General features: G+C 39.4%; 4 protein-coding genes across 8 annotated transcripts; all 4 read right to left on the reverse strand.

Moving 5' to 3' along the window:
- LOC118825934 (SUN domain-containing ossification factor-like) lies at positions 1-28,034 on the reverse strand (the record flags this gene model as incomplete). Its single annotated transcript, XM_036596798.1, is given in 25 exon segments — positions 1-923; positions 1,155-1,210; positions 2,454-2,542; positions 2,657-2,763; positions 2,765-2,815; positions 3,858-3,962; positions 4,176-4,263; positions 5,797-7,149; positions 7,979-8,060; positions 8,211-8,288; positions 8,564-8,629; positions 8,812-8,894; positions 10,450-10,505; positions 12,970-12,990; positions 14,298-14,403; positions 15,508-15,615; positions 16,325-16,392; positions 16,927-17,048; positions 17,611-17,722; positions 18,146-18,215; positions 18,681-18,782; positions 19,206-19,396; positions 21,370-21,483; positions 21,751-21,874; positions 27,729-28,034. Coding segments are annotated over 25 exon segments (3,876 nt in total). The 5' UTR covers positions 27,785-28,034.
- Positions 28,035-35,894: 7,860 nt separating this feature from the next.
- LOC118825945 (dynamin-2-like) lies at positions 35,895-86,244 on the reverse strand. Of its 5 annotated transcripts, none has more exons than XM_036596820.1 (20): positions 85,967-86,244; positions 85,114-85,385; positions 83,241-83,314; positions 81,597-81,746; positions 76,723-76,926; positions 76,262-76,360; positions 75,833-75,993; positions 74,371-74,513; positions 72,318-72,453; positions 71,030-71,097; positions 69,387-69,525; positions 65,852-65,938; positions 63,983-64,053; positions 63,772-63,823; positions 58,555-58,668; positions 44,666-44,775; positions 44,414-44,525; positions 43,906-44,070; positions 40,759-40,997; positions 35,895-39,721 (listed from the first exon to the last, which is right to left on the reverse strand). In XM_036596820.1, exons 2-20 carry the CDS (start codon positions 85,272-85,274, stop codon positions 39,544-39,546), a joined length of 2,463 nt encoding a protein of 820 aa, XP_036452713.1. In that variant the 5' UTR covers positions 85,275-85,385; positions 85,967-86,244; the 3' UTR covers positions 35,895-39,543. The 5 variants fall into 5 exon arrangements, 3 of the variants coding, with proteins under 3 accessions (XP_036452713.1, XP_036452712.1, XP_036452711.1); XM_036596819.1 differs by lacking the exon at positions 35,895-39,721 and adding an exon at positions 63,385-63,393 and having other exon boundaries at positions 40,776-40,997; positions 43,906-44,069; XM_036596818.1 differs by lacking the exon at positions 35,895-39,721 and adding an exon at positions 63,385-63,393 and having other exon boundaries at positions 40,806-40,994; positions 43,904-44,070.
- A 6,522-nt stretch (positions 86,245-92,766) lies between these two features.
- LOC118825997 (macrophage mannose receptor 1-like) lies at positions 92,767-100,355 on the reverse strand. Its single transcript, XM_036596888.1, has 6 exons — positions 100,284-100,355; positions 98,232-98,270; positions 97,931-98,145; positions 97,311-97,473; positions 93,043-93,411; positions 92,767-92,956 (listed from the first exon to the last, which is right to left on the reverse strand). The coding sequence occupies exons 2-6, from the start codon at positions 98,266-98,268 to the stop codon at positions 92,949-92,951; spliced, it is 792 nt and encodes a 263-aa protein (XP_036452781.1). The 5' UTR covers positions 98,269-98,270; positions 100,284-100,355; the 3' UTR covers positions 92,767-92,948.
- A 24,319-nt stretch (positions 100,356-124,674) lies between these two features.
- On the reverse strand, positions 124,675-131,816 carry LOC118825994 (macrophage mannose receptor 1-like). Its single transcript, XM_036596883.1, has 6 exons — positions 131,773-131,816; positions 129,531-129,569; positions 129,230-129,444; positions 127,608-127,782; positions 124,942-125,304; positions 124,675-124,859 (listed from the first exon to the last, which is right to left on the reverse strand). The coding sequence occupies exons 2-6, from the start codon at positions 129,565-129,567 to the stop codon at positions 124,852-124,854; spliced, it is 798 nt and encodes a 265-aa protein (XP_036452776.1). The 5' UTR covers positions 129,568-129,569; positions 131,773-131,816; the 3' UTR covers positions 124,675-124,851.
- Between the last annotated feature and the right edge of the window lie 6,183 nt (positions 131,817-137,999).

The raw sequence follows: 137,999 nt of genomic DNA on the forward strand, positions 1-137,999 counted from the left end.
AAAAAATAATCTGCAGTCCATTAACAACCTGCTTTTGTTCCTGACTGCTTCAAAAGGTCATTCACTGACATTCAAAGACAAAAGTCTAAAAATCACTGAGTGAAGCCAAACTGTTACTCTGGTCTTAACCAGATTAAAAACTGTGCAAATAATTTTTCTCCGAGTAGCAGTGCAGCGATATATTTGATCATGTTTGAGTCATGCTTTCAGCTTTGACTGATCCCTCTGTGCTTGGCACAAGAGTGGACGATTGTCTCAGAGTCCACAACCCTGTTCAGGGTTCCCACAATCGCGGGCAGTTTTCATACATCCACAGGATTCATATGGTATTATAATGGGAGTTAAAGTAATAAGCTGAACAGAGTGCTAACGTTGCTAATGACAGAAAGCTAGTAGCCACCAATCAGCAGTACCTGCAGATATCAGCAGCGTTAGTGTGTTTCAGTCAAAACTGTTCAAGTGAGTCCAGAGATGGTGGTGACTTCTACCCTGCCTGCACTGAGTTCTGTGGTTGTCTTAATGAAACCCTGCACGGTGGGCCCAGGCCGTACCAGTGGGCCGCTGCTCTGTGCAGGCTGGAGGAGCTGCTGGACCACAGTGCAGGAAGGCTTGGAACGCCGCCGCTTGAGCGCTCTCTTCTCTGAGCGGCTCTTTGGAGGAGGGAGACCCTCACAGAGGCGGCCGCAGGTAGAGATGCCACAGAACGATGGATCGTCTGACTGGGAAGAGGCCTCAGAGCTGCCCTCAGACGGAGGGTCCCTGAAGGTGAAGGGAGAGGGGTCAGGGCCACAGGATGACCGTTTTAAGTCCAAGCCCTGAGAAGGGAGGCTGTTACACTGCAGTCTCCCATTAGGGATTGAGGAGAGTACAGCTGGAGTTATTGTCTCTGGTTTTACAGCAGACTTCATTTTACATCGCTTTTTCTGTGAAGGAAAAGAGAGAAAGAGAAAAGGTATTTTAAAGTTCATCTTTGAAACGGTTTCATCAGCCTACAAAATGGCCACAAAGATCTTAAAGACTTTAAGAGCAGCTGCACGGGCTATAAAGGTTTTCAACAAAGAACAGGGCAAAAATATCTAAGCATAATTGATAGATTCTGACTTGTGCTTTAGCATTTTGTAGCAATCCACCAGGAAAAGAAATGACCTTCATACCTTTTTATTCCCTGTTGTATTCCTGTGAGTTTCCACATTGTATGCTTCATTTGGACCTTCAAAAGCACCATATAAAATGTTAGAACAAATTAAAGAAATGGATGATGAAATATAAACACTGGGAAGCAAACATGTGACCAATGGTTTATGATGAATAAAGTTAATTTGTTTATTTTCCTATCCATTTTATGTAATGGAGAAAATGGATAAATTGACAGGGCTGGACAAAGTACAACACTTCTGTACTTGAGTAAAAGTAGGCATACTCTTGGTAAAACTATTACTTGAATAAAATTATTTTTGAGTACAGACTACAGTGACCAGAGAAGACAAAAGTACTCGTTCGTGAATGTACTTGAGTATCAAAAGTACTTTCACTGCATTGTGTAATACTCCTGAGTAAGCTTGAGTTAGCACAGATCTTCTTAAGGGGGAATTCTACTGATTTTTCAAAATTTCTGTGCAGTGAAATGGCACAGTAAACAAAGTCATTCAGAGCAGTTTGCTGTGAAATTCATTGCAGGAAAAAGATATCGTCTCCGATTTCTTTACAGCAACAGTGATAGGAACCAGGGGTCGCCATGTTAAGAATGCAAAAACATTTTATTTACTATCCAAAATATTAATGTAATGTTTATAATGGAAACACAGTGGTAAGTCTGAAGAAAGAATTTACTGTGAGGACTGTTTTTCCATGCTTATGTATTTCTCTGCCATGAATATATTTTACAATATGTTTTAGTCCAAAATCTTATTTCAAAACTATCATTAAACAACATCTCAGACTTCAGGCAGAATGTTTAGAACCATTTAATGTAATAACTTTCTGTGAGAGAGCTTTTAGAGGCATCGAACTCATCAGATGTCTGGTTCCTATCACCACCACTGGGAACAATTCGGACTCAAACCTCTAAATGACTTTATTTACATCTTAACTATTTACTTATGCAGACATTTTGAAATATCGGTCTCTTTATTACAAAATAGCTCAAATAGTTAAATATTGTTAAAATAGCTCTCTGTACATTTTTATTCATCACAGAAGTACCTTTACAAACAAGTGCTTAAAATATAGATATGTGCACTTTTACTCAAGTAGTATTTTTCTAGGACCATTTCTAAGAAGTGTTGTACTTTGTCCACATTTACTTATGGAGATGTAATAGAATAATGGATATGATACTGATATGTAAATTTAATCCCATCAGTGTTTGAACACATTTAAACATTTTTCATTTACAGCAGAAGTGCAGTCTTGTCATCTGTGTTTCAGGCTTGTTTGAAATACTGCATTTATACCTTCAGCAGCTGAAATTTGCAGTGATGACTGTGAGAAGGGATACGATGCTCTTCGCTTTAGGTTCACATCTTCATAATCAAATGAAGCTCTGAAATAAGTAGAATGTCTGCATTAGGCTTAATCAAAATAACATACAACAATGGTTTGTATTCAAGCACACATAATCATACAAATGTATGGATGTGTGCGTATAGACACTCACCTGTCAGGGCAGCAGTAGCTGTATGTTTTGGGTACAGGAGAGTCAGGCTCTGTGGACGAAGTCTCAGCCGACATGCGACAGAAATTGATGCAGATGGCCAGTCCCAAGGAAAAAGCAGAGGACCAGAGACAACAGCAGGTAGCTGTGCCTGTCAGACACCTGCAGAACAAACCACTGCTCAGACATCGTTCCTTATAAACCAGATAGGATCTCAGAATTTACTCTTCGATTTCTGAGAAACAACTAAGTTAATCACACATACAGAAATCCAAACTTCTTAGTTTACCTAACTGACTATTCAAATCAGGCGATCATCAATGTGTCAAATAAGATTAAACTGATACAATAAATAATTAAAAACATTTGTGGATTCTCAGATTCAATTCAATTTAAACTGGAAATCAGCTTCTCCACCATGTTTTAAACATTGGTTATCAGAGATGCTTCATATTATTACAATGGAGAGGTTGCTTAGTGGTGACTCAGGAGCACAGAGACGGTTTAACTTGGTTTGGGTTCCATTCTTGGACCATCTAAAATGACCCTGAATGTACTCTTTGTTTTTTTCTTCTCTCTCTCTCTCCCCACCCTTTAATAATTAATGGGTGTTTGGGCTATGCTCGGGGATGGTGGGTTTGTGGTGTTGACGGGTTTGTGTTGTACTGTTCTAAATGATTTAAAATTTGAAAATAAAATATTAGGGGGAAAATGAAGTAGCTTTTAATGTTAAGTGAAATGACGAATCGGAGCCGTAAATGGAAATGTTTCAGAGGAAAAAAAATAAAAAATTTTCTAGTGTTTCCCACCATTCTGTAGGTCAACTGCCAGTATGTTAAATCACATATGACTAAAACAGAGACAGCATTAACCTCACAATCTGATTTGGAACACCTCTCATGCTAACAGAAAGGAATAAACCAATGTTCAAATTTCAGTGTTTTTTTTTCATTTTATTTATAATGTTCTCATTTGGATATCTGAATATGTTTATTTGATGCACATGATCAAAAAAGCAGAAGCTATACCTTTCATCATGTACAACTATGTATCAGCATACATAACAGACAATAAAACGTCATGTGTGTGTGTAGTCAAGCACTCAAGCATGCTCCACCTGGGTTAAATGTAAGGTTTGTTTAAGGGTTATTCCATCACAGAATTTCTCAGACACTAAAAATAATTTAAAATTGAGAGTCCCTACCTCTCTCTGTAGCTGGCTCACTCGCACAGACAGGTTAAGAATGAGCTGAGTCATGTTCTCCAGCTGCCCCTGCAGTACTTGAATAGACTCAGTCTGCTTCTGGTCCTACAGGGAACAAAGGAAAACAAAAGGATTTTCAAAGCTAAATGTATAAAATGCAGCTCTAGCTTCTCTCTCTCAGTGCACTGAGGTTTAAAGATATCAGTGTGTTTACCCAGAGCCGAGTCTGAGAACACAGTAAATCAACAGTACAGCATTACAGAGAACAGTACAAACACATACATACATACAAATACATTAATTTAGATTTTCTCAAACCTGTTCTTCAGCAATCCTTGAAGTGTTCTGGAGTTTGATGATGGTCTTGTTGAAGGCTTTCTGCATCTCCTCCATCTGCTTTCGATACCTGAGGAAAAAACAATGAATGAAACAAGCAAAAGAAGGATTAAAATAGACACCTCTAAAATTCTATATCCTAAACCACTTTCTATTTTAAAATGTTTGAGTGATCTGACATTCTGTACACAGCGTACAGGGAACTATACCCATGAGAATGTGATGTAGAAGACATACAAACAGATGTAAAGTGTTACATCAGTGATGAAACCAGCCAAAACCAGCATAACTGGGTATTATGCACTCATGAATGTGCTGACTCACTGAAACGATAACTAACATAAAGCATACATATCGTGATTCAAACACTTAAAAAAGGTTAGAAAGAGCTTTATAACACTAACTGAATGCAAGGGGCAGAGCTTTTCAACCAAATAACAGAGAGAACACTAAACCCTATAATGCTTTAGACCCAAGGAATTCAGTTTGATGTGCTATAAGGTATCATCATCGTCGTCATCATAAACCCAAAGAATCCCAGACAACCCTGTTCCCCGCAGCTTCCTCCAGCTCATTCCAGAAGAGCTGCTCCCAGGCCATCTTGGAGATATAATTCCTCCAGCGGGTCCTAGGACGACCTCGGGGTCTCGTCCCAGTAAGCCGTGCCCGGTAAAGTTTTGTGAGGTGTCCAGGGCGCATCCTAATCAGATGCCCGAACCACCTCAACTGGCTCCTCTCTATTACACAAAGCTCATGTCCACAGGTGAGGGCTGGGATGTAGACTGACCGATAAACAGAGAGCTTTGCCTTATGGCTTAGGTCCCTCTTCACCACTACAGTCCAGTACAGTGACCGCATTACTGCTGCCGCCTGTCCCAGCCTGCGGCCGATCTCACAATCCCTCTTCCTGTCACTCGTGAACAAGACCCCAAGATACTACTCTTCCACCTGGAGCAGGTCCTTTCCCCTTACCTGGAGTGGGCATGCCAACCTTTTCTAGGCTAGGACCATGGGGTGCTGATCCACATACAAACTGCTCAACACTCAGCTGCAAACAGGTTCGCCTGTGGGTCAGAGCCTCTTTTCCAGCACTTTGGCATAAATATTAATAATACATTATTAATTTATATCATTTTTTAATTTTATTTATCTGTGACTTAAAGACAACTACTGTCATCACTACACAATAATTTAACCAGTGCCATCATTACGAATGTGAGGTTTTATTCAGGAGTCGGGTTTGATGGGCTGGTTTCTGATTTACTTTGAATTTTGTTGAACTCAGGTCAGTTTCAGACTATAAACTTGGTGATGTGGTTCTGGTCAGGTCGGCTTCGGGAATATATCTTTGTTGAGCTGTATTTGGGTTTGGATCTTTCAAACTGACATCATAACAAGGAGATAATATGCTTTGGCTTTACATCCAAGTTAAAAAGATGATTTTCCTCAAAATAAACCTTGTTAATCTTAAGTAAATTTATTGAAAATCAACAATAAAAATCAGGCTCATTGGTATGAACTCCTTCTGAAGAGCTAGGTGTCTCCAAACTACTGATAGGCTGTCTTTGTGAGTGTATTAGTATTCAGTGAAAGCAGTAGTTACCTCTGGCTGAGCTGCTCCAGGTAGCGCCCGCTGAGGGACATGTTCACCTCAAGGGCCTTGATCCGGTTGTTGAGCCTCATGAAGACTGACTCCTTCTGGTTAGAGCCATGGATCGGCGCATCTGTGGAACTGGGCATTTCAGCATAGAAGTCTGAGGAAGATGGCTGCCCTGACTGTCCATTACTGCCGTGGCCTCCTAGAGCAGCTTCCTCAAGAAGCTCTTCAGTTTTGGGTTCTGCTGTAGCCGCTGTGCTCTCTACAGCTTCTGTTACTGGGGCAGCTGTCAGTGTCCCAGCAGGGGCTGCAGGCCTGGTCTTGGTTGGCTGAGGAATGGACTGATCTGTGGGAGTGGACAGACGAGTAAGCGGTGTCTGATCCACAACGCTGGACATCACACTAGTGGTCAGGCTATCCGTTTCAGTGGTGGACTTTTCTGCCGTAGATGGTAGCTTCTGGTCACGATCTACCTCATCACTTTTGGTCTTTAAAACTGGAGTAGACACTGATTCTAAGTGCTCGGTAATGAGAGGAGTCTTCCTGACTTCTGCTGGTTTCTCTTTGGTCTTCTCCTGGTGAGGGAGGGTGACTTCAGGTGGCTCTGTGACCAAAGAGTCCAGAAAGTCAATAGCATGAGTGGCTTCAGAGGCAAGGGCATTCATGGAAGTAGGTTTCGGGAGAGCTGAGGTCAGACTTGGCTCAAGATCAAGAGATCCAACCTGAGGTTTCTTTTCACTTTCGTGGAAAGAAGATACGAACACTTCTGTGGTGGAATCTTCTGGGGTGGAAGGCGTCTCCACTGTCAAAGTGGGGAGCGCCTGTGTCACAGACGATGTGATCAGGACTGGAACTTTAGCATGAGTTTCCTGTGAATGTGCGCTAACTTGAGATTGCAAATCTTTTGAAATCTTACTTTTTGTCTTTATTTTCTTCTTCTGGAGAGTTGGTGGTGGAAAGCACCTCTGCAGGAGGTGCTCTTTAAGAGAAACAACGCAAGAGTAGGAATCAGGAGCCAGCGCACAGCAGCTGTTACTCTCTTGAACTCCTGAGTACTGCTGATCCTGTTCGGACTTCACTCTCTGCTCCTCTTCCTGTGGTATGGAGCTGGATGACTGTTCTGATTGGCCAAGTTCATCTGAGTCCTCCTCCTCCTTGGGCAACAGAGTGACGATCTGTTCTTCATCAGGGGGAGTTGGGGTGAGGGACTCGGGAACAGGCAGCGTTGCTGAGGGAGCCTCTGAGAGTGAGGCTGTGGGTTCAGGTACTGTCTGGTCTGCATCTCTTGTGTCTTGTGTGATGGAAACTGTCTCTGTGATCTCACTCAAGTCACGCTGGTCCTGCTCTAAAGTCTCCGACCTGAATAACAGGAGACAAATGCAGTGACAGAAGTCCACCCAAAATATTAATACAGTTTACACCGAATGAAAACTGGTGGAAACCCATTCGCATAGCGTAATGCTAATTTGTCCCTATTAGTCTTTATTTATTAACCAGGTTTCCATCTAGCTGTCGAACTGAATTCAAGCTAATAACTGAAAATTTGCAAATTATGTAAATTAGAGAATACTCTCTCTGGCACATCTGTAATAATGCTTCTTAGTAATATGAACTGAGTTTATAGAAAATTCAGTAATGTTGAGCAATTTCTTGTGGATATTTTGTTTAATTTTAGGGCTGTATTTTAAATTGTTAAAATAAGTTTAATTGTTATAACCAGGCAAAAACAGAAACACATGAACAGGCATACAACGTAATTCAACTTGCATGTACATTATTTATTTCGTTTCCAAAATGATCTAAAAAATGTAATGATGTAAATGATGTAAAAATGTATCCAGTTCAAGCAAATATACAAACCTACATAGAAGATTTCACAATCATTTAATTTTTGCTGTTTCTACCAATTCTTTTTTATTTGAAATGCAAAAATAAGATAAAATACTATATGGAAACCTAGCTATTATTAGTGAAATGTTAGTGAAAGGCAAAACATTCCCAGTAATGCATCTACTAAGTATTGTACAGGCTTGATTAACTGGATAATTAAACAGTACTGTACTTATTACAATGTTTAATAAACATCCAAAATATTTCTTAAATTCCCTTACATCCTTGTCTTTGGTAATTCATTTCGTCATGCAATTATCAATTATGTTGAACACACTTCATTTCCATTAGTACTTACATAACATAGGAGGTGGTTGGGGGAACTGTCTGAGGAGTTCCTAATGTTTCTGTTAAATTCAGATTCAGGGAGGAATAGTTGCCTGCCAAAAGAAGCAAAACAAATACATTTTTGTCTCAAAGTCTCAAAGCTTTTAACATCTAATGACCAATTATTTATAAAATTCTCTGCTCATTGTATGGGTCAGGTGTTTGAAGCTGTCTCTATCTACTCTATGTATACATAGATGTACCTCCACTCCTAGCTGCATCTTCTGGATTTCCACCCAACACGTTGGCAGCAATGTTGTTCACCATATTAAGAATAACATCTGTAAATACATACAAAACAGACAAAACAATGCTTACGTGCATGAAATGACTTGATTATGCTACAATGTTTGGTATTACCAATTAAGTAAAGCAGCTTTTTCTATTTTATTACTTTATCCTGTGTTGGTTCATACTAAATATGTTTATTTCTACCATGGCTCTTGCCAAATAGTAACATTACAGAGTATGTTAGGTGAAACACATGCAATTCTCAGATCAAATCAAGCCACAAATGAGCAAGGACGGAAATGCCATGAAACTCCGTGAAACTTACCCTTGGCAGACCCAATCAGATTCTTTGAAGATTTGTCATCTGATGGCAGATATCCAGGAGGGTAATCTACAGATTAAGAGAAAAAGCAGAAGTTACACAGTAATAGCAGTATCTTATAAGCAACTACAAATAGCTACTACCATGTAAAAAAGGTGCGTCACTACATGCTATAAACAGAAACGTGTATGACTGAAATGACTATCCTTATCACTGTAATGCACACAACTATACAGTTAACAGCCCCTCACCATAGTCCTCATCTTCAAAGTTGAGTCTTTCAGAGGGCTCTGAATTTAGTTCATACTCCTCCATCATACTCGTCCCAAAAACCCTTAAAACACGAGAGAGAGGAACAAATACTGACATAAGCAAAATGCGTCAGGCTACTAATGAACCTTATGTATGTATATGTTTTCAAATAGTGGGTGATAAAATGCTTAAATGTGATTTACACAATTCAATACAGAAAATGTATAAATGGGGTTTTAAAGGTTATATGAGGTAGTTTAGTAGAGATAAGGAAGCAGACTGCTTGAATTAGACTGTTGTGCTTTTAGTCAACTATGATAAACTCCTACCTAGTGTCTCCTTGTAGCTTAACATTAAAGAACTATACAGAGATAAAAAAAAAGGAAAACAAACTGAGAAAATCTCACTATACACATTTACTGGGGTCCTTTAGATTTTTCTTTGTGTGTACAGATTGAAAGCTGGATCTTCCCTTTACTATTGTTCAGCAGTATAAACTACACCTCGAATACAATGACTTGCTTCACAGTCATATGAGACAAGAGCATGTAAATTAACTGGCTATCTAGAATAGTAATCAGAGCGCATAGTAACATTTATGATCTAACTTGGCTCTGAACACACCTGTATCAGGTATTCTTAACGATGGATCAGGTGTGCTGGAAGCTAAGATAAAGCAAAAATGTGGACCATAAGGTGGACCCTGAGAATGCATGAGAATTACTGATGTAGAGGACAAATTCTACTTAACAATTGTAATACAGGGATACACACTATATGGCCAAAAGTATGTGGACAACCCCTCCTAATTATTGATTTCAGGTGTTTCAGCCACACCCACTGCTAACAGGTATATAAAATCAAGTGAATATTCATGCAATATCCATAGACAAAGACTGACAGTAGAATGGATCATACTGAAGATCTCAGCGATTTTAAATGTGACACTGTCATAGGATGCCACCACCACGTCAAAAGTCAGTTTTGTGAAATTTCTGCCCTGTTAGATCTACTCCAGTTAACTCTAAGTGCTGTTACTGTGAAATAGAAGCATTTAGGAGCAACAACAGCTCAGTCATGAAGGTAGAAAAGGCATACACACAGTGTAGGACTGCCGAGTGCTGAAGCACATAGCGCATAACTATTGCCCACCGTCTGTTGCATCACTCATTACAGTGAACATCAGCACAGGAACTGTTTGTAGATGAGTATCCATGGCAAAGCAGCTGCACACAAGCCTATGATCACCATGCGCAATGCCAGGTGCCAGCTGGAGTGGTGTGAAGCATACCGCCTCTGGACTCTGGAGTGTTCCCACCGAACACCTTTGAGATTAACTGGAAGGTCAACCGTGAGCCAGGCCTTCTCACCCAACATCAGTACCTGACAAGTGCTCTTTTCACTGAATGGGCACAAATCTGCACAGACACACTCCAAAACCTATTGGAAAACTGAGTGGAGACTGTTATAGCCTGTTATATGGGGGATTCCCATGGTTTGGAATGTCCAACAAGCTCATATAGGTTTGATGGTCAGGTGCCCACCTACTTTTGGCCATATAATGTATATGACCACCACAAAGATGTACATCATATCACATATTATGACACTTGTGAGGAATGCTCTTTCAACCTTACCTAATCAGGCTGAGAGGACAGAAGTGCTCGGACCCATGGTGTGACAGCAGCTCCACCTACAGTCATGTGCAAAAATGACCACAGAGAGGAACAATTTTATATTACATTAAAAAACAGAAAGAGATCCAGCTGTGAGAAAACAATGCAATCAAACTGAATAATTTAGTTTCAAGGTGATGGAAGACTAATTTCAGAAGTGTTAGTCAGGTCAGATGATGAGAGATAATGAGGGACATTCAGACTTCTTGAGGCATTGTGCTGAAAGTGGAGAACCTGCTACATAACACTGACATAATAATGCCATAAACATAGTATAAAAATAACACCAAACATTACAGCATCTGTCATGACAATTACCAGAAATGGTAACAGGACACTGTTATATTACTAAACAAAGTCTATTATGAGAACTCATGGGAGCATATGACGTCGGCCATCCCATGTTTATGGCATGGTTATGTCAGCGTTATGTAACAGGGTTTAATTAAAAGTGTGGTCGGAAAGAGTACGGAGTAGGGATGGGACTGATGGAGCAACAAAAAACTGAAGTGTCCTTTAGGTTTCAACACATTCTGTACATAATCACATACATTCAAAGCTCCATAGACACGGACAACCACAAACAGGCCAACATTCTGTTACATACATACCATTAAAAGGCCAAGCACCTTTATTCATTTGGCAATGAGGCCTTTACACAGACGTTCCCAACAAGATCCACAGAAAAATATTTTTCTCTGCAGGTCTAAATACCAGCAAATTCATTTTTGTCTTGTTTAAGTTTCCCAACCGAGTGTAGACTACTGCTGTAAAAACATGTTAAGTGGGGGATACAAGCCTTATGGTGCCACACATTAAAGAGCCCACATCCTACATATTTCTAATAGTTTTTCTTGTTATCTCTTAGGTTTGCTTTGGCTGCTTTTGTTACTGACTTTAAGACTGATATATGTAAATGACCTCTTTTTGTTTGCCATGATATGGGCCCTTTATTATGAGATTCAGCTCAGACAAGCCCAGTCCAACACAATGTTAGTTTCACATACAAGTCTGTAAGTAAAGACATCTAATGCCCACCCACCAGTGTCTGCACGCACAAAGGAATTAGCAGTCATGTGTTACCACAGACATAATTTCCATCTGCACCACATGCTAAGAAGTGATTTCTACTAAAGGGCTATTAAACAGAGTGTCCAGTAGATGGTGATAGTGAGCAACTCAGAACTGAACTCAGAGCTTTTATTGAAGGTGCATTGTGAAATCATTCCCTGGCCAAAGAATATCCCTGTTGTCAGGAGAAAACCTTGTGTCTCCAAAATGGTACCTGTACAGGAGAAGGTAAAAAACCTACTGACTTTTAATGTAAGTCAATGGAACCAGACTTTCTTCCAAGTCATTCTGGGTCATTTCTTTTAGTCCATTCATCATGAAATGTACAAACAATGTAAAGGGCAACAGGCATTTTCAAATTATTAACTGAAAAACGTCAAAAATGGAGATACAAGGTTTTCTTCCGACAGCAGCGATATACAATTATTCCCTACATAAAGTTTGGAGGGGGGGCTTCCTTTCATAATTAAGGATTTGGGGTACCACTTTACAATGAAACCACCCTTATAAAGGGTTTTACGAATGATTTAAATAAAGTTCATTCATGATTATTTAGTAGGTTACAAACACCTGATTATAAAGCAGTTATAAGACTAAGACAATGACCTGTTGCTTGCCAGATGATGAGCTGACATCTATACCGTTAAACCTCCTTGCTGGTTACTTATCTTACTCTGTCTTCTCCATCAGCCAGCATTAAACCTGTCAGCTTCATCTGATATTCATATTCAGCAGATTGAACAGCTCAATATTCCCCATATGATTTATATGTTAAATATATGTTTATATGTTAAAACCGCTTATTAAGGTGTTTGTGACCTAATTAATAACCATTAATGAACTAATTTTGAAATTATTAATATACCCTATATAAGGGTAGTCTTATTGTAAAATGCTCAACAACATTTTTGCTCCCCATCAGAGATGTTGCCAGGTTTCATTGTTCAACACCAAACTGCACTGCCGTGCTCAGTTCAAGAACCCCATGTGGAAAATAACTTCAGCACAAGAGTACGAGCTGCACACCATTCTCTTCTAGAACCTTCAAGAGCAGTGGATGCCAACCTGGTCCTGGAAATCTACCTTCCTGTGGAGGCTAGTTCTAACCACAAACCCCTACACCTGCTCCAGCTAATTACGTTCTACAGCAGTTGACTGACTCAATCAGATGCATTCACATTTGTGGTTGGAAGTAACTATGAAGGCAAATAGATCTCCAGGAGGAGGGTTGGTGACCACTGCATAGTATACTTACATACTAGACTTTCTAGACTTTCAGAGATCCTTCACTGCTAATCTGAAGATCCACTGTGACTGACTATGTTCTTGTACCTTCTATCTATCCTCCCTTAATCTCTTCACCCACACATCCAAGCACATCTAACAGAAAGGTTGGGGAGGGGGGCTAACCTTTATGTACTTGGTGAACATCTGAAGCAAAAGAGAGAAAAACAGAGAAAAAGTTGAGAAAAAAAACAAAAAAAACAAGCTGGGAATAGAAACAAGCTGGAAGCTTGTAATTCACAAGAACACTGACAAAGGCATCCTGTTTTCACACTAAATGTCTATAAATTGATCCTAAACCAACAAGCCTACTCAAAAGAATTTGTGTTGTACATGTGAATTAAAAAGCACAAACAATTTAGAAAATATCCTGGAAATTGAAAATCTCATTTCCAAAAATGTTGGTGGGTTATGTAAAAGGAAAATACCAAATAAAAAGCAATGACTTGTAAATTTCAAACTGACCTATAGTTCAACAAAAACTGTAGGAAGACAAATATTTTCTTCATTAACTTTGTGTTTTTTTGTAAATATACACTAATTATAAAACTGATGCCTGCAACATGTTCCAAAAAAGTTGGTACAGAGGCAATTTAGACAACAGAAGAGCAGACAGAGTGTGAGTGTGATGCTCTGTCTAACATCTACGAATTATTCTTGTGCTAAGATGCTTTGGGGAAACCCAGCCCAGATTGTTACCAGCATAAAGTTCAAAAGCCAGGGCTTGTCATTGTATGTGGGTGTATTAGTACCCATGACATGGATATCTTGCACTTCTGTGGCATCATTTAAGCAGAAAGATCTATACACATTTTGAAGCAACATATCGCTGTTGTCGGAAGAAAACATTGTATCTCCAAAATGAGAAATTTACAGGAGCAGGAAAAAACCTGCTTTACTTTTAATGTAAGTCAATGGAACCAGACTTTTTTCAAAGTCATTCTAGAACATTTCCTTTGGTCCATTTATTATGAAATTTACAGACAATATAAGTGGCAACAGGCACTTTAAAATTATGTAAAAACAGTAAAAAAATGAAAAACAGTAAAAATGGAGATACAAGGTTTTGTTCCAACAGCAGTGATATGCTGCCTTCTAGACAACATAATTTTCAGGGAAGTCCAAGCTTATTTAAAAATAACAACGCCAAGAAAAATGCTGCATGTTTTACAAAAGGATGGCTGCATAATCTGAGCATGCAAGTTGATGTAACACAGTGGAAAATATGCTCCTGTCCCAATTTTTTAAAACATTTTGCAGGCATCAAATTTGGAATGAGCACATATTTACATTAAAATCTTATTAAAATCTTGTTCTTGTAGTGTTTTCAAATTTAACAAAGGTCAAACTAAATTCACTAATCACCGCTTTCTGATTTTATTAGCATTTCATATAAAGCCCCAACTTTTTGTAACTGAGGTGTGTAGAAGCTGTGTGAAACTGTCCCCACATACCTTCACATATTTAGCGTATAAATGCTCGTCCAGTGGAAAACTCTGAACTGTTCGTTCATCACGAGCATGAAACGTCCCAAGCTTGGCCCACTTGTTGGTTGGATATCTGTGGATAATACAGTGGAGACCAATCACAAAATACCAAATACCAAGATTTCCAATTACATTTAACTGAATTGTTTAGGGGTTATGGAACATCAGGGTTATATAAAGACTAATAAAACAGACTAAAAAATACTTCCTCTGATACAACTTCGTAAAGGGATTCTAGACTACAATGATGAAAACCGAAGTAAAAAGTATATCCGTAACTAGAAATTCCAACAACTGCACCATTTATCAAAACGCTAACACTACATTACAGTCTGTATATTAGTTTGCGAGTCAGACTTCTAAACATTTCTGGAAACACTGCTGTTAGGGAACACTGAGCTGTCAGCTGGTTTGCAACATTAGCGCCTTCTGTACTTACAACCACTGTAATTATCAACCATAACCCATAATCAAATGGTCAAAGGCACAGAGAGCTTAAATTAAACTTTCTCTTAAACATTTAAAAGTTTACTGTGCTGGCTTAGTCTGTTTGGTATGTTACATGTGTACACTTACTAAGACAAATTCTTTGTGTGTCAGTATAAAACTATCAATATACACTGATCAGGCATAACATTATGACCACCTCTTTGTTTCTATGCTCATTGTCCATTTTATCAGCTCCACTTACTATATAGGTGCACTTTGTAGTTCTACAGTTACAGACTGTAGTCCATCTGTTTCTCTGTATACTTTGTTAGCCCCCTTTCACCCTGTTCTTCAGTGGTCAGGACTCCCATGGACCCTCACAGAGCAGGTACTATTTGGGTGGTGGATCATTCTCAGCACTGCAGTGACACTGATGTGGCAGTGGTGTGTTAGTGTGGATCAGACACAGCAGTGCTGCTGGAGTTCTTAAACACCTCAGTGTCACTGCTGGACTGAGAATAGTCCGCCAACCACAAATATCCAGCCAACAGCATCCTGTGGGCAGCGTGCTGTGACCACTGATGAAGCTAACAAAGTATGCAGAGAAACAGATGGACTACAGTCTGTGACTGTGGAACTACAAAGTGCACCTATATAGTAAGTGGAGCTGATAAAATGGACAATGAGCATAGGCCATAATGTTATGCCTGATCGGTGTAAAACTGTGTTTGTAAGCAAATGTTCTGACCTGTCACTGATTGAGACCAGGAAGTCTTTGGGGGTCGAGGAAAAGAGCTCAAAATTGGCAATGTCCAGCTGCTTCACCTGAATGGGCTGACACAACTCAATGATAAACCTGGAGGTGCACAGAGAGGAACAGAATGGTTGAACTTGAAGAAAAGGTGGATGCTATGGTTGAGAGAAGTGGAAGAGCTATGGAAGAGAAGTGATGGAAAGATGAGGGAAAAAGAAAACAGGAACAAAGATCAGAGTGACCGGAAGAGTGAAGTATGGTGAGCAGGGTTAAGGAAGTAAGAACAAGATTCAGTTAACGTCTGCCTCCGCTCTGTATTAGGGTTGTTGCATTTACAGGTCAGCACAGGTAAGTAAGTACAGAGACAGTAAGTACAGTCTCAGAAATAAAGGTATGAAATGGTCACTGGGGCAGTACCCCTCCTGTCACAGGGGTGGAACCCTCAAGGGTACATCTCAGTATCTTTAGTCAGGGAACATAACTGTACCAAAACCCATTGAAATTATATTTTCTAAGTTATATTGACTCCACACACCCCGTCTCGTCTCCAGGCTTTTATTTTACTGTTCTGTTTTAAAACATTAGATTATGAAAAGGTACAAATACATACTTTTCACCTGGAAAAACTGATTTAATGTACAGAATTGGACTTTAAAACCCCTGTTGTACCTTTGAGGTACATTTACACTGTTTGCACCTTGATGAACAAAAAATGTACCTGCACAGAACCTTTATTTCTAACAGAGTATAGGCCCTGATTCACACTGCAGTGGTTACAACAGGTACATACTGAGTGCTGTGTTGGACTCACCATATCTTGTTGCTGCAGGGATTCAGCATGTACATGTCCATGTTCTCCATCAGGATGGCCGAAGTGCTCTAAATAAACAAATACATAAATTATACATCCATTCATCCATACATATAAACATAGCATTATCAGACAAAAGTTTGGACACATCTGATTGTATACTTTTTCATTTTTTAATAATCTGATCTTGTTTCCAAGACAACTATAAACATGAATTTAGGACTTTAGAGAAGTTTATCATTGGAAAATGTAGAGCTGGACCAACGATCATTAGATCATCCTATGTGTTTCTCAATAAAAGGTAACATTCAAATGTGTGTCCTCACTAATCAATTACCTTCTGACGAGAGGAGGACGAAGCCTAAATAATTTCATATGAACTATTTCAAAGTTTTTGATCATTATTATTCTAAATGATTATTATTATATTTAACAATTATTTATTATCTTCATTATTATTCTAAAATGTGCAAAATAGTAAAATACAAACTGTTGTACAAGTTTTGGTAGCAAAAGTCCTTTTCACATTCAGTAATGGAGCAGGTTCACTGTAAGCCATTGCCAATTCTATTATGCAATATCATGAAGTGGTTTTTGGGTACCTTTGCCTCAGGATTAGAGGACAGAATCTTAGCTCCACATTCCACTGAGGCATAGTTTGTAGTTTTCTGCACTTTCTTAACAGTGCCGGAACCCCCATTACAGGACGTGTGCGTGGTTTGACCTGATGGAGGCAAATTAATGTGTTTTGAGTAATGCAGTCCACATGCACACATTTAGACAGACACTTAAATGACCTATATGATAACTGAAAACTGATTTTCCCTCACTTTCTTGAAATTAGGTGTTTGTTGTACGCTCCTGGGCAAAAAAATGGGCCAGGCCCAAAATGTAGTGGTTTTTACTTATGGTTTTGGCCGGTCAGAGTCCAGATTAAAACCCTATAGAAAATATTATGTCTCACATTGAACAGCAACTAGCTCGGCAATGTTTTTCAACTGCTTGAAACTGTCAGTGCTGAGTGGAAAAGCACTGACTTTTACATTTACACACAAAACTTTTCAAGAAATCCAAGAGAGAAGCTCTCTGATATTAAATCATTTTATCTATTTGTTTAATGATTTGTTGTTAAAACCGTTAAAAGCTTAATGTTTTCCGCTTTTTTGGGCTTGGCCCATTTTCTTGCCCAGAAGTGTACACAAGAGGAATGTCTAGAAAATACTGATTGAAGTAAACAAATAAAATCTTTGATGTCTCTATTAACTGAGACCACCAACTTAACTTACTTTTTTCATTCTCCACCTCCAACATTATCTTCTTCCACTCATCAAAAGTAGGAATGTCTTCTTGGTCTTTGCCGGTAACTGATGGATCTGTTTCTCTGGGTGGAACGTTCTGCTGAATGTTAAAATTGAGCAAGTTAGGCTACTCACATTGTTCACAAATAAAAAAATGCAAAGATCTCTTTGCTTATCAAAAATCACAATCTTCTCCAACTCCCTAGCTACATCCACAAGGGGAAATATACATTTTATGCTTCATTTTGATACTTCTAATTACAAAAAGCATCTCTGCAGGTGCTTAGCCTTCATAAATTACTGCCCTAGTAGCAAGCAACAGGGAGCTGAGGATTTAAAGAGGTAGTCTGGCGAAAAATATTCAAATGGGCAAGAATGAATAGAAGCCAGCTGGAGTGATGAAAACACCAGCGTTACTATGATGTCTAAAATATTGGTATTTTTTTACTTTGATGTTAGAATTTTTTGATTGTATCCTTTTAAACTTTCTTCAGTTTAGAACCAGTCCTTTGGGAGGTCTTACCAGATCTTTCAGCACCCTGGAAGCGTTAATTCCTTGCTCCTTTGCTTGGTCTAAACTAACCTTGGTACTCCTGCAATACACAAACGAGAGAAAAAAGGAAGCTGGTTAAATGAACGGTTTCAACAAAAATCAACAGTAATAGCCAGAAATCAGCCTACACGTAATACAAATAACACTGTTCGCCAACAGCTTTCCCTCTATAGTATTTTAAAGTATTTTCAATACACTTTCATCATATCGAGAAAAAAGTAAGTGCTTCATCATCTGAATGATGAACAGCTGTTGCATAATCTATTCTACAAACTTACATGTCATGGCCTGGAAAGGATCTCTCCTAACATTCTTGTGCTATATTTTGGCTACTGTGTTAAATGATAAAATGTGGCTACTTTATCGTAAAATACATCCAATAACTTCCACAAAAACAGAAAGGGTTTAACAAATGCTAACATCCACTGCCATTTCAGGAAACCGATTCATGTCAAGAATAACTTAATAACTGGGTGATGAGCAGGTGTCACATCACTTGTCATACCTGGTAACGTCCCCATCATACGGAGGACTGACTCCTGCCTCACAGGCAGCCGTGGTAGAGACAGCAGTGATGGAAGCAGAGTTGCAGGAGTCATCGCCACCACTGTGAAGAGAAAGAAAATCCTGTGATTCACATCTCTCCAGTCAGATGTATGAGCAAAATGAAAACACCTGAATAAGCAAAGATTACTCAAAACAATAACTGAGAAGGATGTGAAATTCACAAGATCTGTTTTTCAGACCTCATTTGGCCAGACTTTGGTTTTACGGATTAAAATAAATGTGTGCAATAGCTGACGAAATTGCCAGATTTTAGGATTTAATGCAATCCAGAAGCAAAAACCTGACCAGTAGTTTTCAGATCATTGTCAGTTATCTCTATGGATAACTTAAGGAAACTCATCCCTTTGGTGTTCAAAAGGAAGCCAAGAAATATCACAGAAAGAGGTAGATGCCTCAGCCATCACCAGTTCATCTCTTGGTCATTTCTGTAATTAATTACTCAGTGTTCTTAAAGGCCTCTGACCTGCAGGGAGCTGGTCCAGGTAAGGCAGTGGTAGTGGAGGACAGTCCCTCAAAGACGGGGGCAGACTGAGGAGCAGTTACAGACTCAGCAGGGACAGGGGAGAGGTCGGTGGTCTGCTCTTGAGGAACGGAAGATTCTGAAGACTCTGGAGTCAAAACAGACTCTGCTGTGGTCCCATCCACCTGCAAATCCTGAAAAACAACAGGTTTTTCAACCTTATGCAGCATCAACAGATTCTGATGGAATATTTAAGATCAAAAGGGGTGTAACAACCTACATTTTCAGGTTCTATGTGATCTTTAACTATGAGGTCTAGATTGAATTTCTGATAATTTGTGTGTAACATAGATATGACTACATCTTTTTATCCAAGTTCTCCAACAGACCTTGTTTTACAGTGCGTGTTAAAATAGGCCTCAAAAATCACTTCATCTTTATCCTACTCATTTGAGAATGGGTGCATGCACAGCATAAGCCCCACCTCTTCTCCACAGACTTTCCTCTCACTTTACTAGGACACACTCAGATGCTTATTTTTGATCATTGACAGTGGCTTCCATGAAAGAAGGTAAATCAGAGACCCTTGGAAAACGTTGAGGGGGTATCAGATGTACATTAAAATGTTTAGTATTAATTTTTGACATTTTCTGATACTGTATTTAAATCATTACAACAATCAACTGGCTTCTACTCCAAAATGAAGTCTAGTCTTTGTGACAAATCTTGCATTAAAAATATATGGGCTAATGACAAATAAGGTTTTCAAAATGACATTAAAAAAAAAATCTTATTAAAAAGGACATGATGTGCATTTTTATATCTGCATAAATTTGCATCTATATCTTAAATATAGTTACTGAAACTATATTTAAGTTACTCAAAGCTTTTAATTGCCTATTTCAGTTATTAAAACTGGTGTGGTGTGGCTTACTGGTTGAGCCACCTGACTTTCCAGACTTATTTCAAGTTAAACAGGCATAACACCCTTAAACACCTGTAGAAACCTTTGTCCCTGAACTTGAGTTTATACTTACATTTTTTCAAATAAATGAATATTATTATAAACTGAACCATTATAACCATGATTCAAATCAAATCCATTTTTTTTTTTTTTTTTGGTATAAAACTTGTTAACAGGCTAGTGACCTTAGCATTGCACCATGAAGGTTACTTGAGGTTCTTGGGGATTATTTATGATGCAATACCCAGGCCCCTCTTTTGTAAAAGTACATCAAAATAAAAGTCCTTAGTTTTGGGTTGTGCCAACTGAACTTTGAGGAAGTAAGAACCTGCGGACAAATGTTTTTGACTGAGTTGAGCACTTTTAAAATTGCCTTTATTTGCAATACGGTTTTTAATTTAAAGTTTTCATAAACTCATGCCAAACTATTGTATTTAGAATTTTTTATATAACTAAATTACCTTTTTGATAATTTACTTATTCAGCAGACACAGCTGGACTGTTTGCACCACCTAACATTTTTAGACTTTTGGAGGCAAAAAGAAACTAAAATGAATTTTACACGGATGCACTGAAAATTGTTTCATATAAGGCAAGGCAAAGCAAGTTTATTTATATAGCTTTCAAACACTGCAGTCATTCAAAGTGTCTTATGAAAGAGTAAATACAAAGATAATTCAAATTAAAAAGCAACAAAGCAAAGGAGGACTGAAATTAAAACATGATTAGAATTAAAGACGTATAGTTTAATAACTCGATATATGTCATGTACTTATTTCATTAATTTTTGCGAAAATAATGGACTTGGACACAAAAAATGCACATCATATCTATGACCCATATATCAATGATGCTTGCATACCTGGTCATTTCTCTTCTCCTCTTTGGACTCTTCCTTTTCATCATATTCTTAAAATTAAATTACACTGAAAATTCTAGGGATTCTCGGGCTTTCAGTCAAAGTCTAGACTTAATCTGTGAAACGTGTCTCTTAGATATCTTAGTGAGATATAAAGGTTTATTTTGCAGTGAAGATAAAAGAACATGCTGCTGTAGTCAGGAGCCAAAGGCTTACAGAGCTTTTACCATGTGTAATCATGACGTCCAAAAGCAAACAATTAGACATTCTTCTGGGAACAAAGAGTGGGAAGAAGATCACAAGATTAATCCTGTCAGTAAACGTAAAACCCAATATGGCAGTACCTTTTCATTTTCCTCCTTTAGCCCAGTTTCCTGCTTCTGTAGTTCATCTACTGGACCTACGTCTGTCTCTGTGCTGTGTTCTGTAGTCTGAAGGTCTGGTGGATCCACAGAGACCTGCTTAATAACCACAAAAATGCATAAATACGAATGAAAATTCTGCATATTGAGTTCAAAATAAAGACTCAAACCTGACATTCCATTGCTCCATGCTAATGTTCAGAGTGCACAGGGAACCTAATAATAGCAGAGCCTAATAATAGCTTTGCTTCTTATAAGGCTGGTTTCCCAGACATGTATTATGACGAATGTTGGTGATACCAAGCTAAATCTGTATATGGATATATGTACATGTACATATGTATCTCAGAGATGCTTGTGTACCTGGTCATTTGTCTTCTTCTCTTTGGATTCATCCTGCTGCTCTGTGATGTCCTGTGTGGTCGGTGGCTGACTCTGTGGGTCAGGTTTATTCTGCTCCGAGCAAAGGCCATGTTGAACAGGGTGCCTGGAAATGACCCATATTAAGTTTACAGTTAGCTACATTACCCCTACAGCGTATCAGCAGCAGAAGTGAGATCCGTAACAGCTATTTTGATCTGAGTAAGGAAAAAGTGACAATTCAAAAATAAGGTCAGCAGTTATGGTTCTATAGTACTACTTTTTCTATAATATCATTTTATATGAAGAGTTTCATTGCTGTATATCCATTTGTAACATTTGGACATAGGTTTTTTTTAAAAAAGTAATAATAACAGCTGACATTTTGTGAAAAACAATTTTATTTCTCTAATAAAAGTGGTATTAAATATCTCTGCCATTATATGAATAATACATCGCTGCTATTGGAAGAAAACCTTGTATCTTCATTTTTGATGTTTTTCAGGTTTTGACATAATTTGAAAAAGCCTGTGGTCCTTTACATTGTGTGTAAATTTCATGAAGAATGGACCAAAAGAAACGGCCCAAAATGACTTGGGAAAAAATTCTGGTTCCACTGACTTACATGTTTTTTCCTTTTCTTGTACAGTTATCATTTTGGAGATTTCCTTCTGACAACAGCGATATACATCACATAAATAACTTTGTAAGATGCCAAGCATGAAAGTTGTAAAACAAAACAATGGCATTAGTGACGTCCACTTGACTAGACAAGAGTTTAGGGATCCTTGTGACAGTCCAACCTTCCTCTTTCCTCAATACTTTCTTTCTCTTGTTGATTTTTATGTTTAATGTATTTGTTCTGTAGTGATCTATGTAGTTATTGTGTATGCTGTGTTTGCAAAGTCACTTTGGGTATGAGAATGGCACTATATAAACTACATTTATGAATACTACCACTAGTCAAAGTTTATATACAGCGCTTTTTACAACTGGTGTTGTCACAAAGCAGCTTTACACAAAAATCCGGTCTAAGCCCCCATGAGCGTCGCCAATGGCAAGAAAAACTTCTACTATTACTACTGCTGTCGTCATCATCATTAGTTTTATTAATATTATCATCATCTTTTCTCATAATTAGTAACAGTACTATTATTACAGACTTTCAGCACATCATTAGGGGAATTCCTGCCTCCATTTAGTTTCCTCAGTTTCTTTTTTTCTTGTCAATTATGTGCTGATTAAAGATAAAAATCACTGTTTTCTTTTTGATTTTGTTCAGCAACTGAGGTGAGTTACACTAATGCTAGCTTGGTTGTATTTATTAGCTGATAGATTGGAGGTAGCAGTCTGGACTTGTTGACACCACAGGGATTCCCAGTGGTTGTATGATGTATTTGCATAATGCTTGCTGTACTGTAGTGAGAGAAAATTGATGGACATAAACGTGAAAACAAAGTAATATTGTGAATTCTGTCAAATGGGTATGGATAAGGGCTATAACACTGCACTACAGAATGCTGTATAACACGACAAATAACATTATAAACTCTAGTTTTAGGTAAGGTATCTAGACAGCCAGGTATCCAGGTTGCCTTGTCTAACTCTAGCTTTCAGCTTGTTGTGCTCCACATCTGGCACATTTCTGTCATTGAAGTAACCCATTCTCTCCACTGTAAGAAAAAAAAAAATAGATACAGATTTCTTTCGATGTGGCAAAAATCTAATATGACAATACTTAAAAAAAATATTCAAAAAAAAAGAGCCAGTAGTGACATAATACATCAAAAACTAAGAATACGCTGGGCCTCATTTACCAACCATTCTTAAGAAGAAATTTCTTCTTAAAACTCACTTACGCAGTTTTCACAAAGATTTTGACACTGACCGATGTTTTCTTACTTGGAATTTGTTCAAACAATTCTGCTCTTTAAGAACACGTCATGAATCTGACGTAGGCTTTTTCTTAGGACCTTTCCCAGTGATTTTTATTCAGCATTTCACATACACGGTACTGCACTAAACCCAATTAATCTAATTATCTCTTTATAATGAAACATGCAGTTGGTCAGAGTTTAAGTACTGACAATATTCACAATATGCTCAGAAATGCATACTGTGACACACTGTGACATAAATTATCACGATATGCGATGAAAACTGTCATATTGCCCAGCCCTAATTGTAGTTTTTCAGAAGTTCCTCCCACCTTTAAGATGCTTCAACAGAAGGTTTTTTTCCTGTGACACCACTGTAAGATGTGAATAAGCATGTTCCTTTTAACGGCAGCGTCTCTTAAAAGTTTGAACACAGATATAAAGTCAACCTTAACATTAAATTTAAGCACAGGATAAAATAAAAGCACTAATACAGTACAGGTAAAAAGTACGGTAAAACGTAAAGGATTACTAGTCTCTGTAATGTGCTGTGGGGTTTGCGTTAAGCACCAAGCTTATGATCTCGGCCTGAATTCTTGCATGGCCCAAAGAAAACTCCTCAAACTGCTTTTTCAAAGTTGACTTGGAAGACAAGGACTTGCAATCCTTGCAACTGCTTGTAACCCAAGCAATCACTGAGGCCCAGTCCCTTTTCACCCCTTGCCCCTTCCATTTAGCCCTACCCAATCACACCTAGGAGTAGGGCGTCCCGATTTTTGTTGAGATAGAGGGGTAGGGCGAAGCGCTGGGGCTACATGGGCCCCCAAATGGACATTTTTTAGAGGCTCACTCCAAACGGGGTGTGCAAGATTGCTGCACAAGTGACCAAAGAAACCCACAACTGTGAGTATTTTATATAACTGATATATATAAGTGGTTTATATAACCACTGTATTATCTTAGTTTAATGTAATTTCAATGTATTATGGCCTTTGTCTTCTTAATATCTCGGTAGCTCGCCAGGTAAATTTCCTTTCCACCTTAAATGGTGCAGCAGTTACATTCTGGCATCTTAGGAGTCAGAACTGCTGACTTCAGCTTCAAATCACTGAGGAATTAAGGATGGGTGATAATAAATAGCTGTCACATATCCAAATCTTTGAAGGCATATGATGCCCTAAATGTAACTAAAGCCCAGCAGTGAGGTTGCTGCACTTTACCATCCTCTGCTGTCACTGCAGACTGGCCGGGGTCGCCTACAGAGCAGCGCTGGTAGCTGTTAATGAAGTAATGTTCTTTTTATTTGAGGGTCCCATTTTGCAGAGGAAGATTTCAACCACTGCCCCTTGTAAGTCAGTTCCAAGGGGCAAGGTGACACTCGAAAAACAAGGGGTGGGGTTAAAAATAATAAATAGGATTGGGCCTGACACTCTTTCAGTACATTTCAGCCATATTCAAAGCTATATTGTTTACTTAAAGCCACCACTGAAAAGGTAAAACGCTGGAGCCTGGAGAGGCAGTAACTAAAACAAGTCTGTGTCACAGCTGTTCAGGGACAAATCACCCTCTCAATGGCACAAACTGTCTATGCTAAACAGTCTAAGCTCAGGCTGCTTCAAATAGGCGAGCTGCACACAGCGAGACATTCCTTCCAAAGCAGCCACCCCCTCCAAACATCAGCTGCTTTTCTGGAAGGATTGTCTTGACTCTGTGACGCAACCTCGGATGAAGTCCACCTTTTGACCAGACTGCAACACAAATGTGGCGTCACCAAAACACGTGTGAGCTGTTAGTTAACCTTTGTCATGTTGGCCTACAACCTGAACTACGCAACACCGGCAGAAATTAATACCTGGGAGAATTAACAAGTTGAAATCAGCAAAACACACTACAAGTCCTTAAGTATCCAGACACCTCGTCTATTTGTGAATTCAGCTACTTTAAGGTGCACCCACTGTTGACACCAGTGTTCAATGGTGCACACACAGCTTGTACAATCCCCACAGAGGGTATAAAGCCCCCCAGCACTGGGCTGTGGAGCAGTGGAGCTGTGTTCTCTGGAGTAATAGAGCTCCATCCAATACCTTTGAGATGAGCTGGAACTGATCTGATCATCCAACATCAACACCTGACCTCACTAATGCTCTAACGCACTAATGACCGAATGCAATCAGATCCTCACAGCAATGTCCTAACATCTAGTGTAAAGCCTTCCCAGAACAGTAGAGGCTGTTACTGGAGCGACGTGAGACAATCTCCCAATGAAAACCTTCGATTTCCGAGGAAACACTGGACGTACAGATTTCTTTGGCCTTAAGCAGTGTAGCCCGGAGACTGAACACTATGTTCGGCAGATATTTTCCATTAGGCTTCAATGACTACGCGCCACAGCCTATTAGCCTAGAAGGTTATTTCCAATATGTTACAGGCCAGTTATTTGAAACCCAGTGTGTGTTATGAGCAATGGCTCTAATGGACAGGAATTCCCCTTCAGACAAACATACCACTGTAAATCTAATACTCTACCTGCTGAGTGTAGGAAGCTACTAAATTTAGTCAGACAGTAAGTAGAGTAAGGCATCTCGTGAGATGGGAAACGGCCGGGAGAGGAATGACTCTATACTGGGCCATAGAAATGTGCTTTGGGTTGGCAGTTATGGCACTTCTGACTAGCAACGCATGAGTAAGCATAGATTAGATATGGTTTCGCCTCTGCTGCACTTTGTCTGGGTGTGACTCTGCACTCCACCAATTATAGAGCCAAGAGCTCATTCTGACACTTAATAATGAAGAATGATTGCATTAGTATTAAGTTGCATTACTATCAGTGTGGCTCTAATCATGAGAGATATAGACCGGTCAATGACACACTGACAGTAATGCAGGACAAGCTACACATCTATATGTAGATATACACCTAAAAGAGGGTTCTTCAAGAGTTCCTTAGCAAAGGGAATGCTTCAATTTGGAATCATGAGTAATCTAAGGAACCATTTCATTTTAAATGGTTCTTTGCATGGTGAAATAGGCCTTCAGATGGATGGAGAATGTGTTGTAGCACGAAAAAGGGTTTTTCTGTTGTTACAAGCCTGATATCATCATAATAGAAGAACCTTTTTGGTGTGATATGGAACCATTTTCAAAAAAGGTGCTACATACAACCTGAAGAACCATTTCACCATACATAGAGCCATTTAAGTATAAGACGGTTCTATATAGAACTCATCAACCAATCTTTTAACCAAAGAACCTTTAGAGAACCATCTATTTAACAGTGTAGCTACTTCTGTTCTGTCACGGTTCTGCTTCTCATTGACAGCTGCACTGTGGAGCCACCTGTTGAAGTCAACCAACCTCCTCTCCAACTGCGTCAAAGCCCACAGCAGTCTGAAGGAACCTGGGCAAATAGAAAATCTAGCACGGCAACTACCAACTGACCAGTTATCTAGCACGCTGGTTCCAAAAGGTGCTGCTTCTGTCTTCTGCAGCATCACATTACTAACGTTTGTTTACACTAGACTGCTTGTTAGCTTGGCTTAGCCGGTCAGGCTAGCTAACCTAGCCGGGTAGTTGACGTTATAGAGCTGGCCTAGCTAATATATTAAATATATATAATAAACACGCCTTATTTATTAATATCAGGGATGCTAAAGAGTATTTAGACACATTTCAGGTCCGCCCAGCAGCTCAAATGAATAAACTATCCAAAAGAGAGTCAGTTAGCTTAGCTTAGCTAACCAGCTAGAACCTACAAGAGGGAGCAAACCTGATGTAACGTAACTGAAATACGTTCAATAATAGTAATAATAATAATATTAAGCCTTTTTTTAAAAAAAAAGAAAGCAGTCAAAACACACAGTGAGCTGCTAAACAGTCTGTCTTACAGGCTGTCACTGCCATTAGCCAATGCTAGCAGGTGTTTGCCAGCTTCTTGTATGAATTTTCCCGTTCCACCTTAAATGGTACAGTAGTTTCCATTCTGGCGCCTCAAGCACTAGAACAACTGCTGCACCATTTAAGGTGGAACGGAAAAATTCGAACAAACAGTTGAAACTGTGAAGATAATAATCTCATAATAACTGAACTACAGGTAGATGTACTCACCAGTAACACAGCAATATTACGCTGAGACAAAGCAGTGTAAACTCGAGCCTCTTCATTATCGACCAAAAGCGGAAAGCAACAACATTGCTGCTGCTGTTTCGTTTATCCGGAAATATGAATCTCGACAGGTAAGCTACAGCCCAAAAAGCGGCGCCCTGACAGTTTTTAAGCTAAGCTGCTGGTATTCTGTGTGTTTTCCTCCTCTCCGGGTCTCTGTATCTCCAGGTAAGTTTGTCAGAGGAGCGAGGTTTGGCTGGTTACGTGGACAAGTGACAAGTGAAAGCGCCGCGCAGCCCCAGCCGAGCGACTCGCTCAGCCAATGAGATCGCAGAAAAGCCGTGACGCGGTCAGAACGTTGGCGCACCTGACTCCTTACAACAACACTGACCGTAAACACAAGCAAGACAAAATAAAAGTTGGGGGGTCAGTTGAGTTGAGGCTACAAAACAGGCCTACGTGGAACTACTGCGTTTAAAAAAACGAATAAATTAACAAGTAAACTGTGACGGCCTGTATGTGAGTCTACATTCTCAATCAATCATACAGATGGTTCTTCAAGGGTTCTGTAGTAAAGACAGTGGGTCTGAATAGAGCCATGAGCACTCAAAGAACCCTTTGCATGCTTAAATGGTTCTTTGCATGGTGAAATTGTTCTTCAGAATCATGAAGAATGTGTTGTATATGGTTCTAGACAGAACCTTTTTGAAAATGGTTCTATATAGCACCAAAAAGGGTTTTGCTACTGTTACGAAGTCAAGCTTATATAGAACCCTTTCAAGAAGGTTCTATATAGAACAATACACAGTACATTGTCCATCAATCTGAACTACCACTTCACCATGCAAAGAATGCTTTAAGCATCCAACTGGTTCTTTGAGTGTTCATAGTTCCACACAGAACCTTTGTCTTTACTGAGCCATCTTATATAAAAGTGTATGGCCTTATGTACACATGTATCATAAAGGGTAAGTCATATATTTCAAAATGTACGTACATATATGTATCAAATATTGGACATATAGGCACAATATATGGATCTATCTGTCTGAGTTAGCCAGAAATGAACAGAATACCATTCGCCAAACGTGTAGTCTGATCTTCAGAGTCTGACCAAATCGGACTGAGCCATAAAACTGCTGCAATATCAAGTTTAGCTCAGTTTTGTCAGTTTTTGCCAGATCAGTATTGATGTTGTTTTGTTCCAGCCAGTCTGTAAAGCATCTTACAGCCCATTTGTTTGGCGAATGGCGTTGGGTTCATTTCTGGCTGATTCCAGGTTGTTCAGCTGTTCTTCTGTCACAGCTGCCGACTGAAAAGCTGCTCAGTGGTGATGACAGTTTGGGAATTTAGTGTCGTCTCATCTTCAGAGTCTGACCAAATCGGCTGCAGCTCAAAGTCGTTGCTTGGCAGCGGCGTCTCAGCAGAGTGACAGTGTTGGTGAAAAAACGTGCTGTTGTGGCAAAATAACAGCACGGTTAGAACGCTTCTCAACTAATCAGCTGTTGTATGTTACAATTATGTTCCCTGACTAAAGGTACTGAGGTGCACCCTTGAGGGTCCCACCCCAGTGACAAAAGGGGAACTGCACCCAGTGAGAGTTTCATACCTTTATTTCTCAGAGTGTATGAGGACACAAGGTTTTGTTACAGCAGTGATGATATACGTCTTAAAGTAGTTACAGAATAATTCATATATTTATTGAATATTAACCTTAATCTACAGGCTGATTATGTAGTTAAGTCTTAGGACTTGTTATTCACTAACTACTGTCAATTATTCAGTAGCTACCATGAAACTAGTATGTAAGTCAATGAAACTGATATGTACTTATGGGAGTGTAGCCCAGTCTTTTTACTTTTTTGTCTGCACTGTTTTTAGTATGTATATGATGCCGCCCTGCTGTAGAGTGATTAGCTGAGCCTCACCACAAGCATTTCAAAGCATGAATGTCCTGACATGTTGTGCAAATGACAAAAAACTTGAAACTAACAGTCAGACCTTGCAGTTTAACACCCTTAAAATCCCAGGATTATTACATATTAAAACTTATTATTCAGTAACTACAAGGGACCTCAATGCAAACTGGCTGAGCTATTCTTAGGTTATAGAAGTGTGTGATAAAACTTTAGGCCTGCCGGTGGGCCCTGTCCATTTAAGGGGTTCTAGACGAGGTAACATCATCTTGGGCTGGCAGGTTCTTTAGTGCTACAGAACTCACTGTCCCATCACATTAGTTACAGCTCATCCATTTCCTCCTTTAAAACTGGCTTGATAACTTACCTCTTCTCTCAGTGCGGCTCTTCTTCCTGAACGCCTCAGCCTTGTTGCATGTTGTACTTGTACTCCCACTTCTGTCCTGTTTATTTCATTCCTTTGGTTTGTGTTGTTTTTGCCTCTTACTGTCTTTAATTTGCTTTTCCTTATAATCTCCTGTGAAAAAAATAAACTTTTTCTGTGTCTTTTTTGCTGTTATTTTTGTTATTACTGTACTTCTTGTGTTGTTTACCTTCCTTTATATCCTCCCTCTGGTTTTGTTTTCTTTACGATGTTCTTGTGTTTCATAGTTGGCTGCTTTGCTGGTCTGTTTTGATGCTCGGTAAAGCGACCCTGAGCTTTGGAAAGGCACTGTATAAACAAAACATAACTATTAATGAGATGAGTAAAATCTCTACATATAGTACAGATGTATGTAAAAGTTTGGGTGCCCCTGCTAAAATGACATGTTCTGTTGATTTTGATTTAAGGTCTGTGCAAAAGTTTTTTTTCTAATATGTTAAAATTGTACACAAAATTTAGGAGTGTTCTGTTCTCTGTAGAGGAAGCGTTAACATATTTTTACTTAGATAATCAACAAAACAGGTCATTTGATCAGTGTGCAAACTTTTGCACATAGCTGTACATCTAGTCTTTCCTTCTCTATATTCTGTCTGGTCTGCCAGCCAATCTGGGGTCTTCAGCTGAACCTGCCTCTGACTCACTCTGAGCTCTGTGTAGAAACAGAAGCAGGCACTGACCCCTCAGCCTGAGGGCTGGCAGGAACCCCAAGTGATTTATTGAATGTTTATTCAAATAGCAACTCAAGAGCTTATTAAAATCTGAAATGATCTGCTGGATGCTTATTTAATAGTCAAGGGTATTTTATAAAGCAACACCTCAAAGCAAAGACAATGCACAAATGATATATATATATATATATATATATATATATAGAGAGAGAGAGAGAGAGAGAGAGAGAGAGAGAACTAAAAATCAACAAAAATGGAGATGCATGGTATATATATATATATATATATAAAACCATGCATCTCCATTTTTGTTGATTTTTAGTTCTCTACATCATTTCAACACACCGCTGTCCTTTACATTGTGTAAAAATTTCATGATGAATGGACCAACAGAAATGCTCTAAAATCACCTGAAACAATATCTCTTTACATTGACTTACACTGAAAGGTAAGAGTGTTTTTGCCTTCTCCTGTAAAGTTAATATTTTGTTTTTCATTGGACATATATATATATATATATATATATAAATTATACAGTCCCAAGTAAATGACTACATAATACTGTAATTCCAATGTACATCCACACTTTCTCTTTGCTGAGTAATACAATTTCTTCTAAAAACACTGAAAACACAGGTGACCAACATATTGGCACCCAGAAAGATTCTTTTAATGAATATGAAGTAAAATAATAAGTAATGCTTATTATTACTTAATAAAAATACAACAGACCTTCTTCCTCTTCTTATGCCAATCTCTGATAAAATGTGAGAAAGAGTCTCTTTCAGTAACACATGGGCCATAATTACTGGCTCCCTTAGGAATTCTTGATAACAAATCCCGTTTTGCTGCCCATCAATGTGATTTTCCTCCATTTGAGCTGCAGGAAAGAGCATTAAAGTTAAAAATCATTAAGAGATGACGCCTCCTGCTGTCCAGCAGAATTCAGACGATATCTTGGAGTAGTCTATCCTGGGGAAATCATTACCTGCTGGAATGCTGGGAAAAAGTGGCGAGGATCCAAAAACATCAGGTCTATTGTAAATTTTATGCGTCCTCACTGCCCAGTACATTTATTTTGATGCCATTATAGCAAGATAGGATCCTCACTGGGTCCTTCTACAAGACATTCTCAACATTACAGATCTAGGAGGAAATAGAGTAATATCACCGCTATCACGACAAAACCTCGTATCTCCAAAACGGTAGCCTTACAGAAGAAGGAAAAACTCCACTTTGAATGGAAGTTAATAGAACAAGATTTTTTTTCATGAAATTTGGTCCATTTCTAGTGAAATTTCTCATGAAATTTTAACATGCTAAAGAGAAATGGGCATTTTCAAATTCTGTATAAATAAATACATTATTTATTTGATAAATTTATTTAATGTATAAAGATGGTTTTCTTAGGAGAGTAATTATATATCTCTCAGAACATTGATAACATTTTTTAGGTTATTTTTTATAATCGAATTTTTGATATTTCTTTACATTGTGCTTGTTAGTCAAATATTTTACGACCAAAATGATTTTTAAAACATTGAAATTACTAAACCATGAAGGAGTCATACCACATAGCACTGCATGTATTTTTTTATATATTAATAAGACATAAGTGTTCTTACTGTGAAAGAGGTTAGAATTATTAGACAAATCAGAATTTATTAGAAAAATAGAATCAGTCCTGAAATACAGGGACATACAAATTAGCCCTGAAATACAGGGTCATACAAGTGTCTGAAATTATTATCTGAAATTTTAATGGTAGCTTCGAATATTACATGGAGAAATTAATTCCAAGTTTTGTGAGAAAAAGTGGAAAATTATACAGAAAAAATATCCCAATAAATGAACGTGTTGTTAGAATTATAGCGGCTGATGCTGAGATTTTGAATGTGTTGTTTCTGCTCAGTTCTGTAAGCAGCTCAGTATTTAAGATGAAATTTACAACTTGAAAAGACAAACTGTTAAAAATTCATAGTTCAAAGTTTTTGCGTTAATTTTTTTCCATGATGTGAGCTACCAGGTCCTAGATGAGTTGGCGTGGAGCGATCCATGTTCAACACCACTACACTTATTCAAATGAACCAGACTGCAGCTTTCTGAATTTCCTATTTCAAAGGAACAAGACTGAAATACGGCACATTCACCCTCCACTACCAACCCAAAGAACTGGAAACAGGAGCTTCTCCCATAATGAAAACAGAAAGCAGAGCGTTAACGGTCTTGAGCACAGGTTTATTGAATTACATAAAGAATATAGTCACTAATACAGCTCCCTCAAAAGAAACACATTTACAAAAGGGAGGCAAATGTCTTGATTTCCTCCAGTGAACAATATTATTCCTTTATATATTTATATATATCTATATGTATGCATGTGTGTGTAGGTGTAAGTAACACTGTTACGTTCTGTTGCATATTATATAGATTGTTTCTATTACTAGCTTTGGCAATACAGACTTATTCATGCCATTATAATTCTTATGAGTCAGAATTCTGAGATACAGTAAGAGACGATAAGAACAAAAAGACAAGATTTTCAAGTACCATCGTGTACAAACAAAAAAATAAATCAATAAATAAAATAAATCAAATGCTGGGCTTTAGCAGCGCACTAATATGGACAGAGACCCACAGATACAACACATCAACTGCCCACTTTAACTGGTACAAATCTAATTATACTTCTAGTACACAAATTGTTGGATCTTTTTTTTTTTGTGTGGGGATACATCATACATCATATCGTGGAAGAGAAAGCTGATTCCGGACAGAGGGAATGGTGCAGAATGGGACGAAAGGCAAAAATTCCATTAACGATACTAAAACGGTTTGGTTAAAGGGTGTCAAAACTTAAAAGACATTCTTTCGCTTCCTGTAAATCCATCTACGGAAGTCCAATCCCGACGAAGGAACTATTTAAAGTGGTGGTTATTCTTGATCTTTAAGTAAGTACACATATATGGCTCATACATGCCACGGTTGCACAGTTACTGTAGAGCACACAGGATGCTGTAGATCTGCATGTTGTTGTTCATATCGAGTGGAGCTATACAGATGGTACGTGGTGGGGGTGGTGTGTTCAGGAGCATGGTGGGGGGGGGGTCTATGTCTAGGCTGTAACAACATCTCAGGATTCTCTCCGCTACAACACACACATACACACACAGGCACACAGATACAGTCACGATGGCTAGTAGTGAGCTCAGGGTTCAACAGCAGCGGGATGAGCAATCATCAAAACAAAAATAAAAACACCAAACAAACACACTGGCAAAACAAACATGCCAACAAACGAAAAGTGCACAACACGAGTTAACATACAGGGCACACACGCACACATACGCACACACACACACCCACACACTTTTACTCAATATTAATTCAAGAGATAAAGCAATGCAAACACCCACACACACAAAACACACACTAGAACAGGGGTTCCCAACCATCGGGCCGTGAATTGTTTGGCACCGGGCCGGCTGTGAGCAGGGAGAGTTACCAGCCCAACTGCTGAACCTCCTATTTTATCATTAAGCTGGCTTGACGAAGCCAACTTACCCTTCTTATAAAACAGTTCTGTTTAATTATTCTACATGTTTCTCTTTTTGGTTGCTTTTCCCTGTAGTTTTCTTTTTCCCATGGAAAATGAACGGCAGAAGGTTAAGAAAATTCAAATCTAACTGCCACAAACAATGTCACAATGGACATCTGTCATACTGCCCCTCATAGACAATACATACACACTAGCACATATTCATGTATACACATATATTAGCAACCACCTCGGACCACATAGCAATGACCTAGCAACACCTTAGCAACCACCTGGGATACCGTAGCAATGGCCTAGCAACATCTTAGCAACCAACTGGGATACCGTAGCAATGGCCTATGCAACATCTTAGCAACCACCTGGGATTCCGTAGCAATGGCCTAGCAACATCTTAGCAAGCATCATCCTTCTTTCCTTCCTTCCTTCCTGCCTTCTTTCCTTCCTTCCTGCCTCCCTTCCTTCCCATCACCATAAGCTTTACGAACAAAACCTTGTATCTCCAAAATGATACTTTTACAGATGCACTTTTAAAGATGGAAAAACATACTATACTTTTAATGGAAGTCAATGGAACCAGCCTGTTTTCACGTAATTTCGGGCCATTTCTTTTGGTCGATCCTTCATGAAATTTGCACATAATGTAAAACCAAACAGGCATTTTAAATTATGTAAAAAACATCTCATCTTTGTATGGCCTTGTTCATGCATGTATGTTGCTACTTGCTACTTTCAGTTGACCGCTACTGTAACTGACTGGGGGTGCAAAGCCCAAAATAAATATTCATTATGACTGAGGATGCTAATGTGCCAAATCAATTGCGTGTGGTATGCAGAGAGAAGCTACCGAATGAGGTTATGAAGCCATTCAATTTCTTCAGTATCTGGAGAAAAACAGGACAGTCATGGGCCTCGTGGCACCCTGCCACTCCCCTGGGTCCCCTACCAGTCTGTTGAAACCTTTGTGGGCTGTAGTTCAGTCTGTGCCATTAAAAGGCTGGAAACCCCTGAACTACTAAGGAGCTTCAGTGCACACTCACTCACACTCACTCAAACTAAACATGCAGTGGACGCAGCGGAGGGTCAGCGCTGCTCTGCTCTGTTCAGCAGGTCCGGCGCTCTTACCGAAGGGTTTTCACATTGACAGGAGGAGGAAGGGGAGGAGCCTGTGCGGCAGGACGACTCGGCCCGAGTGCTGCAGGAGGCACAGAGACACACACACGGCACCACAACGAGCACAGCTAACGGCTAACACGGACACTAGCACTAGCAGAAGGGGACGCGCTTGGCGGGTCGGGGGATGAGGACGTTTAGGAATGATTCGGGGGCAGAGAAGCTAAGACTGGGGCCATGCGGGAGCTGAAGGGTCGCTAGGAGACGCTGAGCGCTGGCTGGAGATAGAGTTAGGGTCCAGGAGAAGAGAGAAGGAAGACCCGCCAGGCCACTTAAGGGGGGACCTGCCTGGTGGGGGAGGGAGGGGGCCGGCGGCTGAGACACACATGTAAGAGAAGGAGGGAGGCGACGGGGAAGAGGAAAGAAAGTCAGAAGAAGCAGAAAGACAGGGGAGAGAGAGAGAGAGAGAGAGAGAGAGAGAGAGAGAGAGAGAGAGGGAGAGAGAGAGAGAGAGATTAGTAAGTGTAAGCTGAAAAGCAGTTAGCTGAAGAAGAAAAGCTGTGAGGCAGATTAATTTCAAAGTTAATGCACACATCTGTGTGAATAGATTAGTGCAGAACCACACCTGGCCTTTGTAAGCACAGGAAATGATGACTTCAATAAGTGCAGACTCAAACAGTGAGCGCTGAATTTTCCAGAATAATCGCAGTATTACACATTTTACGGGTATGAATCACTACAGGCCCCACAATTTGATGTAACTTCATATATTACCTCATTCTACTGCAAAAAGAGATATGCTAAATAATGAAATATTGTGGTAAAGATGAGTAAAAAGGTAAAAAAAACTGTCTGTGGTCAATTATATCAATATTACACTAAAAATATGAAAAATCGAACCTTTAATGGAAATAATTTTTATCTAAGAAAACAAATCAAGACTTTTTTAAACAAAAGTATGTGTCCCAATTATTGGCACTCCTAGAAATTCTCATGAAGAAAATAACTGAAGCCTGCTCCTGTTTATGTTTCACTCTTCTTTTGGGTCCACCTGAGCATTCAGGAACTCAGAAGTGGTTATTAATGACTTCATATTTCACCTTCATAAACCAGGCAATGGCTGTAAGATACAAACAGAGCTGTAGTGAACCAGCCTGGAAGAGAATTAGGCTTGAAGAGCGCAGATGAAATGAGAGATCAGTACGACAACAGTAAGACTTTATTTTATGTTTATTTTGGTGTGTGTGTGTGTGTGTGTGTTGTCTACCATTATAACATTAATCCAATGTCTCAAAATGAGGTAAGAATGCAATCTAGAGTTTACACTCTGAGTCTGCTTGCAAATGTACAACAGGCCTTCCTACAGTCATTTTAACAACACATTGTCTTTGAAGACCATATGATGATATTAGACTTCTGATAAATGTTTATCTCTAGTAATATTCTGAGCCAAGTTGTCTTCCTTTTACCTTAACCGAATTTGGCTCTGGAAAAGACTGTTGATGAGATTTGTTTCTGCTGAAAGGAAGATTAAGTGTGTTATCTGAATTCAGCCACTTACTGAGAGTGTTAAATTACTAAGCAGCTCTGTTCTGCTCAGGACTCAGGCTTCATTTAGGCAGCTCAGCTTCACTCACAGAGAGCTTTCCAAAGCAAAGCTGAGCCAAACACACTCACACACACAAGGAACACTACTGCCAACTCAGCTTTCCTCTGCAAGAGCTGCTCAGAGTGAGTTATAAATATCAGTGTAGTAAAACTGAGCATCATATTATTCTTAAATTGCTACTCATTTTACAAAATTTAAAAACCATCTTTAAACATTTAAGTAGTCAACAGGGCTGGGCATCAATTTTTCGATTTTGACACAAAAATCTTGACAAATTCCTGGACGATACTTTTTCTGATGCCTTATTTTAAAGTACAAAGCAAAACTAGGTGTGACTTACATCAAAAGTTGCTGGGTGTGTTTACTCACTGTGATGGACTAACTCACTGGAGAATAATCCAGAAGCACTGATGCTAATAGCATGCATAGAGAATGTAATTTAGACAGCCAATCAGCAGTCTAGATATTGTAAAGCATGTTTACATTTACATTCATGGCATTTGGCAGATGATCTTATCCAGAGTTACTTACAATTTGATCATTTTACACAGGTAGGGGAAGGGTGTTTACCCAGGTGGGGATTAAACCCCAGTCTACAGTGTAGAAGGCAAAAGGTGTTACCCACACTATACAATATACCAACCACTGGCTTACAGATGCCAAAACTGACTTTTTAGGCACTGAAATTTGGCTTGTAATGGCACAGACTTTTTCAATTCTCGGTAGTATTCAAGTAATTTGGTCAGTACAATAAAAACATTGAATTTCAATACCCAGTCCTACATTTCAAAGACCATCTAAAGCTTCAGTGGTCCAGGTTCTGCTGAAATGAACCGGCTAAAATCCATTTCTGGCTGATTTTGAATCTCAGCATTGTCAGAGTGAGCTGCTCGGTTATTTAACATGTCTACTGGCTCGTGTCATCCTTGGCATATTCCTGCTTCTTCTTCAATACTTACATCATCTCGGCTCATCTTGTGCTGCCTCGGACCACAAATGAGCTACATTCTGAAACACCAGTCACAGCAATTCTGCTGCAGTGGGATTGTGCTAATGTGGCTGACAGACACGCCAAAGAATGTCCCAACTAACTTGCTGGGCTTTTGTTCACAGTTATAGCCCTGACACACCAAGCCAACTGTCGGCTGTCAGGGAGTCACTGGCTGACTGTGTGTTCCGACAGTTTGGGCTGTATGAGCATGCTGAATCTGCCTTGGTGATCAGCTGTGACAGCGCTACAGATCAGAAATGAAATGAAAGAGAGCAAAGCAAGCAAATGGCACTCTCAGGCCCAATCCTATTTGACCCCTACCACTTAGCCTTACCCCTCCATTTTGCACTTTCACGTCTAGGGGTAGAGTGTCCCAATTGTTGTTGAGATGGAGGGGTAGGGCGAAGTGTTAGGGTTATATGGCCCTCCAAACGGACGTTTTTCAGACTTCAAACAAAGAGTTAGGAAAAAAAAAGAGAAAACGGCAAGATGGCTGCACAAGAGACCAAAGAAACCCACAAATATTAGCATTTTCTCAGTTAAAAATTTGCAATAACCACAGTATTATCTGTTGCATCCCTCCTCTTTGCAGGCATATGATGCACTAAATGTGACTAAAGCCCAGCAGTGAGGTTGCCGAACTTTATCCTCCTCTGCTATCACTGCAGACTGGCAGGGTCGCCTACAGAGCAGTGCTAGTAGCCTGTTAATGAAGTAATATTCTTTTTTACTTGAGGTTCCCATTTCGTAGGGAAGATTTCAACCCCTACCCCTTGTAAGTCAGTTCCAAGGGGCAAAGTGATGCTCGAAAACAAGAGGTAGGGGTAAAAATAAGAAATGGAATTGGGCCAAAGAATAGTCTTATTAGTCTCACTGTTTTATCACTAACAATGGAAATTTTAAGTATTTTCACTATTTGAATGTCAAAATTTTTAACACACAAAAGCTCTAAAGGTGCTCTGACAACCCACGAACATAAAACAAAGTGTATGAGATATGCAATGATTTTGTGGAGTTTGAAACTATTTGTCATATTATTATGAACATGTGCCTAGTATGCATTTTATTTAACTGTTTAATGAACAATCACTTTTAAGGAGACTTTTTACCCACCCAGTGCTGCTAAGGGTGGTTTACTTTCACTTTCACTCAATGAGTTTAACTTAAACACACACTGTTGAATCTTGCAAGACATGCAAACAATACGTTCTTTACTTAATATGTGGCAAACTGACAGTTTTACAGACAACTGCAGCTTCTGCTATGCAGGTGCATTAACTATACGCAAATGTTCACAGGAGACGAGAGGCAGAAGGTGAGGTGATGGAAGCTGATCATCAGCTTAAGTTGGTGCTAGTTCTTCCTTGTTGGCTTGGTGTGTCTGGGCCTTAAGCCTCATTAGCACTGTTTATACCATCCATTTAAGCATCAGAGAGTTTTAAGATAACACTCCTTCAACCATCTCTCAATGATGTTACACTGCACTGTTATGTGGAAAAGCCCTGTATCCACCATTACATACCTGTGACAGAGGTAAGAACTCACCTTGGAATGCTGGGTGGAGCCCGGTTTGGGCGGTTGGGCACCTGGGGGCTGTCTCCGCTGTTGTTGAACGGTCCCAGAGGGCCTGGGCGGGATGGAGGTGGAGGAGCCCCCCGGCCCGCTGGCCTCTGACCCGCAGACATTCTGCGTGGTGCAGTGGGGCTGGGTGGAGGAGACCTGCAGAGCAGAAGAGACAAGCTTTAATGATGTAAATATAGTTTTACAGACAAAGATAAAGCATTATAGGTAATAAAGGTCATAAAGCATTCTGAACAATGAACCACCCTCAAACGGATACTTGGGCAAAAAATTAAAATCTACACAATTTACCTTACCAAACATTTTGTTAATCAGCAAAGAAATGTTTGGTGTCTGAGATTTACTTCTTTAGTCTTACATAGTAACAAAAAGGCCAATGCAGTTTTCATGTAAGGAAGCTTACTTTAATCCACATTTATACATAAGTTTCAGAAAGTTTTGGTTGATATAGTGTAGTGGGTAGCACCTCTGCCTTCTACACTGTAGACTGGGGTTCAGTCCCCACCTGGGTAAACACCCTGCACTATACCAATAAGAGTCTATGGGCAAGATCCCTAACACTACCTTCGCCTACCTGTGTAAAATTATCAAATTGTAAGGCAGCCAGTTTGCACAATGCCATGAGTATAAGCTTCCATTACTTGTAAGCTACATTAGTCTCACTGCTCCAGTGCAAAACTAAAGAACCTTCAGACATAAAACATATTTGAATGACTGACTACATTTGTTGTAAACTGTGTAAACTATCACCTTAAGAAAGTAAGTCTAGAACATGTTTATGCTTGATCGTGAATCACTTGTTATATTAGTAATTTATGTTATTTCATTTATAATAACTTTTACAATGCAGATTTAAATCTTATAAAGCAAGCCTCAAAAAGTATTTTTAGATGTTTCATTTAATATTTCAAGCAATTTATCTACCTCAAGACTTGACCATCACTTTTTAAATATGAGGCACTTGGGGGGTCAATTTTAACTTAATTCTTGATGCTACAAAACCTTTCAGCGATCATCATTCTGGACACATAACATTTCTTAATGTTTCTATAGCTTCTTACCAATTATCTAAAATCTTTGAGGTTTATATTGAATTCATACACTTATACATTTATTTGAAACCAATTTGGTTTCATATAATTAAAAACGTGTAAATGGGAGCTCAGCGTGGTCACCTGCGGGAGCCCCCTGGGCCGGCCTGCAGCCAGGAGCTGTCCACCGGTGGGGGCAGAGGAGTGGACACGGTAGTGGTGGAGATGTCCCCGATGATGGCCAGAGCCTCCTTCAGGGCGTGGTGGGTACGCAACACCTCCTCCCTGCGCTGCACCTGCTCCTGGGACTCGTCCATCAGAGCGTTCTGGTCCCCAGCCGAGTACAGTTGAGCCAGCAGCTCCGCATTAATGAATTCTTTTACCTGAGGAAGAGACAGCAGACTTTTACTTTCTTTACTTTCCCGGAGGTTCTCGTCGATCATTAGCCCTCTTATTCAGGGGCTGAATCCTCCAAGTTTGAAAACCTCAGAGTTCAAAGAGACCAAAAGCAATTTAATGGATCTTCAGTTTGATTGCAGGGGCCTGTAACTCCTCTCCCTTACACCACTAATACTGAGATTAATCATAATGAAAAGTGTTATGTATATGCTATACTAATGATATTAATGATATACTAATGATATACTAATGATATTATGCATATCATCTTAGTAGTAGTAACAGTAATAATCTAAGCAGTATCAGTAATAATATTACTAGTACCAGTAGTAGCAATAATAAAAGTAATAGTAAGGGCAGTACAATAAATTGGAGAATTAGTAGTAGCAGCAATAGTAGTACTTGTATAAGTAACAGTAATAAGAATAGTAGCACCCCTACAAATAACAGTAGTATTAGTAGTAGTATTAGTATTAATGCTAGTAATAATTGCAGTAACAGTGGTGCAAGTGTAAGTACTTGTAGCAACTGTAGTACTAATATAAGTAAAAGTAGTAGTAGCAGAACTAATAGTGATATTGGTACTAGTAATAATGGTACTAGTATAGTAGTAGTACCTATATTAAAAGTAATCATAGTATATGTAGTAGTAACTACATATAGTAACATCAGTAAATCTAACAGCAACAGTAGCATTATAAGTAGTAATATTTACTACTAATATATATATATATATATATATAGGGGTGCGGGAAAAAATCGATTCTTAGATGCATCGCGATGCGGACGTGAACGATTCTGAATCGATTCATTCAATGTCAAAAATCGATTTTCTAAATATTTAATTTATAGCGTAATGTTGACAGAACGCAAAAGGCGGAACTGGAAGTGCGGACGTGCAGCACCCGGACAGTCTGTGGCGGCACATAACAAAAACATCACTGGATGAGTGAGAAATCCGACCGGCTCCCTCTGCATTAAAGCCAGATTAGGTCAGGAGTCACAACCCAAATGATAAGAAGAGACATTTTGACCTTTCAACAAAAAATCAAACCACCTTGGGAGCCACAACATTTAATGTCCAGTATGTCTCAGTATGTGATAATGTCCTAGTATAGACTAAACAATATAAACGAGAGCGCAGATTTACTCTGCTTTAAGCTTTAGCCGATGTCCTCCCATTACCCTCAGGAAACTTTTCTTCAAAAGTAGAGCAGCTTATTGTAAAATGTCTCATTGTTCAACTGTTTTCCGAGGCTGAAGTCGCTTCTCATTCGAATTTTTCCGTTCCACCTTAAATTCTGACTGAGGCGCCGAATGTAAATGCGGCACCATTTAAGGTGGAACGGGACAATTCAAAAGAGAAACTGACTTCATCTTCGAACCTTTTTAGTGTGTGACAGTCTCTCGTTGCAGATTTAACGTACCAGGAAACCAACTGCGCTGCTTATAAATGCAAATAACAGGTCGTTGCTATGCGACCTGCAGTCTGCGGAGTCGATGAGAAACAGGGCATTTTAGCGCTATGTTGCACACGACCCCGTCTCGAAGATATTTCACTGACACAGCGACCCCCCGCTCCCGTCTCTACAACGAGACCAAAACCGAAGTTATGAAATCACTAAAGAAAACGGGTACGAATAGCTGTAACGTGCTGCGTGGACATCCATTACCACTGGATCTTATTTCACCGTAACTGCGCATTTTAGCGCAGATGAGTGGCAGCAGCGTCTCATGTACTCCAATCAAGAGCAGTGAATGAGAGCCTTCTAGTTCACTTAAATATGAGGCATTCTGGAGTATCACAATAAATAACAGAAGTATTGAAAGTAAGAGTAACTTATAAGTAATAACAGTAGAACTTCTATAAGCAGTAGTATTAGTAGTAAGAGAAGTAACAGTAATAATAGTACAAATTGGGGTTTCACGACTTCAGATTTTCTTCAGAAGTTGACAGTCATATGATGAAAGTCGAGTCAATGTCAACTAATCTCTGATGACATCATGCATAAAACCACAGGAGGAGGGAATGCTTTACAAGCGGCTTTAAAAATCCAACTTTAAAAATCTGTGACGAGACCAAACTGCGCAGGTCTGTAGAGCATGACCTGGCCTTTCCAACGAGCCCTGGATCTCACTGCTAGCCTTCAGGGAAGGTGCCCCAGCCCCAGAATGGATGGCTATCCCCAGGATCTCGCAAATTTGTATTCGACTTAGGCACATCCTAGACGGCTTTACCGAGACGCTCGTCCGTGATGGAGGTCCAGAGATCCAGAGAAATTTAGAGCGCTCTGACTCAGAGAAAATAAAAGCAACTGATTTCAAACTTCACAGGATTATAGGGCATTAAGCTCCCTCTCCAACGACGGATGATTTTTTATTGTAGTCTTCGGAAAACTGAAGATAACGACGTTGAAGCACTGTACATCGATGGAGAAAAGATAGAACAAAGCCAAATTCCGCAGGTCAGTAGAGTGTCTCCTTGGATCACGCTGCTAGCCTTCACCTGTTGTCTTCTCCGAGGCGTCCATGTTGTTACTGTCATAATCACATGATAAGCGACTAGTCGACATCAATCTTAAGGCATCATTGCAGAGCAGTAAGGTCAACAAGTCGACTAGTCTGTGCAACCCATAAGCATAAATAGTAGTAGAAATACCAGTAGTACCACTGTAAGTAATAGTAATAGTAGCAGCAAAAACAATAATAGTACAAGTAGTAGTAGTTCTAGTAATGGAACTGCTACTTTAACTAATAGGATTAGCAGTAGTAGGAATAAAATTAGTAGCAAAGTATATGAATCAGGTGTGTTAGACAATGAATATGTTCTCCTGACTCTCCCATAGTGGAGCTTCTCATGTCTGCTTCACACACAGCACAGATGGACCTTACGTTATTGATCATAAGGTGCATGATGGTCTTGGGCATGAGGTCCCGGATGCACTTGCTGACGATGGCCATGTAGGAGTCCACCAGGTTGCGGATGGTCTCCACCTTCCTCTCCAGCTGAGGATCCATAGAGAAGTTCTCAGCAGTGCCAGAGCTTTCACTCTCCACCTGAAGAAAAAAAAAAAGAGATTCAGGCAGGTGACAGAATAGGGAACGACTGAGAAGAGATAAAAATAGTTTTCAGCAGAAACACTAGAACCATGGATGTCAAGAACTGCCACTGTGTCTGCAGGTATTTGCATCGACTCTGCATAATACCATTTTTTAGTTGATAAGCTCTCCTCATTAACAAAAGTGGGAACCTAAATAGTGCAATGAGGTGTTGTAGTGCATTGTTAGTGCACAACGTTAGATTTAATGCCTTTTAGTTAAACTGAAGAGATCAGCCTTGCACAATCAACGTGGGACCTGGCTGCTCTCTTAATCCTATGCATTGCTAGTGGTTACTGACCGAAGATTTCTCAGGATACACCCCAGCACGCAGCAGGGATGCTCTCCAGCTGTCCACCTCCTCCTGGGTGTTGCATGCCAGCTCCAGGAAGCGATTGTCCTTGAAGACGTTCCTGAAAAGCAGATCAGACGGTTCAACAGGAAAGTTTTGTTGCCCGTGAGATATATAGATAAGATATAGTTATATAAATTAACAGTATTAATGTCGATTACATTTAGTAACCATTTCACTGGTGATGGTTCGTTGGCCTACCGTTGCTCTGTATTGAAGATGGCAAACATGTGCTTGCTGGACATGAAGCTTTTCTCCACATCCCTGACCTTCAGGTTGTCCAGGGGCAGCATGTACTTCTTCTCTTTTTCCTGTGGATTAAAAACAAAGTGCCCCAGCAAAGACATCAGTAATAGGCTTACAAAACATAGTGCTGAACATCATGCAGATGCCTACTGCTTACGTACACTTCACTAAGCATGTGTTTCCAGCCTGATTTTAGAGAAAAAGTCATCAATTGAATCTAAAGGTAGTAAAATACCATAGCGATTGTATGTAGTTGTGAAAATACCAGTCACACAGGCCAGCAGACTTGAAAGCAGGGGACAAATTAAACTGCTGTTTCGGATTGCTTCATAAATGAGTCCATCAAGTCTAAACCTTCAAAGAACCTACTGCGTTTTTTTTCCTGCTGTAACGTTACACCCACAGCAATTACCCTGCTGAATTCCTTGCTTGCGTAAGCTGGTTTATGCAGGTCTGGTGGTGGTTTAGCTGGTCACCAACCATGGTCATCCAGAACACAACATATCCTGGTTTTTAGCATTGTTTTAATAGTGTAGCCTCTTTTGCATAGCCAGATAAAACTGTCACCACTGAATCAAACAGAGTTATAATTGTGTTCACTGATATGCCCACTGGTTGCTGCAATATGCTCTTAAAAGTCACCCTTGCATCTACCTAGATACTACCCTGTGCAAGTCCTGGGCACCTGAACACACTGTTTAAAACTTTTTATCCAAAGGCAAAAAGTGCATTTTTTGTAATACACCAGTAAAACATCATGTATCATTAGAATAAATGCAAACATTAATGCAGTAATACACTCTATGAATTTCTTCTTTTCAAAAAGAGTAGCTGATATCTAGTTAGCTGGTTAGAAGAACACATATTTGGTTTCTGACTCTCAAGCCATCACATGGATCTGTTAAATTCCATCAGTGGAATTTATTATAATGAAGAACTGATTAGCCAGACCAAGTATGGTAACTATAAGTAATACTGGGCTCCAACGAGGAGAGGTCTGAAAATGCGACACAATCACTTAGCAATCCCTTGGTATAACATAGCAACAGCCTAGCAACACCTTAGCAACAACCTGGGATTTAACTGATTTTCATGTTGCTAGCAATGGGCTAGCAACATCTTGGCAACGAGCACAGATAAACAGAAACACATTAGCAACCACCTGGGATACCTGGAACTTCTTATTCATGAACTTTTCTTTCTTTCTAGTTCTGTTTCTAAGCATATAAATGCATCCTGCCCAGATAAACAGCTAAATAGGCTTTTTCATGTGCCTATTACTGCACAGTACTAATCATATCTTGAAGTTTCATGAAATTAATCTTGATTAAGACTGAATAACACATTAATTGAACAACACTGTTTCCATATTGTAGCCACCCAAGAAAAGAAGCAGGGCTTCGCCACCTCCTAAAATTCCAACTTACCCCATGCTTACAATTATAAGCACAACAGAGGAAAAGAAAGTAAATAAAAGTGAGAAGCAAAGATTGATGGAGGTATGTAAACAGGGGGAAGGGGCGAGAGGGAGAGAGAGAGAGAGAGAGAGATGAAAAAGAAGTAGTGGAAGCAGAGCAGAAGGTGGGAAAGGAGGAATGAAAGAAAAAAGAGAAGAAACAGAGAGGAGAGAGCAAGAAATAGCACATATGGAAGGCATTAGAATGTGCTGTGGTTGAGGAACACCATTGTTTCCCCTCCCTGGATTTGGGGGGGGGCTCAGTGGGCTCAGGTCAGACCTTCAGATTTTACTGCACCCGAGAGAACGAGGGAATAAGAACGCAGCACACAGCAGAGACGAGGAACGTCTGACTTCACTGCACTCAGAAAAGAACTTTTCACAAAGTAAAGAAGGTTCTGGAGACGTTAGCACGCCCAGTCAGCGCGGTCTGAACTTCAAACCTGATTCAGAGAAAAAAATTTCACCCAAATACTCTCCTCCTCCTCCTCCCGCTTTATTTATTTCTTAAATATTTTTGCCCCCATTCCAGAGGCCCCACTTCCTGCCTCCAGTTTGTCTTTCAGAGGGGTGAGAGTGAGAGAGAGAGAGAGAGAGAGAGAGAGAGAGAGAGAGAGAGAGGCAAGAAGAAACAGTAAGGGTTAAAAAGAGAAGGAAAGAAGAGAAAGAGAGAGATAGGGAAAATAGAGAGATATAAGAAAAAGAAAGAGAGAATAGAGAGAAAAGGTTGGAAAAAGAGAGAATAGAGAGAAAAAAGAAGAAGAGAGAGAGGGTGGGAGAAAGAGGTAGAGAGTGAAGGAAAGAGAAGAGAGAGGAAAGAAATTAGGGAGAAAGAAGGAGTGAGAAGAAAGAGAGCGGGGGAAGCAAGAACAGAAGGAGTGTTAGGGAGAGAGGCAGGAAGGGAGAGAGAGAGAAAAAAGAGAAACAGATAGAAAGAGAGAACAGACAAAGAGATAGAGAGAAGAAAGAGTGTGAGACAGTTTGAGAAAGTGAGACAGAGAATGACAGAGAAAGACAGTTCGAGAAAGGAGAGAAATAAAGGGAAGAAAGGAAGAGAGCAAAGAGAGAAAGAGAGAGAGAGAGGGAGAGATTAAATGACAGCCTGGCATTAACTCTAAACATCTGGTAGTACTTAACAGCAGTAAGAGAGAGAACGAGGAGGAGTAGGAGTGACCTAAAGAGCCGAGCAAGAGACCAGCTCCGCTAAACTGGGCCACACAGAGTAGAGCGAGGCGTCCAGAAAGCGGTGAGAGGCGACAGGGACAGAGATCTGACCCCTTTCCCTCAAGGGTCAAGGCGGGGCGAGTTTACGGCCCAAACCGTGCGACTCTGCGAAACGCCGCGGGACGGCCTGCAGCGCGCCACTGGAGGGACCCCTAAACGTCCTTCTCCCATATAAGGAGGTGAGGGTCCCTCCCTCTCTGACTTTCTCTCTTTCCTCTTTTTTTTCGTAATATCTCTTCCATGAAAGCACGCCCCAAATTCCCCGCGGTCGTCTGAAACGAATGTGCCACGTCAAGGCTGGACAGCGCTCGCAGGACGCCGACGGACAGAAAACTGCTCTGCGGGAGCAAAAAAAAACAACAAAAAACTAAAACAAACAAACAAACAAGCAAACAAACAATCTGTATCGGAGACCAGCAAAGGCAAAAGCGGACGGTTCCCCTTTCCGTCTCTCTGAAAAGTATGGACTACTCGCTTCTTCTGGAGGGAGGAGGAGGATGAGGAGGGAAGACGAGGAAGAAGTGTCCTTCCTGACAGCGCTCCGCCGCTCTCCTGCTTCGTCTGCCCAGTGTTCAGACTACCTGTTCATGGGTATGCTAGTGTACAGTAGTCTGCACATTGGTTAGATTGGGCAAGGATGCACAACGCTGAGCGCGAACCGCTAATCTGCAGGTCCTGAAAACTACAAGGACGTGTCTGGGTCCATTCAGGCTCTTCAGTGTGTCAAAAACTGTACGTCATAACTTTCGCAGCTCTCTTTTACTCAACATCATCTCTGTTTATGAGTCACTGGGTCAACAACAACAAAAAAAAACAACATGCACCATTAAGCAAGACGTTAAACATACAAAAGATACTGCTGCTAACTTCCTGAACTAAACATTCATTTAACTTTGAATTAACTGCGATTTATTTGCACTACTGTGATTATGTGCTTTATATAAAGAGAAAAGTCTAGAAATAAACCACACAAGCTTCTAGCTTAGAATACCCACTGGCTCGCATAGCGCCAATCAACTGTTCAAAAAAGCGCTGGAATGCTGCGGTTTCTGAAACGTCGGAGAGCTCGGCCAATTTTACAGCCAACTCAAACATGCTGCAATTTTACTGCGATCAAAGAACGACCGATTCGGTTTGAAGAATGGCTTGTTTTGAACGCTTTGACAATACAAAACCACAGTTAGTGTAAGACTACCAACGTCTTAGCACAGCTATTAATTTAATCTGAAGGCATTTAAAGGGGGAATTCCACTTAGTTTTCAAAGTTTCTCCAGGATTTAATGGTTGAGTTGTAACCAAAGTCATCCAGAGTGGTTTGGTGTGAAATGCTCTGTTCTAGAGAAACTCACAGAGTCAGAATTGTTCACAGTGGTGGTGATAGGAACCAGGCGTCTGGCCTCTAAAATCTACCTCACAGAAAGTTCATTCATGAAATGGTTATGAATTCACTGCCTGATGCCTGAGGCATTGTTTTATGACAAGGAAAAGCATATTTCTTGCTGTAGAGGTACATGCAGGATGCTGTAAGGCAAAAGAGTCACCGAAGAAAACTTCACTATTTTACCACCAACATTACATATAAAAACTGAGTAGGTGTGTAGGTCTAAATACACGTAAATAAAACGGTTATATCTGTGTTGTAGACACTGTGACCCCTGGTTCCTATCAGCACCACTGTAAAGAAATCTGAGCCAGTAAATTTCTCTACACTGAAGCATTTCACACCAAACCACTCTGAATGACTGGGTCAACATCTCAACCACAGAGTTACACTAAAAGATCTGTGTAATTCATCTTTAACATTAAAGTCAAGTGGGTGTTTCTCCTGAAATCTGGCTAAAAATCTATACAATCATTTAAAATATACAGGTACGTACAAGGCTCTGCAAAAACCTGAAAGGAGGAGAAGAGCAATGTGGCTCCATTCTTAAATCTTAATAATTCCTTAAAAGTGTCTCCTTAGCATCTGAGGAATGTGCAGAAACCTTAACAAACAGCCATTTCTAGACCAATAACTCTGCGGCCAGAGATTTCCTGTCTGAGCTACAATCTTTAATTCCAGCTTGAACTCGCACTCTTTGCGGACACTCAACCCACGCTGTATTTCTCAACACGCCTGCCTTCGGACATGATCTTGCCTTGTTTTAGTCAGTGAAACATATGGCCTGCATAATGTATGTCTCGGTATTTCCTTCTAATGCAAGGTTTTGGTGCACTTTCTCTCCTGTCTGTGACATTGTGAAGGCAGTTTATTGCATTATTTTACAAAAACCATGATCATTTGCAGTATTCATGGCTCTTTTCAGCTCACTTGTCAACAAAGGCTGAAAGAAAATAGCTTGGTCTGGTTCTTGCTAACAAACATACTTTTACTAGTGGAAAAAAAAAAATCACACACTGTAGTAGAATAACTTGTTTCATTCCTAGTAAGAAGCTTAGAAGTGCTATCAAACACAAAAACTGCTAAGATAAAGAGAGAATACTTTACCCGAAATGCTAACATTACTAACAATGAATGAAACCAAGGGCGTTCATGCTAACTGGCTTCCATTTCCCCCCTATCAGCCACTGTGGGTGAAGTAATCCTCCAGAGTAATGACTCTGGCAGCTGGTTGTTGCTAATGCTTGCTCAAGGTGCTGCAGTATTCCTGCATTTGGAGCAGGTTTCTAAGCCAGGCTTCACCCACTGAGCGAAATAATGTTAATTTTATTTGCATAATTAGACTTGATGATTGATGGTTTAATACTTGGCTTTGTATCAGGCCATTTGCTGAGAGTTAAAGCTGTTCTCTGAGAGTTGTGAGAGGATGTTGGATTACAGTTAGTCGCACGGGGGCGGACGTGGAAACTGCAGGGCTGTGTAGGATTTGCTGGGAGCGAGCTGATTGGCTACCGATGTTTTGACACAAAAAAGACCTCTCGACTTTCCAGCCAAGAATGTGTGTAAGCTCAGAGAGACTGCCTGTTAACACAGAGCGAGGGTATGTTTTTTTGTCAGTGTTAAGAGTGCTTGTTTGGTGAGTGTGCAAGAATTCAAATGAAATGGATCACTACTCCTTCACTATTATTGCGCTACATAATTGGGAGAGCTATTTAGTTCACTAAATAAAAGCAGGAAAAATTCAGGAGTCAGTAAATGAATTTGAACACTTTCTCTTAAGTTCACCAGCAGCTGAAGTTGGCTTCTTATTCAAGGGATGAAGGTAAAAAGTAAAAACATAAAGGTAAAAAAGGTACAAAGTACAACACCTGACTAGACTACAAATGTTTAGTGTTTTTTGCTGCATGATAAGAAGTATTAGGGTCTTTGTTTTAACTGTACAGAGCTTTTTTGTGGTGTTTCTCCACAGAATTGAGCCTGATGAGTTTAGTTTTAATGGCTCAGCAGGTACAGTTAACATAGGGCTCCTCTGTCTGTTGCTTAGTAACGAGAGACTCTCAATGCATTTGAGTATACATTGTGCTGATGTAGTCAGACAATTTGTAGTGAGGAGAACTGGCACTCATTAAAGTCCTCTGGGGCTGTCAAACGCTACAGGGCTGGACTGGGAGAGTCTAAAATGAATGGATTAATATGGAGCTCTGCTCTCATAAACTGAGCACTTCAGTTATAAGAGTTTCTAAACGTGTCTTATGTACGTTTGTGATGTCAGTGAGAATGAACTGCTTCACTCAACCAATGAGCTGATTTACTTGCTGACCAATCAGCACGCAGTAGCCGTAATGCCAACCAATCAGCACTCAGTAACGCCAACCAATCAGCACGCAGCAGCACCGACCAATCAGCATGCAGTAGCAGTGACACCAACCAATTAGCACTCAGTAACAGTAACATCAACCATCAGCATGCAGTATTACTAATGCCAACCAATCAGCACTCAGTAGCACTAATACCAACCAATCAACACTCAGTAGCACTAATGCCAACCAATCAGCACTCAGTAGCACTAATACCAACCAATCAGCACTCAGTAGCAGTAATGCTAACCCATCAGCATATAGTAACAGTAAGGCTAACCAATCAGCACTCAGTAGCAGTAATGCTAACCCATCAGCATATAGTAACAGTAAGGCTAACCAATCAGCACTCAGTAGCTGTAATGCTAACCAATCAGCACTCAATAACAGTAAGGCCAACCAATCAGCAATCAGTAGCAGTAATGCTAGCATCCAACTGCCAAAAACCTTGCGGATGCCCTCCAGCATTTTGTCGTCATGTTTCTATATAATGGGAGAAGTAGGAAGTTACCAGGCTCCCCTTGAACTTGCTCTGATGTAGTGATCTACAGTGTTTGGCAACATGAATTATCTGACCAATCACGGACGTCTCTGGTGTTGGCATGGCAACAACCAAGATAATGGACTGGCTGCGTCCCAGCAATAAGAACTTCTTGACAAATGTCAAAAGGATTAGAATCTCCAAAAGCAGCACAAATGGGACTAAAAGTTTAAACTGAAGTGAAATATAAAAGTGAAAAGTAGCCCAGTATCATCTTTGCCAGTTATGTGAGGAGTGGAGGATGTCTTAGGGTCAGTTGGTGTGGACCAGTCAAAACTTTTTCTTTAGTCAAACTCTTTCTTTAGGACAGGTGTGAACACTCCACCCGTACTCAGGTCTGCATGAAGATGCAAAGATTAAGTAAGGTTTATTTTTTTATTATTGCCTGTAAAGTGAAAGTAACAGGGTCATTGTATCCCAGTCAAACTTCCAATCAAAGCACACCCATGTGTTTAATTTGGCACACTCTAATGTCTACAATGTGAAATCAACCAACCCGAATGAAAAAGATAAAATGTCGCAAAAACCCAAGTTCTGGTTCTGACTTTAGATATGAACCAGGTGTGAAAACAGCCTTATTTGCACTTTAAAACATTCCAACAGTTTGTTTTGTGCTTCAAGGCATGTGGTAAATATTTCTTCTCTACATATTACAATACTCAGGAAGAAGTCAGAGGCCATTTCGGTCACGAGTATGATGTCACAAAACAAATAGCAGAAAGATGTCATTGAAAATCAGCGCTGTGTTTATCACTAATGTTATTAGAATTCAGAGCTGGTCAGTGATAGGATTTACATTAGATACCTGAGCTGAATGTCCAGCTGAAACTGAGTCTGTATGTGTGTGTGTGTGTGTGTGTGTGTGTGTGTGTGTGTGTGCGTGTGTGTGTGTGTGCCAATGCGTGTGTGCTGGTTTGACTTGGGGCAGCTCCAGCTGTGTCAAAGAACCCAACCAAATGCCTCAAGTCCCAAATGGGATTAGAAGGCAAGGAGAGAGAAACAGAGAGAGACAGAGAGAGGGAGATTCTTGAAACGTACTAAAATGTCATTCTATATGAATTCGTTATTGCACATCACTATCGATTTGTATTGGTATCCGGCTACCATCAGCAAAAAAGGCTGAACCAGATACTGATTTGGAAAAAGAACGAAAGTGATCCAATCCTGTAACAAATATATACCGAAAAAGCACTCACTCACTCACTCACGCTGATGTTAACTGTGTCGTTCTTCCTGTGGGGTTAATAAAGTGATCAAGCAGTTTCAGCATCATAGCCTACTTTTAGATGGTCACCTTATGTGAAGTGCTACAATAAGAAATAGATAGTGTTAAAGCCACAAACATACATACAGACGCTTCGAGCTACACAGACAGTTTCATGCATCATTGCATTCTAAAATCGATGCAGTAATAATAATAATGCAAGTGCAAGCTGCATTCTGAAACGTTCGTAGTGTCTAATTTTATATGAAATAGATCTGATTCTGTCATCTGACATTTTAGTGGGGTCTTTTGTATCAAAGATCTGATTCAGTCATTTGACATTTGTTTTGTTTGTGCTTTTGTGAACACCTAGAAATGGTGGTGACATTTTGAGAATTTCATAGGATCTCTTGTATAAATAAGTCCTGAATCTGTCAGTCTAATGTTTTTTTTGTACTCTCTTCCTTTATTTGAAGCTCTGATTCGGTCAGTTAATCTGACATTTGCTTTATAGGAACTACTTGGTTTACAACAAAAACCTGATTTGGTGAGTCAACATGCGTTTTTGTACAGGATAGGTTGCTTGTGTTGCCTCCATTAGTTGGTTGGGCTTTTGCTGGTTGCACCTGTTCAATTCCCTGATGGGAAGCGGCCATCTACAGCAAGGGGCGCTACAGAAGCAGCCACGAGTAGATGATATTGTGGCGCTAGTTGGGAAAGCCCCACCTCTTTGTGGAGATCCGCACAAGCGTGGTAGCCAAAACAATCTGAATAATCAAGCTTTTTTGTGTGTTATTAAGCCAAATGCTATAAACTATTTATGAGTTTTTTTGTCAGATATTACCAATGATTTCAAATATGTTTCTGAAACGGTAATTTGTCTCTCCCCATTCAAAGAGATAGGAGTCTGGACTTGCACGACTTGAAATAAATGCCTGGCACTGTCGCACAGATGCCTGCCGAATGAACAGACTTTCCTACAGGGACTCAGCTTACACTCCTATACCGTTTATGCGTTTAGCTGCTGAGGCTGTTGGAATGACAGTAGGTCCCATTCAGATTTGTCCTCTATTGTCCCCTCAAATACTGAGTGTTTTAACCAATACACGAAAAATAAATGCCCAGCGAGATGGTAAAGGACCCTGCGTTTGCCATGTCGTGAACGTGTCATTTAATATGTTTTAATGTTAGCAATTCCTTCCGCCAAATTATAGTTCCTTAACAACAACGAACTCCGCTCACTCGCTGAACAGTCTGCTGTAAGCCTCGCCTTTTGAAGTACAGACTGAGCCATAAAACTGCCGCAATATCAAGTTTAGCTCAGTTTTGTCATTTTTTGCCAGATCAGTATTAATGTTGTTTTGTTCCAGCCAGTCTGTAAAGCATCTTACAGCCCATTTTGTTTGGCGAATGGTATTGGGTTCATTTCTGGCTGATTCCAGGTTGTTTAGGTTCTTCTGTCACAGCTGCCGACTGAAAAGCTGCTCAGTGGTGATGACAGTTTGGGAATTTAGTGTCGTCTCATCTTCAGAGTCTGACCAAATCGGCTGTCGGTCAAATGTGATCTTGAAAGTATCCATTTTCTGTTTGTGGCAAAGTAAGAAGTAAAAAAGTTCATATGGTTTGAGCGTCTCCTACAGCTGTCAAAGTCATTGCTTAGCAGCGGCGTCTCAGCGGAGTGATTCAGTGTTTGTGAAAAACCCGTGATGTTATGATGAAATAACAGCACGGTTAGAACGCTTCTCAACCAATCAGCTTGCGTGGTCGGAACAAACTGTTCTATAATGTCAAAATATAATATTTTTTAAAGCAAAGTCACGTTGAACATCTGTATTAACTTCTGCACTCATGTGGGTCTAAATGTGCATTAAATACAATGGCACTATCTAGGCTTCCATCGACTTCAATCAACATTTTGCAAATGCGAAAAAGAAAGACTGTTAATTTTTTTTTATTATTTTTTTAAATTTGTTTCCATTGACTTACAGCAATAAATGGTTTATGTGATGACATCACTATTGACAATCCAAAAAAACAAACCCAAAAAACCCAGATACTGCCTAAGTTTTCCATATAATATTAAAACACAAGAGTAAGGTAAGAATGCACGGTGAGTGTGTACAGAAGGACCATGTGTTGATGAAGCGTCATTTGTGTTAGTGTACTTGCATTGAGTTTGTTCCTGACCTAAAGTACCTTTAATGGGTGCTTCTTCAGAGAACCACTTCTGTAAATGGCGTGAATGTGAAGAAAAGGTTTAAACAACCTACACATAAAGCTTCTAGGAAGAACCCTTTAAATGGGTTTAACCATTTACATTATGTGAAGGTTCTTTGAACCATTGTCTCCTCTTTAGTCCAGATTCCTTTTTTTCTGCTGTGGTTTGCTGTGGTTTACTTTGTTGGTTTGTTATAGGATCTTTCCTCTTTCCTTTTTGATTTCATATTTCAAATTTAAGTGTCATTATTATTAATTATTACTTGAGTGTAAGTATTGACAATTCATCTTCTGAAATCAGACTTTAATTTAGAGAATTTAGAGAATCTTACCAATAAGTGTTGTGTCCATTATTAATTATTTTCACATAAAACCTCTCATATGAACATCTATCTAGCGCATGAGTGAAGAGTTGGTGCCATCACAATGCACTCAGTGATCAGCTGTGTCAGTGCAGAGCTAAAGCAGTTGCCAATAGGGGGCAGAAGCTGAGGGCAGTAGTTGTGGTGTGTCTGCCTGTCTACACTTGCTGTGCAGAACATCAGGGAGCCTGTACAGCAGGCACAGACAGGCAGACAGACAGCAACCCGCCAGGAAGGACACACAGACAACTCCACTGGCCTCACACTTCTCTCTACAAAAATTTGCACTCAAAACCAGGAAAACAACATCCATGATGTTTCAACATCATTACATCTATGATGTAACAGCTTGCCCTCTGTCTTGTACGTGTATGTTAGAGATGTGCATGATTATTCGAGAAATCTTGATGAACTCATTTTAGTATTAATCTACTTAATCAGGTATTTGAATAAGTCTGTGTAGTTTGGAATAAAGGAAGTTCATAAATTCTGTATTGTCATGTCCTTTTTTTGACTGCGTGTAGGTTGTAGAACTACAGAGAACGTGGGGACTCAAGCAACTCATACTGTGTCTCACGTTAAGCTAAATGGCCACATTAAAGCTGAAATACTTAAAACAAAAAGGTCATGAATTTGCACAACTAGTAGTAAAACCTTCAATGTATGGACATAGTGTGAGAAGAAACTTTATGACTGGTACAGGCAGAAGTTCTGGATGGCTTCTGCTTTTTAAATCAAATCATGGAGATTTAAACAAAGTCATTCAGTGTTTTGATGAGAAAAGATGATGAGAAACTTGCTGGCTCAGATTTCTCTACAGTGGTGTTGATAAGAACCAGGGGTCACCATGCTTACAACACAAATATAGACATTTTATTTACTGACCAAAACCACAAGGAACCTACAGAGTTTTACATGTAATGTTGATAAAATAGTGGTAAATCTGGAAAAAAATAAAATAAATAAAATTTTGGAACTACTTTGACTCACAATGTCCTGCATGTACCTCTGTACTACTACTATAAAACAATGTCTCAGGCATTTGTGTACCTTTCTGTGAGATTACTTTTACAAGCATTAAATGTTTTGGATGTCTGGTTCCTATCACCACCACTGTAAATAATTTTGAAGTTTCACGTCAAAACATTCCTAGTTACATTAAGCACTATTGCTTAATTATGACAATATTTTAACTTAATTATGTAGAAATCTAAAAAAAAGGGGCATTCCCATTAAAATAAAACAATGGACCTCTCTTTTGATGAACAGAGGTAGGACTAAAGAAAAGGAAGTCCTCCTCCCAAACTTTTCTTAGATAAAGCCACAAAATCAGTTCAACCATCAGGTACACATCACCTCTTAGGCTAGCTGCACATAATAAATGGATGTTAAACCTTCTATGTTTTTGTTTTATGTCTATAACTTATAACCACATCTCTTATTGGTTTATCCAAGTGCAACTAAAATGCAGATATCTCGTCCTCTACTGTTTGTGTGTACACGGCCCAGCAGCTACAGATCTTTGTCACAACTACAGAGGTCATAGGTCCAAATTCAGGCTTTTGCCATTGTGCCCTTTAGCAAGAGTGCTTAATCATAAGTTGCTCTGAGAAGACTGTTCCTGCAGCAGGTTAATGTGCACAGCGTCAGGTAAAAGCACCAGTGGAATATTAATGTGCTGCAGCTCTGCTTCTGAAATTGGGAGCTCAAGCTCAAATATTCTACTGACCAAAACATACACTATGGGTCAGTTTTCCAAACTAAGCACACCTAGACTACATGGGATTTTACAGCATTGGCACTGCAGTTTAGTCCAAGACTAGACTTCATGCTTGTAACACAAAACCAGTCCTATACATCCAACAACTTGTAGACATCTGCTCATCCATTAATAGCAAGTTTGTCCCCTGTTGCTGCGGTAACAGCATCTACTGTTCTGGGAAGGCTTTACAGTAGATGTTGCAACATTACTGTGAGAATTTCTTTGCATTTAGCCATGAGAGCATCAGTGAGGTCAGGTACTGATGTTGGATGATCAGTCCAGGATCACAAACTCCATTCCAACTCATCCCAAAGGTACTGGACGCAAAGAAAGTAGTTACACTGCTTCACAGCCCAATGCTGGGGGGGCTTTATACCCCTATAGCTGATATGTAAATTAGCTGAATTCACTAATTAGAAGTGTCATCTGGATACCTTTAGACATACAGTGCAAGCTCAGCAGTGAAGTTTTGACAAGTTACTTCCTAATTATTCATCCTATTATCTATCAGCCACATCTGGAGTACATGGTCAATTATCATGGACAATCATTTTGAAATCGTTTTGATTCAAAACATACATATAATAGATGCCAGTGAGCAGCTGATGAAGCAACCAGCTACTGATTTCTATTATAAGTGTGTTCTGAGTCGGTGGGTTAATAGCTGTGGTTAAATTGAACATTTTAAGAAATCAAGTCCGCATGACTGCATAGCATTTGTGAAACTAACTGTTATGTAGTTACTCCCAGAATGACCCTATAGAGTCTAACTGCAGACATGCACTCATCTCCACTGAAGTCACGTGCACATGCACTCTCTGTCACAATGGCAGAAGCAGCCCAACAGCACGTTAACATTTGTCTGCTTCGGCTAAGGGAGTCAAGAGCAACCTTAAAACAGTATCATCGTTATAGTTTTCTTTTTCCATCTCAGTAACAGTATGCTCGCGGTGCATGTCAGGCTGAAAGTGCATGGCTGCAGCCAGAACCTTCTCCAATGACCACTCACATGGTCATTTAACAGTTCTTTTTTATACTAGAAACCAATGTGCACCTGCTGAAGCCACAAGGTTTTTTGATGAAGTCCAGAGAAACACGTCAAAATTACTGTCCATGGTTAACAATCGTATGCTACAGATGCAGCTTATAGGGCCAGTCCCCGGAACCTTATTAAGCCTTAGCCTAGACAAAAAGAATTTCTAGTGGTGAATTACGATCGGCATTGCGCTTTATTCCAATACTACGCTTAATCCGTGTCTGGAAACCGGCCCATAGACACAGTGTTCCTTCAAAACAGCGCAAGAGATGAACTGTATTTCTGAACAGAAGGCTGGACTCACCTCATCATCCTTGAACCAGGACAAGCTCTCGGCCGTCAGCACAAACCAGTACTCCTTGGCTCCACCTTTCATGATGCTGATGTTGTTGATGGTCAGCCAGCCTTTGCGGATAACCTGACAAAATGGGAAAAGAATAAAGGTCAGATAAGATTGTGGTCGACTCAAAGACACAAATCGGGACGTCTGCCCTTCATGTCAAGCAGTTTCTAAGCTCCCCTTGAAAAACAAGCCGTTTGTGTGTCTATTGGAGTGCTGTGCTAGTTGTGGTTAAATAAAGTCTTTTGAACATTGTAAGAAATCAAGGCTGCAGGACGCACAGTGTTTGTGAAACTGAGTGACTTTGAAACTGTGGTTACTCTCAAAATGATCATTCACGTTAGTACAGAAATACCTGAGTGATGCATTCTGGTCAATATACAAGCCACACACATGTAAAAATGGGTCATTGTACAGAAACGTCCACTTTTTTTATCTGTCCATAGGTGTCACTGGTGTTACTGATCCTCATCGGTGTTACACATGAGAAAGGTAACACCAGAGACATTTTTAATGAAAAATGCATTTTACAAAATAACTGCTACAGAGCATCAAACCACATGTTGTAAATCATGGAATATCCACTAAAATAAGTTATTTAATCCATTTGTGTTCTATTTTTTCACAATTATCTAAGACTAAAGTAGGTCACACCAGCGACTTCAACTAAAAGCTTCATATGAAATCATGAGATAAATGAGAACATTTCTGACAACTGAAAGACACAGTGGACTTACCACATGCTTTTTTTCATAGCTCCTCAGAAATAAGTAAAAGGAAGTCAAGTAATGTCATCAGTGTGATTTTTAATTCAAAATAAGAGATTTTTTGTTACGCAGTAACACCAGTGGCACGACTCCTGGGGAACTTTCATTATATATTTTATAATACTTATTTGGCATTTGTTTTATTTGACTTTATGCCACTTAAATCATATATGTCATAGTCATGCATAGATTACTGCAGTTGAAAAACGTTTTTTGCCTCAAACTATGGCCTCACCCTTTACACATGACTGCGAGGACGAGCTCTTCTGTGGCGCTTGGAATTCTATATGATTGATTTAAAAACCAATATTGCTAAATTGACGGCTCAAGAAGGTGTAATTGTTAAAATAACTTATTGTTTTATTTTAAAATACAGATAAATTGTAACTCTGACATGTTTTTCAAGTGTATATATCTGTAAACGCTAGGGACACAAAAATGGATGTTTATGTAGAATGACCCAAATACACCATACAACAGTGCAGTGCTCTGTGGTTTCTATACAAACTAACTGTACACTTACAATCCAAAACCAATTAACAAGTGTGCCTGTTTGTGTTTGTTACTGACAGGTGCTTCGGTCATGCCTATTCCTCTGACCATCCAAACTGTCCACAGTAATACAGGCTACATGCAGTGTAAGTTTAAACCAAACTAAATCCTGTAAATAATACATATTCATTCCTATTGGTGCTTATTTGTGAGGTCCTATTGGTGAGTTTCCAGACTGAATTTCTTACAATGATGCCAGAGGCTGGTGGAGATGTGGCCTGAAATAGTAAGCATGTGAAAGACAGAGAGTGAGACAGGTACATAGATAGTAGGGGCGTAAAGATTTGAATGCAACTCTTTAGGAAACTATTCTAAGTATCATGAAATCTTAAAAGGCCTGTATCATGGAAGAATCAATTTCCTTCACTTTATTGACATGAAAAAGTGTGATTACCTATGCAAACATGTTTAAAGTTTCAATAAGTACCATACAGTCCATATATGGGAACGGAGCTGCAAAAACAGCCCATTTTTAACTGTTATGTCACAAACCCAGCACATTTACTTACATTCATCTATTCATCCTACAGCAGTTCAGCCCATTTACATTTAGGTTATATAATGTGTTTCAGCTGGGACTGCATGCAGGACAGCCAATCAGAGGTCATTTACATATACCAGTCTTATATGTACAATAACAAAACCAGCCTGTTTAATCCTAAAGGATTAAAAAAGAGGTGGAAATGGTCCTGTTTTTGGTGCATAATCCTACACAAACATCATACATGAATCTAAAATAGAAGAAAAATGTAGGACATGGGCCCTTTAACTTTCATCTCGGTTCAATTTGATTCAATTGGTATCAAGTTATTTGTAAAATATACATTAAATCCACATGATTGCTGGAGCTATTTACACGGTAGTGAAATATAAAAAAATAAAAACAATACACCAAGATTTTGGGGCATTTTTAGGTTTGAAAATAGCTACAAAAAACCAAGAATTCGACCAAAAATTGGGCTCATACTTCCACTTGAATATTTACTGATTCTAATCTACTGTACTAATCCAAAATCAATGCAGTTGCATTGCCACCCTCAGGCCGATACAGTTTTACACCCCAGCTAGACAGACAGATGGACACGGATAAACAGGTGTACAAATAAACATGAAAAAACAAATAAAGCAACTGGAAATGTGGAAATGGAGAGCAACACCTGGCACATAGCAGCTCGCTCCATTAAAACCCAGCACTCCAGAAAGGATCAACATATCCGAACGCAACATCAACACGAGTCACCCGGATGTAGCTCAATAAAACAGCAGCTGGTTATGAGCCTAAGATAATTATACCTGAAATTCACCCAGAAGGCAAACAGAGTAGAGCTTAAATCAGACAGACTAAGCTGAAATAATACAACCTTTTATTATAATAAATCCCAAAGTGGGAGCCTTCAGTGCTACTGTAAATACAGCACAAACCACACCAGACTGCATAGCATTCTTAAGCCACGGTCACACTGCACTGTCGCCTCACTATTTTCTTTGCTCTTGTGCAGCAAAAATCAGGTGAGTGTTGTAAGTCCTGAAGTGATATGGCTTTAGAGGTAACATGTAGTCAGACAGGGCTGCATGATAAATAGTTTTTACCGTTATCGAGTTATGAGATTCTGCAATAATCACATCAGTAAGAGCTACAATGATAAAATGGATCATATTACCTCACATGCAGTGCCTAAGTGACATAAATAGATTCAGGGGAACACAGCATTAGAAGCCCAACAAGCGCTGGCATGTGCTGAGCTTGAACCCTGATCTCCTGCACGGAGAGCCAGTTACAAACCACACAGCTCCAACACTACTCTATCCTGAACTACTAGCCGGTAAAAATGCTTAAAGCGTGAAGACTATTTTCAGTCTCAGTGTGTAAAATGTATGGACTGAAAAGTTACAACATATATAACATTATGACCACCTCCTTGTTTCTACACTCATTGTCCATTTTATCAGCTCCACTTACTATATAGGTGCACTTTGTAGTTCTACAATTACAGACTGTAGTCCATCTGTTTCTCTGCATACTTTGTTAGCCCCCTTTTACCCTGTTCTTCAGTGGTCAGGACCCCATGGACCCTCACAGAGCAGGTACTATTTGGGTGGTGGATCATTCTCAGCACTGCAGTAACACTGATGTGGTGGTTGTGTGTTAGTGTGTGTTGTGCTGGTAGGAGTGGATCAGACACAGCAGTGCTGCTGGAGTTTTTAAATCCCTCAGTGTCACTGCTGGACTGAGAATAGTCCACCAACCAAAAATATCCAGCCAACAGCGTCCTGTGGGCAGCGTCCTGTGACCACTGATGAAGGACTAGAGGATGACGAGCACAAACTGTGCAGCAGCAGATGAGCTATCGTCTCTGACTTTACATCTACAAGGTGGACTGACAAGGTAGGAGTGTCTAATAGAGTGGACAGTGAGTGGACACAGTGTTTAAAAACTCCAGCAGCACCGCTGTGTCTGATCCACTCGTAACAGCACAACACACACTAACACACCACCACCACGTCAGTGTTACTGCAGTGCTGAGAATGATCCACCACCCAAACAGTACCTGCTCTGTGAGGGTCCATGGGGGTCCTGACCACTGAAGAATAGGGTAAAAGTGGGCTAACAAAGTATATAAGAAACAGATACAATTGTAGAACTACAAAGTGCACCTATATAGTAAGTGGAGCTGATAAAATGGACAAATAGTATAGAAACAAGGAGGTGGTCATAATGTTATGCCTGATCAGTATATATATATATATATATATATATATATATATATATATATATATACACACATACATGTTTACATATTTATTTGTGTTTGTCGCCTAAACAGAAAAAGCTGTTCAGGGAAATCTGACTGTTTTCAGACTGAAGCGCCTCATGGAACGTTTTCAACTACAAATTCTGCACCAGGGGGCACCATTAGCAGCCAAAACTGTTTGATGCTTCATAAGAACAGTCTTTCACATCTGTGTGTCCTTGCTTAGCCTTACAGTGCATAAAAATGTACCTGATGTTCCGATGCAAGAGGATACTAGTATTTCATTATTTTAATTTTGCACAGTAGTGAATGCTGCATTTGTAATGTACCATTTTTTGCTATTTGCTTAAAGATGAATTCAGTTCAATTTCTGTTTACATATTTTCAGCACATCCAATCAGATGCACAAATAGTTTCTCATATCGTCATTGTAATCTCCAACAACTTCATCAATTAGTATATAATATATACTAACAAAACCTGTTTTAAAATGACAAGATACAGCACAATTTATTTTTATTAAACTTCATTTGCCTTTTTCAGATACTCACAGTCACCTATGTGAATACTTCATACTTCATACATTTAAGTATCTACATCCATCTCTAAGACATAATGGACCAGACAGTAGTCATGCGATGTTAATGCTTATTCTCTTTCGAGAAGGACATTTTTAATCCAGGCTGAGTAATCTGAGCTGAAAAGTCAGAGCCCTTCCTTACCTGGATGTCCTGTCAGAGCAGGAAACAAGGTGGTTCTCCTTAAACGGGAGCATGCATGGGGACAGCTCGCTCACAGAGAGGGGGTGGGGGTGGAAAAGAAGATGCTGGCCATGATAACATAAAAAAATCTCATGAAAACATAACTGAAAACAAACAAAATCGCACTGGAACCAGAAGCAGAATTACAAGAATGACAAAAACTAAACAGTTAAAATATTTAAAAAGCATAATAACTATAATGTGCAGATTCTGGAGTGACAAAAAAGTGTTAAAAAAACAAGCCACAGTGAAAGACTTTTCTCAAAGGCTTTCATGTGCATAGAAAGCGAGGAAAAGCACAGATCTTTGATAATGTGGATAACTCACATATACACACACTGCACTAACCTGGTTTCCTGCAGAACTCGTCTTGTTTGTCTGGCTGCTCCGCTGCTGCGCACTTTAATTATCAGAAATCAAAGAAAGATGAAGTGTGATTGAAGGGGAAACACAAAAAAAGACATATTAATACGAAGTTTAGAGCAACAACTGGCACTGTATCCATCACGAGTACCAAATTTCACATAGTCATAGACCTCCATTAGAGAGGAATACCTACTTAGCGAAGCCAATGAAATCCTCATGGTTGGTGTTGATGTATGAAAGCTGGATATCAATCAGCAACAGAATCTGTTGAAAAATCCAAAAAATGATTACTTTTTCAAAAATACACAGGGTTCTAATCACTGTGTGTGTCTGTTTATCTACACCGATCAGGCATAACACTGTTGTGTCCGATCCATTCAGACCATTCAACACACACTAACACACCACCACCGTGTCAGTGTTACTGCAGTGCTGAGAATGATCCACCACCCAAATAGTACCTGCTCTGTGAGGGTCCATGGGGGTCCTGATCACTGAAGAACAGGGTAAAAGGGGGCTAACAAAGCATGCAGAGAAACAGATGAACTACAGTCTGTAATTGTAGAACTACAAAGAGCTGATAAAATGGACAATGAGCGTAGAAACAAGGAGGTGGTCATAATGTTATGCCTGATCGGTGTGTATGTGCACGTGGTAATACATGAAATTCAAAATTCAATGCAAAAGAGTGGCGTCTCAACAGGACACATTTTTTTTCCCCACACAGCACAAATATGAGCCTTGTGTTCATATATTAATGTTAATATGTTAGTGTTTGCACCAAACACACAGCTTACAGTCATGTGCACTAAGGGTACAACGACACACATATTTTCTATGGTTAAGATTCAATTTGATTTTCATTATTTTGTGTGTTAAGCGTCAGAGCTCATATTCTATACTACACATATTGGTTTGGCTCAGTTAAATAAAAGCCATAAAACAGATACCATCTGACAAAATAAACCCCAAAAATCAAAAATCACTATATACATACCTGATAATATAACATTTTTAGGCATAGTTTGTAACAAAAATAAAATCTGATACTTAAGATTTTCAAGGTTTTAATGTTTAGGTGATGCCGGATGACTGCACTAAAATGTCTGCACTGTACTGATTTTGCTACATTTGAAACTCTCTGTGAATAAATATGGCATCTTTCTTTAATGCTAATCCAGGTAGACTATTTTATGAATGTTTATATGTCAACATTAGCATCACCAGAAATGTACATTAAAAAGAGGTCGACATCAGTCCACAATTCCCACATCGGTGCATCCCTAGTATTAGTATTTGTCTCAGAAACAAATTTCACGCATGTCAGCATAAGCCTTCAGAAAAAAATCTTTAATCTTTAAAATCTTTAAAAAATCTTTAAAAAATCTCTTGAGAAACACATTCAATCACAAGTTTTGCCTGGTAGTGTGTATAAATCATTCCACTGAATTGGTATAAAGTCAGAGCTGAAAACACATTGTAAAGCAAAGGCTAAAATTCTTTTGCTTTAAGTGGCCTTATACATGAATTATATTTACTTTATTGAAACATTTTGTATCTACCCAAACAGTCATAACACCACTTAAAATTTACCAAATGTTTCAGTAGTGACTGTTGTGGTAGTGACAATTTTAGCTAATTTTGAGCGGAACTCAAAAGACTCACCAGTACATGACTAGCAAACTCAGCTTTGAACAGTTGTACACACATAAAATCCCAAAAACACAAAAAAGTGTACCTAACTGCAGAAAATATGTGTTACAGTAGTGACAATTCTTACACACTGTTACACACTGATTTTCAGACTTTGGGACACATTTACCTCAAAACAGTGGGATCTAACCGCTCAACATGTGGCCATGAGGGACAGGGATACAGTCTCACTTCCTGCTGTTAAATGCAGGGGCGTGGCTATAATAAGGCTCCGACTTATGGACTAAAACTCTGTGTTTCGGCAGTGATGTGAAAATGTGGGATAGCATTTTTTAACGTTTTTACGTAAAAATTCAGAGAAACAATGTGTTTTTTCTCTGGTTGCCACTGAGGCGATTCTGGACGTTACCTGTTCTTTAGCGCGGCTCTCGCGCTCCCGAATGTGTGTAGTGACGATTCGCTCAGTCTCCTCCCTCAGCACGGGGAACGTAGCCAGCTGTGCAGACAGAGAACACACGAACACACATGAGCAGGACATCACAGTATAGGACTTTCAAAGATTACTCCACTGACTCAGCACCCCTACCCTTTTCATCACTGGTCAGTTTCTGACCACAGGACCGCCGCTGACCAGATATCATTTGGGTGGTGGATTATTCTCAGCACAGCTGAGACTAAAGGATGAATAACAGACTGTACATCAACAAACGGGCTGCAGTCTCTAACTGTACTAGCAAGGCAGCCAGAAAGTACATTATGCATCACTCAAGTCATTAAAATGTATTTATTCAGACATCAAATGTCTCATAATACATGGTTTGCATGCATAAGCACAGATTTTTGGATCTTACTTATCCAAATGTAGACGTATGTTATAGTATTTGTTTGAGTAAATGTGCTGAAGTACTTACTTTCATATTGCGTGGTCACTAGAGCCATCTGACCCATAAATCAAAAATATGGATTTTATTCACAATAACACAACCCAGAATTCTACTGCTTTTATCCAGCAAAAAAAAGTAAAGCAAAGAAGCAAATGTGCTTAAATACTGGCAAGTTTTACAGCCTCCACAGAAAAGAACATCAATTTAACACCAGATTCATTAAAAAAAATCATTCAAATCTTCATCGGTCATCATGGAAGTGAAATCTTTTGCTAGCTGCTTTTACAGCTACTAAACTTTGTTAGGAAGTGCTGAAGGTTTGTCCCCGTACTGTTATTTTGTATTCACAACATTTTCTCGATGTTAAGCAAAAAAACGTAGTACCTTTTTGTGTTACGGACAGAGCTATAAAACTGTCAGAATGTCTGCTCTGCTATTGCGATATTTGCCTGGTGAGCCTGACTGTGGTTTTGTTTCGGTCGGTCTGTAAAGTGTTTCACAGCTTATCATTTGCAGATTTGTATTCTGTTCTTATTTGACTAATATCAGTTTTATTTATTTATTTATTTATTTATTTTATTTATTTTCTGTTTTTGTGTGTGCTAAAATAGAAACATAGATAGCTGCAGAACAAAGTAAGTAGAGACTTGGCAGCGAGTGCTCAGTCGAATGATGGCTACAACACTCCTCAACCAATCAGACTGTGTCGCTGGAACTCACTGGCTGCGTTTACATGCGAAGACTTTTGCCAATCCGATTGAATACGTTCCGATTACAGATTTGGACTGAGGTGTTTATGCTCAAAAATCTGATGGAAAATCTCTGTTTACATGCTCACTGCAAGTAATCCGATCCAAAATGACGCACATGAATAGAGAATTACTTAGTGTAAACATTACCATGACAACCAGCATTGTGTGAGTCCAGTCAGAGTGAGATGAGTTTTCAGCTGGCGCTTTTGTGATTTTTATTGCTTTAAAACTATGGCAGATAAAATGTACCTCACATGTACTTATTAAAGAAGGCCGAGAGGAAGACGTCGTATTCTGAGACACATAAACTGGACGCTCATCCCACCTCCGTCTTTTAAAGATCAGAGCATAAACTTCGTCTCCTGTGCAGACCAGTTTCTGCTCCGCCATGTCACGTTATAAACTTTCGCTATGACGTGACGCACATGATCAGAACATACTTAAACTTTCAGATTGGAAATGTAATCAGATACAGACGTTTACATGACTATTATTCTATTTAACAGATTATTTACAGGATTACCCACCTCGTTTAGTCGGATAAAAATGGTATTCCGAATGGCCTCAATCGGACTAGTCTATTCCGACTGAGGTGTATACATGAACGTATTCTATTCCGATTGAGCTATAAGTTGGAATATTAACAAATTACTAGGCTGCATGAAAACGTGGCTGTTATCAGTGATTAGTGATCCTAATCTGCATCACACTAGTACCTCATATACAGTTACCACCATTATATACATTATGGTTCTATTAGTACCAAAGCAAGGGCCAATAAATATAAGTACACAGATTATTATTACAGCTCTGCTATTCACTGGTGCTGTCATTACGTCACTCGGGACGCCACAGTGATGTGCGGTCAGCTGTTATTAGATAAGCAGTGAGCTGCTGCAAATTAGTGCTTCACTAATTACTCAGAATGTAATTATGAGTAACAGTCGCTGAAAGGCTGTAATGGTCATGACTATTTTTACCATGCAATGACTGTTAATGTCATTAACAATGAATGAACAGTGACAGTAAACTGAATTCTCAGTTAAGTGTTGGGGAGTACGTGAACTGTAATTTAAAGGCAGCTGCAGGGGCCACATTTACAGAAGCCTTATTAGTCTTCTCCCAAATAATAAAGCTGAAAGAATGAGAGGAAGCTCACGCTATATGCAAGACTCTAGACTCTAAAAGACTCTAAAAGACCATAAATCTGTCACAGATACGCATATAAACTGATTCTAATATGATAATCATATGGACGTATGTAAGAAATGTATACGTATCTAGAAGGATGAAGTAATTGACTGAGACGGCTGCACAGTGTCAAAGTAAAGATGCACTCCAGCCGCAAATGCTTGGACGGCACATTGTTCAGATTTTCACAGATGCAGCCTATGTACAGTGCATCACCACATGACTAGTAATACTTTATTATTCGTGAATCATAAAGTGTCCTACAGTCGTAAAACCTAGAGAAATGGCCACCACATACAGAGATGAAGACAGTGACTGTAGAGATTTCCTCTCCTGATTCTCCCAGAACGTATTTCAGCATCAACAAGCCTATCGCTGCTGTCAGCGATATCATTGTGGAGATATGAGGTTTTCTTCCAACAACACCGCTATGCTGTACGCGTTTGAGCCTATTAGGGCTGAACAACTTGGAGAAAATACCTAACTGTGATTTTTCTTACTAGTTGCGATTTCGACATAAAAAAATATCTTTCAGCCTTAGATCCTATGGAGCTCCAAGGTTAGAGGAAAGTGCAACCGGAATTCCACTGATGTAACAGAAAGTAAAATATAAAAGTTCTGCTTTTTTTATGTCAGTGTCAAATTAGTCACTACCGTAATGATATTTTCTATTAGCAGCCTTATGGGGATATATAGTGTTACAGGGTACACACTGTACCCTGAAACGATGGTTCTTCAAGGGTTCTTTAGTAAAGAAAAGATACTTTGCATGATTAACAGGTTCTTTGAATCATGAAAGAGTTTTTCAGATTGATGGAGCATGTGCTGTAGACGGGTCTACATAGAACCTTTTTGAAAAGGGTTTTATAGAGCTCCAAAAAGGGTTCTTTTATTGTAACAAGCCCTGACATCATAATAATAATACCCTTTAATCATGCATATTTTTTCATGAATCATGAATTATGAAGTCCTCCAAACCAAAATGTTACCAAATGATTAATTATCAAAATGACAAATAACTCCAATGTTTTTGACCGGTTGTTCATTAGAGCCCAGCAGCAATTAAACAGATAAACACTGTCGATGGTAGCAGTAATAGAGGTAAAGAAGACCGTACCTTATTAGCACACTGCTGGACTGTGTTAATGAGCTCCTGAATGACCAGGTCAATGCATTTAATGCAAGGTTCCTTCAGCTTCACTACCTGCTTCTTCACTATGGCTTCGAAGGCCATGTCCGGAGTGAACAGGCCTGTCCTGGAGACGTGAACAAAGACACACAACAGACAACGTCAAGGACTGCATTTCAAACAATCACACAGCTGAGAGAGCCATTCTGAACTTCAATTTGCTGTCAATAACCGGTTTCCAAATGCTTTGCCAAAAGCTTATGGAGCGAGTTTGTATACTGTGTCCCTTAATCCAATCCAAGTCAACTCAATCCACTGATGGCTGCGGTTTGCAGGTATTAAGTGATTTGTATCACCACACCACCTGATTTCATTAAGGAGATCTTCTTAATTAAGGAACTTTCGTAGTAACATTTTTGGAACAAGCATGCAAAGGCATTGGCTTAAAGATCCATGAGCTACATCCAATGTTCTACTGTGACTAAAACTATTATATGCTTAAAGTCATCCATTCAGGATAATCCATTTCACCAGCACCCTCATTATTCAGACAGTACATGTCCAGGTTTTGACTCATAATTTGTTTTTCCTTCAATTTATTCGAAATTTTTGAATATGAGTTCATATCGCTGTTGTCGGAAGAAACCTTGTATCTCCAAAATGTTAACTTTACAGGAGAAGCAAAAAACCTACTTTACTTTTAATGTAAGTCAATGGAGCCAGACTTTTTCCCCAAGTAATTTTGGGCCATTTCTTTTGGTCCATGCTTCATGAAATTTACATACAATGTAAAGGGTAACATGTACTTTCAAATTATGTCAAAAACTGAAAAACGTCAAAAATGGAGATATAAGGTTTTCTTCAGACAGCAGCTAAATATTTCATAGATCTGTTTCTCATTTGTTACTCTGATAAGCCTCCAAAAGTAATCACTGGTTAATCTAAATACTTCTATCCAGTGACTTAACTTCTCTTCGCTTCGTTTCTTTTATTTTTTTCTGTATTCATTTTTGAATATTAACTGCCAAATCTTTATTCTTTATTCATATTGCTCTTGCTGTGTTATTGTTTTGCAAACCGGTGTCAATCATAGGAGGATGGGTTCCCCTTCTGAGTCTTGGTTTCTCTCAAGCTTTCCTCCTTTTGCTCTTTGGGAGTTTTTCCTTGCCACTGTCATACATGTTGAAGCTCATTTGGGGTTTGAACTCAGATTTTCTGTAAAGCTGCTTTGTGACAAGCAATATATAAGTAAAGCTTGACTTGATCAAAAAAACCTGAATCTCTCTTTTATCTTAGATTGATTAAAATATTGCCTCATTCTCTAACGCAGCTTCCCGAGGAGCCACTCCAGATCCTTTCCCAACAGCACTAATAAAAATGTATATGTGCTGAGACCTTATTTGGGGAGGAGCATTTGCAAAAAACGTTTTTTTAAATGTAAAATGTTTGTTCTGGAAATAAAAGTAAACATTTCACACTGTTCATATTTGTCTTTAAAACATATCTGAAGCATTTCAGTGCAAGCCTTTAGATCAAAAAGTATTTAATATTATGAAAAACACCCCTTTAGTCAAGTGGGTCCAAACTTTTGACCGGAAAGCGTCGATAGTGGAGTATGAAGGAGCGGTCACCTGATGCCGTGGATGTTTTTGATGGCATAGCTGATCTCCCGACGCATTTCTTTGTCATCGCACTCCATCTGTTTATCAGAGATGAAAAGGGAAATCCAGTCATTATAGGCATCTCTTTTTACATCTGGCGCTTAGTTTAAACACAAATGCACTTGCAGTTTCTGGATAAAGCTCTTAAAATGAGACTTGCCCTTGAATTGCCTTTCTGTTGGATGCTAAACCACCACTCATTATGGATGCAAACTCTTGTGTTGCATTAGTGAAGAACATTTTTGCATTTCCAGAGGAAAATTCAAAGGCAGATCTTGAGATCTCCAGCCTGACCAGACACATTTACACCTTTTTAATTCAATTAAATTGTATTTGCATAGCGCTAGCACATTTGTGAGTCATATTTATCTTACATTTTACTTCTCAAAGCAAGCATTCTGAACTTGGGACAGTCTCTCTCACAGTGACATCTACATGTGTGATATGGACAAAAACATAAGATTAATATGGGATACTTGGAAAAAAAAAACAACAACAGTCTCAGATAACACAGATTTTTACCCCACAATTTAACTGTGCCCAGTTCTATCTAGGGGTGAGCATCACAACAATATTTTACTGTTTTCTGATCAATTACATCACAATATGACACAATATGTTTTTCCGAGTATATCGTGGATACCATCTGTCCTTCAAGAGCACTGATCAACTGCATGTTTTATTACAAAGAGCACATAACTGGTCTTGTTTAATCTGATTTAGAGCAAAGAAGTATGTAAAATTCACTGATAGTGTTTTTAATGTGGCACTAGTGGAGCATTTGGTCTGTTCAATTTATCAAACCTCAGAAAAACTAATCATCATAGTCCACACTACATATCATGAAAATATCTTCAAGTATCATGATGTTAAAATTTTGCTTATTTGCCCACCCCTAATTCCAAACCCTATCATATGATGCCACTAAGCTGGGAGGGTGAAGGCATGAGCTTCTTAATGCAACCTCATTGGGGCTCAACATGCTAACTGCAAATTCTACTGCTAACTCACGCTGAGTAATGTGAGAGAGCAGACCATCCTATCAACCCAGAGAGAGAGAGAGAGAGAGAGAGAGAGAGAGAGAGAGAGAGAGAGAGAACAATTATACTCCCAGAGTCTCAGCCACCGTTGGCTGTGGGATTGCTTAGGATCAAACTGGCATTTGGAGGCTCAGAGGAGACAAAATTGAGAAGAAACTAAGAAGAAACAATACTAAACACACACACACACACACACACGCACACACACACACACTTGCCTTGACTAGCTCAAAAGGGAAGCGTTCGTGGAAGATGCGGTTGATCTTGGCTCCTCCTGACAGCTCAACAGTGTCCACCTGATCACCTGACCCCTCAATCCGCTTCTCAAAGTCCACTGAGAACTGCTGCACCATCCTGCAGACAAGTCATGTAAGTCATTCAAAGTCATGTAAATTTACATACACTTGTAAGTTTTCAGTATAATTACTATAATTTAGTAGGGCCATCAAAGGTAGTGCTACAATAACACATTAACAAGCTAAATTATTAACGCTACTAATTTTTTTAATGCTGTTAACCAATTTTCCTTGGTTGATCCTTTGAACCATCTGTCGTAATCCAGACTGAAGCTCAGCTGCTTGCAAGCTGTATGTTTCTAGGACACAACCGTTGGCCTCTCAATCAAATACAACCTTTAAATAGCTTTTAAAGTGACTTGACTTGACATCAGCACCTTCTGCAGATTATGTTGGACAGATCTCGCAGGAGAACTACAGATAAATCAATGAGGAGCAAACTAACAAAAGCAACAGCAAAGTGGAGCTCCAGTCCCCCCCAAGAGCCTCCACTGTAACAAGAATCCACAAGCTGAACAAGAGTAAGATCCACAGGTTGCAATCACAGAGGAGTGGAACCACTTACTGTATATGATACATATGATATTTTCACTCACTGACCGTATATATGATAAATATATTTTCAGTCACTGACTGTATATATTCACTTACTGACTATATATACGGTATATATGACATACACTGATCAGGCATAACACTATGATCACCTCCTTGTTTCTACGCTCATTGTCCATTTTATCTGTTTCTCTGCATACTTTGTTAGCCCCCTTTTACCCTGTTCTTCAGTGGTCAGGACCGACATGGACCCTCACAGAGCAGGTAGTATTTGGGTGGAGGATCATTCTCAGCACTGCAGTAACACTGACGTGGTGGTGGTGTGTTAGTGTGTGTTGCGCTGGTACGAGTGGATCAGACACAGCAGTGCTGCTGGAGTTTTGAAACACCTCAGTGTCCAGCCAACAGCGTCCAGTGGGCAGCGTCCACACAAACTGTGCAGCAGCAGATGAGCTATCGCCTCTGACTTTACATCTACAAGGTGGACTGACAAGGTGGGAGTGTCTAATAGAGTGGACAGTGAGTGGATACAGTGTTTAAAAACTCCAGCAGCACTGCTGTGTCTGATCCACTCGTACCAGCGCAACACACACTAACACACCACCACCACGTCAGTGTTACTGCAGTGCTGAGAATGATCCTCCACCCAAATACTACCTGCTCTGTGAGGGTCCATGTCGGTCCTGACCACTGAAGAACAGGGTAAAAGGGGGCTAACAAAGTATGCAGAGAAACAGATGGACTACAGTCTGTAATTGTAGAACTACAAAGTGCAGCCATATAGTAAGTGGAGCTGATAAAATGGACAATGAGTGTTGAAACAAGGACATAATGTTATGGCTGATCAGTGTATATATTTACTCACTGACTGTATATATCATATGTTCACTCCTTCACTGTATATATGAAATTTATGATATATTCCCTTATTGACTGTTGTTCAGATGATTTTCAATTTCAGGTTCATGTAAACCCTGCGTTCATACATGAAAATAATGTCCGGTCAAAATAATAATACTGAACTACGGAAAGTAATAAATACATTCTGATAAATGTTATTTTGTCCATACAGCTATAACAAAATGCACTGCTCTTTTACTAACAAATTCAAATTTGTTAAAATAAGACAAAAGTGATTAACTGCATATGAAAATACAGTAATGTGCTGAATCATGACTAATTATTTTAAATGTCCGAGGATCCTAGTATTTAATTTAATGCTATAATATTCCTGGTGAAATCTAGTGTTCATTAATTTACAGAACTGAGAAAGCTAAGTAACCCCTACTACCTTTGATTTATCACTACACTTCAAAGAACTGACTTTAATTAAATCCAAGCTAAAGACATTCACTCTAGTAGCTGTGTTTAGTGTAAAGTGTCAGTAGGTGAGTGTGTTTGTGTTGTGTGAGGAACTGACTGCAGGAGGGCCTTGGTCTTGCGTGACGGGTCGTCAGGGCGGAAGTGTCGATATTCCTCAGCTTCCTTGTCCAGGGCGAGGAGCTGAGACTGTAGCTTGCTGCGGAACGCGGGGAGCGTGTCCCGGATGTGGTTAGTCAGTTGCTGTGGAGACGGAGCAGCAGAGGAGTGGTCAGTATTGTGATCTGGTCGTAACAGAACAGAACAGAATAATGGTCTGCATGGAGCATGGTCGGTTGGATATATGTTAAGACTGGACTCTGCAAAGTGGCAGAGCCTCAATGAACAAGGCAGACACCATGTTAGGTGAGCATTCCCAAAGTGTTTCAGAGCAGAGGAGCTCATCTAGGCTCGGGTTCCTTCCTGGTTACAGTGAAAGTAGATATGAAAACAGATCCTACTCGGGAAAAATGTTGCTACTTACTGAAGCTCTAATTTCAACATGTGATATAGTGAGTCTCTATTTATCACTGTGAACAGCTTTTGGTATATAGTCTGAGTTTCCATTGGTGTCAATAATGCTATAAATTAGCTTAAATGTTTAAAACGTATTTTGCAGTATCCTCACACTTGATTGATACACAGTACTGCAGCACTCCCCAATTAATTAAGACCACCTTTCATGTATTTAATTTACAGGCAAAACACATTAAGTACAAGTTATTCTTTTTTAGCACCAGGAAAAAAGCAGAAAACATATATTTAACATAAAATGACACAAAAGTCTCAACAACTAAATACAATGTCATTTTTTCAGTGTTCACTTTTTATCTTTATTACAGCTTCCATTCTTTTCAGGAGACTCACTTTCAGTTTTTCTAAGAAATCTGCAGACACACCTCCAAAGTTCAGTCTTAGAAGTTGTTGTATTTTCTGCAAATAATCCCAAACACATTCAGTGGTGTTGAGGTCTGGACTCTGGGGTGGTCAGTCCATTGTTCAGCTTCTTTATTTGATGTGTCTGTCAGTGAGGTTCTTCTTGAACAGCTACACATCCTTTCAGACCCACAGCGCTGAGTCGTCCTCTCACAGTGGAAGGATGGACAGAAACACCTGTGGATGTTTTCAGATCTGAAGCAGCTTGATTTTCTCCTCTCTCTCAAAGATGAAAGCTTGAAGTGCTGTTTATCTGATGGGACAGTTTTGGTTGTCTATCAGGTCTTGCGGGTGGTTGTTAGGAGTCCCATTTTCCACCTTTTATTATTATTTTGAACTCCATTTTGGAACTCTTGGTCTTTCACTTATTTCCGCTCTCAGATATGCAAATGGATTATCTTAAATCTTATAACTAAATTAATGACTTGACTGGAAATTAAAAATGAAAGGCTTTTACACTTTTACACTACCTTAATATGGAGCTGAATGCATACAGCACCAGTTCAATTTGCGATTTCTGTTACTTCTCGTTCCTGCCTGTGATCCTTCATCAAAGATTCACGTACTGAAGCACTTTGGGCTGTTACCTGGTTGAGGGCCTTCTGCAGGTGAGGTGTGCCCATGCTGTCTGCTAGGTGCCTGTAGGCAGGATGGGACAAGAAGAACTTCCTCTCTGCAGCCAAAGCAGCTTTAATATCCTTCTTTCCTTCAATGTCCTTCTGACTGCGGTTCACCACCCCAATATAGCCTGAGAGAGAGAGAGAGAGAGAGAGAGAGAGAGAGAGAGAGAGAGAGAGAGAAAAAGAGAGAGAGAGAGAGAAAAAGAGAGAGAGAGAGAGAGAGAGAAATGCTAAAAGTCAGCCAAAACAGACAGTAAGAAGCAGAACTGCTTATAGCCCAAGATTTAAGCTCCAACTCAAAGGAAGCCAAAAATAAAAGCAATAAAACATGATATAGAAAAAAAAAATAATAAGGGAAAAAAGGTATGTAAAGATAAATAATACTCCATGTCTCACCCCTTCGCAGTGGAAGCAACTTGTTCTCCAGAACGTCTCTGGCATCAGTGCCCTCGTCCATCAGGTCCAGTTTAGTGATCACACCAATGGTCCTCAGACCTGCAGCAAAAAATGGACAAAGTCGAGCCAAAATGGCATTATTTTAAAAGTACAGTCAGGAATTATTTGACATTTTGTCAAAACAAGCCCTGAAAGTTAGACAGCAACATTGAACCAAGTACAACCAACCACAGTGACCTCATATTTCTAAAAGACTAAATAAAATTGCAACAGAAAATGATACATATTCGTCCTCAAAAAAAGTTAGAGAATGTTGTTTTTGTTGCTTTGTTGTTGCTTTTTGCACCATGTAGAGCAGCACAGAGCAACAAAACGGAAGTTACAAATATAAACGTGAATAAGACAATAGAGTTTGCACTCTTTCTAAAGCTCCTGCACATATCAAATCCTCTGTTTCTTACCCTGAGGGTCCACGTCTTTGGCCAGTTTGAGGGCGTCTGAGTTGGCCAGGTCAGTGTTGGCAGGTGTTACGGCCAGGATGAGGCAGCTCTCTCTGCAGATGAACTGCATGATCATATCGCGGATCTGCTGCTCGATGTCCGCAGGCTGGTCCCCCACCGGCACCTTAGTGATGCCCGGCAGGTCGATCAGAGTCAGATTCAACACTGCACAGAGGAAAGAGAATTCAGTTCACTCCAATTCAGTTCCATTTAATTCCATTCAATTCCATTTAGAATGTAAATCTCTGACTTTGCAATAATACAGCTGATTATGATCCTTCAGGACATTATCATTAACTCTCAAATTTAACCACAATTAAACTTAATTTCATTATTATAGTATTAGAATAAGGTATATTAGGTAAGAATATTTATTAAAATGTACAATGCTTTTTTATTTTGTTTCAGAATGATACCAAGATATTACTGCAGCCAAAAGTGAGCATATCGCTGTTGTCAGAAGAAAACCGTAACAATTGTATCTTTATTTTTGTCGTTTTTTACTTTTTGACATGATTTGAAAGCACCTGTTACTCTTTACATTGTGTGTAAATTTGATAAATGAACCAAATGAAATGGCTTGAAAAAATGACTTGGGAAAAATTCTGGTTCCATTGACTTACAATAAGTAAAGTTTTTCCTCCTCCTCTAAAGTTCTCATTCTGGAGATATGAGGTTGTGTCCGATAACAAAGTACAACCCTAAAGCAGATCAACTGGCTCATTAGCTCATTATTTGTACTTGGTAGCTAATGTTAGTTTGTACTGACAGAAAATGATTACAGTTCCACATAATTCTGTATAGAATCAAAGCTTTCATGTTTCGTTTAAGAGTCTGAAAATACAACACAAACCACACAGTGTGTAAGCACACATGCTAACAACACTAGCGTTAGCTATCTAGATATTACATCTTATACAGGTTAAAGTCTGAACTCTTGTTTTCTTAAGACCCATGGCAGTAAATGTGTTTTCTTTATTTATATCTATTTGCCACAAGCCAAGCAATGAAACTGCATTCACTTTATATTCAGTTTGTTGTGACACTGTATGATGCGAAATGTATTAACTGTGGAATATAATAGTGGTCATCTCAAATAATTGTGATCCGGTGGTCTCGCAAAGAATTGTGACCCTTTTGACCCTAATGAACTTCATTATAATTGATCCTAACATTCAAAATTTAATTCAGCTGAACAGCCACCTTCAGACTGATGTGTCAAAATGCACTGATGCATATTTATAACCCTAATTTGCATTTTATTTGTATGTCAACAGTGAGAAGTATCACAGAGCAGCTTTACAGAGATTTGGGCCAAGACCCTGTCAACTGACCAAGCCAAAAGAAAATAATAAAATAAAGTAAATTTAAAAATATTCCTGAATGGGATGAGGAAGGAACCTTGAGCCTTGAGCCAAGACACAAATACAATTTACATAAGCAGGATTAAAAGAGACAGATGCCACAGTCAATTAGAGAACAGCTGTCAATCAAAACGCTCAAAAGAAGCACTTCTTTCAAAAAGTCAAAATTAAATACGTATGTGGGCCAGTTAGCAAAACACCAATGATCGTGCTAACTGTTCGTGCTAATTTCCACTGAGTTTCAATATCAGCCATGTTAGCACCTTCAGGTTCAAGCTGAATGTTGAACGCTGCCCAAAAGAAAGAGAAGAACGGTCAAAGGGCCCCACAGAAAAACTCAGGTAATAGGATTTTACTTTATTTTAAAACTAAACTATAAAGGTTATTCACTGTACAGCATCTAAAACATCTAAACAGGCTCAAAAAGAAAGCATTTAAAGCAATACTTCTGGATGTGATAACACAAGGATCTCATTTTAAGCATATATTGTTCAATACTGCACAAAGACTATATCACTGCAGTCTGAAGAAAACCTCATATCTCCATTTTTGCCGTTTTCCAGTTTTCTACATAATTTGAAAATGCCTGTTGTCTGTTACATTGTGTGTAAATTTCAGCATGACTAGACAAAAAGAAACAGCCCAAAATGACATGGAAAAACATCTGGTTCCATTGACTTACATTAAAAATAAAGCAAGATTTTTCCTTCTCCTGTAAAGTTACCATTTTGGAGATATGAGATTTTCTTCCGACAACAGCGATATATAAGTTTGCAGCACTCTTGTTCAAAGCCACACAGCAGCCATATTTTCAAGGTCAACCTGCTGCCTTTCCACCTTCAAGAACAACTCAGTCTCAAAAGAACAGTAGGCTGAGCAGCAGACGGTACAAAAACACTGTCCGACAACAATCACTCAAAAACTTGGCCAATACTTTCCACAAAATTTAAAAACAGCATGGTGTAGATGACAGACACCAAAAAGAACTCAACCAAAATGCATCACAGCAAAACAATGATTGACAGCTTGTAGAATGAGTATTATTTTGACTGTCAACCATTTCACCACCAAAACTTTAGGGGAACATGTCAAGCAGCATCCAAACTTGGAAGAAAAGGAAGAGTTTCAGAGGGAGGAGACAGAGCTCGCCGTAGACATAGAGGTAATGAGGCCCTTCCAGCTAAGAGTAAACAGCCTGCTTATAGACTCTCAGCGGAGTTACTTACACAAGATTGACAGACATTCTGGTATCTAGTATCTTGGTCAACACCCCTGGGGCCCAAAGCAGGAGTTGCTGCTTAGCTAGCTTACCTTAGTTTGTTCTAACCCTGGATTTTCTGTCTAACAATGGTAACTGACCTTTAACTGGGCTACAACATATCAACTTATACTACATGCTTAACCTCCTCCAAGGCAGGTTAAGTTTGGAACTGTGGATTGTAAACAGCTCTTGGATCAACCAGGGCTGAGCTTTCAGCAAAGCCAGAGGCGTCTGTTTGTTTTTAGGTCTTTTTTGGTAAATTGCTGCAAGTCATCAGCTATGAGCTTGTTTGATAGTGCACACACACAAAACCAAGACAGAAGAAGAAAAATAGCATAGCAAACACTTAGTTAACCCTTCATTACATTTGCGGCAAACAGCCCATCAAGTGAAAAAACTGGCTTTTCAGCAGAGGAACAAGAAATCATAACATACAAAATATGAAAAATATGAAGCAATAACACCAACAGCCCCACTGTTTGTCTTCTTTTAGTCATAATCGCTTTATGTTGTATGCCATGGCACCAAATTACATATTTTGTTGATTTTTAAAGTGAAAATAAATGAACACAAACCTCTTTAGCAAACTATTTAAATAAATGAAAACTATCTGTAAATGTTATGGCACAGTTACTTTATATTGAGAAAAAGCAGCAGCATTTGATGATAAGAACACCTTGCTGACTGTTCTGCATAAGGTTGGATCTACTATGCTTTGGGGTTCTACGGCAGCCGATAGAAAAGGAAACAATGCCCAGGTAGACAAAAGAATGGATTTCACTACATATCAGCAAATTCAAATGTGATAAAGTCAGTTTAAAAAAAGCTGAAGCTGAAAAGAGGCTGGTTTCTACAACAGTACAATAACGAAAACATACCTAAAAATCCACCATGAACTACTTTACGAAATGCACATTGTAGCTTTGGAACGGCCCTCATAGCCACCTGACATGAACACCATTAAAAATTGCAGGTAGATCTTAAACATACTGTGCATGTAAGATGGCCCAACAATATCCAGAACAAAAAGAACTACGAACTAAATACTGAACTCAGAATTAGGTACTGAAGTAGCAGTGTGTCCAAATTTTTGCACATGCTACAAGTACTGCCATTTTTTCTACTTTTTAAGTTCATTGAATATAAAGTGATAAATATAAAGTAAGTATTACATTATCATTCGCAAAAAGTACTGTTTTTTACATAGTTTGTTAGAGAGATTTTGTTTACTTTTTTCCACTTCAAAAATCAACAAAAGTCTTGGTAACTGCAGAACTGTATGTTACTCTTTTTCTAGATAGAACCCTAATCCTGCTATGAATTAAGGCAGCATTATAAAAATAAAACCATGCTAATTATTTCTATTAGTTTTAAACTATTATTAGCCATGCTAACATTTTTTTAGACGCAATCACAAGGAAAAATGATGCTGAATGACCTTCCAAACACAGCCTGCAAAAAGCAATCCTATGTTGTTTCTGTGAAAATCAGGAAAAGGAAGGAAATGTGATGCTCCATCACTGCATTTACTTCACAGTCAATTTACCGGGACAAGAGCCAAGAGCACACTGGCACAAGATTCTGTGAATATTCGGCTGTGGGAACAGTTTGTTATGAAATGAAACGAGGATAAAGCATTTCTGTCTCCCATCTCATCTACATTATTTAACTCTATTCTTAATTATATAATCCCAAAGCTCCTCTTTATACTCAAAGCCAATTTTACAGCTTTCAACACAACCGAAGATGTCCAATTTCCTAAAAAGTCAGTTTCGTAAAGAGGACAGGTCTCAAAAAATAGCTGGAAAATGACGGTTAATGGCTGCACCAACCTAAGAAAAACCCAAAATAATGTCATATCTGATGTTATAAGGTGCTCTTCATAACAATAACATAACACCCAAATGCAGAACTCAAAAGCTTAATACTATGCATACAGCAGAGTCTAACAAGCATAATCATTTTGCATGATGTGAACCGACCATAACTGTCTATTATAGCTTGTTAGCCAGGGTAGCATTTGGGGGATATATTTTCCTTAAATGCCTTAAATAGCCAGGAGACACCAGTGCATTGAAGCTTCTATTACACATTTCTGTAACCTGAGAATAACCGATTTGTATTGTAGTCCATGTAGTTACTGAGTAATAAGCCCTTGGATGCAATAAGTCTGGGATTTTAGGGTTAAAGTTGATATCAGTGGACCGTACCATGTGGAGAATACACTCTCAGGTTGATAGGGATGGGGGAGATGCCCTTGTTAGCTCCAGTGACGCGGTCTGTCTCGGCTTCGATCTCTTGACGCACCTCATCGAAATCGGTGAACTTCTTCCCTTTGCAGTGAAGAAACTCCGCCCACTCTGCGGATCAGAAAAGAGAAAACACATCAGCTGTACTGACAACTGACACAAGTTGCCTTGTGCTACACTATCAGTTTAACACATTTGATTGGGACATTCAAACGGCTCAAAGCAAACCATTTGGGTAAACTGGACTGGAGAGTGCGATGAAGGTTTACATGTAGAAAACTGCACTAAGCCTACTGATAAAAGCAAGTGCCAAGATTACAAACATCATATTTAATATTGTACTGAGCTTTCGCATTAAATAACTACCACCATGATGCAAAAAATGCGATGTTAGCAGCTGGGACTCAAGCAGGTGTCAGACATAAAGGCAGCAGCTGCGCCAGCTGAATCATCACTTATCTCTGGAATGGACCTGAAACTTCATCTGTAAATGAGGTTTCAGCTTTAGTAAAAGGAAAGATACAGTGAAAAATCTAATTTACACAATAATTCCTTTATCCCTGATGTAGCTAATCGGCCAAGACATGACTGGTGTCCAAATTTTGATTCTTTAGTTTAGGGCTGGAGCTACAACGCTAATAAACACTAAAAGTCAATAGTCACCCAAAACTTTTCCAGAAATAAAACACCAAAGCTCTCTCAAACTGCATCAAGGTCACACAGACTTCATGTGGTTTAGGACACAGTGTGACATACAGTGAACTATAAAATGCATAGAACTTCACTGTGTAGCTGAACGCAGCAGACAGACATTTTAAACAAAAGGGTGCTGTGCCGACTTCTGACACCAGTTTGTCACGGACACTACAGGTTACATTTAGGACTTTTGTTGTTTCTTTTCATAAGTAACTGTTAGTTTTGAATTTTTGAACTGAGGATATATGTTTCTAAAAAGAAACAACAGAAATCGCAAATGTAATCTAAAGTCCATATGCCATCAAGTCGGATCCTGCTGTCTAAAAAAGGCAGACTGTGTTTAGCTGTGTTTAACTATACTGAGGAGTTTGTTCATTTTTCATAGCTCACAGTAACTCACACTGTGTCCTAAAATACACTGAAAGGCCTGAGCAACCTTAATGAAGAGAGGCTTTAAGCAAGTTGAGAGAAATTTTCAGGATGTATTTACAGAAAAGATTTGGGTGACTACTGACTTCCAGTGTTTGTTAGCTATGTTAGCCTCATAGCTCCAGTTTAAAACTGATGGAGCGCAATTCGGACACCAAAGACATCCTGGCTGTTCAACAACACTTGCTGTAATTGGAATATTGTGTAAAGTTGTTTTTTCACTGAACCACTGTTTCCCTTTAAGAAACACAAAATTAACTACATTTTAAATTTGCTAAAGATTAGCTGAGCTAGCTAAATAGAAACAGAGCAAGGCTGCAGCACTAAAAACAATTTTTAAAAACATTATTTCCCAATATTCACACAATTCTACCAGCTCAAATGCAACAGTGATATGTTCTAATCCTATTTCTGTCACTGTTTTTAAAAGGTATCTTTGCTCTGGCTAGCAGAGGGGGGTCCCGTGAGGGGGGTGCTCACCTGTGTTAGCATTGATAAGCTGCAGCACCAGAGGCCTGCGGGTGACGATGCCCGATCCTCGAGGCAGAAAATCCCTGGTGAAAGAAATAAAAATGCACCCAATAAGGATAAATGCATTAGAAGAAAGGGAGAGTAATTGAACAACTGGTAAATAGTGGGCTTGAGTTTATTTTGCATGAATTTAGACCCTACCAGTATCTCTAATCTGACCCAGGTTATCGATCCCCTGTGAAGCAATTAGCTCAGATGAAAAAGAACCTGAAAGCCATTAGGTGGCATGTTGGGGAGAGCAGAGCGCGGCCTATTGCTCTAATAAGGAGCTTTACAGCAAGATCAATCGTAGGTGCACTTTCAGTATCAAGAGATACAAATAGGGCACTCCCTCTGCCTCGGTGTCCACATTCGTTACACTGTCAAATCACGTCTAACAGGATAACACGGGCACACATGGCCAGTCGTATCTGATTTGAGGCAACATTTATAAGCCTGACAGTAGTGAGTGTGTGGGCCTGTGAAGTGTTGAGTGTAGTGATGTACTGAGTAAGACATCGCTTCTGTGCCAACGTCTCCAACAGCAGCGAAGCACGAACTGAGGATTTATCCCAACAGGAGCTGCCTAAAGCTGACAGAAACGCAATCACAAAGAGAAGGTAACCCAAATACTGCCTGCCCTGGTATCAGTATAGAACCGGGCTAAAAATAACTGATAAAATGGATATGAGGTGAGGCGAGGGGAGACGTAGCTCAACAAGGAGAGGAAAAAAAAAACTAAGCGCCAAAACAGACACAGCGGGGGAGCTATGACCTTCACATCATGTGGAGTAAAATGAAGGAAGACGCCCTCCAGGGTAAGATGACCCCCTACTGTTTAATTTCTCTCCTCAGCAAATGAGGGGGCCAGATCTAATCTTGACGTATTTTCCATGATGTATGTTTTGCTTGTTTTGAAATTGACCGCTGTTCCTGCTTATTTCCCCAAATTCTGTAAGTTTATATGCATCACCATTATGTAAATGACACATAAAATACATAAATGGTTTAAACTTACAGTTAACATATCTCAAACGGACACACTCATTAAGAAAGGTGTCTTCTCCCACCTCCCCTTCCAGGATTTTCAGATTAAAACGATTTCTAGATCTGCATTATGCCATCTTTATAGAGATTTCTCTGGGATTTTATGCTCTGATGGATGTACCAGTGACCCATTTAAAGTGGTTCACCGATTGCTTCTTCTAAGTCTATAAAAGTTCTTCTTCTACTGTATTGTTTCATGAGTGACTCGTTAAATGTGGATTTTTATAAAAGAGACAGTGGCAACATTTGCCAAATAGCATAAAGGGGAATGCGCTATATTTTTCACAGTGTCTTCATAATTAAACTGTTAAGATGTACACAGAGTCATTCAGAGTGGTTTGGTGTGAAATGCTCCGTTCTAGAGACAATTTCAGTGTCAGATTTCTTCACAGTGGTGGTGATAGGAACCAAACGTCCACCTCTAAAAGCTCCCTCACAGAAAGCTACTACATGATTTTACGCTAGTTTTCATGGCTGAGAAGTACATGCAGATCATTATAAAAAAAAATAATACACAAAAAACATTTTTACATCATTTTGCACTATTTTACCATCATCAACATTACATATAAAAACTCAAAAGACTTGTGTAGGTTCACTGGTGGTCTTGGACAGCAAATAAAATGGCTATATTTGTGTTGTAGTCATCACCACCCCTGGTTCCTATCAACACCACTGTAAGGAAATCTCAGTCTGTAAGTTTCTCTACTTCTCTGAATGACTTTACATCCCAACAAGTGAACTTTGCAGAAATGTTGCGAATTCTATGTTAAGGGGAAACCCAAACCCTGCTTACCTTCCCACAAAGTTCTCCAGCACGGAGCTCTTGCCAGCGCTCTGGCCGCCAACCACGGCGATCTGCGGCAGGTCGAGGTTGCAGCTCTGGCCGATGGAGCTGAAAGCGTCCTGCAGCCGGTTAACCAGCGGAATCAGGTCCTCCATACCCCGGTTCCCCATGATGCTGGGCGGCCAAGAGGCGAAAGTGCTTCTTCAGGAGGGCTTAGAGTCTCAGAGAGGATGAGGATGGAGGCACATGAAGATGAGCCAAGGCCCCCCAGAGGCCCGATGCTAGAGAGAGAGAGAGAGAGAGAGAGAGAGATGGAGGAGACAGAGAGAGAGAGATGGAAGAGACAGAGAGACGGAGGAGAGAGAGAGATGGAGGAGACAGAGAGAGAGATGGAGGAGACAGAGAGATGGAGGAGAGAGAGAGATGGAGGAGACAGAGACAGAGAGAGAGAGAGAGAGAGAGAGATGGAGGAGAGAGCGTTGCGCAGTCGCCGTTATTTTCAAGGGCATTAGGGAACACTGGAGGCCTCGCTGGGCCACTGCGGGACTGTTTCCAGTGCTTACCACGATAACTAAATATGTAAGGAGGAATAAAACGCTAAGCATAATACTCTCCATCCTGCTCAGTCATCGGGGTGTTTCACAGAGCAGGATTTCTCCATAAAGCTGGAAAACACCAGCCCATCGTATAGACTGACCAACAGCAGCCTCTCTCTCTCTCCTCCTGCAGGACAGGCTCGACTGTGTGTTTAGATTATCTGACCTATAAATCCTGCTTTGCGAAAAGCCCCCTTCTCTCCTGGATGGACGCACGAAAAGCTGGCTACACGTAACTTACACGCCTCGGGACACAGAGTCCTTACCGTTATGACCGTTATCCCTCACACCGGCTGACTGTCCGTCCGTCCGTCCTTCCCAAGCAGCTCTGCGTCTTCACAAAAAAAAAACAACAACGAGCTTTTAACTCCCAGCGCGGTTCACGGAGGCTGGATGCCCCTGGCCGGGGGAGGATGGGGGCTGGATGGGGGTTGTGGGGGGTCGGCTACGGTCCTCGAGCACCTCGGCGGTGTAAATGTGTGTCTTTTGGAGGGTTTGTTTTGTTTTCTAAACGGCTCCGAAATGCACCGTTCCGCGTTAAAGCTCCATTCCGCCGCACTAATTTACGGCGCGATTGATTGACGCGCCGGCCGACCAATCACGACGCGCCTCCTCTCGCCCGGGCCGCCGCTCAGAGCGATCCTATTGGCGGAGACGTGGGCACAGCCAACAAGCCCCGCCCTCTCCTCATTCCCTCCTCCCGTTCCCTTTAAGAATTACGTCGTGCCGTCGTGAGTCACGGAATCCCACAGCCGTGCACGAAATAAAATCACTGAGAGCCAAAGACAGGAGTGACCGTGCCAAAACGATCATATTTATCCATATAAAATATCGATTTTTTCGCTTACTTACCAGATAAAAGCAAGGCCTTTGTGTTTTTCTGTTTTGTTTTGGTCACGAATGGCTGCTACGCCAGCATTAGTCAGCGAAACGAGCGGAATGCGACAGTCATGAGCTCCCTGATCATCTGAGGACGAATTAACTACTCAGATATTGTAAACAGGGATAATATTAAGATGTGGCCACTATTTTAATGAGTGTAGGGCTTTAAAAAGTCTATTTTAATAGTTTGTTAGCTCATTTCTGCTAATCTGACTGAACAGCGGGCGCTCTAACGGCTCTGCTCTTTCTAACGGTAACGGTTTTTTTTTTAAACTGACAGTCCAGCTTGTATCACTCCGCCGAGCCGGCAACCGTTTTTTTCAGGTTGCTAGGTAACAACAGCGGCAGCACTAGCCCAAGGAAGGGCCTGACTGCCAGCTAACATTAACGTTAAAATAAAATAAATAAATATAACATGGTTCTGACTATTTTGCTTTCAAAAACAGGCGAATGGACGCAGTATGACTTGGTCAATAAAGACCAGCAATACAATTTTCACAATGTTTGAATAATTCAGTCACTGAGATGTGAACAGAGTCATTCAGAGTGGTTTGGTGTGAAAAACGTACAGACTCAGATTTCTTTACAGTGGTGGTGATAGGAACCAGGGGTCATAATGTCTACAACACAAACATAGCCATTTTATTTACTATCCAAAACTGAGTCTACTGAGTTTTCACACAATGAGTTTTTATCATCATCTCTTGATGATGGTGTAATAGTCATAAATCTGAAAAGTACGTTTTATTTGGGGACTATTTTGCCTTACAACGCCTACCATGTATCCCTCCACCATGAATGGATTCAAATGTTTGGATTCAAATACATTTTAAGCCAAAACTTTATTACAAAACTATCGTAAAACAAATACAACAAATCAAACAAGCAAATCAGGCAGTGTATTCATAACCATTTCATGTAGTAATATTCTGTGAGGGAGCTTTTAGAGGTGGACGTCTGGTTCCTATCACCACCACTGTGAACAACTCTGACTCTGCAAGTTTCTCTAGAACAAAGCATTTCACTCCAAACCACTCTGAATGACTTTGTTTACATCTTATGTAGACTTTTTTTTTTTAATCAGTGGAGTTCCTTATTAACATTGTCAAGTTCACAAATCTGCCTAAATTTGAATAGTGATCTACAGGGACATGGTCCATGTGATCTACAGTGCAGGTGCTGAGGGGGCTGCAGCAATCCCAATTTCGGGACTGCCACTGTTAAAAATAATAGTGATAATAAAATGTTCTGATCTTCATAATGATTTGAGAGTAATAGAGATCCATGTGTGCTTGATTTAGAGTGGAGTTATTTTTATATTTTTATATTTTCAAAACCTGCAATAGCTACACTTTTTTAAGTGAACACTGAATTTTCATTACACTAAGCAGAAAATGGTCCACTTTCGGGGTGCATTGGTAAAGCATACACAGGTTGAGGTTCGAAGAGAGAATGTCTGTGCAGCGTTACTGGCCAGTTCTGAGCTCCAAAGCAGCCTTATATTGTATATTAAACTTAAAAATAATCTACCATAATAATTACGTTTATATCAACCACTCACCAGGTGCCTGTTGGTAGGACACAATCGATTACCACTCCACACATCAACAATCTGATTGGTCGTCGCTCAGTTCATTTGCATGAGGTTTGTCCAGAACAAAAGAGCAGAGAGAGGATGTGCATGAGCGATTTGATGAGTCAGTTATATTTATACATTGATATCTCTGGCCTCATTGTAGCACTATGTGACACATTCCATTTGATGAAAATTAGCAAAATAAATAAATAAATGAAATTGAAAATGAAAATGAAAAATTCTGGTGCACATTAGATTAAACTGCAGCAAAGGAAAAAAAACAAGTGGTTCAATCAAGCAAAAAAGTTTTATTATGTAGAAACAAAGCATGGGCACCATCTTAATGGGCACCTCCCCACCTTAGAGTATTTTCCAGTTTCAAAGACAGAAGCCCACCATCTCACAACGCCATCTCCATCCTTAAAAGTGGGCAGACTCTGGTCCACAATGTACTGAAAAATGTTCGCTACCAATTCTGAATGAAGCAGGAGGCCACAGTTCTGTTATTCTTCAAATTTTTCATTAAATCACCTTAAATATCAATGTTTTCATTCCACAGTTTGAGGTGGCACGGAAATATGCATAAAAGCAAACTTCAGCTTCATGAACGACGCAGTATGTTTATTTTAAATGATAAGAAACAGAAATACAATCTGTGCTACAAGATAGGAGAACTTTCCCTTTCCCTTCTTTGGTCGCTCACGCAGCCATCTTGCCGTTTTTTCTTTTTTTGTGCTACAAGATAGGAGAACTTTCCCTTTCCCTTCTTTGGTCGCTCACGCAGCCATCTTGCCGTTTTTTCTTTCTCATATCACTCCGTTTGGAGTGAGCCTCTGAAAAACCTCCGTTTGGAGGGCCGCGTAGCCCTAACATTTCGCCCTACCCCTCTATCTCAACTAAAATCGGGACACCCTAACCCTAGACGTGAACGCGCAAAACATTAGTGCACATGGAATGGGTGCATGAACATCTGTGAAGGCACCATTAATGCTGAACGATATATACATGTTTTGGCAACATATGCTGCCATCCAGACAACATCTTTTTCAGGGAAGGCATTGATTATTTCAGCAAGACAATGTCAAACCACATTCTGCATGTATTACAACAGCAGTGCTCTGTATTAAAAGAGTTTGGGTGCTAAACTGGCTTGCATGCAGTCCAGACCTGTAACCCACTGATAACATTTGGCGCATTATGAAATGAAAAATATGACGAAGGAAACCCTGAACTGTTGAGCAGCTGAAATCCTATATGAAACAAAAATGGAAAAACATTTCACTTTTAAAACTACAGCAATTGGTCTCCTCAGTTCCCAAACGCTTACAGAGAGAGGCTCCAGGCCCACATGGACTCAATTTGACTATTGAATTTTGACTTTTGTATTTGTGTGTGTTAGCTGTGTTGTGGAACTGGGGTTGTGGGTTAAATTGATGTTTATGTCTGTGTACAGATGGGGTTATCTGATTTACATTGCAAATTCACCATTTCATCATTTTCAATAACACCAGAAAAAGGTACACCATCTTTGTTGTATTTCTTTTTTGCTTATCCATTCAGAGTATAGTCCACGACATTCTCATTCCCTGCGTTTTATAAAGATTCGGTAGGAAAAGGGTCCTGCTGGGTGTTATAAAGCCTTTGTGAGATGGCTACAACTCACCAATCCAGAGAAAAAGGGTCAAAATGTTTTTACTGTGATGCAGTTTATACCACTTTAGCCCCTGCAGTGTGAAACCAACCAAACAAATGAAAAAGGTATAATATCCCAAAAGCCCAAACTCTGGTTGGGACTTCAGAAAATGAAGCAGGTATGAAAACAACCTGACGTTCTTCAGAGATGTTAGCTGGCAAGGTTTGCTCTCTGAGGCTGAAGTGAAGAGCTGGGTCAAAACAAACACTGACACTGTTCATGTAGAGGTTTTTGGCATTAGCATGACATGAAAGGTAATTTTAGTTCATCAGTCATTGGCCTAGTTGCATTTTGTCAGACGCATTTTTTTCAACAAGCCATGCCCACCAACTTTTGGACGTGTAGCCCTAACCACCACACCCCCACACCTCCTGTTTCTGTGTGTGTTTCCGTCAGCCTACATTTTGATAACAGATGAAAATACAGTACAGCTCCTTGTTTGTGCTTCTTTTTTGATGCTGTTTTACATGAAGCTCCAGTAAGCAAATTAACAAAGATGCACCGATATATTTATCATGAAGCAGATTCCAGTCTGTTATCTAATTCAACAGAACCTGACATTTACATATTTCCATTTTCATGACGACTTGGTAGGGTTAGCATGAAAGAAAATGCTCTCAGAGGCTGTTATAGATACAAAGGGGGGCCATTTCCACATTAATGCCCATGGTTTTGGAATAGGATGTCCTTCAAGCTCATGCAGGTTTGATGGTCAAGTGTCCACATACTTTTGGCCACAGGGCATATTTTTTTTACTATCACTATTAATGCCTTGAGTTTAAATAAGCCATAACTTGTAAATATCCAGGGTCTGAGTACTGAATTGAGGTTTTTTTTTGCACTTGCACTTTTGGTACAGCGGTCCATACATGACTGGAAATTTATTTATTTGTCTGATAAAGTGTCTCACAAAGTTGGCAAAATTTAATGGCATTTCCTAGTGGAAACCTGTGTGCGTAATGGATGCATACTATGGTAGGTGAACTCACTCATTAGAAGGGATGTCCGGATACTTTTGAGTATGTAGTGTACCATTCTGTATACTGGGTGCAGTAGTTGTGTCCCTCTTAAAGCCCTTTTAGCCATTTCAAAATATAGTTTACTGGGATTTCCACTGAAACAGCTGTTGAAAATGGCGCAAGATAAAATCCAAACCAGAGCCCAGAGGTCAGTCAGGGCAGCTTCTGAAGAATCAGTCTACGTTCTGATAGCAGATGAAACTCAAGTACAGCTCTTTGTTTGTTTCTTTTTCGGTGCTGCTTTACATGAAATCCCAGCGATGAACAAAGATCCACTGTTACAGTAAACAGGTAGCACGCTCAGGTCTGTTACCTAATCCAGCAGAACCTGGAATTTACATATTGCTGTTTTCATATGCCTGAAAGCTGGTGCTGACTTAGATGTAATCAAATGTCACAAATAAAACAAGGACATAAGTGGACGTCAACACAGATAATAATAAGCTAACTTATTATCCTTGCTGAATTTCACAGCCTACACCCTGCTTTGTTGACTTCAGGTAGACTACTGTCTTTAGCTTCTCAAGCTTCTAAAGCTCAAGTTTATTAGTTAACACTTCAGCTTCTAGCTGACATAGTTAATGGATATCTACATTAGCTGGACAACATTAGCTACTTAGCTACGTCTGCTGCACAGTTAGACTGATATGTTCTCTGCAGCACAATTACCTGTTTAGAGTAAGAGTCACACTTCATGTCCTTCAACTATCTTAGCTCTCTCCAGAGTTGGAAAGCTATGAAGAGGCTGTTTGTCCTTGTTGTAGATCGTTTTCTTTTTTTTTTTCTTGTCTTCTTTTCTTTATAATTTCTTTTCTTCTATCTTTCTTTTTATTATTTATTTGGCAGTGTAAGCCAGCATGCTGTCATATGTAGTATCAGGATCACCAATGTTGGTGTTTTATTTCAGAAAAGGCCATTTTGATGTTATTTTTTCCGTCATTGTTTTTTTGAAGAACTAACTAGTTGTTGCAGTGGGTCGTTCCAGCAGGTGTCCACTGGACTAAAAGGTCATGGAGAGTAGTAAGAACACAAAACATTGTTACATGCTGTTCAATAGGTGCGTAGAGACTTCAACACTGTTGATTTTTCACTGTTATTTATTTATTTATTATTTATTGGTACAGTCAAGAATAATTCTAAGGCACAATCCAGATATTATATATCCAAAAGTATGCAGCCACTCCTTCTTATTAACAAAGTCACCTAGTGTATGGAATAATATACTGAGTAACACCTGTGCTGTAGACTGTGGTTCTATACAAATAAGAGTCCCTGGGTAAGACTGCTAACAATATGCCTGCCTGTGTAAAAATGATCAAATTGTAAGTCGCTCTATATAAGAGTGTCTGCCCAATGCTGTAAATGTGGCTACTTAGAAGAGCATCGATTGCTGTCACATATATTCAGCTTATATAATCTCCATATCTCTAAATCACTGAACAATAGGAGGGAACACTCTAGAGCAGCTGTACATGAAGTGGGGTGTAAAGCCCCTCAACTCTGGGCTGTGGAACTGTGGTTCTCTGAAATGATGGAGCTCCATCAAATACCTTTGGGATGAGTTGGAGTGATCCAGAACTAACATCATCCTAAATACCATCATCCAACATCCACCTGACCTCACTAATTCTCCTGTATTCCTCACGGGAATGTTTCAGTGTCTAGTATAAAGCCTACCCATAAGAGTAGAGGCTGTTACTGCGGCAACAGGGGACAAACTTCCTATTGATACCCTTGAATTCAGAAGAAATGCTGGATGAGCAGGTGTCTACAGACTTTTGGACATGTAGTGTATAAATGATTTATTAAAATGTAAACATTTAACTTAACTTACAGAATGAAAAGGGCCACCTAAGGGCCATTAATCAACAGTATTAAAAGATTTGTGGAGTTGCTTAATATTGGAATGTTTTTGAAAGGATTCTAATGGATTACTAATGGATTTAATGAATGTACTAACATCACAGAGAATAGACAATTTCAGTAAAAGCATGATAATTGTAATGAAATGAAGAGGCACACTACTGTGAAGTACAGCACGTAGATCCAGCTTCATTGATGGTTCCCTGAATCCTTATCTAAAGCTCTGAAAAGAGACAAACGAGAAATTATAATTTCATATCTGAATATTGATATATTTGTTATTAGAATATACAGACTTCTTGGTCTCACCCTCAGAGGTGGTGCAGATGAAGTTGAGTCTCTGGTTCTCTGGCAGACTGACCCACTTCTTACTCCCAGACTGCACCGCTCCTGATCTTTCTCCTCCACTGCAGTCTTCCACCCCTGTCCCGTTCCCCGGAGCCCAGTTCTGGTAGCAGATAGTCGATCCACTCACCCAGAACCAGAATTTCTGAGCACAGGTGTGACGCAGACCCATCCACACATTAGCAGTGGAGCCATAATCAATCTCTGTTTCCACCCAGTGCTGAATTTTCTCAGTGTGAACAGAGACCAGATCCACATGATTCTCTCTGCAGTATCTCAGAGCTTCCCACCACGTCTTCTCCTCTTTAATCAGGATGAGTGGAAGACCGTGAGCTGAGAAAGAAGAAGAGGTTTCACTACATTACATTTGATCAATCACTCAGTTCTTCTGTACACACTATTCACTGTAGATTCACTGTGTATCACCACTTGTTCTCATTGTCTTTTCAGTGTAGCCTGTATTCTACATTAGTTTGAAAAGGTCTGGCTTCTGAACTGACCTACAAAGAACAACCCTCCACCTGTTAGTCATGTAACAAACACAACTGTCTTCTATCTTTCATTACAGGGTTTTTTTTATGTAGACAAGTCTGGGTTTGGTGAATGCCAGGAGAACGTTACCTGCCTGACTGCATTGAACCAACTGTAAAGTTTGGTGGAGGAGGGATGATAATATGGGGCTGTTTTTCAGGGGTTGATCTAGGCCTCTTAGTTCCAGTGAAGGGAAATCTTAATGCTTCAGCAAAAGACATTTTGGACAGTTGTATTCTTCTGCTGAACAGTTTGGGGAAGAACCTTTACTGTTCCAGCATGACTGAGCCCCAGTGCACAAAGCAAGGTCCATAAAGTCATGGCTGGGTGAGTTTGGTGGGGAAGAGCTTGACTGGCTCTCACCGAGCCCTGACCTCAACCCCATCAAACACCTTTGGAATGAACTACAATGGAAATTGTGAGCCAGACCCTCTCGTCCAACATCAGCGTCTGACCTCACAAATGCTCTTCTGGATGAATGGGCAACAATTCCCACAGACACTCTCCAACATCTTGTAGAAAGCTTCCCAGAAGAGTGGAAGCTGTTATAGCTACAAAGGGAAACCAACTCCATATTAATGCATATGGATTTAGAATGGGACGTCATAAAAGCTCCTGTAAGTGTAATGTGTAGGTGTCCCAATACTTTTGTCCATACAGTGTAGCGATTTTGTGTGGGCAGGAAATAAATTACTTTTTCAAAAGTGCAGTGGGCCTGTGAGCATTAACACACTAGCCAATAGGTATAATAAATAAGTATAATGTTACGGAGCCCCAAAGGGGACGGAGGTAAAAATAAAAATTCATTTATTTATGTTTTGCAATTCGTATGCACTTTTCTTGCATTTGTATTCACGATTTCTTAATAAGTTTCCACGATCAGCTGTTTCATTTGTCATGTGCACAAGTAGGCTAACAGCTCCCTGAAACTGTCTGACGGGTTTTGATGTTTTTGATGTGATCATGGACAGAGATGCTCATTAAGTTTGACTATGATTTGGGGGCGTTATGAGGTCACTGTAGCTCCTCCTCACAACGGAGCATCAGAATCAACAAACGGCCGCAGATTCATTGGTGCAGCTGCAGTTTGGTGGTGAAATGGAGGAAGACAATAAACTACAACCACAATCTTCACTGAACTGCACTTTCTAATGATTAGATTAAACTGATGAAGACGCAGTGCGGCCGCTTAGCCCTGTTTCTGCTCGTGAGTAGAGCTGCAGTGTTAGAGACCATCACACAATTACAGGAAGAAATATTCAGCGTCAATGTTTCAACAAACTCAAACACACAAACCCCCGTCTATTTTCATACTTGGACTCCATTCTTTTCCTTCAAGTGGGAGCAACTGAGAAGTTATTAAGTTTAAGTGTTAAATCAGATAGGTATACCTCTGTTTTGTCTGAGTTGAGTAGGAGGAAGTTACTCAACATCCAGTCTTTTATGTCTTTCACACAGTCCTCAAGTTTAAAGTTAAAGTTTATCATCTGGTTTGGTTGATATATATAACTGTGTGTCATCAGTTTACATTTACAAACTGATAGTGATCAGTGAGGTAAGATCTGAGCTATTCCTGTTACTCCCACAAGGTTTTCTAGCCTGTCTAGTAAGAGTGGTCTATCATATCAAAGTCTGCACTAAGATCAAACAGAACTAACAGAGACACATTATTAGAGATTGTTTACAATTTCCACTAGTGCTGTCTCTGTACTATGATGTGGCCTAAAACCAGACTGAATTTTTTCTTGCATATGATTCCTATACAATAGGAATTGTTTTGCCACAACTTTCTCCAAGATCTTTGATATAAAGTGGAGATACGAGATCTATAATTTGACAGTTCGCAGGGATCAAGGTTAATTACTGGTCTAATTGCTGCTAGTTTAAGAGGTTTTGGAGTATAACTAAAGCTAAGAGAGGAGTTTATTATTGACACAATGTGCTTGGTTATTTTTTGGCAACATTTTTTGAGTAAACCTGTAAGAATCGGATCTAATTTGCAGGTAGAAGATTTTGCAGAGGAAATAATTTTAACTAGCTCAGTTTGTTAGGTAAACGAGATAAACGGTCCCAGCCTCTCTGCAGTAGTTACAATATTCTCAAGATCTGGATTGGCTTTCTAAGGCAGCAGGTTTGTAGAGTTTAGCTGTGCATTTTCTGCCTGATTTTCGAAATGTTAATACTAAAGAAATTCATAAAATCATTGCTGCTGTAGGCTGATGGCATCTGGGGTTCAGTAACTGTTTGGTTCTTAGTCAATTTAGAAATAGTGCTAATTGTGCTAAATAATAATCTAATTATTATTTTTATAATAATTATTTTATTATTTTTAGTTATTTTGAGTAAAACCCACAGCATCTAAGACAGATATAAATGCCTTACTGAGTGGATCTTGTGTTTTATCATAATAGTTTTTTTTTATTATAATTGTTTTGGATTTTTACCTAATTTTCTCCCCAGTTTAGTCGTTTCCAATTCCCCCCGCTAGTTTGGACTCCCCCAATCACACGATGCTATCAACGCTAGGAGGGTGAAGGCTAACACAGGCTTCCTCCGAGACCTGTTAAACCAGCCACCGCTTCTTTTCGAGCTGCCGCTCACGCAACGTCACTGGACAGCCGAGCGCGCTCGGAGGAAAGCGCCAACCGCCAGATCTGTTACGTCAGCTAACAGACGCCTGCGCTGACTAGAATCGCGCTGAGTGATGGGGGGAGGGGGGGCATCCTACCCACCCAGAGAGAGCGAGGCCAATTGTGCTCTCTCGGACTCCCAGCTACGGATGGCTGTAGCATCACCAGGGATCGAGCTCGCGATCTCCTGATGACAGGGCCAACGCTTAGACAGGTGCGTCATAACAGTTTATCAAGGAGAAAAATAAAATGCATCTTCTCAAATTTCTGTAACTCTTTTATGTCACTTCATATAACTCTGGCTGCTCAGGAGGCAAAGAGCGTGTTTCTCAGATCTTTTCATGTTTATCCAAAAATTCAAGAAATAAAACAGCACAAATATTTATTCTAACAGCACAAATGAATAGTAGAGTAGTGTTGTTTATGCCATTTCTGATTAAATGGGGGCTAAATTCATCAAGCAATCATCTGTCCTAGTTTCATAAAAGTGATGATTATTAATTAGTAATAATTAACACACAATATTTTCTCACTGTCTGTTCTGACTCTTTTTATTTGTTCTATTAATATTTGAAGTAACTGAATTAAATTAAATCTGATTTTCAGAATATATACTTGTGAAAACACACAGTCTTGATCAAATGACGTGTAAATAAGGTAACACATCCTCTACAGAGAAAACAGAGAACACAAGAAAATATATACTAAAATATGCAGAAAAATGAGGTTTAATTTTCCTGTAGAAAAACTTATTTTCACTTAGAAAATAAACTAAACCTGGGTTTTACACACAACTGTAAGTGTCTGATTATAGTGCTACTTACAAAAGTATTTTTTAAATCAGAATAGAAAATGTCATTTATGATTTCATTTCTGCTTTTTACACTGTAAAGAAAAAAAAGGTTTGGGGCTGCGTTTCACTGCAGTGTGAACACAGCCCATAATTCACTATTCAGATCTGCTTACATTAAAGCGCTGAGTCAGTGTAACTGCTGCAAAACACAGATATTAGACATGAATGAACTGAATCTGTAACAGATGTTCTGCAGTTCATCATCTTATATTACTCACCTTTATAGCAGATAAATGGATTTGACCATTTGCAGCCTGCATCATTCCATGTGTATTCAGGGCTTCTCCATAACGTCACACAGTTATCACCCACAGGGTTGTCTGGCTCTCCAGTTTTCCAGTATGTGTATGTAGAGTTACTCCCATCTGACCAGATCCAGCTCTAGAAACACATTAATACCTGATCAGTGAACTGTTTAAACACCTTTCACATTAGTCATGTAGAGATTTGAGTAAATTGTTGATGTATATAATTAAAAAAAAAAGATTTTAAACTGTATGTGTGCTAAAGTTAACACACAAAAAAGTCATTATAAAGTTAGAAACATGAATAAAAATCATATTAAAATTTGGTAATCAATATTTAATGATGGTCATAATGAGGTTTAGTTAAAAATTAAATAGTATTTTTAAGTAATATGTTTAACAGATTGATACAGAACACATGGGTTACACATCAGAGAGAATAATTTAAATAAAATTATAAATAATAAAATAATATAAAAGATAAGGTGCAGTGAATATGAACATCTGCCATTGCAGGTTTCTTTATTTTGATTTTTGATTTTTTTTTATTTAGTCTCCTTTTCAGTTCTATCCTGTAAATTTGCTTTTCTTACAGTGGTGTTCTGTTGAATGTTCTGTCTCAGTCCTATCCAGGAAAGGTCTGCTGTCCCGTTGAGAAAAGCTATCAGGACGTTCATTTCCTCTTGGCTCTTAATGGTGACCAGGTCAGTGTATTTCTCTCTGCAGTATTTCTGAGCGTCGGTCCAGTTCTTATTTTCATTCACCACATGAAACTGACGAGTCCCACAGAAGGAGAGAGTCCACAGAGCTGTAGAGATGAAAGCTCTCATCAGCATGACAGTACAGTAATGAAGCAGCAGAGAGTTTTACAGATGATCATGAAGCTACACTGACCTGAGAAAAGCAGGATCAGATACAGAGCTGAACTCATGACTGTGGAGAACAAGAGAGACACAATTCACACACACACACACACACACACACACACACACATTCAGTGCAGTGCAGAGCAGAAATAATTGGTCATTGGTGACTTTGTTTTATTTTTCATTTTAATAACTATTAAAACACTCTGCACTTTTAAACATCTATCAGTCGAGCTTGTTACACCTGCAGTTTGTCCTAAATGAGCGGTGAGGCTCCTAACAGGTACTAAAAGAAAGTTAGAGCACCACCCCTGAACTTACCTCCATGCACTGGTTACCAGATGGATACAGAGTTAAATTTAAGGGTTTTATTTTTATTTATTATTTTTAAAACCCCTGCATGGCTCCAAGTTATTTTCTGAGCACACATGCCCAGAGCGGTGGAGTTGGGGGTTGCTTAAGGGTATCATGGGTGTCTTGCTTAAGGGCATTTCAGTCATGTCCTGTCAGCTTGAACTGGCAACCTTCCGGTCACAAGGCTGGTTCCCTAGCCTTCAGCCCACGACTCCCCAAATACATACATACATACATACATACATACATACATACATACATCAATCAATCATCTAAACCACTTATGCTTCTGGGTTGTGGTGGGGTGCTGGAGCCTATCCCAGCTGTCATTGGGCGGAAGGCAGGATACACCCTGGACAGGTCGCCAGTGGTTGGTTGACACATGTTGTGTTTTAAATGTGCTACATAAATAAAGGTGACCTGACTAACCCGTAATTGTATGATCTCAAAGAGAACAGAATTATGGAACATGAACGAGGGATGAGTTGAGTTTGGTGGAGATCAAAGGAGGACAAACACACAAGGAGTGCTGACACTTCTAAGCACTATTTACACTACACAGCCCACCCTCTTCAGACACAATTAAAATATAAACAGCTATTCTAATGATGACATCAGCAACAACAGCACCAATAATGGTCCTTTTAACCCGAGAACATGGTGCATTCTGAGAGTCACTTTGCATGGCCACACCGCCAAACCCCAAGCGGCCTGTGGTAGACGCCATAATATTCATTATAAGTATTAAACCTTCTGTTGAAGAATGAATTAACACCCTTATCATGATAATCCCATAATGTTGATAATCCCATACAAGTGCTGAAATTAGCATTGTGCTAGCCGTGGAAAGTGGATAAACAAAAGCTATTCACAAAGTGAGAAAAAGTGATTATATGCAAGGCTGGGAGGATACTTTAAAATTATTTTATTTCACAGATTACTGATTACATTTGTAACAAGTAATCTATAACCTAATCCAAATAAACCTAATCTAAATAAAGTAACATATTCTGACTACTTTCTGTGACTTTTGGATCACTTGTGTGTTTAAAGTTATGTGTTTAAAAATTGGAATAAATGCCTCAGAAATCAAGTACAAGTACAAAAAACAGAGCTGGTCACCTGTGGACTTTTTAAAACCAACAGCATTTGCAGAAATGCTCTACAAAACCTGCCACATCAAGTAAAAGATAACCTTGCATTAGTGTTACTGATGCTGTTGATATTTAATGTTAAATGGCACAGTGTGCAGCAGACCAGTCAGATTTTGACCAAGTCAGCCTATAAAATACAGACCTATTTTTAAGTACATCTATTGTATAAATAAATACATGTTTGCATGTTTATAGTTTGTAGTATTATTTTAATTAATTTGAAACTAAGCATAAATGATAACACACATTAGTGGTTGACTGTGAAGAGCTATAAATGATCACTGTGCAAAGAGACAGCAGTATTTGTAGGTAAAACTGAGTAAACCTGAAAGTTAAATCTATATTTTCATTGTTTCATTATATGTATTATTTCAATGATTCTGTGAGGTAAAAACAGCTACTGTTTACTTTTCTAGTTTCCAGTCGTAGGTAAGAAAATCATGAGTGTATATTTATAACAGTCACTTATTTCTGGTGTATTACTATAAACATTATGGCTGTCTTAAACTGAAAAATAAGAATACATGCTTTCAATTTAACAAAATGTTTAGATCTTTAAAGGTGTTTCTTACCTGTTAGGGCTGGTAAAGCTGCTCTGTTTGTGTCTTCTGTGGTTTGTGGTGTCTGTAACTAAAGAGGAAACTAAAGCCAATATAGCTCTGTTTGTTTTGTGCTCCTCCTCTGTTTATGATGATTTACATGACGGCTCACTGAACAAATGCAAATTAGTTCACACATACAGCAGATTTGTACAGTAAAGCTGCACTGTGTAAGTGCTGAGGATTTGGAGCCCTCTCTGGTGGAAATGTGTAACTGCACACAATGTGCAGAAGAGCATTTTGTAATATGGGGTGGTCTTCAGACCCCCTCCCTGAGCAGATCAGTCTGATGACTGATTGCGTTAAAAGAGCATTCAAAGAGAACTTAATCAAAACAGCGTGAAGGACGTGTCTGACCATCATATCTTCATCAGTATAATGTTGATTTTGAGACATCTGAGACCTAAACATCAACATCATGTGTTTGATGATAATATGTAAAGACGTAGGAGGTGGTCTGAAAAACAGCTGACCCGATGCTGCTGACATTTTAATGATTATTTTAGTCTTTACAGGGCGACTCACAGCAGCTCACACCATATTATAGTTGTATGTTTTTCTCTCATGATTCATTAATGCTACATCTTTCAGTTTTAACAAAGAAAATCAACTGGAGCAGCTTTAAATGAAAAGCATATCATTTCAACAATCCAAAAATCTTTGACTGATTTGTCTGACTGATTGAAAGAATTTTTCAGATATATTTGGAAAAACATAAAACAGAAAATATAAAATGTGAACTTCTGCACTGGCTACATTTTGTTTTATTTGTTCCCCCAGTAAGTTAAATTCAGCTTAATAAGCAGTACTTGTACATTAAAATTTGCTCATGTTTTCTGTAGAAACATATGTAATTTGACCAGGGGAACCTAAACTTTTGCACATAATTGTACGTTTTTTTTAGAGTCAAATGATAGAATAACTCACATTTGTGTTTATGTGCACTTTGGGTAATGAAAAGTTGGGTTTTTTTACTGTGAAAACAAAAATTGGCCTCATTGGTGTTCAGTATTCTATAGTGGCTACATCATCTATAAGCAACAAAACGTGAGACCAAAGGGGTGCCCAAACTTTTGCATGTGACTATTCATATCCAGACAGCTTGTTGCCCTTTAACGTTACATATACAGGTAGAAGGAGTTTTTGTGATTGAACATTGACCAAATGTTGGTGAACAATCAAATGGCTTGTACATTATTTTAGAGAACTGATAAAGAGGCTGTCAGGTCACAGAGGAGTGAAGGTGTGCAGCAGGTTTACTTCCACTGATTGTGATGGAGGTGCTATGCTCAGAACACTAGGTGGCAGCACAAACAGGGAAACTGTAACATTAGGGAACTAACCTACAGACACAAAGACAACGTTCATCAGACATATTGATGCATTCAGTGAGTCGGCAGCGCAGTGGACAACATACAATAACAGATTTTAACACTGTGTTGAAATACTATATAGCCAATACTGCATGAAGCTCTTTGTGGCAGTTTACTGTACAGTTGTCAGGCTGTTCCAACAGGAGCCTGAAGAGCTGATGCTGAGTGGATTTTTCACCCAAGACTAACTTTAGTAAGTTATTGATTTAGTTAACTTTAAGTAGACAAAGTAAGCAAACCCACCTCAAAACTGACAAAGAAAACTGATAGGACTTCAGCACTGAGTGCAGCAGCATTTAGAGAATTTATTTCATTTTGCTGTTTTTAATGTATGGAAAGGCTGAATCCAGGGCTATTATAAATATCTAGGCGGTTATGTCCTCCTGAAATGACCACGTTGCATTTTGGGATGCAGTATATCATGGAAATAGCTCTGGCTGTGTACCGCAATATTTGGCCAGAGTCCGTCATCTGGGTATCTTTGGTGTACTGGAGAAATTCATGTTCATCACATACTGTATACTACTTACTTCCTTTGGGCTCAGTCAGTATGTGAGCAGCATGTAGTAGGCTATTTATAACACAGCCTAAACTCTGTAGGAAAGTAGATCTCTTTTTCTATACTAAGTACAAAATACACAGGGAATATATAAACACAGCTCAGAATTTAAAGTATAGCTATAAAGGATCGCTTAATGCTGGTCCATCTTCTGTGAAAATGCTGTCAAAGTCTTCATGGGTAGCACACACTAGTGTATTCTCTATTAAAAGACTCTTTGGCAGGTGTCTGGAGAAGCCTCTCTCATCACCTTCAGTTTCCAGACTGCCAGTAAGATGGCATCACAAAATTGGTTTCTGGTTCATGGAGGAGAGGAGAATCGTCGAGAGGAAAGAGCAGTAACTTACGGTTCATTGATGTATCCTAGGTTTTCACAATACAGGTTTTGGAGCAACATATGCTGCCATCCAGACAACGTCTTTTTTTCAGGGATGGCTTTGTTTATTTTAGCGAGATAGTGTCAAACAACATTCTGCATGTATTACAACAGCATGACTCTGTAGTAAAAGAGTTTGGGTGCTAAACTGGCCTGCCTGCAATACAGACCTGTCACCACTGAAAACATTTGGCGCATTATGAAAAATAAATACCACAAAGTGGACCTCGAACTGTTAAATCGCTGAAATCCTATATTAAGCAAGAACGGGGAAACATTTCACTTTTAAAACTACAGCAGTGTCTTCTCAGTTCCCAAACGCTTACAGAGTGTTGTTAAATTAATAGGTGGTGAAACACAGTGGTAAACAGGCCCCCGTCCCAACTTTTTTGGAACGTGTTGTTGGCATTAAATTCAAAATGGGCACATATAAAAACAATACAATATCAACATTATTGTGGTACAGTTTATACCACTTTAGCCCCAGCAATGTGAAACCAACCGAACTAAATGAAAAAAAAGAAATAATATCCCAAAAATCCAACTCTGGTTGGGACTTCCGAAAATGAAGCAGGTATAAAACAACCTGGTGGTCTTCAGAGATGTTAACTAGCAAAGTTTGCTATCTGAAGCTGAACCCAGTGAAGTGCGGGGTCAAAACAAACACTGACACCTTTTATGTATAATAGGCTCCAGCACCCTCACATGACCCAGAAGGATAAGCGGTTTAGAAAATGTGTGTGTGTGTGTAACGTGACAGAAAGGGCCAGACGCTTGCGGTAAAAACCAATAGACGAGGCTTTAATATCAAAGAGTTCAACAAGAATCATGGTCAGTAAACAGGCGTGGGTCCGATCCAAAACAGCAAAAAGACATAAAAAGGCAACCATAACCAGAGGGCAAAGACAAAAAACTAGAAATCCAGAAACAGACCAAACACAAAAAAGGCAAATCACAGAAACACAGGAGAAACACTCAGTAGCTCTACAGGAGAAGCAATACCTCACAATCTGGCTGAGCTAAAGCCTGGGCTTTAAACTAAACAAGTCATATGACATGGAACAGGTGAAAGGACTCAATACTCAGGAGAACTAGAGCGGTGATTGGTTGACTGAGGAAGTTCAGTCACGTGATCTCCCAAGGGGTTCTGGGAGATGGAGTCCTTGTGAGAATCAAGGCCGGAAGGATGCATGACAGTGTGTGTGTGTGTGTGTGTGTGTGTGTTCATGTAGACGTTTTTGTCATTACCATGACATGAAAGGTAATTTTTGTTTGTCAGTCATTGGCCTAGTTGCATTTTGTTGCTCAGCCAGCCAACAAGTCTTGCCCCACCACTTTTGGAGGTGTGGCCCTAACCACCCCACTCACCACACCCCCTGTTTCTGTGTGTGTTTCTGTGTGTGTTTCTGCCAGCCTACATTCTGATAACAGATGAAACTAAAGTCAGTACAGCTCCTTGTTGTGCTTCTTTTTTGATGCTGTTTTACATGAAGCTCCAGTAAGCAAATTAACAAAGATGCACCGATAGATTTATCATGAAGCAGATTCCAGTCTGTTATCTAATTCAACAGAACCTGCCATTTACATATTTCCATTTTCATGATGACTTGCAGAAAGGGTGGTAGGGTTAGCATGAAAGAAAATGCACCTAACAGAAACAGTGCAAGGCGAGGTGTCACTGATTCCCCAACGTTCCCCCATGTTTACCTGTTTCCGCCCCTCTGTCCTGGCCACATGCTGTTCTGCCATGTGCTTCCCGCCCTCCCATTACTATTCCCACCAGGCCCTTTCCTGTTCCACCATGACTGCCCCTGTGCACAAAGTGAGTTGATAAGTTTGGCATGGAAGAACTCCAGTGGCCTTCACAGAGCTCTGACCTCAACCCCACGGAACACCTTTGGGACGAATTGGAACATTGATTGTGAGCCAGGCCTTCTCATCCAACATCAGTGCCTGACCTCACACTCTTTTGACAGAATGGGCACGAATTCACACTCCAAACTCTGGTGGAAAGCCTTCCCAGAGGCTGTTATAGACATAACGGGGGGCCATTTCCATATTAATGCTCAGGTTTTTGGAATGGGACATCCAACAAGCTCATACAGGTGTGATGTTCAAGTGTCCACATACTTTTGGCCATAGCATATGTAGCTTTTTACTATCACTATTAATTCATTGCGTTTAAATAGACAATAACTTATAAATGTCCAAAGTCTGAAAACTGAATTGTTTTTTAAATAGGTTTTTTAAATACACTTTGAACAAATTCGGTACGATGCTCCATATATGACTGGAAGTTTATTTGTCTGGTAAAGTGAGTCAAAAAAAATTGGCAAAACAGATGAGACTCAGTACAGCTCTTTGTTTTTGTTTCTTTTTTGGTGCTGCTTTACATGAAGTTCCAGCGAACAAACACAAATGAAGAAAGATCCACAGTTACATTAAACAGGTCACGCATTTCAGTCTGTTACCTAATCCAACATCCTGAAATGTACATATTGCTGTTTTCATATGCCTGAAATCTGCTGCTGACTTAGGTCCAGTCCCAATTCTTCTTTTTACCCCTACCCCTTGTTTTCGAGTGTCAGCCCTAAACTTGGAACTCAGTTCCAAGGGTTAGTGATTGAAATCTTGCTCTACGAAATGGGACAACCCTCAAAAAAAAAAACAAAAAAAAACACACAACACACAACAACATTGCTTCATTAACAGGCTACTAGCGGTGCTCTGAGGTGACCTGGCCCGTCTTCAGTGATAGCAGAGAAAGGAAAATTCAGCAACCATGCTGTTGGCTTTAGTTACATTCAGGGCATCATGTAGCCCCAACACTTCGCCCTACCCCTCTATCTCAACAAAAACTGGAACACCCAAACCCTAGATGGGAACGCACAAAACAGAGGGCTAAGGGTTGAGTGGTAGGGGCGAGGGGTGAAATGGGATTGGGCCCTGGAAATTCAATTATCAATGATAACATGATGACATAAGTGGACGTCAACACAGATCATAATAAGCTAACTTATTATCCTTACTGAATTAAGACTTTCAGAGCCTACAGCCTCTGTTAGCTTCAGGCAGGCTACTGTCTCTAGCTTCTCAAGTTTCTAAAGCTCAAGTTTATTAACACTTAGTTCATAGTTCATAGACATCTACACACTTAACTACATCCACTGCGCAGTTAGACTGAAATGTTCTATGCAGCACAGTTACCTGTTTAGAGTAAGAGTCACACTTCATGCCCTTCAACTATCTTAGCTCTCTCCAGACTTAGAAAGCTACGTAGAGGCTGTTTGTTCCTGTTGTAGATCGTTTGTAATCTTTTCTTCACCGTTTCTGTTCCTCTGTCTTTCTCTATGTATTGTTTATTTGTTAGCTAATATGTTGTCACACAGTATCAGAATCAGCAATGTTGGTGTTCTATTTTAGGCCATTTTGATGTTATTTTCTCTCATTGTTTCTTTGAAGAACTAACGAACTGTTGCAGTGGGTCTTTCGATAATGCAGGTTTGTAGCTAGCTGGCTATATAATGTTATGGTCAAGACAGTGGTGGGGAATTCCCATCCCGGAGGACCGAATTCCTGCACACTTTGGTGATTTTCCTGCTCACATCTCATTCAGATTAACAGTTAATTGCTTGGTTTAAGCTGGTGAGTAAAAGCAGTGAATTCACTAAACTCTTCACTCTGTTTCTCAACCCTAAAGCTACAGCTTCCTTATTTGTGCTGTGCATGCAAGTGTGCTGGACAGGAAAGAAGATAAGCCTCCTTGTTCTGATTGGTTTGATGCTTTGCATCATATAATTTGTTTTTTTCTGTTTACAGAGTCTGAGGCAGCCACAGACACAGGATTTTTTACTCTAGGCATGTATTTTATTAACCCTTTAAGACCTACATCGACACACTTCCACCTTTACATAGCTTTGCGTTTTTGCACCTTCATTTTGTTTTTTGGACAGAAGCATAGTGTTATATATGATTGTTGAAAACACATGGGAACCAATGCTTACTGTCCATCAGATGCAACAGATTTGCACTGCAGCTCAGCTCTGCAGGGTGGTGGATCTGCAGCTTGTGAATTGGTGACCACTGGACTCAATAAACTTCTTTGTACATTGAGTGTCGGGAGAGCAGTAACAAGACAAAACATTGAGTGCATTTACATGCACTCAATAATCTGATCATGATCAGTTTTCTGCAGTTATCTGATTATTCAAACGGTCGTGTAAACAGTACAATACGATTTCTTAGATCTAGAAGGTCTAGAAATCTGATAAGGAGAGCTGGATTTTAGCTCAGTAATCAGATTTCTGAGTGCATGTGAACTCTTACTCTGATTTCTTTTGGGTTTCTCAGTCTGTACATGTGCAAAAACAGACTGCGGTCCCAGAAATAAGCAAGCAGCATTGCAGCGAGGAGCAGCAAAACACTTAGAGTGACGCTGAAACCAATCACATGCTTTACGAAATGAAAGATTTAAGTATTCTTCATCTTCTAGATGGTGTGTGTTCATATTTTCAGGTGAAGTGGCGTGATGTTTAAAAAAAAGCCGCAGCATGAAGTTTCAGTTTATGTTACGTTTACGTCACGTCTTCTTTTGTGAAATCTGATTTTCTGCAGCAAAGATTTTTATTTATTTATTTATTTAAGTCCAGTCAAGAATAATTCTAAGGTACACTTCAGACAGGTATTACTGATACTTTCAACAGATTGTCATGTAGGGGCTGAAGCAGAAACGCAAAGTCGTTTTATTTGGGGCAGTCCAATACTCTTTGTCCATATAACAGGCAGGGGACAACACACAAGCAGGCAAAAGCAAAGGCAGATCCATGTTAGAAAAAAACAGAACGCCACAGCAAGGAAAAAATGAGGAAACATTACAAAGGATAAAGGCTCAGTAACTGAGGCAGAAACAGAGACTTCACAACAACTGAAAAAAAGGGTTTAAATGGGAGTCCTGATGTCCTTGAAATGAACTGTGGGTGTGTGAGATAGGAGGAGAGTAGGCGGAGCCAGGGAGAGTCCAGGTCAAGTTATACCAGAGGAGGGGGCGGGGCATGTGTACTGAGTAACACTGGTGCTGTAGACTGTGGTTCGATGCCCTGCCTGGGCAAACACCCTACCCTATACAATTAAGAGTCCTTAGTTAAGACTCCGCTACATTTTACACTACATTTGCCTGCCTATGTAAAAATAATCAAATTGTAAGTCGCTCTATATAAGAGTGTCTGCCCAATGCTGTAAATGTGGCTACTTAGAGGAGCATTGATTGGTGTCACAGATATTCAGCTTGTAAAATCTCAAAAATCACTGAACAATAGGAGGGAACACACTGGAGCAGCTGTACATGAAGTGGGGTATAAAGAAACCCCCCCGATGCCGGGCTGTGGAACTGTGGTTCTCTGAAGTGATGGAGCTCCATCAAATACCTTTAGGATGAGTTGGAGTGATCCAGAATTAACGTCATCCTAAATACCATCATCCAACATCCACCTGACCTCACTAATGCTCCTGTATTCCTCACAGGAATGTTTCAGTGTCTGGTATAAAGCCTTCCCATAAGAGTAGAGGCCGTTACCGCAGCAACAGGGGACAATCTCCCTATTGATACCCTTGAATTCAGAAGAAATGCTGGATGTATAGGTATCTACAGACTTTTGGACATGTAGTATATATATATATGATTTATTAAAACATATACATTTAAGTTCGCTTACAGAATAAAAAGGGCCAGCTAAGGGCCATTAATGAACAACATTAAACTATTTATGGAGTTGCTTAATATTGGGATGTTTTTAAAAAGATTCTTATGGATTGCTTATGGATTTAATGAATGTACTAACATATCACAGAAAACAGACAAATTCAGAAGCATGATAATTGTAAAGAAATGAAAAGGCACACTACTGTGGAGGACAGTGTGTAGATCCAGCTTCATATGTGGTTGCCTGAATCCTTATCTAAAGGTCTGAAAAGAGATGAACTAGAAGTTATAATTTCATATCTGAATATAAATATTTTCTATTAGAGTTTGCAGAAGTCCTGGTCTCACCTTCAGAGGTGGTGCAGATGAAGTTGAGTCTCTGGTTCTCTGGCAGACTGACCCACTTCTTACTTCCAGACTGCACCGCTCCTGTTCTCTCTCCTCCACTGCAGTCTTCCACCCCTGTCCCGTTCCCCGGAGCCCAGTTCTGGTAGCAGATAGTCGATCCACTCAGCCAGAACCAGAAGTTCTGAGCACAGGTGTGACGCAGACCCATCCACACATTAGCAGTGGAGGCATAAAACACAGCCGTTTCCACCCAGTTCTGAATTTTCTCAGTGTGAACAGAGACCAGGTCCACATGATTCTCTCTGCAGTATCTCAGAGCTTCTCTCCACGTCCTTTTTAGATTAATCAGGATGAGCGGAAGACCTAAAGCTGAGAAAGAAAGAGGATTCACTATGTATCACCACTTGTTCTCTTTATTTTTATTCTCCATCAGTTTGAGAGGTCTGGCTGCTGAACTGACCTGCATGTGCAAAAGAACAACACCTCACCTGTTAGTCATGTAACAAACACAACTATCCTTTCTTAACTATTCTTTCCTTACATTTTGTTTTTCAATCTCCAATTTCCTTTTTTTAGTTACCAAAAAGGAAATATCTTTTTGTAAAACTGGATTGACTGTTACGTAATACACACACATATCTCCAAAACTATTTTGCACATTCATTTTCTTTACAAAAATCCCAGCCGTTCAATAAATAATAAAAAAAAACCCACTATCTGACAAAAATCTACTGAAAGACAAATAACACCCAGTTGTCACTAACAAGCTTCCTTCTTCTCACATAATTTATAGCACATTAAGTGCAGTCAATAATGCAGATTAGGGCTGCATCTAACGATAGTTTCCATAACTGATTAATCAGTGAATTATATCTTTGATTAATTGATTATTGACAATTGACACCTTCCTTCCACCCTGGGCAGTGAGTCTGGCTATTTATCAATGACCTCTCGTTTCAGGTGGAATCCTGCAAACAGGCACCCCACTATATAGGGCCATTTAAGGTGGATCAACGCATTAACCTGGTCATATACCGTCTGCACCTTTTTCCTCCACTGAATCCACGCCTGTTCATGATCTTTAGTATGTACAGGGGGGTTGGCCTTCTAGTGACCCACAGAAGCTGTACAGAACTCCAGCCCAAAATTCCTCAGAGTTCCCCTCCTCTCACTATCTCCTACAACCCAAGCATGGTCTGCATAAGCAAACATCAATTAGTTGCAGCTTTTAGTGCAGATATAATTGCAATTTGCAATTGTATGCAATGTGTGGAGGAACACTTTGTAGCATGGGTTGTGTTTCGTACCCCTTCAATGAACGGATGAATCTGATGATTGCAAACGCGTTGAAATGGAATTCAAAGAGAACTCAGTCAAAACTCGGTGAAGGACGTGTCTTCTGAGGATGTGAATGAATTATCTACTATTGCCATCATACCTGCATTTGAGACCTAAACATTGAGACGGTAAACAGACTGTAAATACTGTAAGACTAATAGGGCTTTTACATGTTCATGAAATCAGCTCTTTGAGCTGGTAGACTGTTACGGGATGGCAGGGAGGCGGATCCAAATGCAGAGGGGAAAACCTGTGAGAAAGTGTCTTAAATGAATTTAAAGCATAGGTGGAATGGGAAATAAAAAGGCAGAAAAAAGGCAGACAAAGGGGATGCTGAAAGCAGCGTGCTCAAACAAAGGCTGAACTAGAAAAGTGAAATAAAAGATAACTAGAAAACAAAAATGACTTCCTCTGTGATTATGAGAGGAAGGCAGACTTTATGTTTCACCTGTTTGCTCTTAGTGGAGGAAACATCTTTTGTATGGCTTGGAGCCATTTGTTGCTCAAGCCTTCTTTTGGTTTTTAAGTAGTTGTGGGGCAATTTCTCTCTTTTGTTTTTTGCAGCCCTCTTTTCTTTTCTTTCCCTTTCCTTTTCGCTTTGTTTAAATACCCACCTGGGCTGCGTACCGTACCAGTCACCCCTCTACAAAGGTGTGACAAAAGGCTGCTGTTTGCCACAGCCTTAAGTAGAGGAGTCCACAGGTGTGCCAGGTTGGGCCTAATCAGCCCGAGGCCTTCTGGGAATTGGAGTTCCCTTAACTAATGGCCCTCTGCTGGCAGCCAGCGGCGCAGGCTGGGCCCTTACAGTAGACTAAATTTAATAGTGAACAACTGGATAAACAATAGAATCCAAAGCAACCACACTGAATGAAGGTTAAGGACCAACATCGTGGAAAACTGAATTTTCCTCACTTTAAGATGAAAGAGTTTGATGTATGCAAACATACTACATGGTGTCATTCAGTTGGGCAAACCTTTAAAAATTCATAAAAACATTCGAAACTAACTGGAACACAGCTTTGAAATTTTGCATGGTTGCATGAATTAAATTGAAGCATCTCTTAGATTTTTTTAAGTAGAAATTCTTTGAGACAGAAGAGATCACTATTAGGTTGGGGTGGAATTAGACATCAATGACAATGACCAGTCCATAGATGTTATTAGGATACAGCCCACATGGGTCGTGTTCTTTGTAGTTCCAGTAAATTCTTATTTGATATGTGATCATTTTAACAAGTCACAAATTAACATGAGCACAGAAGATCTATCGAATGACTGAAATTAACATTTGTATTTCTCAAACCATGTTCAATCTCACAATAACCCTGTTGCTTGATTGGTTGTGAAGCTTCTACTCACTGCAGCTATGAATAATTAAAGCTTAAAAGCTAGGTAACATTTTGACCTTTCAAAGATTAACTTTATTCCACTTCTTGCCCGTGTCAAAACTAACCTCTCCTGGTGGTCCTTCCGCCGCCTATCATTAAATGGTTGTGTCAATTCAATGAAAATGAACACCCTTCCCAAATTTTTTTATCTTTGTTCGTGTCGATTCCTCTATTCCTACCCAAATCTTTCCTCAAAAGCTTAGGTCAGCTTATTTCAGATTGTATTTGGAATAAAAGACCTCCAAAAACACGCAAGGCACTTCTAAGTGCCTTGGTGGTCTTGCACCCCATATTTTTTTGTTTTATTAATGGGCGGCAAATATTCTTAGCATTTTATGTTGGTGTAAGGGCCACTATGGGTTAATTGATTGGCTACCCTGCTTGGGTCACTATGGAAATTGACTCCTCCAGACCGTCTTTTTGATGGCCTTAGTTTGTTCTCCACTGGCATCAAGGCCCAGCAGTCCTATTACTAACCCTATTCTAAACAACTCTATGCATATTTGGCACCAATTCAGAACCCACAGCTGCCCTAACTCTCTTTTGGCAGTCTGTATTTAATTACTTTTCCTTTATATTAAACATACACATTGAACCTTGCTTCATCAAGTGATTATCTCTACTAGTTTCATTAAAATTACGATTATTGATTAGTAATAATTAATGCATAATATTTTCTCAATATCTGGTCGGACTCCTTTGCTTTGTATTTTTTCTATTTATATTTGAAGTAACGTTGAAATGAGTTAAATCTGATTTATATACATACTTTTGTAAACACGCAATCATATGCAAAGGTTTGGGCACTCTTGATCAAATGACGTGTCACTAATTTTCAACACATCCTCTACAGAGAAAACATAAAGAATATAGAAACTATGTACTAAATAATGCAGAAAAATGACATATTTAATTTTCCTGTAGAAGACGTGTTACCTTATTTTCACTTAGAAAATAAACTAAACATGTCATGTGACCAGAGGTGTTAAGATTTTACATACAACTAAATGTATCTGATTATAGTGCTACTTACAAAAGGGCCAAATCAGAATTGAAAATGTCAGACTTAATTTTTGTTTTTTACACTGTAAAGAAAAAAAAACAGGTTTGGGCTGCATTTCCTTGCAGTGTAAGGACAGCCCATAATTCACTATTCAGATCTGCTTACATTAAAGCACTGAGTCAGTGTAACTGCTGCAAAACACAGACATTCAAAGTCAATGAACTGGATCTGTAACAGATGCAGTTCTGCAGTTCATCATCTTATATTACTCACTTTTATAGCAGATAAATGGATTTGAGGAAGTGCAGTAGTGATCATTCCATCTGTATTCAGGGCTTTTCCATAACTGCACACAGAGATCACCCACACCGTTGTTTGGCTCTCCAGTGTTCCAGTATCTGTATGTAGAGTTACTCCCATCTGACCAGATCCAGCTCTAGAAACACATTAAAACCTGATCAGTAAACTGTTTAAACTATATATCGCTGTTGTCAGAAGAAAAGCTCGTATCTCCAAAATGGTAACTTTACAGGAGAAGGAAAAAACCTGCTTTACTTTTAATGTAAGTCAATGGAACCAGACTTTTTTCTAAGTCATTTTGGGCCGTTTCTTTTGGCCTATTCTTCATGAAATTTACACACAATGTAAAGGTCAACAGGCGTTTTTAAATTATGTTAAAAACTGAAAACTGAGATACAAGGTGTTCTTCCAACAACAGCGATATGTATGTGTGCTAAAGTAAATTTTCAACAGTTATAATAAAATTAGGAACGTGAATAAAAATCATTAGGTAGTCAATATTTAAATGATGATTATAACGTGGTTTAGAAAACACAAATAAATAGTATTTATTGAAGTAATATATGTTTAACCTAGACTGATACAGAACCTGAGTTGCATATCAAATAGAATAAGTGAAATAAAATTATAAATAATAAAATAATATAAAAGATCAGGTGCAATGATACATGAACACCTGATATTTCTGATTTTGGAGCAAGTTTGATCATGTATTCTACTGATTTAGTCTCGACTTCAGTTCTATGTTCTTACATAGAACTGTTACAACATTTCTTACATTACTGTTCTGTTGAACTTTCTGTCTCAGTCCTATCCAGGAAAGGCCTGCTGTCCCACTGACAAGAGCTAACAGAATATCTGTTTCCTCTTGACTCTCAATGGTTGCCAGGTCAGTGAAATTGTCTCTGCAGTATTTCTGAGCGACGGTCCAGTTCTTATATTCATTCACCACATAAAACTGGCGAATCCCGCAGAAGGAGGGAGTCCACAGAGCTGTAGAGATGAAAGCTCTCATCAGCATGACAGTACAGTAATGAAGCAGCAGAGAGTTTTACAGATGATCATGAAGCTACACTGACCTGAGAAAAGCAGGATCAGATACAGAGCTGAACTCATGACTGTGGAGAACAAGAGAGACACAGTTCACACATTAAACACCTCAACAGTCTTTACTACCAGCACATCAGATCAGGCTGTTTATCATGTTTTTTTTTATGCAAAGTAATTTAAGTTAAAGGGTAACTAACCCCATGGCTTTTTCCATTAACAGCTGAAATGCATTGCTCTGTAACAATAAAATATACCAGCCTTGCTTAAAACGTGAACAAATCTTTCCAAACTGTAAAATTACATTTTTATTGCGGTCAGTTCAGCCTCTGCAACGCCCCTCTGATTCAAATCTGCTAAAGCCGCAGATGACGTGTCTTCGTACCAGAGTATGACTACACGTCATGGTATGCAAATCAGTCAACCAACGTAACCCTCCCCCCACCAACTCGTGCCATGCCCCTAAATATGAAAATCATACCAGACTACACATAGCAATATTGGATTGCATGCATTTTGCACTCATTCAGCACTGGCCATTCAGTGGTTACACTTGATCAGTTAGGTCCTAGTAGTACCGAGACTGTCAGCATGCAAGTTTGCAATGCACACTTAGATGAGGGGAGCTTCTGCTGCTCTATGGAGGTGAAACTGTGATTATCTGATGAATGAAATTTTTGCCTAAATCCTGATGTTGTCCTTTCATCTGCAGAGCACCTAAAATTTCTGCCTGAGGTAAGCTCTTTTATCTCTCACAAAAGAGTTTCTTCTCACACTGTACAAAAGCTGCCAACTGACATGACGCGACATGGGTGCTCACAATGCACTTGAAACACAGCCACTACAGACGCTCTGTCTCCAGACAATTTCCAATAAAGCTGTTTCATTCAAAACAACAAGCTGCGCCTCCGGGTCCCAAGCAAAATCACCGGCTAAATCTCAAATGGCTCCCAGCTCCCATAGTGCGCCCCATATTAAAATAGTTGCTCCTGCACCCATAAAGTGCATCACATGTCTATTAAATAGCCTCCCAGTTCACCCCTCGCCCCTACCACTGACCCCTTAGCCCTCTGTTTTGTGCGTTCACGTCTAGGGTTAGGGTGTCCCCATTCTTGTTGAGATAGAGGGGTAGGGCGAAGTGTTCGGGCTACATGACCCTCCAAACAGAGATTTTTCAGAGACACTCCAAACAGAGTGTTATGAGAAAAAAAGAAAAACCAGCAAGATGGCTGAACAAGAGACCAAAGAAACCCACAAATGTGAGTCTTACTCAAAATCACGATAACCATTGTATTCTCTTAGTTTAATGTTGTTTCAATGTATTATGGGCGTTTTCTTCATAACAAGCATAAAAAATCGCTAATTGAATGCTAATGTTTCGGTAGCTAGCTAGCTAACTTTCCCGTTCCACCTTAAATAGTCAAGCAGTTCTGACGCCTGAAGCGCCAGAATGTAACTGCTGCGCCATTTAAGGTGGAACAGGAAAAGTCAAACAAGAAGCTGGTGAATATCTGACTTCAGCTTCACATCACTGAAGAATTAATAATAAATAATTGTCTTAAACCCCTCTTTGAAAGCATATGATGCCCTAAATGTAACTAAAGCCCAGCAGTGAGGAGCTGAACTTTACCCTCCTCTGCTGTCACTGAAGACGGGCCGGGTCGCCTACAGAGCAGCGCTAGTATTAATGAAGTAATGTTCTTTTTTTGTTTTTTTTAATTTCAGGGTCCCATTTCGTAGGGAACATTTCAACCACTACCCCTTGTAAGTCAGTTCCAAGGGGTTAGGGTGACACTCGAAAACAAGGGGTAGGTCACAGGACGCTGCCCACAGGACGCTGTTGGCTGGATGTTTTTGGTTGGTGGACTATTCTCAGTCCAGCAGTGACACTGAGGTGTTTAAAAACTCCAGCAGCACTGCTGTGTCTGATCCACTCAGACCAGCACAACACACACTAACACACCACCACCATGTCAGTGTTACTGCAGTGCTGAGAATGATCCACCACCCAAATAGTACCTGCTCTGTGAGGGTCCATGGGGGTCCTGACCACTGAAGAACAGGGTAAAAGGGGGCTAACAAAGTATGCAGAGAAACAGATGGACTACAGTCTGTAACTGTAGAACTACAAAGTGCACCTATATAGTAAGTGGAGCTGATAAATATCATAATGTTATGCCTGATCGGTGTACATTAAAGTAACATATTTGTGTTACTTGTATTTTTGAAGTCATGTGTTTATGTGTTCATATTACTTAATACAGGCAAACTAGAAAAAAAAAGAAAAAAAGAATATAGTAAAAAGTGAAAATACAAGCTACTCGCCACTGAAATCAAGTAAACAGTGTTGCAGAAGCCTACAAAATGTGCCGCATCCCTTCTATTATGAAATAAGCTTGCATGAGTGTTATTGGTGCTGTTGACATCTTATGTTAAATGGCGCTGTGTGCAGTAGACCAGCCAGATTTTAAACCAGCCTAATATAAAATGTAGACCTATTATTTTTTAACTGCACATATTGTATAAATAAATATCCAAACGTTTGCTTTATTAGCCTAACAAGTAAGCAGTACTATCTTTAGTAATTTTACACTAGAGCCTAAACTGTGACCCACAGCAGTGATTGACAGCGATAAGTTACGAATGATCACTGTGCAAAGAGACAGCAGTATTTGTATGTAAAACTGAGTAAACCTGAAAGTCAAATATATATTTATCATTTTTATATTGTATGTATTATTTCAGTGATCCTCTGAGATAAAAGCAGCTACTGTTTTCTTTTCTAGTTACAGTCGTAAATAAAAAAATAGTGTTCATTTATAGCATTTTCTTCAAGAACCACACTTCCTTATGTTGTATTACTACAAAATAACCATTAAACCTGTTTCTTAAACTGAATATGAGGAATACATGCTTTTTATTTGACGAGGAGTTTTTAAAGGTGTTTCTTACCTGTTACTGCTGGTAAAGCTGCTCTGTTTATCTGTACGTTTGTGGTTTATGGTGTCTGTAACCAAAGAGGAAACTAAAGCCAAAACAGCTCTGTTTGTTTTTTGCTCTTCCTTTTTTTAGGATGTTTTACATGGTGGCTCACTGAGCAAATGCAAATTAATTCACACACACACAGCAGATTTGTACAGTAAAGCTGCTCTGTTTGTTCAATCCAGACATTAATCCTGATATAATTTCATTTACTGAGCCAAACGCACAATTACACAGGTCCTTCCCCAATATGGGTGACACAAATAGCTTCTAGCACAGGGCGAACTTGTGACCTAATTGTTCAATATTTTTACTCTTTTATTGTAACAGCTCGTAATAGAGAAGAAAATGTTTCGCTCTGGACCCTTCTGAGCACCGCCTGTTCAGGAGAAACTAAGGTCTCACTTTATATTAAGTGTCTCTAATAACTGTGTAGTTACACATGAATAACATCTGCAACAACACTGTAGCTACTTATGATTTAGCCAGTGTTATAGATGGATTACATAAGTACAGCTTATGTTATTACACGTGTATCAAAGCAGTTAAAGGAAGTGTTTTATTGTTATGTTTTACATAACAATGCATTTCCGCCCAGTGACAGCTGGGATAGGCTCCAGCACCCCACCGCGACCCAGAAGGATAAGCGGTTTAGATGATGTGTGTATACACATCACTGTGGAATGTATTGTAACCAGGTAATCTAATCACATCACATTGATTAATTCTGTAATTACACTGTACCTTTATACAGCTACACAGGAACTTTCCTGTAGTGTAATGTTACACTTTAAAGTAAGTGGACAGTTCCTGTGTAGTTCTTATGTAGGTAGTTACGATAATGGAGTGCTAATATAGTAAAGCAACATATTACTGTCAATTAAAGGTCTATTTTAAGATAAAGGGACATTTGCTGGACTGTCACATTACAGAATAGTTTAAAGTTGAAACTGGGTACAGTGTCACAGCACTAGCAACATAAATGCTAGCTAAATGTTAATAAAGCTGGTGGATACAGCGTAAGTAATGTCTTAATATATGTTATTACATACTTCCTTTTACTGCTGGAAAAAGGTTCTGAAAAAAAAAACTGCTGTTCCAGATATGTTATTATCTTTGTGTAATTACAGGAGAGAGAATAGGCTGTTACAACTATTAAGATACACTTGTGTAGTTACATGAGGCAAAACTGAAGTTGATACACATGTGTAATTACATGAGGTGTACTTCTGTAACCCATCTGTAACAGTGACTAAATCATTAGTAGTTACATTGTTGTTGCACTTGTTGTTCACATGTAACCACACAGTTATTAGAGACACTGAATATAAAGTGGGACCAAAACTAAAAACAGTGAATGCAGTATCTTGTGCACTACTGTGTGTGAATGAAGTGGCTGTCCTTTACTAACTGTTGTTAAGGCCTATATGGTCACTGTTAGTCATGTACTTGAGTTAGTTTCACTTTTGACAGACACAGCTTTGTTCACGCCTTTCGTGAGTTATTAGCTTGTGAATGCTGTAGCTGTTAGCATTTTGTTTACATGTAGCGCTGCTTCATGCTGTAGCACTGTTAAATTTCGAGCAGGTGATCTATGTGATCTGTGGCTTTTGGTTTGTGAACATTGAGTTACTCACTGTTCATCATTCAGCCGCAGACTCTCTCACACACACGCATCATCATATTTACCCTGCAGAACTCCAATGACCCACACCTAGAATACAGTAGTACAGAAACATCCCTAACATTATTTATTTTTCAAATTCAAATTATTCATTTTAAAGCAAACATTAACAAAAATGTACGGAAAAAAGTACTGTATGAATAATCTTTTCTTTACCAAGGTACAAACGATGTAAATGTATCATCAAAGGTACAGTAAATGCTTTATTGTTTACTTTTAATTAGTTTTAAAGGTACATTACATTCACTGTAAATTTAAAAAAATACATATAATTGCAATGAAATATGGTACAAATATGGGACTAAAATTCTTGAAGACATACCCTTGAGTGTACCAAGGTGGATTCATTGACATATCGCTGCTGTCAGAAGAAAATCTCCATTTTTGTCATTTTTCAGTTTTTGGCATAATTTGAAAATGCCTGTTGAAGTGGCCCAAAATTACTTGGGAAAAAGTCTGGTTCCATTGACTTACATTAAAACTAAAGTAGGTTTTTTCCTTCTCCTATAAAGTTACCATTTTGGAGATACAAGGTTTTCTTCCGACAACAGAGAATTATACATCATGGCAATATACACGTTTGTGTGCTTACTGCTTTTCTATGTATCCTTTCCAAATACGTATACACCAATAGTAGGTGGACTTGCACCAATGGATGTAAACAGGGGCCTCAGTAGAGATGGCAGGTCCTAAATATGTTATTCACATGCACAGATTATATAACCCAGTTAACAAAAAAAGTTATGGCACTGTGCACATTATGTAAATAAAATCATAATGGAATAATATGCAAATCATGTAATCAAATATTTAATTGAAAATAGTCCAAAGACAACATGTCAAAACAAACTTTTATTGTTTTTATTGTTTTTTGAAAAATACATCCACATTTTGAATTTGATTCCAGCAACACATTTCAAAAAACCTGGGACAGATCCATGTTTACCACTGTGTTGCATCACCTCTTCTTTTAACAGCACTCTGTGAGTATTTGGCAACTGCTGTAATTTTGATAGTGAAATGTTTTCCCATTCATGTTTCATATAGGATTCGGCTACTTAGCAGTTCAAGGTCCTTTGCCATATTTTGCTTTTCATAATGTGCCAAATGTTTTCAGTGGGTGACATGTTCAGGCCTGCAAGCAGGCCAGTTTAGCACCCTGACTCTTTTTCTTCTGAGCCATACTGTTGTAATACGTGCAGAATGTGGTTTGACATTGTCTTACTGAAGTAAGCAAGGCCTTCCCTGAAAAAGACATCGTCTTGATGGCAGCATATTTTGCTCCAAAACCTGGATATATCATTCAACATTAATGGTGCTTTCATAGATGTGCATGTCACCCATACCATGTGCAATAATGCACACCCATAACATCACAGATGCTAGAGAGTGTACTGATAACAAGTCAGGTGGTCTTTAGCCCGGAGGATGAATTGTTCATGATTTCCAAAATGAATTTCAAATTTTGATTCATCGGACCACAGGACACTTTGAAGCCTTAAATAAACTCAGGCCCAGAGAAGGCGGCAGTGTCTCTGGATCATGTTTATATGCAGATTGTGTTTTAGAGTTTTAACTTGCATTTGGGGATGCAGTGACAAACTGTGTTTACAGTGGTCTCTTCCTGAGCCCATGCAGTGAATTCCACTACAGAATCTTGTCTGTTTTTAATGCAGTGCTGTCCTGAAGATCACAGCCAGTCAATACTGTTTTTGTGAGATTTCTGTGTGTATAGTGCAGGGTGCTTGCCCAGGCAGTCTACAGCGTAGAGGGCAGTGGTGTTACCCACTACACTATACCAACCATATACCAGATGGTCATGGTCATGTTGGTTGACCAGCCTACCAGCATCCAAAATTGTGTGATTGGTGGCTTCTATCTATTAAGCCACTATATACCCTGTAAAATCACACGATAGTGGTAATAATTAACAAATAATAATATCGATGAAAGGTCCTGTGCTGGGTCTAAGTGATAACTTACTAATGATATAGACATTATGCTAATTTTTTTTTAGCACATCTTTTTTTTCTTGCTTTTGTTTCAGCACAACGTGTGTTGCTGTGTGATAAATAAAATGACCGTAGTGCAGCACTGTACTGTATACCTAAACTTCATCAATTTGAAAGAATCCTTTGTCTTCTTGCCTCTTACGGAGGTGCTGCATAAGTCTCTAGTGTGAGATTTTCCATTTTGAAGACTATGAAAACCCCCTTATGATAACGTCGAAATTTCTTTCATCAGTGTTCTTATACTACAATACCCAGCATGCATTAGCAAATATCTCATACAACCACTAGGCCTTCATATCTCAAACAACCACTAGGTAAGGAAGCACGTTCACATGAAAGATGCTTCAATGAAAAGGCAATTTATAGTGTACAGAACTCAACAGATAATATTATCAACCACTGGAATGGCATTAACCTATAAGACGTAAGGCAACCCCCTCTGGGGAAGGGCGATATGGAAACTTTGAAGCATGAATGTATGGGATATCTCAAGGTAACTGGTAGGTGTATGTACATGTATGTTGGTTCGTATATATATATATATATATATATATATATATATATATATATATATATATATATATAGGTGATTCAAAAAGATTGATCCAATTTAAAAGATTTATTTCACTTCTAAATCATTACAGAACAATGCAGTAAATTGTAAATGGTTTAATTGAGCATAAAGTTTATTATGTAATTTTACAAGTGCTCAATTTGAACCTCCTCCAGCTGAGCGGACTGAGCATGTCGGGTGTCACTGCACTCACGGCTCTTTCAGTGCGTTTTCGGAGATTCAGTGTTGTGGAACCAATGACGAATGCTCTGAGCTGCTGGAGGTTCACTGCCGACGAAAGTCACGCTGCAGAGTTATGACAGATTCACTCTTATTGAAGTGGAGAACGCAGAACGCTTTCTGCTCAGGGGTCTCATCTCCTCACAGACTGAAGGAGCCATTCTCCACTGACGGTCAGAAACTCTATGACCCCCTCTTTCAATTGGAATGTGATTGGTTCCTTGGCGCCTCATGGTTGTAAAAATATGGCGCTTTGAAATCAGATGAATCTTTTTGAATCACCCTGTATATGTATATGTATATATGTATGTAAGGGTCTAAACCCAGTGGATTGGGTATCGTCAACACCTGAGTGCATGAAAGAGAGCGCTGCCTTGTTTTGTGCCGAGAAGATGAACTGGACCTCTCCAGTGATGTGGAATGGATCCTCAAACACTCTTGTGCTGTAGGTGTATTCTGCGTTGTCAGGAGCAGGACAAGTGACCACAGTCAGTGACCAGGCTAGTTGCATTTCACAGCGGCTCAAAGAGGAGGGCTTCACTACTTCTGAGGTGGTGGGTCTGCCTTTGATGCCGAGTGTGTGAATAGGCGAAGCGGCAGGTTGTGTGGCAGCATGATGGGTGCAGATCAAAAGTTCTGGGGATGAGGCTGGATTTCTGAAACTCAGCGGGGCGACAGTTCTGGGTACATGTTACCCAGAACCGTGTGATGCTAACTGTAATCTAATTTCCTTGGGTGTGCTAAGATGAAAGTGAGGGCATCGCTTGTTGGGCACGCAACAGATTTCTTTGGCTCTGTCTCTAAGCTTGTTTTGAACAGACTTAAGGTGGACACAAACGTAGACAAACAAAAAGATAAGTTTTAAACAGTGGTCTGGCAAAAATGATTGTATCTTGGTCCAGTTCTAAAGTGAAACCTAGTTCAGTTCACTGCTGGGGGGGAACGTGTTTTACGATGGTCCACATGAAACAAAAAAATTTTATATCAGAACATGGGCTGCGTCCAAAACAACACTATATACTGTACTATTTTTGATGTAATGTTGAATTAGCTAGTTTGCAGTTTTGGACACAGCTATCCTTTAGCTGCACATCATGGCTGTACTGTCCACATAATCTAGATGTTTTAACATTTTACAAATGCTCGTATTTTTCTTGCAGCATGAACTGCTGGTAATAACGGCAGAGAAATCAGATAATAACAAGGACATGTCTTTAATTTTGGCACATCGTTTAGTGGGATGTATTTTTGGCGAAGAATCAGTAATCTTAATAAATAAATTCTAACTGGCAAACCAATCAAAATGAAATAGATATCAAGTAATGTTTATTGTTAATATAATTATTATTATTGCTTTGTTTGTGATATGCATAGACGTCTCTTTTTTCTACTTTTCGAAGGTGGCCAGTGTGAGTAAAACAGAGCGTTTGCATCCCTGCAACATTTCTGACCAGTCAACAAACACCCACATGTGTAATGTAGTCCACTTTAGCCTTTGCAGTGTGAAACAAACCAAATGAAAAAGATAGAATATCCCAGAAACCCCAACTCTGATTGGGACTTTAAAAAATGAACTGGGTATGAAAACAGACTGATGTTCTTTAGAGATGTTAGCTAGCAAAGGCTGAACTCAGCGAAGTGCAGGATCAAAACAAACACTGACACTGTTCATCAGTAGGTTTGTCATTATCATGACATGAAAGGTACTTTTAGTTAGTCAATCAGTAGCCTAGTTGCATTTTTTCCAAAATGTTCTGCTCCACCACTTTTGCAGGTGTAACCGCCCCCCCAACCCACCCCCTGTTGCGTGTCTGTCTCCGTTAGCCTTCTGATAACAGATGAAGCTAAACTCAATACAGCTCTTTGTTTGTGGTTCTTTTCTGATGCTGCTTTACATGAAATTCCAGTAAACACATCAACAAAGATGCACAGATATGTTACAGAAACAGATTCCAGTCTGCTATCTAATTCAACATAACTTATAATTTACATATTTCTATTTCCATAATAGAGTGGTAGGGCATGAAAGAAGATCTGCTTACCGAAAGCAGGGCAAGGCAACATGTCCCCAATGTTCCCCTTTGCGTGTCTGTTTCTGCCCCTCCATCATAGCCATGTGCTTCTCATGCAACATCAGTGCCACAAATGCGTTTTTGACTGAATGGGCACAAATTCCCATACAGACACTCCAAAATCTTGTGGAAAGGCTTCTCAGAGGCTGTTACAGATGCAAACGGGTGCCATTTCCATATGAATGCTCACTGTTTTGGAATAGGATGTCTAACAGTTCAAATAGGTGCGATGGTCAAGTGTCCACATTAAAGCGTCCCTCTTAAAGCTCTTCTTAGCTATTTCAAAATATAGGATTTACACTGAAACAGCTGTTGAAGACAGCACAGGAGAAAATCCAAATCAGTGCCCAGCGGTCAGTCAGGGCAACTGTTGAAGAATCAGTCTTATGTTCTGTTAACAGATAAAACTCAGTACAGCTCTTTGTTTGTGGTTCTTTTTCGGTACTGCTTTACATGAAGTTCCAGCAAACAAACACAAATGAACAAAGATCCACTGTTGCATTAAACAGGTCACGCATTCCAGTCTGTTATCTAATCCAACAGAACCTGGAATTTACATACTGCTGTTTTCATGTGCCTGAAAGCTGCTGCACGTGCTAGATGTAATTGATTATCACAAATCAAATGATGACATAAGCTAGCATTTCTTTACAATTTCTTTTCTTTTTCTTTTCATTGTTTATGTGGCAGTGTAAGCCATAATGTTGTCATACGTGGAGTCAGAATCAGTGCTGTTTTAGCTAGCTGGCTATATAATGCTAAGGTTGAGACAGTGGTGGGGGACTCTCATCCTGGAGGGCCGAATTCCTGCACAGCTTGGGGAAAATGACAGTTTTTATTAAATTATGACTGTTCATTATAAATTGATATGGAAAAATCATTCTTTTAACATTAAATTGCTTGTAAATGAATCAAATCACATTGCAGTTATTGCTGTCACAGGTATTTAGCTTGTAGAATCTAAACAATAGAATGAGACGCTCTGGAGCAGCTGTACATGAGCTTTACACCAATACTGGGGGATAAAGCCCCCCCGAGGCTGCAATGTGGTTCTCTGAAATATGGAGCTCCATCAAATATGTTTGGAATGAGTTGGAGTGATGCAGAACTAACATCATCAGTACCATCATCCAACATCCACCTGACCTCACTAATCCTCCTGTAGTCCTCACAGCAATGTTCAAAATTCTAGTGTAAAGCCTTCCTAGACGAGTAGAGGCTGTTACTGCAGCAACAGGGGACAAACTCACTATTAATTTCGGAAGAGGCGTTGGATAGACAGGCATCTACAAATTTTTGGACATGTAGTGTATATATGATTTATTGAAATATATACATGTACATTAACTTTCAGAATTAAAAAGGGCCACCTGAAGGCCATTAATCAACAGCGTTAAGAGATTTGTGAAGCTGCTAAATATTAGGATGTTTTTGAAAAGATTTTTTATGGATTGTTTATGGATTTAATGAATGTGCTAACATATCACAGAAAGCAGACAAATTCAGTAAAAAGTCCACTGTGGAGTAAAGTATGTAGATCCAGCTTCATATGTGGCTGCCTGAATCCTCTAAAGCTCTGAAAATAAACAAGAAATAATAATTTTATATCTGAATATGAATATCTTTGATATTAAAATGTACAGAAGCCTTGGTCTCACCCTCAGAGGTGGTGCAGATGAAGTTGAGTCTCTGATTCTCTGGCAGACTGACCCACTTCTTACTTCCAGACTGCACCGCTCCTGATCTTTCTCCTCCACTGCAGTCTTCCACCCCTGTCCCGTTCCCCGGAGCCCAGTTCTGGTAACATATAGCCGATCCACTCACCCAGAACCAGAAGCTCTGAGCACAGGTGTGACGCAGACCCATCCACACATTAGCAGTGGAGGCATAATAAACAGCTGTTTCCACCCAATTCTGAATTTTCTCAGTGTGAACAGAAACGAGATCCACATGATTCTCTCTGCAGTATCTCAGAGCTTCTCTCCACGTCTTGGTCTGCTTAATCAGGATGAGTGGAAGGTCTTGAGTAGAGAAAGAACAAGAGTTCACACATCAGTACATCAGATCAGTCCCTCACTGTTTACTGTACACACTATTCACTGAGGATTCTATATGTATCACTGTTTGTTCCCATTGTCTTTTCAGTGGAGTCTGCATCCTACATTAGTCTGAAAAGGTCTGACTTCTGAACTGACCAGTACGTGCAAAAGGACAATGTTCCACCTGTTATAGCCGTGTAACAAACACAACTGTCTTCCATCTGACTATATATATATATATATATATATATATATATATATATATATACACTTTTCAATTTTCCTTTTTATTTTCCTTAGTTATCAAAATGGAAATCTCTTATCGTAAAATCGGATCAACTGTCGCCTGATATATATATAGCGCGTAACTCCAAAACAATGTTTGCACCACATTAAGTTTCATTAGTGTAAAAAAATCACTTCAACCACAACTTCACTCACTACACTGAAACAAAAATAGCACCTGGTTGTCAAAAATAAACACAAGCTTCATTCTTAACAAGTATTTTCTAGCACATTACAGAGTGAACAGTAATCCAGAAAAGTCTAGTGACTTCAACTAACCATGAGTTCCACAGTTAACTATGGCTTTGATTTTTTTGATTAATCGGGAAAAGTGCAGCTAGTAATCTGTCAATATCTTAATATTTCATGTCATGCACAGTGTTTCTTTCAAGAAATCAACATATAAGGATTGTTCCTCCTTTTGTTCTTTCCTATCTTCTACATCAGGGGTGCACAACTCCAGTCCTGGAGGGCCAGTGTCCAGCACAGTTTGGTGATTTACCTGCTTCAACACACCTGATTACATGTGTCTGTTAATTGCTAGGTTAAGTGGGCGTGTTTGAGCAGGGAAACCTCCAAACTGTGCTGGGCACTGGCCCTCCAGGACCGGAGTTGTGCACCCCCGGTTCTACATCATGTTTAACTTTTATCCAAATCACCAGCTCATTGCACTCAAAAACCCAATTTTAATCACTCAGTGTCACTACTGGACTGAGAATAGTCCACCAACCAAAAATATCCAGGACCAACAGTGTCCTGTGGGCAGCGTCCTGTGACCACTGATGAAGGACTAGAGGATGACCAACACAATCTGTGCAGCAGCAGATGAGCTATCGTCTCTGACTTTACATCTACAAGGTGGACTGACAAGGTAGGAGTGTCTAATAGAGTGGACAGTGAGTGGACACAGTGTGTACTCCAGCAGCACTGCTGTGTCTGATCCACTCAGACCAGCACAACACACATTAACACACCTCCTCCACGTCAGTGTTACTGCAGTGCTGGGAATGATCCACCACCCAAATAGTACCTGCTCTGTGAGGGTCCATGGGGGTCCTGACCACTGAAGAACAGGGTAAAAGGGGTATGCAGAGAAACAGATGGACTACAGTCTGTAACTGTAGAACTACAAAGTGCACCTATATAGTAAGTGGAGCTGATAAAATGGACAATGAGCGCAGAAACAAGGAGGTGGTCATATTGTTTCGCTTGATCATTTAGATGCATAGTTTAGACACATACGCAGCTCACACTCACAGGTTACTTTGCTAATGCAAACTTGCTGAAAAGCAGACGACACACTGCTTTTAACTTTCAATGACAGTTTAACTGCAGTGTACTCACCATGCTGAATGATGAAAAATACATGCACATTTTGAATTTGATGCCAACAACGCACTGCACAAAATTTGGGACAGGACAGCAAAAGACTGGTAAAGTTGTGTAATGCTAAACAAAACACCTGGTGGAACATCTCACAACTAATCAGGTTAATTGTTGACAGGTCAGTAACATGATTGGGTATAAAAAGAGCATCTCAGAGAGGCTGAGTCTTTCAGAGGTAAAGATGAGGAGGGGTTCACCACTCTGTGAAAGACTGTATGTGCAAATATTCAAGAACAACGTTTCTCAATGCAAAATAAAAAAGAGCTGGGGGATATCATCATCTATGGTACATAATATCATTAAAGATTCAGAGAATCCGACACTGCATTCGAAACAGACGCGATTCTGTAGTGGAAATCACTGCATGGGCTCAAGCACACTTTGAAAAACGCTGTCTGGGAAAACAGTTCTTTGCTGCATCCACAGATGCTGGTTAAACCTCTACCATGTAAAGAAGAAGCCATATATAAACAAATATCCAGAAATGCAGCCTTTAATTCACTGTTCAGACTAGATTAAAGCAGTGAGTCAGTGTAACTGCTCCAAACACAAACATTAAAAGAGGATGAATTGACTCTGTAACAGTTCTGCATTTATCATCTTATACTACTCACCTTTATAGCAGATGAATGTTTTTTGAGAACTGCAGTCTGAATCATACCATCTGTATGCAGGGTAATATGCAGAGTAATATGATAATTCCACACAGAGATCACCCACACCACCGTTTGGCTCTCCAGTGTTCCAGTATCTGTACGAGGAGTTACTCCCATCTGACCAGATCCAGCTCTAGAAACATATTAACACTTGATCAGTAAACTGTTTAAACACTGACCTCTCAGTGTTGTTTATAGTACTGTGTGGTCAAATAATCATCACAGTCACATAAGTCTTGTAGGAAGTTGAGCAAATTGTTGATGTGGATATTTCAAAAAGTTTCTAGACTATACATAAATGTGTGCTGTAGAACAAATTTAATAAACAGTTAGAAAAAGGAAGCTATAAAATTAGGAAGATGTGCATAATAACACATTAAAATTTGGTAAAATAAATAAATGGTGTTTATTGACGACCTATCCAGAGTGTTTCCTGCCTTCTGCCCAGTGACCACTGGGATAGGCTCCAGCACCTCCCCACAACCCAGGAGGATAAGTGGCTTAGGTAATGTGTGTGTGTGTGTGTGTGTGTGTGTGTGTGTGTGTGTGTGTGTTTGTTTATTGAAGTAATATTGATAACAATGCCCCACCCTCTCCTCTGAATACTAGTTCAATTTCCATAACAACCTCTCTGATCATAACACCTGCACCTCATTACTGCCCTAATCAGCCTCACCTCAAATACTCCCCAAACACAGCACTTCATTTCCTTTGATGTACTGGTACCATCCCTGTCTTTTGGACTTTTGTTTTTTGCCCCTTTGCTTAGTTGCCTGAGTTTTTACACTGTATTTCTGTGCTGACTTCTTTGCTATATATATTTTTTTTTGACTATGATTTTGTGGATTGTCCTGTTCTAAAAAACCTGCAAATGGATCCATTTTGACTCTCTGAGGCTCAGTTGTCACAGAATACTTGACTGCTTTTGGATCCAGTGGGCCTACCGGAGCATCATGAGGCAGTATTGGCCCAGGGGAGGTTTAAAAGATCTGGTTGGACAGCGCCACCCAGCTCACGGCCGGTTCAGCATACTGCCATCAGGCAGGAGATAACGCGGCATCCAGGCTAGAACAACTTGGCTAATGAACAGTTTCTACCCACAGACTGTCAGGCTTCTGAACAAGCCGTGAAGCTGTGGGTCCTTCCCCAGCTACTATTTCATTCTGTCACTTTGTTAGTATTTATTATTATATAATATCACTGCTCCAGACAATAACACTAAATCACTTTAAAATGTGTATATATATTCTTCTTAGATTATTCCTTATTTAATATATTTGTGCATAGATTTCCTTCTCAAATCGCAAACACGGATGCAGGACAACAGAGGTGCATCATCTGCCCCTGTTCTAAATAAACCTGCAGATGGATCCATCCCAACTCTCTGAGCCTCAAGTGTCACAAATGTATGTCTAACATAGACCTCTACAGAGCATGAGTTATATTTACAGTAGAATGATTAAAATAAGTGATACAATAATAAAGATCATGTGCAGTGATACGTAAACATTACGCTATTGCTGGTTTTGGAACAAGCTTTATGAATTAGTTCTTGCATCTATATTTTCAGCATTTCTTACAGTTGTGCTCTGTTGAACTTTCTGCCTCAGTCCTATCCAGAAAAAGCCTGCTGTCCCACCGACAAGAGCTAATAGAGCGTTCATTTCCTCTTGGCTCTGAATGGTGGCCAGGTCAGTGTATTTCTCTCTGCAGTATTTCTGAGCGTCGGTCCAGTTCTTATTTACATTCACCACATAAAACTGACGAGTCCCACAGAAGGAGAGAGTCCACAGAGCTGTAGAGATGAAAGCTCTCATCAGCATGACAGTACAGTAATGAAGCAGCAGAGAGTTTTACAGATGATCATGAAGCTACACTGACCTGAGAAAAGCAGGATCAGATACAGAGCTGAACTCATGACTGTGGAGAACAAGAGAGACACAGTTCACACATTAAACACCAACAGTCTTTACTACCAGTACATTAGTTTGTGCTGTTTAAGAGACATTTAAGCGACACTTTTCGTTTAGTTATGGTAACCATCTGCCCAGCATGGTGCTAAATGGAAAGTTTTACTTCTGTAATGGCACAATCTACCTCTCTAGCTGACCCTCAGTCCTTTTGAACTGCATGAGCCAGGTCAACGAGGTGTAATCAGCGCGTAGGTAAGAGGGACATAGTTAGGAAAACAAATTAACCAAAGGCTCAACTAAGCAGGTAAGTTTTTAGCCTAGACTTAAAGATGGAGGCTGTGTCTGAGTCCCGAACACGGACTGGTAGGTTATTCCAAAGCTGGGGGGTGTTGTATGAAAAGGCTCTTCCCCCTGACGTAACTTTATTTATTCTGGGTACTAATAATGAGCAGCACCTTGTGATCTAAGTGGGCGTGTCGGTTGATAATAGGAAATAAGGTCACTGAGGTACTGAGGAGCAAGACCATTCAGAGCTTTATACGTCAGTAGAAGAATTTTGTACTCAATGCGGAATTTAACTGGCAACCAATGTAAGGTACACAAAATTGGGCTAATGTGGTCAAATTTCCTGGTTTGGCTGAGAACTCTGGCTGCAGCGTTCTGGACTAACTGAAGCTTGTTAAGGTTTTGGCTGGAACAACCAGAAAGCAGAGCGTTACAGTAATCTAACCTGGACGTGATATGCAGATAATATGCAGATACGATTCGTTCTTATCTGCATATTATTTGATTTAATGTGCAGTTTTGACTAGTCATGCTTAAAGCCTCTTTTTACATGGTTGAGTTCATACCTTTTCTGTTGATTGAATTATGTAGCACTTCAGCTGATGTGTTTTGAATGTGCTACATCAATAAAGATGTCCTGACTTGACAAACCCCAAATTAGCAAGTATGATCCCAAAGAGAACAGAGATATGGATGTCTGGACCCACCTTAGATGTAAATGGCTTGACACCATACTAAACAAACCCTAAACAAGATTTAGCCACCATCTTGGCATAGAGCAAAGAGACTAACGGGCTCTTTCAATAATATTCATATTTAGTATTTACTGAAGAATTCATAGAAAAACTGCAAAATAGAAAATAAAAATGTTATATGCATGCCTTACAACCATTAAGTGTCAGTAAACATCTGCCATATGAAGTACTAAACCCTCTGTGGAAAAGGGAATAAACTCCACTTTACTGTGATAATCCCATAATGTTGTTAATCCCATAAACGTGCTATCAGATGATGATTAACAAAAGCTTTTTACAAAGTGAAGTTTCCAAAATGACTTTAAAAAAAGACTTTCAGTTATAAGACAATTTTAACATACAACGCCATCTCTCCTGTGTTAAGTAACTTCCTTTAACTTGCTTTTTAATAAAATATGTTTACATTAATTAATATGTGCAAACTGGAAATTAAAAGACGAGAATTTAGACTAAAGTCAAGTACAAAAACAGTGATGGGCACTCACGACTTTTTAAAACCAAAGACATTTGCAGAAATATTCTGCCAAGCATGCTGTTTTGCATGGTGCCTCATCTGGTATAAAATAATATAAATAATAAATATTATATGTATATATATATATATATATATATATATATATATATATATATATATATACATATATATATATATATATATATATAATAAGCTTGCATTAGTGTTATTGGTGCTGTTGATATTTTATGTTAAATGGCATGGTTTGCATTAGACCAGCCATAGTTCACCCAAGTTAGCCTAATATAAAATAAAGGCTGTTTAACAATAACTATTATAACAATAAATATCCAAAATGTTGCCCGTGTATTCCCCTCACAATCAGTAGCAATTGTTTTCTTAGTGATTTTAAGCGAGAATATACATTTTCCACGGCAGTGGTTGACAGTGACAAGTTATCAATGGTGATTGTGCAAAGAAACAGCAGAATTTGTAGGTAAAACTCATTCATTGTTCCTATCAGATAAAAACAGTTACCGTCTTCTCTTGAAGGTAAGAAAATAGTGAGTGTATATTTATAGCATTTTCTTTAAGATCCACACTTCAGTCTGGTGTATTACAATAAAATGACTATTAAACTGTTTCTTAGACTGAATATTTAGAACACATGCTTTCAATTTGACTAAGTGTTTACAGTTTTTAAAGGTGTTTCTTACCTGTTATGGCTGGTAAAGCTGCTCTGTTTGTGTTTGTGTCTCCTGCAGTTTATGGTGTCTGTAACTAAAGAGGAAACTGAAGCCAATAAGGCTCTATTTGTTTTGTGCTCCTCCTTTTTCATGATGATTTACATGACGGCTCACTGCACAAATGCAAATGAATTCACAAACACAGCAGACAGTAAAACTGCACTGTGTAACTGAATATGTAAATATTGAATATCTTAATATTGAATATATCTTAAACATATCTTAACTTTTGTTAGAAAAGTATTTTACATAGTAGTATTGCTCTGTACTGTAAACATAACATGACATAAATGGCATTTTCTGCAAATTTTAATGCACATTTTCTAATTATTTGCTAAATGTCACATACTGGAAATAAGTAAAACAAACAGTATAAGATGTGAACTTTCACACAGGTCACATTTTGCTTTATTTGTTCCCCCCAGTCAGTTAGATTCAGCAAATAAGCAGTAATTGTACTTTAAAATGTAGAAAAATGTCATTTGACCAGGGAAGCTGAACTTTTGCACATGACTGTATATATTTTTCTTAAATGAGATGATACAATAGCTCACATTTGTGTTTTATGTGTACTTTGAGCAATGAAAATTTGTTTATTTGTTGTGAAAACAAAACAATGCCAGTTTGCCAAATGTCAGTTTGTGAAGTTTCTGTCCTGCTAGATCTGCCCCAGTCAACCGTAAGTGCTATTATTGTAAAATGGCCATGTTTCGGAGCAACAACAGCTCAGCCTCAGAGCAACAGACCACACAATCTCAGAGTGGGGCTGCCGAGTGCTGAAGCACACAGTGTCTATCCTCTGTTAAATCACTCATTACAGATTTCCAAACTGCTTCTGGAGGCAACATCAGCAAAAGAACTGCACATCATGAGCTTCATGAAATGGGTTTAAAGCTGAGCAGCTGCACACAAGCTTAAGATCAAAATGCACAGCGCCAAGTGTCGGCTGGAGTGGTGTAAAGCTCATCACCACTGGACTCTGGAGCAGTGGAAACATATTCTCTGGAGTGATGTCTCACACTTTTCTATCTGGCAGTCTGATGGATGAATCTGGGTTTGGCAGATGCCAGGAAAACGATACCTAGAGGAATGCATAGGGCCAACAGTAAAGTTTGGTGAAGTTTGAGCCCCTTAGTTACAGTGAAGGGTTATGTTAATGTTACAGCATAAAAAGACATTTTAGACAATTATATGCTTCCAGCTTTAAGGGAACACCTTTTTTATCCTCCCAATGTTATAATAGTAACTTTTTAAACACCTCAGTATCACTACTGAGAATAGTCCACCAACCAAAAATATCCAGCCAACAGCGTCCTGTGGGTAGCGTCCTGTGACCACTGATGAAGGACTAGAGGATGACCAACACACACTGAGCAGCAATAGATGAGCTGTCATCTGTGACTTTACATGGACAAGGTCAGCCAACAAGGTAGGAGTGTCTAATGAAATGGGCACTGAGTGGTCACAGTATTCCATCATGGTGTCCCGTGGTGGCATCTATAGACCAACATGAACCAATAAAAATTGTTTATTAATCACAAAATTGATCAATCAATATGTGCTCCATGAAATCTGTGGGTGATGTTTTTCTTCTCCTTGGCTTGTGAGGAGTCTTGGAATAAAATAAATATAAGTGAACTCTACCTATGTACCTCTGGTCCATATCTTCTTCAGCATCCTAGCATCCTTTTATTTTATACTCTGCCGCAAGTTCTCTAAGAAAAAAAAAAAACTATTGTTTTTTGTAGGCCTCTATAATTTATTTTCTTTCACCATTTGTGTATCAGTAATGATTAAACCTTAAATTAATTCACTTATCCAGGGTGTCTGGATACTTTTGGACATGTAATGTTGCATTCTGTATACAAACAGGTGCAGCAGTAACTGCCTGAATTTTGTCAGGACTTTTTTAGTGTTGCACTACTCGTGTCCGGTCTTGGTCTTGACAACATTTGGACTCTATTTTGTCTCCATCTCGGCATTATTTGGACAATAGTAGACATCTTTGGAAGACACGTTCATCATCACATTTTGATCAAGTTCTCTTTTCATCCTCAATGCGCTTGTAATAATCAGATTCATCTGCTCGGGGAAGGGGTCCGAAGCGCAACCCATATTGAAAATGTTCTCTTCCATGTTGGATGCAATTACACATTTTCCCTACCGAGGTTGCCAAATCCCCAAAATGTACATAGTGTAGCTTAAAACTCCTGTAAGGTTTGGATTATCTGTCTCATTTGGTTTTGGGTCTTTATACATGGTCATATCAGGTTTTGTGGGCTAGAATGAATGCAATCCTCCTTTTCAGCCTCTCTTATGGAGTTAGTGCTGACTTTGAATGACTCCGTTTTAAAATGTGAGAATGTTCTACAACTGTTAAGGGCACGCGTATCATAACTATGTCCTTTTATGTAAATGCCCTAAAAAAGATTTGTGAGCAGAAGGTTCGCAGACACAGGCTCTTTTTAATCCAGGTCCAAAAAGTAAAAACCCTCACCAGGATTTTGTTCCAACTGCCTGAACACCTTTGCTGCTGGTTTGAGCAAATTACAGAAGTCAAGCAGTCGGAACAAAACCCTGGTGAGGGTTTTTACCTTTTGGTCCTGAATTCCCCACCTCTATTAATGAATGAAGAGGAAGAGAGCTGGTTGCTACCCTAACTGCTCCCTACCCCTACTGGCGGTATTCAGGTATTGCAGTCTAGGAAATACTGGAATTGCTTTAGAACAGATTCGCAGAACTGAACAGCTTTGAATCTTCATTAATTTTGACCTCTCACATTTACACCTTCTTTTGTTCTGAATGTGTTCTCCAACCATTTCCTTAATCAGGTACTGGTGCTAAAAGATATATTTAAGAACTTGAATTGACCAGCACCAGATGCTGGTTTGCATGCTGGTCTTTCTTGGTTCTCAGATGTCATCTGGCATGGTCATGCTGGTTGAATAGCCTACGAGCATCCAAAACAGTGTTGGCAGATTGGATGGATTCCATTAGATTGGGCAGATTTTGATTGGATTTGGTGGACAACATTTGGGCTGGTTTGTTTTTGGATCTGGCCTAGAAGGAACGAACACGTATGTCAGAATGCCGTTTACTGGCTTCAGCTGTGCCTTCAATATCATCAGCTCGTCCAGACTAGTCTCGATTTAGGACACTTAGTCATACACGTTTTCTCATTACTGTCCGACCAAAGATTCTGTCACATAAACGCTCTAAACGTCCTGCCACCAGTACACTATAACTGCTGAATCTGACTGCATACACCTCACTGTGGTTGGTATGGTGTAGGTGGGTAACACCTCAGCCTTCTATGCTGTAACTGGGCTCACTAATTCTACTCAGAGAAGTTACGTGTGAATATTCAAACAACAGTGTAGTGCATTTCTGGTATCCCCTATTCGCTTGTGTACATCGGTTATACTCTACGCTTTGTGGTGCATTGTGGGATTGTTTGAGTGCACTGGATGTTCTGCGCTATGTTTTCAGGCACCACTGGAAAATGGCAGAGCCCCAAAATTTATGCACTACATAGTGAATAGGGGAAAGTTTTGACACAGCTCCCATGATTGACAATAACTATAAAAATACTGGACATCCTCGAGGAGAGGTTTGGAAATGGTTAAGCAAACACACTGACATATGTATAATCAATACTTACAGTATTAATGTTATCTGTATTTATTATAATACTTTTTAAATAGCTTTGAATAAGCTTGCTGACCAGATAAATATCTTTTTATATCTAAATTTCTCAGGTGACTTTCTTTCTGATGAAACATAATAAGGGACACTATTAAAAATGGTTCACCACAGCAGAGAAAAAAGTCATTACATGACGGCAATTGTTACAAACAAGGCCCAAAAGCAGATAGTTTCTTACACTCTCAAAAATAAACGTGTAAAAAGAAGTTACTGATATCATTTTATTAGTTTGATTGGATTTACTTATTGAATTTGCCATTTTAAAGTTCTTGTCAAGGCACTAAAATTCTAAACTTTCTATTAGAATGCAAACAAACCTGCTGTTACCCATTATCACCAGTAGGAGGTAGCAGTAGGACTCTGAGTACCTACTGTATTGTCTTTGGCTCAGTCTCAATTGGCTCTCTACGCCCTACATAGTGCACAACTTAGATCTTAAAATAATGGCTCCTGCACCCAAACCCTGTATAATATGTCTAACAGAGATTTTCTGGGGATTCAGCCACGTGTACACAATTACCTCCTTGAAGAATCGTATTATTTGGGCATGGAAGGCAAATTTATATATTTCACATAGTGCACTGTGTAGGGAGTAGGGGGTCATTTGAGATTCAGCCGTTTACCTTCCTCTCAGGTGTTCCTGACAGCAAGACGCAGTAATTCAGAGAAGTGCTTAGCATCCAGAATTAACTTACTATGATTAGAATATCCAGCTTTATACTCAAAAAGCGTTGACCAAATCTTGCTGATCAAATAGCTGGACAGTTACCATAAATAGAAAATTTGACCTGTAATGAATTTTATTACTTTTCTCACATTCTTGTTTTGACTGCTCATGTCTGTCCACAACCAGCACCAACAAAACACAAAGCTGCGTAAAACTTTGGGCCTGTTGGTGGGCTCTGGCAATTTAAAGTTTTAAAGGGATATTCTGGCCTAAAACTAGCATGTAATGTTGTTTAATAAGTCATATTATGTAGTGCAGCACTGTATACCTAAGCCTTACACGTGGATGCTAATTTGTTAATGTACACTCCTGGCTGGCGAATTTGCAGGCTTAATAAGATGCACTGTGTGAGATACAATTGGGTAACACTAGTTTTGCATGTCAGTTATAGCACGCACATTTATGGAATGCGCAACGAACATAACCAACGTTATTCAACAGAGTAACGTTACTGCAACTGAAAACATCAGTAAATGTTAGCCCAATGCATCTAGCCAACTTAAGGCTAACAAAGTAGAGGCTATACAGTAGCAAAGTTGCCACCTGCCAGTTGTCTCCACTCCAGTAGACAAATGTACATACGTCTTGGCATATAGAAAGTAAATGACTTTAATGCTGCGTGTTTATATAGAAAAATGAACAATATATTATTATTGTAAATAATAATATCAGTATTAATGGTAGATAAAATTCTTCTGCTGATTACTCAACAGATCATTCATGACCATGTGAACCATGTTGGAGGGCTGCTCAACATAGTCTACACAAAGAAGCTCCTCCTCTCTGCGGCTGCTGCCAGGCAGATGCATCACATGTATCTTGATGACCAAAGACATCTAAAGCAAGATAAGCAGAAAGCACAGATGAGGAAAGAACTAATGGAGGAGATAACTCAGATAAAAGCCAAAAAGAAGAGAAGAGAGGAGGATGTAATTGTCCTCTTGAAGTTTGCTGATTGCAACACTGACAGAGGTGAGTTAGAAGGAAAACTGTGCTTCATCTCAAAGTCCAATAGCCTTCAAAGAGCTGCAAAAGAAAAGAAAAAAGTCTGGAGGCTTTGGAAAAACAGCTAACTGACAAGCTCAATGAACTGAAAGATACCCCTAAATAGGCCCTGCACTATTTGACATGACCTTGCAGTATTTTGTGGTGTTTGTGCAGTTTTTTGTTTTTGTTTTTTCAACTGAAGGGGATAAAAGCCAATAACATCAACTTGAGTCGATTTGTTTACATTTGCACAACATCTTGGTGAGTTATTGTGAAGTGAAATACATATTGAGTTTATACACTGAATGCATAGAAGGCAACTTTTCGCCTAACCTGGGTTTCACCAACAATGCTGGAATTGTCAGGCACTACTGTAAAAAACTATTGATATATTTTTCTGTAATCTTGCAATGTTCAACTTGCTGATTTTTCTAAACCCTTTAAACTTGAGGTTGATGAAACTGCTGTAGGAGCTGCCTCAGTCTTGTTACAAGAAGACAAATCTGGAATTGATCACTCTGCATGCTATTTTTCTCGAAAATTCAACAAGCATCAGATAAAATATTCCACTATAGAACAAGAAGCTCTGGCTCTGTTGTGGGCCTGACAGTTTTTGAAGTTTATGTTGGTTCCAGTTCTTTGTGGTTGTGTGGTTGTGGCAGTTGTACCTGTGGTTGTGTACACTGACCATTGTCTAAATCTCTATGTAAAACCAAAACCAGCGTCTCTTGAGGTGGTGCTTCATTGTACAAAGCTGCAATCTAGAAATCAGACAGAA

The sequence above is a fragment of the Colossoma macropomum genome, unplaced genomic scaffold, assembly GCF_904425465.1.
Source record: "Colossoma macropomum unplaced genomic scaffold, Colossoma_macropomum, whole genome shotgun sequence".
In the NCBI taxonomy this organism is placed as follows: domain Eukaryota; kingdom Metazoa; phylum Chordata; class Actinopteri; order Characiformes; family Serrasalmidae; genus Colossoma; species Colossoma macropomum.

Excerpts from the sequence above, each read along its gene's own strand:
- LOC118825945 (XM_036596820.1), bottom strand. The coding sequence starts at position 85,274 with ATGGGGAACCGGGGTATGGAGGACCTGATTCCGCTGGTTAACCGGCTG. Across the intron at positions 69,526-71,029 it reads AAAAACATCCACGGCATCAG|GACAGGCCTGTTCACTCCGG; the intron begins GTGACCGCTCCT and ends TCACGTCTCCAG. Across the intron at positions 65,939-69,386 it reads TCCAGCAGTGTGCTAATAAG|CTGGCTACGTTCCCCGTGCT; the intron begins GTACGGTCTTCT and ends CTGTCTGCACAG.
- LOC118825997 (XM_036596888.1), bottom strand. The coding sequence starts at position 98,268 with ATGAGTTCAGCTCTGTATCTGATCCTGCTTTTCTCAG. Across the intron at positions 98,146-98,231 it reads TCTGATCCTGCTTTTCTCAG|CTCTGTGGACTCTCTCCTTC; the intron begins GTCAGTGTAGCT and ends TCATCTCTACAG. Across the intron at positions 97,474-97,930 it reads ACATTCAACAGAACACCACT|AGCTGGATCTGGTCAGATGG; the intron begins GTAAGAAAAGCA and ends ATGTGTTTCTAG.
- LOC118825994 (XM_036596883.1), bottom strand. The coding sequence starts at position 129,567 with ATGAGTTCAGCTCTGTATCTGATCCTGCTTTTCTCAG. Across the intron at positions 129,445-129,530 it reads TCTGATCCTGCTTTTCTCAG|CTCTGTGGACTCTCTCCTTC; the intron begins GTCAGTGTAGCT and ends TCATCTCTACAG. Across the intron at positions 127,783-129,229 it reads AAGTTCAACAGAGCACAACT|AGCTGGATCTGGTCAGATGG; the intron begins GTAAGAAATGCT and ends ATATGTTTCTAG.